We start from the raw sequence: 128,682 nt of genomic DNA, 5'->3' as shown, positions 1-128,682 counted from the left end.
TCAGATATCTTATGACTATGGTCACTTACCCCCAATGTGGGCCTCTTCCATTCTGTTGATAAACTAGTACTCTAAAGGGGCAAGTGACTCTCACATGATCACCCAGGCTTGCAGGAAATTTTTCATCACCTAATCAGCAAGGACATGACATGAAAGACCAGGGGAGTTGCCTCCAGTCCCACTTTGTCTAGCCATCACTGCCTGTGCCTCCGCATCAGGTCCCTGCACATGCTGGATGTGGCTGCATGAAGGACTTCTCCCAGAGGCATATTTGCTCTCATTAATCAAGAAGAGATTCCTTAGTATTGTAAATTCTAGTAAAACTTGTTTTTAGGATTTAACTATTTAATAATGGTCTCTTTGGACCTGGTCTTATATTAATGATTGATTTTTGAAATAATTATGATAAAAATAGTTTGATTTTTAATTTTTTTTCAGTTTGCCATTCAACAACACAACAAAACATTAGGAATAATTCCTATTAAAAGAAGGTAGGCTTTGCAAGTCAATAAAAATTACAGGAATGAAATGTGCTTCTCTGAAAGTAAAGAAGGAAATCAAGGAGAATGGAATAGTGATGCTGCTGATCTGAGCAACATTGGGGTTCATGATAAAGAGAATGAGAGGGGGAATAAGAAAGTCAATCTCAAGTCCATCTGAAATCAAACAATTTACCAGTGATTTAAAATTTCAGTGGGTGACTATCTAACTTTGGTATAAAGCAATGTCACTCACTGATTCCCTGGAAAAAGCTTCTCTCACAAATGGTGGAAAATAAATAGAAGAGAGAAAAATTGAATCCCTATTGAAGTGATTCATGTCCTGAAAGCACAGAGATTACTTATACTGGAGATGGTAACATTCATGCATAAATGAAAGAAATAAAAATTCAGAATCAGAAATGGCTGTAATTAGAAGTCTGGGAAAGGTGGAAAGAACAGTTTAGAGAAATGTTGAATAGGAAAAGGTTGAAAAAAGGGGCAAAAACACCTCCTACAGATATATATGAAAAAGCTTCAAATAATAATAGCACCCATAAATAGCTATAAGTTTAAAACACATATCTATGAAGAGAAAAATAAAACAAAATTAGCACAAACAATAGTATTACCATGCAGTGTATCTGCTGCCCTAAGTTTGTGTCATGGAAAGCAAAAGCATGACAAAATATTTTCAACATTGAAATGATTAAGGTATTTTATTTCCTAACAAACCACTTCATATTTATTTTTAAATTGTTGATAATATTGCCTTTTTTGTACATCAAATAAGGCAAAGCATTGATCTTTCAGCATCTGAAAGAAGAGTAAAATAAGAACACTTAATTTAAAGGAACTTATAATTTTGTGATAGGTACATATAATTTCAAATTATCTATCTCTTTATCTACCTATTGTGATCCAAAAAGAAAAGATTTAAATAAAGTTCCACTAAATCATCGAAATAGAAATTTCATCATGACATTTATCTCAGCATCTACCTTGCAGAGACTGCAACATACATGATAGGGAGTGATAGTGTCTGTTTGAATAATTGTATTAAAATGAAATTAAAAACTCCTAAATGGAATCACACTTAAAAACTCTATTTTGCTGGGCACGGTGGCTCAAGCCTGTAATCCCAGCACTTTGGGAGGCCGAGGCGGGTGGATCACGAGGTCAGGAGATCGAGACTATCCTGGCTAACATGGTGAAACCCTGTCTCTACTAAAAATACAAAAAACTAGCCGGGCGTGGTGGCGGGCACCTGTAGTCTCAGCTACTTGGGAGGCTGAGGCGGGAGAATGGCGTGAACCCGGGAGGCGGAGCTTGCAGTGAGCCGAGATCACGCCACTGCACTCCAGCCTGGGAGACACAGCGAGACTCCGTCTCAAAAAAAAACAAAAAAAAAACAAAAAAAACCAAAAAAAAACCCTCTATTTTGTTAAACTGAAATCTGTCTGTTTTAAATTGATACTTACTGTTTTTAATATCTCTTAGTTAAGCATCTAAATTAATGCAATTTCTCTCTTTTCAAAATCAAACATGTTCAGCTCTTTTAATTTATGTTACGTATTTTTCCTGTGTCTCCTGGATTATGAGCATCATTAAATTAGTTAAGATACCTACCTCTTTCTCATCTTCCGCTTTTCTACTCTTCTACCTTTCCTCCCTTCTGTCCTTTCTCTTTGTGCCTTCTTGTCTTTCTCCTGATTTCTATTTTAATTAATTTTAATTGGTTTTATTTTTTAAAACAGTTTTAGGTTTACAGAAAAACAAACAAAATATAAATGCTCCTCAACCCTAGTTTCTCTTATTTTTAACATCTTACTGTATTGAGGTATATCTTATATTAATGTGGTACACTTGATGAGCCTATGTTGATTCATTGTTATTAGCTAAAGTTCGCATTATGCTTTATACTTTGTGTTGTACATTCTATAGGTTTTAGCAAATATATAGGAATATATATCCTGCCATTACCCTTTCTCTATTTTTCATTCCTTCTCGGTCCTTTCTGTCTTCCAAATAATTATTAATGGACTAGGAATTATGACTTTAACAGTGTAGCTACTCAGTGTAAAAGTGGGTAAGACAAAATATGCACCAATTATCTCACATGTTTAAGTAGGTGATAATAAACAGAAAACAAACTGAGATGACTCCATGTTGCAAAATGAAAATGATATCTTTGCAAACACAAAGGGAGTAACTTACTATTTTGGAACAAATGAAGAGTTAGTCAAATGTTCATAAACTTGAGAGATAAAGGTGTTTTCCAGAAAATACAAATATTATTTATTATTCCCCAGGAGACTCATTTGTTCCACAGAGGAAATCTAGTAATTATGCTTTAAGAGGTACGCAATAGTTTGATAATGAAAGATATTAAATGCTATGGTGTAACATGTAAGTTGGCCAAAAGCAATACTGCTTGAGGAAATTTACTGGTGATTTTGGCAAGAGGCATAAATATTATGTGATTATAAGTATCAAAATCCAAAAAGCAAAAAAAAAAAAAAAAAAAAAGGTCTTACTAAATCTTAAATAAATAAACCTCAAACTAAAATGAGGCAACATCAATTTTTGATTATTTAATACATTTAGACAAAATGTAGCTAGAATTCATTTGACATAGCTGATTTCCTAAATGAAACTTGAGAATTTTGACACATTCAAAGGAAACATAACATTTCAAATAATCAATACAGAAATATCACTTGCAGCTTTGTTTATTGATAATCTTATAAACATTAGTGATAGTAACATTATATAAATTCCTAGGCAGGCAGGATGGGTCCCCACTGAAACCTAATCTTCAAGCCAAAGACAGCCTGAAGCCTGAATACCAAGCTGCCAGTTCTAAGTTAAGTACACAACCGGAGTGAGAACTTCCTCAGTGCCTTTTAGCCAAAGAAGTGGTACTTTTTCCAGGCCTGGCCATGGGCCAATCAGCACATACTCCTCCATTCTGAGCCCATAAAAACCCCAGACTCAGCCTCACTGATGGTTACCCACTTTTGGGCCCCCTCTCACAAAGAGGGCTACCCACTTCAGGTCCCTTCTTGTTGAGAGCTTTTCTGTCTCTCAATGAAATTCTTCTCTGCCTAGCTCACTCTCCAGTGTCTGTGTATGTTATTCCTCTTGGTTGCAGGACAAGAACCTGGAACCAGCCAAATAGTCAGTGCAAAAAGAGCTGAAAATGTGCTCCTTCTTACTGAGCTATGAGAGTGAAAAAACTGCTGGATGCCACACACCCCCATTTGCCAAGCTGTGTGTGGTGGGAACAAACAAAAGCTGTAACACCTACAGGGGGTTCAGACCTTGGGACTCCCTAAGCTAAAGCTGTAACACCCATGGGGCTCTATGGTTGCTGGCATCTCTGAGTTTTTGGGCCCTGCCATGTACCCCTCATCCAAATGCCAGCGCCCAAGGTCGAAGCCAGTTACAGTGTGCCTGGATCAGCCACAGGCTGAGCCCAGAGCCACGGCAGGCATAGGATCTGGCCTGGTAGCATAAGCTGATCAAAACCTGCCAGGCCGAATGGGTAGAATTAGCCCAGCCAGTTCCAATGAAGCCTGAGCAGAGGTACCATCAGCTGTGGAGATTTCTGTCTAGTGAAGCAACACTAAAAATATCACATGTCATTAGCATTACATAGACTCATTATTTTATTAAAATTTATAAGAATAGTATTTTTATTATTCTTTCAATTAAACTATCATGTCCTGCAATACATTACAATTCTGGAGAAATTTCTGTTTACTTGCTTTGTATTTCTATGTGAAGATGTTTTGGTAGAATTAAGTCTCTTGCTTAATATCTCACATTGTAAATTCACTTGTCCTCACTCTGTGACCCAACTGGCGTGCAGCATGCATTCTTCCACATTTCTCCGGGTGGAATGCACTAATCTGTTAAACAGCCACAACTGGTGGAGATACTTTTTCTCTTCCTTTTTTTTTCTACCATAATAATGTAAGAAAACAATCCTGAATGAATATACCCTGTTTTCTATGAAAATATTTTCTAGGGAAGGTTGTTTCAAGCTTGAGGATGAGAGTAGATATTTAAAATCTCAAATCTAGACCCATTTTCTCTAATTAGCCTATCAATACAAAGTGGACATATACATGTCTATTTACTAGACCCACTCTCTGTCTACTGTCTCTGGGACTAGGGCAAGGAAGAAAGAGTCATTAGTAGTTGAACTCTAAAATACAATATTTTTAGTGTGTTCATAAAAGATACCTTCCCTTTCCAAAATTGTCCCCCTTTTTAGAATTTTTCTTGTAGATTTTAATATATATAGTTCTATTTATCTAACATTTAACATTGACATTCTTTAGATGTATGTAAACACATATTCATGTAAACATATTCAGGTAATTATATTCATTTTTCTCCTTGAAAATAGTATAGATGAAATAAAAAAAAAGTGTTGATAAGTTATGTTAAAATAAGAAACTGAAATTGTACTAAGGAATCGATATGTCTTCATGAAATATTCTATGATAGTGATACAGATATGTAACCTTAGATCCAGACAAAGCCCTGATATTTAGGAATAACCCACAATAATGGATAATTTGAATAGCAGTATAGGTTGTACTTTATACTGATAAGAAGGACAAGAGAAAAAAATGGGAGAGAGACGGGAAGAGAGATAGTGGAACTGAGCTGAATCAGATAAAATAGAAACAGATTTCTGTGGAATTGTATAAGGAAATGAAATCTGATGGAATAGTACCAAGGTATATTAGGGTAAAATAGGAAACTTTAAACTCTGAAAAAGACTGGAAAATATACAATTTCTTTAGATGGTAAAGAATGATAGTTGTTATCTTAGTATATGCATATGTTATTTTAGTATGTGCATTTTAGAGTAAGGTTAAAAGATGCTTATCTCCCAAGCTCAAACACAAGACTTCGTTACTAATATGAACATTAAGATCACAATTGTAGTCCTACTTTAACTGGAACTATAGAAAATGCCTCATTGTGTGTGTGCTCACGCATGCACGTACATGTGAAAATTACCACCCAGAACATATTCTCATTTCAGCCAACATTATTTTGCTTTCATCCCAACAAAAATTATCTTGCCAATAAGCAACCTTAGTAACTTGAACTGCTAACCTCAATTCACTTGAGTTAACTCCAATTTACTTGAAACGATGTAATTATATATTTAAAGTGGAGAATCTTTAAAACCTGGAAAGTTTTAGAATAAAATATAGAGATGATGAGGTAAATCATACACATATTAATGATATTATTTAGGCTAACTATATTATCTAAGTTGGAATTAAAATATAATGATTAAGGTAATTAACTGTATTCGATAAAATAAACACATAGCTTTGTAATTCCATTTAAAATGTGTAACTGAGTGACAGATTTTAAGCTTTTGACCTTTAATTGAAAAGTTCTTTGGACATTTTACTTTCTACAACAACATTAGAATCTTTAAGACGAGATACAATCTTATAAGTTTATTAAATTTACTATTTTAGTTTAAGTAATCATGATTATAGCATCAGTGCTTGAAATTTTAAGGGAATGCAATGCTAATTAAAAAAATAAACTGTAAAAATATCAAATAACCTGGTTCTATTATAGTACATTGTAGTAGTTTATCCTTTAGAGCAACATGTGATCCCTTCTTTCTCTCTCTTTGAACACCATCTTCTCTTTCTTTCTCTTTCCTAAAATAAATAACAGTATATATAAAACTATGCTCTCCCTTAGGCCAAGGTTTCTAACTTGTGTCCTTAGATTCACATGACCTAGCAGAAGTCCACGCTTTTCAGGCTCCAATCAGCTGGCTGGACATTCCTCACGAGATCACTTACAAGACTTTTTATTATCTTTAAAGATCAAGTTATTTATAATCACTAAAGAAAGAAAGAGATAAAGGCTAGAGATCAAAGGTCTAATTTCATCCCTTTAATTTTTTCATCTCAAAACACATGTTCCTTTAATGTTTTTAATTGCTTTTTTCATTACTATTGCTTATATTTAATTTTCTAATTATTGATATTTAAAAATGTTTCTATAATTATTCATATTATTCTTAAATTATTCTTTTGATATTTTAATCATCCATTTTCTAATGCCTTAATTATGTTTTATATATTTGAGATATATGTTAAATTAACTTGTCCGAAATCAGTGAGGAATTAGGAGAGGTTTATCTCCACATAGCAGTTTACAAAGTGTAATAGCTGCTTCTCTGACGTATCTAAGGAAGGAACCAGACATAAGAATAAATGATCTTCAAAATAGAATGTCCTTGTGACTTCTTATCTTTCAGCTAAGGGGTTGTTGTTGACTCATGCTTTTCAATCTTCCACTGGCCTGAACTACTGGCTTCAAATCTGTGTTTTCTTTTTTTCTTGTATCTGATTGGATTTGGGGAGTTGGCTTCAGTTTTTACGCTTTGACACCATATACCTGACATTTTCTACAATTCTATGCCTGGTCTGGTTTTCGTTTTGTTGTTGTTGTTACAGTTGTACCTATATTTGTTTCTTATGGCTGTTTCAACAAATTACCACAAACACAGTGGCTTAAAACAACACACATCTATAGTTTTACGTTTCTGGATACCAGAAGTCCAAAATCAGTTCACTAGGCTAAAGTCAAGGTGTCAACTGGGCTGGTTCTATCTGGAGGCTCTGAGAGAATAATCCATTTAGCTTTTTGACTGTCACCATATTCCCTTGCTTGTGGCCCCTCCCTCTATATTCAAAGCTGATGACTTCAATTTCTGCTTCCATCATTGTATCAACTTCTCCTCTTCTGTACTCAAATACCTCTCTGCCTCTCTTTCGTAAAGACACTGGTGATTAAGTTTAGGACTATGAGATAATTCAGGATACTCTATCTAAAGATATTTAATATGTATTCTTTTTACATTTAAGGAGGAGACATGGCTTCCTACTATGATTAGTCAACACAGATGTAAAGATCCTGGCCAATGCTGTAAGAAGAGAAAAAAAGTAATAAGGATGTCAGAACAAGGAAAAAAGATATAACTTCCTTATTATTTTAAGAGTGTATTTTATCTGCCTGGTAAAACCAGGTACAAAATTAATGTTTTTAGAATAAATGAGAGGCCGGGTGCGATGGTTCACACCTGTGTAATCCCAGCATTTTCAGAGACCAAGACAGGAAGATTGCTGGAGGCCAGGAGTTCAAGACCAACCTGGTCAACATAGAAAGACTTTGTCTCTACAAATAGTCACAATAATAATAATAATAATAATAATAATAAATCAGTCAGGTGTAGTCATATATGTCTGTAATCCTAACTACTCAGGAGGCTGAGGTGGGAGAACCACTTGAGCCCAGGAGTTCAAGGCCTCCATGAGCCATGATTACATCATTGTACTCCAGCCTGGGCAATAACAAAATGAGACTGTGTTTCTAAAAAAGTAATAAATAAAAATAAATCAGTAAGTAAATAAAATAAATAAGAGCATTTATATATACCATAAATATATATAATTTTTATTTGTCAATTAAAAAAATAGGAAAAAGTAATGAAAACATCCCACATGTATTTCTAACCTTTTTCATGCAAATACCATGTATGTGTATATATACATACATATATACATACATATAAATATATAAAGGTTCTGCAAACTTAAAAAAAGCAAAGTAAAATAATATAAATTGAATAAGAATTCAACAGGGTAAACCTACTAGATCAACTTAAAAATCAATATTATTTTAGTTTATAATTAAATAATCAACACAATATGCATTTAAAAAGTAGAGACTGTGTTGTCAATCTAGCAAAGCTGAGATAATGTTTTGTAAAATTTCTTATTTTCCCCAGGTCCCCAATATTATCAATTATGTCTGAAATTTGCATGAGATTCAGAAAGTTGAAGCAGAAATCATGTTTTTTTTTTTTTTATGCTTGAAATTTGGTGTCAGGCTCCAACCACAGTATTAGGTCAAGCACATTGCCAATGATTTACAAGATTATCTCGGTGTGAGTAGAAAGAAGCCAGGTACACAACTCTTCCAGGTACTGCTGGATCTTCCCTTGTAGATTCTACAAATCCTGGACCAGATACGTTGGCACTCTGTGTAGCTCTGTGGCTAGGATGCTAATTTCTCATGAACCTTCAAAATCGGAAATGTTGAGAGACACATATAGGTTCATGCAGGTCCATTGTTGCAGTAAGTGCATTCTACCTGATTCTTCTGAGTTTCACCTCATCATTATTGCTTTAAATTTGTCATGGGATTTTGTCTGTCCTGCTTTTCCCCATTTTACATCCCAATACAGTTGCAGTCTTGACTGACCTAAGTTTCCTTAAACCCAACAGCATGTGCAGAAGCAACAGCCAGCCATGCAGAGACATTCAATTAACCCTGTGATTGTATAAGACCTTATAACTATAATAAACTTTTTATTGTACATCACTCATATGGGTTCTTATTCCCTGATGGAATCCTAGCAGACAATTGTACTATATATTATAGAAACAAAAACAATAGGAATCTAGAAATTAATCTAAAAATGCTAAGACTTCCATTTGGAAAACTCTAATTCTTTATGATGAAGAATTAGGAAAATATGTAGATGAAAGAAAAGACATCTTGTGATATTGAATGGAATGACATGATATTATAAATAGTTTTTCTCCAAATAATTTTTAAATATCCTATTTAATCAAAATTATATTTAGATATTTATTTTGAAACATGATAAGCTTGTACTAAGATATATGTGGAGGAATAAAAATTTGCCAATAGCTATTTCAACTGCTAACTTACAAAGAATAACTGGGTAAATGTTCCTCCAGATATTAAGATATTTAATAAAATCATTCCAATGAAAGCAGCATGCTATTGTTTCAGGAAATGTTCAGTTGCATAAACTATGAGTCAATTCAAAATGATGTAGACAATATACCTCATCTGCATCACAAGAGTGTTGCCTAAATTACATCTTCATAAAAATTCTAAAGTTGAATTGCTCGTAGTGGCTGAGTCAATATAATATTTCTAATCATACCTAATATTGATGTTTTTTGTTCAATTCATATTTACAATTAGTAATTTACTTTTCTATTCCTGCTATCATAAATTTAGTAGTTAAAACAATACATTATTGTACAGTTCTGTAGGTTACAAGCCTGACATGGGTCTCAGGGGGCTAAAATCAAGGTTCTGACAGGCCATTGTTTCTTTTTTGAAGCCTCCAAGAGAAAATACATTAGCTTGTCTTTCCAGCTTCTAGAGGTCACTGACCTTCATTTGCTCGTGGCCCTCTTCCTACACCTTCAAAGCAACACCATTGCGTTTCTCTCATCATTCTTCTATATCACAAATCCCTGTGACTCTGAACATATCCAGAAACTGTTCTCTGACTTTAATGACCCATGTGATTAGCTGGAATCTACTTGGATAATCTAAGAGAAGCTCCCTACCTCAATGTACGTAGCAATCTTATCTACAGATTTCCTTGTGTCACGTGAGTTAACATATGCACAGGTTCCCGAGATTGGTATGTGGTCATTACTGGGGGACCTTATTTTGCCTATCACATATATACTAATTTAAAGTGATAAAGCAAGTGGCTATGTGACCAAAAAAAAAATTTACATAAAGTTTCCCAATTCAATGCAAAAACTCTCAGCATTTCTAGACCTGTGGATTTAATCCCACTGCAGGGATGCAAACTGTTCTTGCCTTTCCCAATGTGTGAAGGTCAAGTCCTTTTCCAGAGCTTCTGACCTTGCTTTGATAAAACCTTTTTTTGCCAGATGCTATCCAAAATATTATTCTAGGCTTCCCAGACCTATCACCACAGTAATATTTCTTGAAAATGTTAGGGCTTAATTGAGACTGATAATGATCAATCTAAGTCATAGTTTTATTCCAATTTATGTGATTTTGTTTTCTTTAGAAGCACCTTACTTCATGCATATGGATAAAACAGATGGTTGCCTTTAAATAGAGTCAAATTAGAGTTAGATGATACAAGTGTAATATTTCATCAGAAAACTAAGCATATTCAGATGATATCAATAAAGTGAGCTCTTAAGAAAACAGCCATATAATTGAGGTTGATGATGGATAGGGGTAAGTGGATATATCAGAGGGTGAAATAACGTGATGATGTAAAAGAACAATTGAAGAGAAAGTACTTGAATAAGCATGTTGCATGTTAAGAGATTGCATTTGGAAAATAGCATGTCTGAGTTTGTGATGTAAGAGATGATTCAGTTTTGCATAATGACAAATTCCAGCCTGAGACTGGAATTGAAGTGGAGTGGAAGAGAAGGAATATAATGGATGGGCCATTCACAGGGATGTTTAAATAATACATGTTAATGAGAGGAGTTTAAAACAGTACAAGAATGTGATGCAGGAGCTTAAGCTGTTGATAAATGATAGAGAGTTAACATAAGTAAATAGATAATCCTTATGTGAAGGACATGAAAAAGCAAGAGACACAGTACTGAGAAGAACCAGAATTTTTACCACATTATAGAAAAGAAATACCTTAAAAATTTGTTTGCAAGTGAGGGTGATACCAAATTCATCTCCGTACCCTGAGTTATATGTGGCATGAAAGAGAAATGACGCTTAAGTGATAAGGGAAATAAGATCCGCAGGTGATATTAATATTTTAATAAAAGGAAGAAAGCCAAAGTAACATTCAGAGGAACATTTGCTGACCATTAATGGACATTTCAAAGTACATTAAAAAAAGTTGGTCAATTGGAGGGAAAGGAATTATTAAGTAAGTGTAAATGTGCACATGATGTAATTTAAACTAAATACATAATTACCAGTATGGTGCAGGTACCAAACAAGCAGAACAGATGCTATCCGAAAATAACCAATAGAACTATACTTGTTTTTAGCTGCTAAACATCAGTGTTAGTGTTGTCTTCTAGTGAGGATAGATAGAAAATCTGAAGGTAAGAGCATAATAAATAAAAAGAGGTTTCAGCCAGGGATCTTGTAGTGAAGGGAACACAGGTTTGAGGTGATGGACCTTGTGTTCACTGTCCTCGGATGGTGTTGGTGGTTGCAATGATTGTTGTCATTTTTGTCAACCGTGTGCAAATGCATCAGTCAGATGGTTTATTAACACTTGAGAGGCATTTGGCAGTAACTCTAAATAAGCCAAGCATCTTCTGGGAGGCTATTGCAATGATCAGAGAAAAAAAATTCCAAAGGCCTGTTGATTCATGGGGAGGCATAACTGCTCTCCATGTTCAAAATAGGTGGGAGGTTATCCCATATCACATACTGAGTACTCTTTCCAGCTACATCGTGTGTGTGTGTTTGTGTGTGTGTGTGTGTGTGTGTGTGCACGCGCGCCTTGGGGTGGAGGACATAAACTGAACAGTCCTGCCCTTAGCTTTGGTGTTTATAAACATTAATTCTGTCTTCTCATACTTTCCCTTTTTCTTCTTGGGGTGAGCTATGAGGATTTTCTGGCAGTTTTTGCTCCTTTGTACAGAAAATGGCATTAACTGTAAAAACCAAACCCTCAGAAGGTAGCAATGTTTTCAGAAAGGGCTTCTGGAATATTCTGGTTTTGCTATGCTTCCTGAGATAAAAGCAGAAATGTTTATCCACAGGATGGTTCCTGTAATCTATAATTCCATTGCTTTTAGATAGTAAATTTGAAGCAGCCTTACTCATATACAGGTACAAAATTGAAAGCACAGTATGTGCAGTTTGACCTATTATCTTGGATTTACTTCTGCTTTCAGGTTGTCCATGCTGATTTCAAGGCCTGCACTTACTCTTGAGGCAGAGTGGGCCTAAGAAATATAAAATTAAGAATTGATTTACCATTCAGGGCAGTCTTCTGTGAGATACCTTTTAGTGGATTCATTTATTTACAACTGGTAAATGCTAAAATTATGCACATGTCATGTGTTTGGTTTACAAAAATCAGAAAAAAAATTCCCCAAAATTCACAGAATTATCAACCTTATTTTCTGCCTTATTCAACTCTACATATCCAATAGGTTAATAACTATTATAGATGCCAATATTTCTGGATGATTTTAGATGCCTGACTTCTAATCTGAGTATAGCAATTGGTGCTATAATCCTATAATTTTGTCCTTTAATATCATTCACTGATATTTGCACATTTTCATTCTTCAGCTGATATTAGTACTTTTTCTGTCTAACAATCTGTTCCCTTCAAGAAAGTTGAAACCATTAGTCAGGAACTACATCCGTTTCCGTATTTTTGCACTCAAAACAAGTTTTATAAACACACATGTGTGTGCGTGTGTGTGCACACACACACGCACACACCCTTCTCAGGGAGATCCTTCTTTAAATCCAGTTTCTCCACTGGCTTTACTAATCCAATCCTTATCTATCCCATTTAAAACCTCTTCAAATATATTGAATTGGATTGATTGCTCCATCTTGGCTATATAGCCCCATATCAAAAGATGCTCAGGCCTTTCCCAAGAAAAACAAGAAACATTCCAAGATCTTACCTTGCTACAGTATTTTGTAAAATGGAAGGCATCATTTTATGATCTACTTTCACCTATTAACAGAACTTCAGTCAGAATTCTTTCCTTATTTCCCACACAACATTTTTACAATGAAGTCATATTGATCTCACGATTTGTTATTCTATTAGATGCTTTCTCATCTTTCTCCTATAGAAAACTCTACGGTGTATTGTATGCTGTCCATCAAAGCCTCTTTATAAAATTTTTTATGCCTTTGAATTATTTCTGAATATGTTTTACTCATGCTGTTTCTGCTTCTTATATCTTCTTTCAATTCTAGATCTTTTATGAGAGCCTTACTTATTCCCATGCTTTAATGCTCATTCTTTCCATTTTTTCTCTAAAATTCTACTCATTATCCCATCTATATATTTTCTCTAAAACATTTATTTTCTCATTGCTTCAGCTACTACTTGTATATCAAATGCTAGCTAATCTCTAGATTGGTCTCTGAATGACACAGTTTGTAGCAAAACTTTTTGGATTATCACCATCTTCTCAGATTATCTCAATCTGGATGTTCTATATAAAAACTGAATTTCATTATGTCCTTCAAAAGACTATATTTAGTTTATTTTAATTGCTTTTTACATATATCAACTTTTGCCCACTTCTTTTAACTCACTTCCTAACTTTCAAGAATTCTCCTTCCTTCACTTCATATTCGACAATACATGTATGCAAGGACAAGCAAACAGGCTACCTCCCAGCACAGTTTTTATATATGTGCTCCAGACTTATGTCCATTTTCTGCAGAATAGCCTTCTCTATATTTCTCACAGGAATTTTGGGTTCTATATATGCCTTTCCAAACCTGTTTCATAACTACCTGTTTTCATTTCTCATTTCTGCCATCATCTATCAATCTCCCAAGTCAAAAAAATGTGATTTGCCCCTAACTCTTCCTTTTATTAACTTCTGACATATAATTGATGAACAGATATTGCTTATTTTTCTTCTTTGTTATGTAGTAGATCCTTATTTTACAAGTATTCCTTACTTTAGCTCCTGCGATTTATGTTGACATGAAAATAACCATGACAAGTAAATAATCTTAAGCTGATCACATTACATTTGTCCATTATAAAAAATCTTTTTTCAAGTTTAGATTCTATTTCTTACCTATAACACCAATGTATTTGTGAATTAGTTTCCTAATTATGAGATATACAGTAAACATACAGTATAAAACAATTATAAAATAAAGTTATAAATTTAGCATGAAATAGAATTTCATCAAGTTTGTAAAAATGATCTTGGATACATAATAGAAATCAGGGTAAATTAAAGGAAAAAGTCAAAGTTAAAGACAGGTAGATGCCAGAAAAGAAAGGATACAAAGTCCCATAGATAACTGAGGTATCCCTTGATTACTTATGAAAAAAATTCCCTTTATGATTTTGATGCAAAAGCCAATGGGGAAACGGAAGACTTGATTATATAGTTGTACATACTGTTTGAAATAAAATGAAAAAGATAATCACTACTGGATTCAGACTCTGGTGCAATAATAAATAGTTATACAAATATAACCTATATCTTGTTAAATTCAGGATACAATTCAATATTATTTTAAAATAATTTGTAGTTTTATTGTTCATAAATGTTAGTATATATTTTTACTATTTGTAATAAACTTCAATTTCTCATTTTAGTTAATTTACTTTAATGATCCATTTTTTAGGTGTCAATGAGGTTTGATATAACACCAAGATGGATTTCATGTATATTCCCCAGCAAATGTACTCTTTAAATACAGTAATATTTCCTGTTTTTTTTTGTTGTTGTTGTTGTTTTGTTTTATTTTTGAGATGGAGTCTTGCTGTGTCCCAGGTTGGAGTGCAGTGCACAATCTCTGCTCACTGCAACTCTGCCTCCCAGGTTCAAGTGATTCTCCTGCCTCAGCCTCCGGAGTAGTTGAGTCTGCAGGCATGTGTCACCACACCCAGCTAATTTTTGTATTTTCAGTAGAGACGGGGTTTCACAATGTTGGTCAAGATGGTCTCGATTTCCTGATCTTGTGATCCTCCCATCTTGGCCTCCAAAAGTGTTGGACTTACAGGCATGAGCCACTGTGCCCGGCCATTTCCATGTTTTTGTATTTGCTTTTTTGCTCCTCCCAACATCAATATATGTGTGAGTTGTTAAAGAATAACTTAATGTTACTTTTTAATTAAAAAAAAAAAAAAAAAACTATGTCAAACACAGCACCTGAGACCACATAGGTATCCAAATAATGTCTATTGTCTGGATTCTAAGAAACTCTGGCCTCACAGAGTGATCAATCTAATACTTAAAGCTATTTTCTGATGTAAGAGGGAGAGTTATTAAGAACATATTATGCTCACTCATCCCTCAAAAAATAACCACATAAAAATATGGAAAATGATAAATACAAAAGAAAAAGAAAGAGGGAATAGAAAGACATACTAGTTTCCAGCAAGAAAAAGTGTGTGTGTGTGTGTGTGTGTGTGTGTGTGTGTGTGTGTGTGTATCTCATACCTCTTATTGGTTCACACCCAGTCATTATTAACGTATATAATTCCAGAGTTAATGTGTTCAAAATATAGCTATATTTTTGAAAAATAAATTCTCATAAAATAAAATGACTATTAAATACTTTGATTAAGAGGGCAAAAATCATTTCCAATTGATCAGAAATCAAATATAAAATCAGGCAGAAATCAATGTTCTTCATTAACACATGGAGAACTATATGGACATGTTTCAAACCTCACAATGATCTATGAGAAAAATTGACAAATTTTGATAAGAAATCTCAAAATCTCAACATAATAGTGGAAGTACTTCATATATTAAACAATAGTTATAAAAACCTATATTTAAAAATTAAAAGATTTTTTTAAAGGGAAATCATGAATACAATAACTACTTCAACAATTTAACGGTAATATTTGTATTATAGTTTTTGTATTCTTGTAGTAAGAAAGGGAAATCCCTTTTTGACCCAATGATTTAAGAATTTAATAGTGGCATATCAGAGAATTATATGTGCAATGAAACTAATTACACTGATAATGCTTCCAATTGTAGACAGACACCTAGGGAGATAAATATATTTTTGTAATATTTCTTTTAAATGCACAGTTAGAACAAAAATCTTAGATTTCATTGCAAGCATCAGAATCAGATAATATACATAAATTATCCATATAATAAAGTCTCTAGCTGTGTGAGTATATTTGTAATATGTATATAACATATTTGCTCTAAAGATGGGTTTTAGAAAAAATACTTCACATTTATAAGCTTTGTTATTAATATCCATACATATTTTTAATGATCCTCCTAAAAAACAAGTTCTGTGAAACTTATGAAGCATAAAGTTTCATAGGTATAGCATGTTTTTATATTGATTAGAAAAAAAATTTCTTGAGATAAATGTACTAGCTCAGAAAATGTTGAGAATAAATTTGGACAATAATTCATAGAAAACAAAGGTTGAAAGAAGGAAGGAGAGAAGGGAGGAAGGAAGGGAGGGAGGAAAGAAGGAAGGAAAGAAGGGAGGTGGGGAGGGAGGAACGAAGAAAAGAGAGAGAGAAAGTGAGAGAAGGGAGGAAGAGACAGCTCCTAAACTGGGAAAAGGTGGAAGAAAAGAAAGAAAAGACTAGGGAAGGGAAGTACTGATACATCCTGATACATCCCATCGAGAGAGACAGAAAGAGAGAGAGAGACAGAGAGATGTTTTATATATGAAATAGGCACATGAAATTATGAGAGCTAAGAAATCCTGAGATCTGCAGGGTGAGTCTGCAAATTGAAGACCCACCCACATTGGGGTGACCAATCTGCTTTACTCAGTCTACAAATTTAAATGTAAATCTCCTCCAAAACCATCCTTACAGAAACATCTAGAATAATGTTTGACCAAATGTTTGACTACCCACAGCACAGTTAAATTGACACATAATAATCATCTATGAAAAGCCACACAATAAATTATTGAACTGATTTTAAAATGTAAAATAACAAAATTAATCATCATTGGAGGGAAGACTGATGGAAGGAAAAGAAGGAAGGCAAGAAGGAACAAAACTCTCAGGGCAGAGTACACAGTACACTGGCTAGATGAATGAATTCTCCATACAAACTGAGAGGTAGATTAGTGTTCTTTCCATGGGCATAGCATGTGAGAAATCAGTATTTCAGATTGACAAGTACCACGTCCCATGTCAGAAGTGCATGCAGACAATGCAAGAATGTCATCTGAGCTTCCCCATCTGAGGCAGCTCCGTGGGAAGATTTCTTTTTTTTTTTTTTTTTTTTTTTTTTTGAGACGGAGTCTCGCTGTGTCTCCCAGGCTGGAGTGCAGTGGCGTGATCTCGGCTCACTGCAAGCTCCGCCTCCCGGGTTCACGCCATTCTCCCGCCTCAGCCTCCCAAGTAGCTGAGACTACAGGCGCCCGCCACCACGCCCAGCTAGTTTTTTGTATTTTTAGTAGAGACGGGTTTTCACCATGTTAGCCAGGATAGTCTCGATCTCCTGACCTCGTGATCCACCCACCTCGGCCTCCCAAAGTGCTGGGATTACAGGCTTGAGCCACCGCGCCCGGCCTGTGGGAAGATTTCATGTTAGGTTCAGAGGGAAGGTAGTTTCCTATCATGTATTTACAAGTCCAGAAATGTCACATGTGTCCTATTACCCATGAGATACTCTTTCTGCGGGCACTGAGTGAATAAGGGAAAGTGAGATCTCAGGAATCAGTGGTCTTACCTTCCTCTCCCTCCCTCTCTCCATCGCTCCTTCCTCTTACTTTTCTCTTTCAACAAGAGTTCTTTCTCTTTGGCTTGGCATAGATTTTGTAGCAGTATGGTGAAGCAGTCTGGTGAAGCAGTACGATGAACCCCTTTTCAAAATAATGCTTTTCAAAGTAAAAAAAAAAAAAAATGTTTTAAGAATATATAGGACTATAGGCCGGGCACGGTGGCTCACGCCTGTAATCCCGGCACTTTGGGAGGCCGAGGCGGGCGGATCACTAGGTCAGGAGATCGAGACCATCCTGGCTAACACGGTAAAACCCCGTCTCTACTAAAAATAAAAAATTTAGCCAGGTGTGGTGGCGGGCGCCTGTAGTCCCAGCTACTCGGGAGGCTGAGGCAGGAGAATGGCGTGAACCTGGGACGCAGAGCTTGCAGTGAGCTGATATCGCACCACTGCACTCCAGCCTGGGCGACAGAGTGACACTCTGTCTCAAAAAAAGCAAAAACAACAACAACAAAAAGAATATATGGGATCATAAAGGGAACCAGTTCTTTTAACATAGCTATTAAAATTACAATATGAAAATTTCTGTGATTCTGTGTCAATTCATTGATAAAAGTGATACCATACAGCCTCATGTTAATGAAACACCATAATTTTAAAGTAGTAAGGAGCACAAGTGACTTTTATGAAAATATGCAATAAATATAATGGGGAATGTAAATATCTGTGACATTTAATTGTAAAAATGTTACAGGTATTGCTCTTACTGACGTGGTTTGCCACTGAGGTTCATAATTGAATATTAAATGTCAATGAGAGCATAAGAAAATAAAGTTGTATATTTTTCCATTTAAATTCATGAAATCTCCTCATTCTATCCAGGAATCCCTGGGAGGTGGTTGGACCATTTTGGTAGACAAAAGGCAATAAGCCTTGTATAAAGGAGCCACAAGCCTATGCTCTGTTCTCTCTACCATTTGGAAATAGCCTTTAGGTAAAACCCACAGCTGTTGAATAAAGTTACAGTACTTGATGTTTTAAAATTCAATGAACCTATCGATATTTAAAGATTTTTAAATTGTTTTTATATTCCAAATCTTAGAATGCAAATAACTTTTATATCTCAAATCTTAGAATACAAATAACTAAACCTACCCAAATTACGCTGAAACACTTCGTTCTTCATGTTTTAATAAACACACAATCTAAATAAAACATTTACATTGATATAATCAAGCCAGAAAAGTGTGAGATCTTAATGATGCTTGTTCTTCTTTACATTTATAGGGTTTAATAGAATCAATGCTCAATTACATAGGAAAAAAAAATCATGAAAAGTTAGGTCTACCTTGCTTTTTAAATTGCCTTAGTCATTGTATGTGGATCAGAATACAGATATAAATTCCATATATCTGGTAACGTTTCCTTAATGCAATGTTTCATTTTCTTTGCTTAAAATAGAAATAAGCAATTTATTTTTATAGTACCTAAAATAGTTAATAGTTCGTAATATCTGACAACTTCGGATGAATGAGAAGGAATAAAAATGACTACATATATGATACTGTCAGCATAAACAAATTCAATCAAACCCCAGCATTGAGCCTTCCTTGAGCAGTTGAAATCTTAAAATTTTAGAAGCATAATTTGTCACCACATTTTATTAATTATTCTTGGTCATTGCTTATCTCCATCATTGAAAGAAGCCACTGCATCAGAGAACCTTGCTGTAGATTAATAATCAGAATAACTCCATGTTTAAATATCATTTTTGTTAATGTCTGAGTTTGTAACTACTGCAAGACCCTTATTTCTCAATTCCTCAGTTAAATGCATAATGAAAACTGAGGGGTCATATTCTTTCAATAACTAATTTAGATATTGTTGGAGGGAGTATCTTAAGTTTAATTACACACTACACTTTCATATGGTTGTTGTAGGAAAAATTAAATGTACACAATTCAAGATAAAGTTATTCTACTCATGTTTTGTTTGTTTGTTTTTGTCTCCCTTAACTTTGTCTTAGAAAGTGTACCTACAAGAATACTCTTGAAGTGCCACAGCAAAGTGGGGAGAGAAGGTCATTTGGTCTTTAGTTCTTGGTCGTTGGGCATCTGAAGTAGCATCTAGTGAGTTTCCTATCATCTCTTCTGGTCCTTTATGTTCTCATCAGTTTAGATGTTTGCATTTGCACGAGTCTCAACGTTTCATTTATTGCAGCATACACTGCAACATCTTGTGTGTTCTGAAAATAAGACCTATTTTTCCTGGCTGTCAGTGCAATAGTCTATTAGCCAAAGGGAAAGGATCAACTTGCTTCTTTTTCCTTGCTGGGTTGTATGGAAATTGTGTTTCTTCCATCCCATCTTCATAAACATTGTACATAACCATACTGTTTTTACACTAGCCTGAACACTGTTTCTTATCTATGAGGCCCACCTGTTTTCTTGTATCTTACCTGGGAAGTTAGGCTATCATAACCTCATTTAGCAGATATTCCAAACATCTGGCCTTTCATTTGCTCCATCTCCATCTTGCTATGAAGGAGCTTAGTTTGGAGGTAGGGGAGCAGTGAGCGGGCCTCCTTTTGAGACCAACTCCAGTATCAACCTGTTTTAATATCCAAGCTAACAGGCATTAATTTTTTGTTCAATTTCTTAATGAGAGGAAAGTGGGAAAAAAATCCCATCTCAGACACAGGGAATGTGAATAAATAAATAATAATTAAAAATACATCAAAAATACATGAACATATATATTCATTCCAGATACCTAACTTTGAAATATTGAAGGCAAATAATTTACTATCATTTTAAAATTATTTTCCTAACACACAAAAACCAAAACATAGAAAGTTTAGCAATAGGCTGGGTGGTGTGGCACATGGCTGTAATCCCAGCACTTTGGGAGGCCTAAGTGGGAGGACTACTTGAGCCCAGGAGATCAAGACCAGCCTGGGCAACACAGGGAGACCCCATCTCTACAACAAATTTAAAAATTACCTGGACATGATGGCATGTGCCTGTAGTCCCTGTTATGCAGGAGCCTGAGGTGGGAGGATTCCTTGCACCTGGGAAGTTGAGCTACAGTGAACCGTGATCACCCCACTGCATTCTAGCCTGGGAGACACAGCAAGACCTTATCTCAAAAAAAAAAAAAAAAAAAAAAAGAGAGAGAGAGAAAGAGAGTTAGCATTAGGGTGTGGAGTAGTGGAGCAGTATTGAGTAAAAGGAATTAACAAGAATAAAAAGCTCATTAGTAGATCAAAATCTTACCCTGCTAATAAGTGCAAATGATGAAGGTACACCCACACCCACACACACACACACAAATATACCACACACAAATATAGTTGTGCTAACGAGTTTTTTACTATTTTATAAAAAATAAAAGGTCTAATCAACAGTATTTACATTATAAATAATTCTCAGTAGTCTTCTACTTTAAAATAAATTAGAATATTTTAGTACTTTTGTAGAAAAAACTTGATTTTTCAGACAATATTATGGCTAAAGTTTATTAACGTTCTTCCTATCTCCATAATTAAATTATACTCTAAGCACAAATTCAAAATCTTAACGTTCTTCCTATCTCCATAATTAAATTATACTCTAAGCACAAATTCAAAATCAAAGAGAAAAACATAGCATCAAAAAGCTGTTTCAGAGAAGAAAGATGAGGTTTAAAAATGATTCTATTCATAGTTATTGACACCAATATTTAGCAATAATGTCATTTTATTCAATGTATTAGCTGTCAACTAAATGATGAAAAGATGTAATTAAATCTGGAAAATGTGAAACCAGGCAAATATATAAACATATTAAATCAATAATAAAAAAATACTTATGTGAAGTCATAAAAACAAAAACACAATAATTATATTCAGTGCAATCTGATTTTAATTACAATTCAAAGTATCTCCTTTACAATACTATAGCTTCATATTCTAATATAGGGTGTGCCAAAAAGGTTTCGTTTTATTATACTTTGGATTTATATTTAGGTCAAGCAAAATTTTACATTGTTGCCAACCACTTAAAACTTCTATATAAAGTTTTTGTAAAATCCTCTATTATTTTAATAGAAATTAGAAAACGTCCTAAATTAGACATCTGCTCCTTTAACATTCATTCTGACAGTGGATTTGTTTTTAAGGAATAAAAAAGTCAAAATTTAAGATGATGATTCTTTATTTGATATAAAACAGAATATAATAGGTATAATACTTCCTGCAAAGATCATGCTCCACCCTACTTACAATATCCGTAATTGTCTTGGCACTAAACCACGTTCTTCATGGCTGTAAATGTGTAATTATTGTCATGTCTTGTGTTACAGTAATCACACATTAGTATGAAACATTAATATGAAGGGGTAACATGATTTCTAGGGAGAAGCAGCTTGGAGAGACATAAAATTCATCTAATTTATATTTCAAAAAAATTTATTTGATCCAGACTCATTACGTCTTAGAAAAACATGTCGTAAAGAATTGCTTAGGTTCTTTTAATCTCAGTACATTATTATCCCTCAGTGTTAGCTACATCACAGAATTGTTTCAATAATTAAATAATATATTTATAAAATGTCTAATCTGTAACAGTAACTAATATTTAATAGGTGGGCAGTATATATAGCTTTCTTTCTTATGCATTATCTCCTATTGATTTAAGTAATAAGTCTTCTCTTAGACAAATAACAGTGGTTCTGAATGAAAAAGCATTATTTCTAAAGTTTTAAAGGACAGAAATGAGAAATTAATATTTATGAGCACTTCCTCTGCATTTGGCATTATTTTTTATATTACAGAGACCAAAATAAAATTTTCAACTTTCCTAGTTTGCCCACCACCAAATAGAAACCTCCCCAAGCCTTTGGGAAATAGGAAGTACATTTGCCTAGTTGTCCAACTTAAAACATTGGAGCCGTCTCTGAGGCCTCTTTCTTCTTTATATCCTTTCCCTTTCCAACTTGTCTAACTTACCAACAGCACCTCCAACATCCATCTTCATTCCCTTCATCCTGACTGTAAGTACTCAGAACAGACCAGCAGCATCCTTTGCCTGAACTATAACATATCATATAACTCCCTGCATTATTGGGTTCTCCAGAGAAAGAACAAATAGGATGAAAATAAAGAGAAACGTGGATATATGACAGATGGCTTATTGGTGGGTTGGTCTCATAAGAGTATAAAGGCTAGGAAGTCCCACAACAGGCCCTTTGCAAGCTTGAGAATCAGGGAAGCCAGTAGTGTGGCTCAGCATAATTCTGAAAAGCCTTAGAACCGGGGAAGCTGGTGATGTAACTCTCAATTCAAGCCTGAATGCCTGAGAAACTGGGGGAGAGCAGGTGCAAGTTCCTAGTCCAAAGGCTGAAGAGCCTAAAGTTCTAGTCCAAGGGCAGGAGAGGGTGTCCCAGCTCCAGAAGACAGAGAGAGAACTCACCTTTCTTCTGCCTTTTTGTTCTGTCTGGGCTCTCAGCCAAATTGGATGGTGGCGGCCCACCACATTATGTGACAAGGATCTTCTTTACTCAGTCCACTGGTTCAAATGCCAGTCTGTTTCATAAACACCCTCACAGACATACCTAGAAATACTGCTTTGGGTATAATGGGGATCCCTTGATCCACTCAAGTTGACACCTAAAATTAACCATCACATTCCTCTTCTTAAAATTTTTCAGCATCTTTTATTGAAACTCAAACTTAATTATCTTAGAAAACAAGACTATAAGATATGGGTAATGTGTGCGTTTTTTTTGTTTTGTTTTGTTTTGTTTTTTGAGAGAGTTTTGCTATTGTCACCCAGGCTGGAGTGCAGTGATGCAATCTTGGCTCACTGCAACTTCCACCTCCCGGGTTCAAGTGATTCTCCTGCCTCAGCCTCCTGAGTAGCTGAGATTACAGGTGTGCACCACCACGCCTGGCTAATTTTTGTATTTTTGCTAGAGATGGGGTTTCACCATGTTGACCAGGCTGGTCTCGAACTCCTGACCCCAAGTGATCCACCCTCTTTGGCCTCCCAAAGTGCTGGGATTACAGTTGTGAGCCACTGCACCAGGCCAATATGTGCTTTTATGACTTCATGTTTGTATGTCTATATATATATATGTGTATATATATATAAAATATAGTTTGTGATGATGCCCAATTTTTTTCTTCTATTCAGATCTTGTTAATTTTATCATTTCAAGACATGTGTTTCTTGCCCTGATTCTTTGAATATCTGGCTGTGCAGATAATTTGTGTCTTCATTTAAATGTGTACATATACACTTATGATGTACACACATATTAATAGCAGGATTATTTGTGATAGTCCAAATTTAAATAGATACAATGTGATAATAATAAGATAGAAAACTATAGGACAATAACAATAAATGAAAACACTATTACTCATGATAACATAGATGAAACTCACAGATGTGATACTGAGTGAAGGGAAGCAGACAGACACTAAATAAGATACACTCTGTCCTTCTACTTACATAAAATTTAAAATAGGCCAAACTGTATTAACTTTAAGATTGTCAGGGAGAAGACAGGACATAGCAATTGGGAACGGGCATGAGGAGGCTTTGTTTATGAAGATTACACATCAATTTAAATGGTTTATTGAAATGACTGTTATTCACATTGTTAGTAAAGAGAGTGGAGGTGCCAAGGTTAAGAATACACGTGGATTTGTAATTAGTTGGCAGCTATAAAATCCACATAAAGAATAATAGAAGGATATGTTTTGAGTGAAAGCTGGGATGAGATTGTGAAGAATACTGAATTCTAAATTAGGGGTATACATTTTAGCCTACATATAAGGATGAACTATTGGAATTTTTTATTCAGTTTTCCTACATTAAGAACATTGTCTCAAACCACAAATTATTCCCTCCTAGTAGGTATGGTAAGACATAATTCAGAAATGAAATTGATAGATTAATAATAAATATCTAAAAACTTCATTATCAAGAGGCCTGGTTTCCATATGCACAGGTATTTCTGCTTCTTCCCTCCAGCACAGGTAAACAGCTAACTTCTGTCTGCACTGCCAGCAGGGCATAAAGTGTCATTACCTCTTGCTCTAAGCCGCCAAACCCAGCATTCACTCAGCAATCGGCATTTTTCCCCACTGCCACTCAGAGAATGTTCTGTAAGCCTTCCACCTTAGGTAACAAAGTCTTGGATCCCACTGTTCCTATTTTAGTACAGACTTTTTCTAATTTTGTTTTTTTTGAGATGGTGTCTTACTCCGTTGCCCAGGCTGGAGTGCAGTGGCGCCATCTAGGAGCATTGCAAGCTCCGCCTCCCCGGTTGACGCCATTCTCCTGCCTCAGCCTCCCAAGTAGCTGGGACTACAGGCTCCTGCCACCACGCCCAGCTATTTATTTTATTTTATTTTATTTCATTTTTATTTTTATTTTATTTTATTTTATTTTATTTTATTTTTATTTTTATTTTATTTTATTTTATTTTTTGTATTTTTAGTAGAAACGGGGTTTCACCGTGTTAGCCAGGATGGTTTCCATCTCCTGACCTCGTGATCCACTTGCCTCGGCCTCCCAAAGTGCTGGGATTACAGGCGTGAGCCATCACACCCGGCCTTTAGTACAGACTTCTATACTTATTGGACTTAACCTCTCATTTAATATGGAGGATGATTCTTTCATTGTCTTATTTTGAATGAAATCACCCCAGATTTGGGGAGTTTTCTTCTTACTCATGTTTTACTCAGTATCTTACCACAACGTTCCTCAAGATCCCATCCCAAGTTTTTCTTTCTTTCGTTTCCACACTTTCTGAATTATCCTGTCCATTCCTGTCATTTTAAATGTAAATCTTATGCTGATCTTTTCCTTGATTTCTGGCTTACACTTCACACTTGAAAAATTACAATCAGAAGCCATAAATCTCTTTAAATTAGCCTCAGTGAAATTTGAATAACACTATTATGCCACATGCCAATAACAGGAAACTCAACAGGACACGTGCGCTTTTGAGAATTTAAATCACTTAACAACTAGTGTTTGTTTGGATAGAAAAGTAAGCATTTTAGTAAATATATAACATTACTATACATTAATTTAAATCAATTTTGGGGACTATTTTTAACATCTTAAGATATATTTTTAATCTATTTACCAAACAGCAAAGTCTTTCCCAAAATATCAAAGTAATTTCGCGTTTGTTTTAGTTTGAATTTTTAGCTGTTTCTAAGAACTATTGATTCATAAACTTGTAATAATAAATGTTAACTTAAGAGTTCACTTAGAGTTGTATCTGTTTCCCCCATAGATGGTTCATTTTGGTCATCAACATTACGACGTTAACTATAACTTCAGCAATATATTGCTAATATACTCAAATAATCATATTAAAATTAATATTAGTAACATAGATAAAATACATTTACCTTTTTAAAAGCCCAGATACAATAAAGTAATGCTAACTAATTCATTATTTTACCACACAAAGTTACCCATCTATGTAAGTGTGTTTGCCTGTATGCACACATATGAATATATATATATAAAATGACAATTTTTTATCTAGAGTCCCCCTAGTTCTCTCAAAGTTCAATTATTAAAATGGAACTACATATTTTGCTCCTGAAATGATTCCTTAGCAAATGTCTGTCATTCTAATAAATTGCATTGTCTTCTACCCGGTTAATTTAAGTTGGAATCTGAGTAACTTATAATTTTTAGATTTTTCACCTCCTCTATTCATTCCATTAGCATTTCCTCTTGCCATTTATTTTTTCATTTTACCGTCTCCATTTCCCTGAAATTAATCTGCTCAAAATCACCATATGCTTCTCCAAAGCTATTATTATTCATGCCTCATCCTGCATTACCCATCCCACAGAGAATCATGTAAAAAATATTTAGTTTCTCCACATCCTCACCAACACTTATCTTTCCTTTTTTGATAATCTAACCAGTGTGAGGTAATGTCTCATGATGATTTTAATTTAAATTTCCCTGATGATTAGAAATGTTGAGCATTTGTTCACGTATCTGTTGCTCCTTTGTATGTCTTCCTTTGAGAAATGGCTGATTAGATTCTTTCCCCTTTTTTAACAGGATTTTTTGTTATCTTGTTATTTAGTTTGAGTTCCTTTTGTATTTTAGATATGAGCCCCTTCTCCAATACATAATTTGTAAATATTTTCTTCCCATCTGTGGACTGTTTTTCACATCTATCAATTGTTTTCTTTCCTGTGGACAGACTTTTTAGTTTGATATAATCTCTTGTGTCTATGTTTGCTTTCATTTTCCACAATTGTTGGGGTCATATCCAAGAAATCACTGCCTAGACCAAGTTCATAGAGCTTTTTCCCTATGTTTTCTTGGTAGTTTTACACTTTGAGGTCTTATGTTTAGGTCATTAGTCTATTTTGAGTCAATTCTTGTATAAGGGGTGAGAAATGGCCCCATTTTCTTTTTTCTGCGTGTACATATTATTTTCCAAATACCATTTCTTAAAGAAACTGCTCATTCTTGATGCCTTTGTTAAAATCAATTGACCATAGATGTTCAGGTTCATTTCTGGGCTCCTTATTCAATTCCACTGAGCAATGAGTCTGTTTTTATGCCAGTTTTATGCTGTTTTGATATCTGTGTTTCTGTAATATATTTTGAAATCTGGTAGCGTGATGCTTCCAGCTTTGTTCTTTTTGGTCATGATTGCTAATCGTTGGCTAATAGATGTCCTTCATAGTTCTATTTGAATTTTAACATTCTCTTCTATTTTTTTGAAGAATGATGTTGGAATTTTGATAGCGATAGATTAAATCTGTAGGTCACTTTGAGTAGTATGGACATTTTAACAATATGAATTCTTCTAAGCTATGAACAGAGAATATCTTTTCAGTTACGGGTTTTTTCTTCAATTTCCTTCATTGATGTTGTATGGAAACACTTGTACACTCCTGGAGTTATTATAAATTAGTATAGCAATTTTGGAAAACAGTATAGATGTTTCTTAAAAAAAACTAATATTATAATTACATGATTCAGCAATCTTATTTCTAGGTATATCTGCAAAGGAACTGAAATCAATATGTTGAAGAGATGCCTGCATTCCCGTGTTCATTGCAGCATTATTTACAATAGCCAAGATATAAAAACAGCCTAGGTAGCCATCAATAGATGAATAAATTTTTATAATGTGTTATATATACGCAGTGGAAAACTATTCAGCCAAAAAAAACAAAAACAAACAAACAAACAAATAAAACACAACTGGGCAAGGTGGCTCACACCTGTAATCCCAGCACTTTGGGAGGCTGAGGCAGGTGGATCACGAGGTCAAGAGATTGAGACCCTCCTGGCTAACACCGTGAAACCCCGTCTCCACTAAAAAAAAAAAAAAAAAGCCAGGTGTGGTGGTGGGCACCTGTAGTCCCAGGTTCTCGGGAGGCTGAGCAGGAGAATGGCGTGAACCCGGGAGGTGGAGCTTGCAGTGAGCTGAGATGGTGCCACTGCACTCCAGCTTGGGCAACAGAATGAGACTGTGTCTCAAAAAAAAAAAAAAAAAAAAAAAATTGTGACAACATGGATGAACCTAGAAGACCTTGTGTTAAGTGGAATAGCAAAGCACTGAAAGACCAATAGTGTATAATCTCACTTTTATTCAAAATCCAAAAAAGTCAAAATTATGGAAGTAAAGAGTAAACTAGTAGTTATCAGAGACTGGTGGGGAAGGGGGTGGATGGGAAAAGAGGAAATGTTGGTGAAAGAGTACAAAGGTTCAGCTAGACAGGAGGAATAAATTTGATGATCTATTGCATAGCAATGACTGTAGTTAATAATAACACATATTTCAAAATATTATAAATACATACAATTATTGTCAATTTAAAAATAAAAATTGAAATAAATCATTTATAGTTATATATAGTTATATACAATATATATGTACGTATTAACATTTGGTAATGTCACTTTCTTTTCCAAGTTATTTGATGGTTTTTACTGTGCTTTCTATAAAGTCTCAACTACCTATCATAGCCAAATAGGTTTGCGTAATCTACTTTCAACTGTTTTTCCAAAATCAATACTTACACTCTTCTACTTGGTAAACTGTTTCTCGTCAAAGTGTTGTGATTCTGTTCCTTAAACGTCAAAGTCTTCTACACTCTACAATCTGTGAATTCACTGTTTTATGCCTTAGGAAAGCTCTTAAAATATTGTAAGCTTAGCTGATTCCTAATTTTATAGTTATCAGGGCCATTGTTTTCGTGTGACAGATTCTACTGTCTACAGAGTGCAGACCTACTTAAATAGGTCTTCCTTTTCATTCTCTCCCAACATCTTGTTTTTTTCTTCATAGATGTTATCAACCTAATTTTTTTTTGCTTATTTCTTTATTTTTTTAATCTCTAAAATTTAAGTTCTTATAAGACAAATAATCTTTTCTGTCTTGTTTAATAGTTTATTGCTTACATATAGCAAATATCCTAATGTGTGATAACTGTATTCATTTCTTATTTATTCTATAAAATGATATCACACACTTAATCACTTAAAACAACACAAATGTATTACCTTAAAGTTGTAGAGATTGCAGTTGAAAATGGGCCTTACTGGGTTAACATAATGGTGTTAGGAAGCTGGGCTTCATTTCTTCTGGAAATTCTAGGGAGAATCTATTCCTTTGACTTTTCCAGCTTCAAGAGACTGCCCACATTTATAATTCATGGTCCCATCCTTCCATCTACAAAGCCACAAGGTTCGGGAGGGTGTTTGTCACAATGCTGTATCTCTAGTTCTTTCTCTTTTGTCTTCTTTCATTCATAAGGATCCTCCTAATTACATTAGACCTAGCTGGATAACTCAGGATAATCTTCTCACCAATTAGCACTTTCATTTTATCTGCAACTTTATTTCCCAATTGCCATGTAATTTAACTAATTCACATGGTATTGAGAAGTAGGACATTAATACATTTGGAGGCTTACTATTTTGCCTGCTGCAGTAGGTAATCATATTTTTTATTTCAACAAGGGAACAGATGAGAAATTTTCCTTGAAGTGTCTGTGTGTTTAATCTCTAAAATATATGGTTACATTGGTGAGTTAGGTGACATTGTGCTACTCATAAGCATACATTGAAAATTAATGGAAATATAATTTGTAAGTTAAATATTTTTGATTGACAATATAATTCCTTATGAAAACAATAATAAGCACAACCAAATAAACAAACAGAGTTATCTCAACTATTTACAATAGCCCAGGGCTGTGGACAAGTTTAGATCTTTGGGGGAAAAAAATGAAAATTGATTTCTGTCTCCAGAAATGTAAGTAATTTGTAAAACCATGGCCAACTTATACAACCTCTCTGTATGATTTGGCCTCATTCTGAACACATAAAATAGAGATTTTTAAAAATTATTTCAATCCTATTTATGGTAAATATTTTACAGAGGGTAGATATCTATAAGTATTACTAGTAATTGTTGATGATACATCCTGTCATTATTATTACAGAATACTTGCCTGTAGAAATGTTTTTAATAGTTAGAATTACAGTACTTAGGAATTTTAAAATATCTCTCTTCAAAGCAAGTGTTTTCATATAATCATTGATTTGGGAAGTTGTGTCTGTCAAAAGTGGGCTATAAGAAAGGGCTCTAAAAAGATTATTCTAGTTCTCTAATACACACTCTTTTCTCTCAACTGTCAGTTTCATCCTTTAACATCTGCTCTGAAATAATTTACCATTTCAGCTCTGTTCAACTTCCAGAATTTGTGACTCATTATGCTTTTCTTAATCACTTCCAAAAAAGTAGTCATAATCTCCCTCAATTGCTTAGGGGAGAGGAAGTAAAACACATCTATTCCTTTTCATCACAATTTAAATTGGATGCAATATTATTCCTAAAATGTATCAAATCATGCTTATAAAAATAATTTTCAAAAGATGGCAAATTAAAACACATATTTTTACATCTCTGATAAGAAGGCATTGTATCCATCAATCTTTAAAACTTCAAGAAGACAAATTTTGTGATAGTTTATTTTACCCAACTAACTCTTTTTTCATGTGAACTGTGAAACATTTGATGTCCCATAAAAATTCTGTCTTGTATAGGATGGGTGTTATTTTATAAGGTTTATGTTGTAAAACCTTATAAACACTTTATCTGTTCTACCCGTAGACTTCACTTTATCTGTTCTACCCTTAGACTTTATTTGATATTTTGAAGGTTTTTTCTCCTTAAATAATTTTAAGTTGTTTTTCCTTTATATATGGCAATAAATATATGTGGTTTTAATGTTATATAGTGCTATAAATTAATTGAAAAAAATAGCAGAAGCTCCTTGTTGTTTTTTCTCCAAACACCATCCTGCTTTCTAGAGGCAGTACTTTTCACTGTTTTACTGTTTTCCAAACTGTTATATCTTTATTTACAAGTTGTATATTATATATTGTTATTCACCTTCCTGCTATAAAAGATGAAGATTTTGGCTTATTTGTATTCTTAGCACTTTCCTACCCAACAGCTATGTCCACATTTTTGTTTCAATAGAAAATCACTTTTAATATTATCATCCAGTTAAGAGTAGTACTTTATTTCTATTTTTCTATTGGACAACATAAGGCTTTTCAAATTGCCTAATTTTTGAAAAAATATTCTATCTTATTATATCATTGCTTACTCACCAACAATTGCTCAAAAGTACTCAATATAATTTGATATTTAGTCAGACATCTCATGCAATATCACAGATTTTATTGTATTTTCAGGAAAAGGGTTGTTTTGTGTGTTTTTTGTTCTATTATATATAAAATTATTTAGGAAATCTTATAATTTTTAGTTTAATTTTTGTAGTATAATCTTTTGTAGTCTTTATTTGAAGTTGTTATTATTATCAGTAACAGATCTAATTAGTAAAACTAGAAACTTAATTTTACACAGTAACGTCTAGAAACTACTTCCATAAGAATAATCTAATCTAGTCACATTTTATTATCATTACATTTAATGTCACATACCATCATGAGTCATTTGCTTTTAACTTGAAGCTTTTTCCATTCACTTTATTAGTAAAACGCTATTTCCATTCACTTTATTAGTAAAAACCCTAAATTTGTTTTCATTGATTCATTTACTGCATCCACCCCAGATAGGCATTTTACACCTGCACATCAAAGAATAATCATCTTTTATTTCCTGAATTCTTTAGATTTCCATTCTCTGAGACAGCAAGTTCAATTCTTCTCAAGTCTTCAAAGTCTCCTACCACCACCTCATTTACACTACTGATTTTGCTTCCTATTTCACTGAAGCTTCTGTTTCTCTTTAGTTGCAAAACTCCTTCAAAAAGTCTTTCTATATTTATTCTCTCAAAATCTTCTCAACCTTTTCTTTCTAAAACATATTTCATCAGACTTTTGTTCCATTACTTAATGATGCCCTCACATCAAGATCATTTGTGCCACATGAAGCTAAATAAGATATGGCCAATTCTTGTTTTTCATATTCTCTGCTGTCTCTGGAGGACTTGACACTTTTGTTCACTCGCTTTCTATACTTATCTTCCTAGGCTTGGCAATATAATGGCTTTCTTCTTATCACCTTGACACTTCCTTTCACATCTACTCCTCACTCCCCAACGGCTTCACATTGGAAAGGTTTAGAATATATTTCTCAGAAATCACATCTTTTATCTCTTGAGACTATAAATATAATTGAGATGCTGATGACTCCCAAATGTGAATTTCTATGTTTACCCACTAGAGTGAAGTTCAGCCTTGTGTTTCCAACTGCTCCCACATCTTCACTTGAACTTTTTAATCAGTATCCAAACTTATCATGTCAAAACTGAACTTGAATCCTTATTCCTGATCCATCCGACAGGGTCCTCATGCAAGCTTTCTGATATCAGTCAAGGGCCAGTTTCTTAGACCACACAGGCAAATCTTGTAGGTTTACCTTTCAAATAAGTGTATCGAGACCCTGAATGCTTATTACTGCCTTAACTGCTTATCTCCTCCTCACTTTGGTACAAGCCGTTATCTGCACCTTCATCTGCATTTTGTGTAAATGTGATGGATATTCTGTATTATATGTCAGCTTATTAGACTTTAAATACGATGAGGCCAGGGATCTTTGTTTTGCCCAATTACATATATCAAGAGGCTTCATAGTGGCTGAACTAAGTGTCCCATCAATATTTGTTTGATGAATATTTTTTGTTGTTGTTTTGCTTTGTTTTTATTGTTTGTATGTGTGTGCGTGTATGTGTGCACACATGCTGAAAACACTAAATAAATTACCTCAACTAATCCTCCTCAATATTTCTGCTAGGGGAAAATTTGAGATAATTATTATCTTGGTATACATGAAAAATAAAACCTTGCCTTAAAAAGTCACTTGATAATTTCCAGACACAAGATTCAAATTTGGTCTATGTGTATTCAGTTCAGTCTATGTGATTACTATATGACTGTCTGTCACTTTATTACATGAACATACTTTGATATATCTTAGATGCTTCACAATAAACACAGGAGAGAAATATAATAACCCCCTTCTCTTACAGATAAAAATTATCACATTGAGAAACTAATTTACCTGCAAATCTTCACAGAAGTGATGAAACCAAGATTTCTACATTGGGTTTTTGACTTTAAATTAACAACATGATCTACTATAATGGCAATATTTATTACAGTGGATAATAGAAAACATTGTTATCTAAAGAGAAGTATTTATTAGCCTAAGGATATTGCAAATTTTACTTAGCTGCTATTTGTATTACCAAATGTTTGTTAAAAAGCACTATTTGTGGATTAAAATAAATACACACTCTATTATTACAGAACTTAGAAAAGTTACCCTGAAACTCTGTTAAATAATCTGGTATGGCACTTAGGCAGCTATAATAACTTTGGTCTTATGTAATAACTTAGAACTATGGCCTTCCAATATTTTGCTCAAGTATTCCTGAAAATATTTTTTAAAACCATGGTATCAAAAATTTGCATAACATAAATATTTACAAAGAATGTAACTGTTAACATATTTTAGATACTAACATAACAATTTGTTTTCATGCTAGAGATCTATATATTCAACGAAGAATGCAAAAGCTGAAAATTTGTGATTGGTCAAAGATAAACACTTTAATTATAAAGTGATAGTAGAAGGATTGTGAAAGAGGGCTTGTAAAAACAGTCCCAGCATGTTGCCTCCATTAGAAATGCATTTTAGGCACTTCAGTTTTAGGAAAACGATGAGGTTCTGAAAATATATTTCCTTTTATTATCCAACACACTTAGTAAACTCTTGATGTACTTATAAAGGTATCTATGCCCAAGTTTGAAAAAGCTATTCCAGAAAATTGAGACTTACCAAGCTTTTACTAAGAAATGTTTTTTTGTACTCAAACTATTCAGGAAGAAGCAATATCAAAAATAGAGTGCAAACATAAAATTTTCTTGATAGTTCAATTTTGGAAAAATTAACCTGAAATGGATGAAGAGCTTAACAAAGAAAAAAAGAAGAAAATAATAATTAATGCATGAGTGACTAACCTCTGCATTGAGATATCTTTAAGCAATTCTAAGAACAATTCAGAGGTGGGCAATTATAACAACACAAAAGTATACACAGATGGAGTTATAGAAAATAACTACTTCAGCTTTTTCTCAATTTTTTCTAAACAGGACACAATCCTAAGTATATGAGGCACCATATTGTATTGTAACCAGAAGTACCACTCTGGAACTGCACTGCAAGGTGTTAAGTTATGGTTTTGTCATTTGAGGCAGTTCTCAAAACTCTCTTCTATTGAGTTACTTCATATATAGATGTATGATAATAAAATACGAGGGCGGAGCAAGATGACCGAATAGGAAAAGCACCAGTCTCCAGCTCCCAGCGTGAGCGACACAGAAGACTGGTGATTTCTGCATTTTCAACTGAGGTACTGGGTTCATCTCACTAGGGAGTGCTGGACAATCGGTGCTGGTCAGCTGCTGCAGCCCGACCAGTGAGAGCTGAAGCAGGGCGAGGCATCGCCTCACCTGGGAAGTGCAAGGGGGAAGGGAATCCTTTTTCCTAGCCAGGGGAACTGAGACACACAACACCTGGAAAATCGGGTAACTCTCACCCCAGTATGGCGCTTTACCAAGGATCTTAGCAAACGGGCACACCAGGAAATTATATCCCACACTTGGCTGGGAGGGTCCCACGCCCTCGGAGCCTCCCTCATGGCTAGCAAAGCAGTCTGCGATCTAACAGCAAGGCAGCAGTGAGGCTGGGGGAGGGGTGCCCGCCATTGCTGAGGCTTAAGTAAGTAAAGCCTCTGGGAAGCTTGAACTGGGTGGAGCTCACAGCAGCTCAAGGAGGCCTGCCTGTCTCTGTAGACTCCACCTCTGGGGACAGAACACAGCTAAACAACAACAACAACAACAACAACAACAACAGCAGCAGAAACCTCTGCAGATGCAAACGACTCTGTCTGACAGCTCAGAAGAGAGCAGTGGATCTCCCAACATGGAGATTGAGATCTGAGAACGGACAGACTGCCTGCTCAAGTGGGTCCCTGACCCTGAGTAGCCTAACTGGGAGACATCCCCCACTAGGGGCAGACCGACACCCCACACCTCAGATGGTAGAGTACACCCCTGAGAGGAAGCTTCCAAAGCAAGAATCAGACAGGTACACTCGCTGTTAAGCAATATTCTATCTTCTACAGCCTCTGCTGCTGATACCCAGGCAAACAGGGTCTGGAGTGGACCTCAAGCAATCTCCAACAGACCTACAGCTGAGGGTCCTGACTGTTAGAAGGAAAACTAACAAACAGGAAGGACACCCACACCAAAACCCCATCAGTACATCACCATCATCAAAGACCAGAGGCAGATAAAACCACAAAGATGGGGAAAAAGCAGGGCAGAAAAGCTGGAAATTCAAAAAATAAGAGCGCATCTCCCCCGGCAAAGGAGCGCAGCTCATCGCCAGCAATGGATCCAAGCCTGACGGAGAATGACTTTGACGAGATGAGAGAAGAAGGCTTCAGTCCATCAAACTTCACAGAGCTAAAGGAGGAATTACATACCCAGCGCAAAGAAACTAAAAATCTTGAAAAAAGAGTGGAAGAATTGATAACTAGAATAATTAATGCAGAGAAGGCCATAAACGAACTGACAGAGATGAAAACCATGACACGAGAAATACGTGACAAATGCTCAAGCTGCAATAACTGACTCGATCAACTGGAAGAAAGAGTATCAGCGATTGAGGATCAAATGAATGAAATGAAGCGAGAAGAGGAACCTAAAGACAAAAGAAGAAAAAGAAATGAACAAAGCCTGCAAGAAGTATGGGATTATGTAAAAAGACCAAATCTACGTCTGATTGGGGTGCCTCAAAGCGAGGGGGAAAATGGAACCAAGTTGGAAAACACTCTTCAGGATATCATCCCGGAGAACTTCCCCAACCTAGTATGGCAGGCCAACATTCAAATCCAGGAAATACAGAGAACGCCACAAAGATACTCCTCGAGAAGAGCAACTCCAAGACACATAATTGCCAGATTCACCAAAGTTGAAATGAGGAAAAAATGTTAAGGGCAGCCAGAGTGAAAGGGCAGGTTACCCACAAAGGGAAGCCCATCAGACTAACAGCAGATCTCTCAGCAGAAGCTCTACAAGCCAGAAGAGAGTGGGGGCCAATATTCAACATTCTTAAAGAAAAGAATTTTAAACCCAGAATTTCATATCCAACCAAACTAAATTTCATAAGTGAAGGAGAAATAAAATCTTTTACAGATAAGCAAATGCTTAGAGATTTTGTCACCACCAGGCTTGCCTTACAAGAGACCCTGAAGGAAGCACTAAACATAGAAAGGAACAACCGGTACCAGCCTTTGCAAAAACATGCCAAAATGTAAAGAACATCGATGCTAGGAAGAAACTGCATCAACTAACGAGCAAAATAACCAGTTAATATCATAATGGCAGGATCAAGTTCACACATAACAATATTAACCTTAAATGTAAATGGACTAAATGCTGCAATTAAAAGACACAGACTGGCAAACTGGATAAAGAGTCAAGACCCATCAGTTTGCTGTATTCAGGAGACCCATCTCACATGCAGAGATATACATAGGCTCAAAATAAAGGGGTGGAGGAAGATCTACCAAGCAAATGGAGAACAACAAAAAAAGCAGGAGTTGCAATACTAGTCTCTGATAAAACAGACTTTAAACCATCAAAGATCAAAAGAGACAAAGAAGGCCATTACATAATGGTAAAGGGATCAATTCAACAGGAAGAGCTAATATCCTAAATATATATGCACCCAATACAGGAGCATGCAGATTCATAAAGCAAGTCCTTAGAGACTTACAAAGACACTTAGACTCCCATACAATAATAATGGGAGACTTCAACACCCCACTGTCAACATTAGACAGATCAACGAGACAGAAAGTTAACAAGGATATCCAGGAATTGAACTCATCTCTGCAGCAAGGAGACCTAATAGACATCTACAGAATTCTCCACCCCAAATCAACAGAATATACATTCTTCTCAGCACCACATCACACTTATTCCAAAATTGACCACATAATTGGAAGTAAAGCACTCCTCAGCAAATGTACAAGAACAGAAATTATAACAAACTGTCTCTCAGACCACAGTGCAATCAAACTAGAACTCAGGACTAAGAAACTCAATCAAAACTGCTCAACTACATGGAAACTGAATAACCTGCTCCTGAATGACTACTGGGTACATAACAAAATGAAGGCAGAAATAAAGATGTTCTTTGAAACCAATGAGAACAAAGATACAACATACCAGAATCTCTGGGACACATTTAGAGCAGTGTATAGAGGGAAATTTATAGCACTAAATGCCCACAAGAGAAAGCAGGAAAGATCTAAAATTGACACTCTAACATCACAATTAAAAGAACTAGAGAAGCAAGAGCAAACACATTCCAAAGCTAGCAGAAGGCAAGAAATAACTAAGATCAGAGCAGAACTGAAGGAGATAGAGACACAAAAAACCCTCCAAAAAATCAATGAATCCAGGAGTTGGTTTTTTGAAAAGATCAACAAAATTGATAGACCGCTAGCCAGACTAATAAAGAAGAAAAGAGAGAAGAATCAAATAGACGCAATAAAAAATGATAAAGGGGATATCACCACCGACCCCACAGAAACACAAACTACCATCAGAGCATACTATAAACACCTCTATGCAAATAAACTAGAAAATCTAGAAGAAATGCATAATTTCCTGGACACTTACACTCTCCCAAGACTAAACCAGGAAGAAGCTGAATCCCTGAATAGACCAATAGCAGGCTCTGAAATTGAGGCAATAATTACTAGCCTACCAACCAAAAAAAGTCCAGGACCAGATGGATTCACAGCTGAATTCTACCAGAGGTACAAGGAGGAGCTGGTACTATTCCTTCTGAAACTATTCCAATCAATAGAAAAAGAGGGAATCCTCCCTAACTCATTTTATGAGGCCAACATCATCCTGATACCAAAGCCTGGCAGAGACACAACAAAAAAGAGAATTTTAGACCAATATCCCTGATGAACATTGATGCAAAAATCCTCAATAAAATATTGGCAAACCGGATCCAGCAGCACATCAAAAAGCTTATCCACCATGATCAAGTGGGCTTCCTCTTTGGGATGCAAGGCTGGTTCAACATATGCAAATCAATAAACGTAATCCAACATATAAACAGAACCAAAGACAAAAACCACATGATTATCTCAGTAGATGCAGAAAAGGCCTTTGACAAAATTCAACAGCCCTTCATGCTGAAAACGCTCAATAAATTCGGTATTGATGGAACGTACCTCAAAATAATGAGAGCTATTTATGACAAACCCACAGCCAATATCATACTGAATGGGCAAAAACTGGAAAAATTCTCTTTGAAAACTGGCACAAGAGAGGGATGCCCTCTCTCACCACTCCTGTTCAACATGGTGTTGGAAGTTCTGGCTAGGGCAATCAGGCAAGAGAAAGAAATAAAGGGTATTCAGTTAGGAAAAGAAGAAGTCAAATTGTCCAGCTTTGCAAATGACATGATTGTATATTTAGAAAACCCCATTGTCTCAGCCCAAAATCTCCTTAAGCTGATAAGCAACTTCAGCAAAGTCTCAGGATACAAAATTAATGTGCAAAAATCACAAGCATTCTTATATACCAGTAACAGACAGAGAGCCAAATCATGAATGAACTTGCATTCACAATTGCTTCAAAGAGAATAAAATACCTAGGAATCCAACCTACAAGGGATGTAAAGGACCTCTTCAAGGAGAACTACAAACCACTGCTCAGTGAAATAAAAGAGGACACAAACAAATGGAAGAACATACCATGCTCATGGATAGGAAGAACCAATATCGTGAAAACGGCCATACTGCCCAAGGTAATTTATAGATTCAATGCCATCGCCATCAAGCTACCAATGAGTTTCTTCACAGAATTGGAAAAAACTGCTTTAAAGTTCATATGGAACCAAAAAAGAGCCCGCATTGCCAAGACAATCCTAAGTCAAAAGAACAAAGCTAGAGGCATCACGCTACCTGACTTCAAACTATACTACAAGGCTACAGTAACCAAAACAGCATGGTACTGGTACCAAAACAGAGATATAGACCAATGGAACAGAACAGAGTCCTCAGAAATAATAGCACACATCTATAGCCATCTGATCTTTGACAAACCTGAGAAAAACAAGAAATGGGGAAAGATTCCCTATTTAATAAATGGTGCTGGAAAAATTGGCTAGCCACAGGTAGAAAGCTGAAACTGGATGCTTTCCTTACTCCTTATACAAAAATTAATTCAAGATGGATTAGAGACTTAAATGTTAGACCTAATACCATAAAAACCCTAGAAGAAAACCTAGGTAATACCATTCAGGACATAGGCATGGGCAAGAACTTCATGTCTAAAACACCAAAAGCAACGGCAACAAAAGCCAAAATTGACAAATGGGATCTCATTAAACTAAAGAGCTTCTGCACAGCAAAAGAAACTACCATCAGAGTGAACAGGCAACCTACAGAATGGGAGAAAATTTTTGCAATCTACTCATCTGACAAAGGGCTGATATCCAGAACCTACAAAGAACTCAAACAAATTTACAAGAAAAAAACAAACAACCCCATCGAAAAGTGGGCAAAGGATATAAACAGACATTTCTCAAAAGAAGGCATTCATACAGCCGACAGACACATGAAAAAATGCTCATCATCACTGGCCATCAGAGAAATGCAAATCAAAACCACAATGAGATACCATCTCACACCAGTTAGAATGGCGATCATTAAAAAGTCAGGAAACAACAGGTGCTGGAGAGGATGTGGAGAAATAGGAACACTTTTACACTGTTGGTGGGATTGTAAACTAGTTCAACCATTATGGAAAACAGTACGGCGATTCCTCAAGGATCTAGAACTAGAAATATCATATGACCCAGCCATCCCATTACTGCGAATATACCCAAAGGATTATAAACCATGCTGCTATAAAGACACATGCACACGTATGTTTATTGCGGCACTATTCACAATAGCAAAGACTTGGAATCAACCCAAATGTCCATCAGTGACAGACCGGATTAAGAAATTGTGGCACATATACACAATGGAATACTATGCAGCCATAAAAAAGGATGAGTTTGTGTCCTTTGTAGGGACATGGATGCTGCTGGAAACCATCATTCTCAGCAAACTATCGCAAGAACAGAAAACCAAACACCGCATGTTCTCACTCATAGGGGGAAGTGAACAATGAGATCACTTGGACTCGGGAAGGGGAACATCATACACCAGGGCCTATCATGGGGAGGGGGGAGGGGGGAGGGATTGCATTGGGAGTTATACCTGATGTAAATGACGAGTTCATGGGTGTTGACGAGTTGTTGGGTGCAGCACACCAACATTTCACAAGTATACATATGTAACAAACCTGCATGTTATGCATATGTACCCTAGAACTTAAAGTATAATAATAATAAGAAATAAAATAAAATAAAATAAAATACTACCTCAGGGAATTGACATGAGAATTAGAGAATGTACTAACTATATTATTCTATATTAATAAAAATGCTTAAATCATCATATTTCCCATAATAAGGAAAATGTGAATGTTATTGGTATATTATCTTATTATTGTTTATATGCATATGAATATCATGTCTGTGAAAGGAAATGTAAAACCCATATTAAATGTATATATATTATTATGCATATATTATCTATTAAAGTATACATATTAAACACATAAATGATATTGGTTGTTTATTATATCAAATGAGAACTATTTAGTTAACTGTAGAATTTCTATATGTGGTCTCTGCAGTTTTCTCTGATTATCCCAGAGTGGTTAATAAAAGATATTTAGGTGCTGATGTTTTCTAGGTGTCTTAGTCTGTTCTGCATTGCCATAACAGAATACCTGAGACTGGGTATTTTATAAAGATGATAGGTTTATTTAGCTCATCATTCTTGGGACTGGGAAGTTCAAGAAGGATGGCATCATCATCTGGATGGCTTCTGGTGAGGCCCATGTCATAACATGGTAGAGAAGAGGAGAAGAAAGCGAGTGTATCAAAAGGGACCAAAAACAAGAAGCAACCTCAATTTACAAAATCTGCTTTCACAATAACTAATTCAGTCCTGTAAGAACTAGTTCATTCCTTGGAGAACTAACCCAGTCACTCCATAAATATATTAATCTGGTTTAATAAACTCATCCCCTCTTACAAGCATCACCTCCCAATATCTTTACATTGGTGATTCAATTTCAACATGAATTTTGGCAGGGACAAACCACATCCAAACAACAGCACTAAATATGTAAATTTATAGTGTTAAAATATGGCCAGCTTTGAAATGGAGCTCAGTTAATTGAATTGGTTAATTATTGATTGGTTAATTGTTTAATTTTTTAAACTACATATATATGTCAAGATATAACAGCCAGGAAAGTTTATTTCAATTATTAGTGTATAATTAATAAATCTCTATTGTTTTTAAAAAAGGTTAGTGTCCAGAGTATAAAAAGACTTACTTAATATACAATTTTACATGTTTATTTATATTCCCAGAAAAAAAAATCACCCTTTTAATTAAGAATTTAGAATTTAATAGCTGGAATTTAAATTTCCCCAATGAAAGATTAAATGAATATCAACTTTAATACATATTAACTTTTAAAGAATACTAATGTCAAACTTAATGAAAACAGGAGATAAACCAAAATACGGAGTAAGCCATCATGTGGAACAGATCTTTTGACACAAAACACTGAAAGTTGATATAGAAATGATGTAAACACCATGGTTGAAGAAAAAGAAAGCTGAGAAGCATGCTTAGAAATGCTGGGTGCAAGGACAGGCCCCAGCCATGAACCAACTGGAGTGCAGTGGCACAATCTCGGCTTGCTGCAACCTCCGCCTCCTGGGTTCAAGCGATTCTCCTGCCTCAGCCTCTTGAGTAGCTGGACCTACAGGCACGTGCCACCATGGCTGGCTAATTTTTTGTATTTTTTTAGTAGAGACAGGGTTTCACTCTGTTAGCCAGGATGGTCTCGATCTCCTGACCTCGTGATCTGCCTGCTTCAGCTTCCCAAAGTGCTGGGATTACAGGCATGAGCCACCATGCCCGGCTGACATTTCTGTTTTAATAAAGTATGAAATAGGAATAGGCATTGTTCCCCATTTCTGAGCTAAAAGAGAGAGTGTTTTTATTTCACTGAAAAGGGTGGTATTTGTTGTAAAAGAATTGTTTGATACTCTTTACTATATTGAGTGTTTTCTTCCATTCCTTTTTGTGAAAAAAAATTCCCATGAAATAATGACATATTTTTTACGTCTCTTTTACCCTGTTAACAGTGCAAATTATATTAAATTGTTGAATTTTTAGATGCTAAAGCAACTTTTATTCTTACAATCAACCAAAAAGTGAGCATTACATTACCATTTTTATCCATTGCCTAGATTCAGAATACTGAGATTTCTTTAGTATTTTTGCACCTATGCTCATGAGGACTAATAGCCAGTGATATTCTTCTGCATGTCCCTGACTGGTTTTGGCAAAAAGGGATTGATGATCTTTTAAAAATATTTAGTATTGTTATATGCATTAAATTTTATTTGGTTAAAAAGTAAAGAATTGGAGTTTTTAAAGCGAGATTTACAGATTCAATTTTATTTTTTAGTGCGTAAGACACTGATATGATGCTCTCTTTTACAATCTTAATATTGGTCACTTGTGCTTCGTTTTGCTTATTTGCAAGTATTTTTTTTTTTTTTTAGTTTCCCTTAGACTTAAAATATTACAACTCTGATTGTTGACATTTTTATTGTCCAATTTCCTTGCCACATTTTGTATTTATTGGATGTATTGATAATTATACTGAAATTATAAAAACTATTGATCTGACTGTAGGTTTATGTTATGTCTTCTAATTCTCTCAGTGTTTCCTTTATATATGTTGTGGTCATACTATCAAGTACATGTATTTCTAACATGACCTTTTTATTGTTTTGAAATAATTCACTTTTATCTAATTGCACTTTTTGGAAAATCTATGTTTAATATTATAACAGCTAAGTAAGATTTGTTTTGTTAGTGTTTCTATAACTTTTTAAATATTATTTGCTCTGTCTTCCTATATAAAGTGTTTCTTTTATGCCTCATATAGTTGAATTTTGTTTTCATCTTATCTGACATTTTTTAAAACTGTAGTATGTGACCTGCTATGGTCAGAATGTCTTTGTATCCTCCAAATTCAACCCTTATGGGTTGAAAATCTATCCTGTAAGATCATGGTATTCAGAGGTGAAGTCTTTTGGAAGGTTATTAGGTCATGTGGGAGGAGCCCTCATGAGTAGGTTAGTGCCCTGGCACAAACATTGAGAAGGCCCAAGTCAATGGGCCCACAACCGGTCATGGAATCTCCCTGCACCTGGATCATGGATTTCTCAGCCTACAGAAATGTGATAATAAAATTCTGATGCTTTATAAGCTATCTAGTTTATGATGCTTTGGTATAGCAGTTTGAATGAACTAAAAAAAGATCCATTCTTTTTCAAAGTGATTACTGACATTTGCAAATCCCATCTAGCATCTTCCTTTGAATATTTTCTTTTATTTTGATCTGTCTCACTATACTTTAAGTTGTTGTTCTTGTTTCTTATTTTCTATTACATTTTTATTATTTCATTTTATTTTTGTTAGTTATACATTCTCTTTACAATTCATTAAGTGACTATGCTAGAGATTTTAATGTGCATCCTAGACTTACTAAAATCTTATAAAAAGGAGTAACTTTATGCTTTTCAGATAAATGCAAGAATCTTCAAGTACATTAACTCACATTCTGTTATGGATCACAGGCTGTTTGGCTCCCTATGTAATGGAAATTGACACAAGGCCAAGTAGATTTCCCAGACAAGGCTCTATTTTGGGGCTTGTGCTCGAGTACAAGGAAAAACCCAAAGGTGCAAGAATTTTCCAGCTGGTTCCCCAAAAACAGCCTTAGTCAAAGTATGGCATTTAACATCAGGGGTAAGATATGAAGGCTGGATTGGGCAAAAGACATGAGGGGTGGGGTATGCAGGTCACCATATCTGGTTGTGATAGTTATATTTAGTAATGGGCCATGTCGTTGTTTGGCCTGTGGCAAAAAGGCTATAAATCAATTGTTCAGCATTCCTTCCCTTGTTGGAACATTTCACAATCTTGATTTGATTTTTGAATTGCCTAAAACCAGTTTCTGGAATTCTTTAAATAAAAGCCATGTTTACACATTTTGAGAGCACAGAAGAACCATACATAATGACTACTTTCTTTGCATGAATATTTGCAGATATAGAATCAGTGAAGTAGTGGTGTGACTTTTGTGATCAGTAGGAGTGCATGAAAGAATGTTCTAGTGGGGTGAACTGAAGCTAAGCCCTGTCCCTAATCTTTCTCCTTCTCATTCTCCCCTGGGAGATTTTATCCTCCTTATTATTTTTTTCTTTGTTAGATAGTCTTGTTCTGTTACCCAGGATGGTGTGCAGTGGCGCACTCTTGGCTCACTGTAATCTCTGCCTCCTGGGTTCAAGTGATTCTTGTGCCTCATCCTTCAAAGTAGCTGCAATTACAAGCGTGCACCACCACGTCTGGCTAAATTTTGTATTTTTAGTAGAGACAGGGTTTGCCATGTTGGCCAGGCTGGTCTTGAACTCCTGACCTCAGGTGATCTGCCCATCTCAGTCAGGATTGGGATTACAGCCATGAGCCACCGTGTCCGGATGTTCCTCATTCTTAAGGAGAAAAGGCAGTCGTCTTGTCTTTCACAGCTGCTTCCTGCTGGCCAGGATCGTCATCCCACCTAATTTTGGAGGTCACACAAAAAAATCTCTTATTGACTGATTTAATGTTTTATAGGGACTTCATTCCTCCTGGGATGGTAGGGGTTGGAATCTGCATCACCATCAGCTTGATGTAAAGTATTGAAGCCTGAAAGACAAACTTTAATCATTTGCACCTCTGTTGAATATAAAAAATAATTATTTTAAAAATTGAATAACAGCCAGAAATAATTAATAAATATTTAAGCTCAGTTTAACAATGCATATTAGAACCAATCAGGCTGGGCATGGTGACTCATGTCTATAATCCCAGCATTTTGGGAGGCCAAGGTGGGCGGATCACCTGAGGTTGGGATTTTGAGATCAGCTTGACCAATATGGAAAAACCTAGTTTCTACTAAAAATACAAAATTAGCTGGCCATGGTGGTGCATGCCTGTAATCTTAGTTACTCGGGAGGCTGAGGCAGTGGAATCACTTGAATCCATGAGGCAGAGATTGCGGTGAGCTGAGATCACACCATTGCATTCCACCCTGGGCAACAAGAGCAAAAACTTCATCTCAAAAATTAAAAAGCAAAGAAACAGATCAGATGCTATTTGGAAGCTAAGTGAATAGGCTAGAAAACCAGACTCCTGTTACCTGCAATATGAAGCTAAGAGTTTTAATAAGAGGCATTTCTATGGGGACAGATGAAAAACAAATGTTAATGGTGGACGTAATATATTTAGAGGTTAGATTGAAAGCATCTTTAGTTATAGAGGAGGAGGGTGATGACAATGTCCATGTTTTGCTTGCCTCTATTATAAAGAGTAAGTTCATCTTGCAGAGCCTCAGGCACATGATAGGAGCAATTTCATTAAGTGAGAAGAATGGAATACTTGTAACCTGGAAAAATTTCATGATCCAGTTAGTAAATAATATAAAACATTAAGAAACAATGGGAAACACTAGACTCTAATAAACAGATATAGTAGAGTCTTTCTCCAGTCTCTCATTTTTATCAAAGACAAATCACAGTAGAACCAACTTATTTGGAAAGTAAGTTATAGTCTTATTACACTTAGCCTCATTATTTGCATAAATTGCAGCAGCAATAATTATTTTCCATATAGCCTTTCTCTCTCTGTTTTTTTTTTTTTTTAATTGGCTTTGCTGGAACATTGTTTCATAAGGAATCTTTATAAAGATTAGAATGTATGAAGCCTGAGCCCAGCCACAGATTTATCTGTGTCTCTAAATATCTATATAAATTAGGCAAATTTCTCTCCCCATGAGGTCCCAAGATAACTTGGGGCTCCTTGACCTGTCAGGAAGTGGCATTCTTTACTTGTCACAGGTCAAAAATTCTGTACAGGGCTGTGTAGACAAGGTATGAGGCCAGTTTCTCCAAGAGGCTTTTATCAGCTTTATAAGTCAAACTCAATTTTTTCAAAGCAGTCTGAAAGCATGCCATTTCAGTGAAAGCCTTAGTAAAAACTCCAGCTGTGTCCATTACAAAATAAAATATATTGTTTTTGCATTTATGCAAACAACTATATTTCCATAAGTTAAGAATACTCACAAATAGTTTTAACATTCTGGATAAATCAGGTAGAGAGAAGGAAACATGCTCCAAATTTTGCTTATGGGAGTATTTTGCTCCATTTTTAAAAGCTGTAAATAATTTAAAAGGCAAAAATTTTCATTATTCTGAAAAGAAACATAATAATGTTTTAAGAAAAAAAAGTCATAAAATATTATATCAATCTTCTATTAGTTTAGTTCATGCAATTTACTCCTGCTCTGCTGGATATTTATGAATACATGAACTTTCTGAGGCAGTCTTGGAAGCTTTTCCTTCTATTCTAATATAACAATCTTTGAAGTTATCAGAGACCTGTATTCAAGAGTACCTGTTCGAGTGCTAACATTCATTATACATTGCCTTTTGAAAAGATCAGAGCAAAACAACAATTGCCTGTCGATGACAAAAGTCAGGACAGCCACAGTTAAAGACACAATCAATGAGAAAATCTGATCATCTCTGTGGCACACAATAATTTAACAAAACAATTGTAATTATTAAGATACACTGAGACTTATCAGAATTATAAAAATCTAGTATAGTTTTGGAATATATATTAGTAACATATTTATATAAGTATAATCTAAAGACAGTTAAACACCATTTTACATTTTACAATGTTTTCTGTATTTTTGTTTGTTTGTTTGTTTGTTTGTTTTTTGAGACTGAGTTTTGCTCTTGTTGCCCAGTCTGGAGTGCAATGGCGCAATCTCGGCTCACCACAACCTCCACCTCCTGAGCTCAAGTGATTCTCCTGCCTCAGCCTCCCAAGTAGCTGGGATTACAGACATGCACTACTACACCCGGCTAATTTTGTATTTTTAGTAGAGGCAGAGTTTCTCCATGTTGGTCAGGCTGGTGTTGAACTCCTAACCTCAGGTGATCCACCTGCCTCAGCCTCCCAAAGTGCTGGGATTACAGGTGTGAGCCGTGGTGCCAGCCTTTATATGGTTTTAATCCACCAAATAAGCCTAATATGTGTTTTTTGACTTCAGGAGACCTAATACTTAATTTCATACTGGAAAGTTTGTCAAACATCAAAAGTTTTAAAACACTTGATATCACAAAATAAAATTCCAGATTACTATAAGTCATTTAATTGACCAAAATGGTAACTAAAAAAAAAATTAAAAATGAAAAACATTTACTCATTGATAAAGGAGAGACTCAGCTTTCCAAACAACAAGACCCAATAAAGACAGCAGGAGGACAGTTGAATCTGTCTGTTCTTTGTCCTCTCTTTTTTCTGTAGTTTATTTAAAAGACAAACCAGCCGGTCGCAGTGGCTCAAGCCTGTAATCCCAGCACTTTCGGAGGCCGAGGCGGGCAGATCACAAGGTCAGGAGATCGAGACCACAGTGAAACCCCGTCTCTACTAAAAATACAAAAAATTAGCTGGGCGCGGTGGCGGGCGCCTGTAGTCCTAGCTACTCAGGAGGCTGAGGCAGGAAAATGGCGTGAACCCAGGAGGCGGAGCTTGCAGTGAGCCGAGATCGCGCCACTGCACTCCAACCTGGGCAACAGCGTGAGACTCCGTCTCAAAAAAAAAAAAAAAAGACAAACCAAAGTTTTTCATTATTTTTAATATTACCCAAAAATCTTGTTAAAAATAAACAAATATATCCAATTTTAATTAGTTTAACCATAAGGTAATATTTCATAATCTATGTAACCCTTTACACTTTTTATAAAAAAGTAGATTAATGCTATACATGAACCCTATTTTCAGACACAGGGGCCCAGATTCTGGGCCAGCATTAGTCTGCTTTGTATATTAATGTTCATCTCATAGAAAAACTTAATAATCCCCTTCAAACTTTGGCCAACTTGCTCAAACACAGACCTTCTTTTACAAGATTAATCTTTTATAAATCTTTTATGGCTTCCTTAAACCTTCAATGTTATCCTTTTAAGAAAGAAACCTAAAACATCCTGAAAACCTCCAAATGAGACAAAATTATTTTCTCTATAAAAACTCATATTCGGCCGGGCGCGGTGGCTCAAGCCTGTAATCCCAGCACTTTGGGAGGCCGAGATGGGCGGATCACTAGGTCAGGAGATCGAGACCATCCTGGCTAACACGGCGAAACCCCGTTTCTACTAAAAACACAAAAAATTAGCCGGGCGAGGTGGCGGCGCCTGTGGTCCCAGCTACTCGGGAGGCTGAGGCAGGAGAATGGCAGGAACCCGGGAGGCGGAGCTTGCAGTGAGCTGAGATCTGGCCACTGCACTCCAGCCTGGGTGACAGAGCGAGACTCCGTCTCAAAAAAAAAAAAAAAATAAAAAATAAATAAAAAAAAAAAAAACTCATATTCCCCATGACTCTTTATAATATTTTAGCAAAAATACCTAATTTTTATTTTAGTTAAAAACCTAGGAGGGAAGCAATTTTAATTATGTACCAGGCGCAGAAGCTAGGACACAGGACAGAACTGTAGATAATATCTGACTATTTCTAACATAGGTAGGGGACATGGCTCATTCCACATGTCCCCAGGCCATTCTAGAATCTAATGGCTCTTGAGCAGGCAAGATGAACAATTATCAAAAGTTACAGGAGCAGTTTATAACCTTAAAGCAGTTAGCAAGACAGTGTCTGAATTGCCTAATTTATACCAAATGTCTAAATTTTGATGATATTTTTATTTCATTTTACCAACAGTCTTTAATATTGTCTTTATTTACCAGAGATTACTAAAGTTACGTCAACTAAAAGACATTAAAATTTCTATTTTTTGGACAAAATATTTTATTTAAGTGCTTCTTTTTAAGCTAATTAATTAGAGATCTTTCATATACTTTGGGAGTAAAACATCACATCCATGACACCTATAAATACACAGAAAACAGACAGAAGTAGATTTGGTAGAGTTATAAGATTCTTCCCTTGCCAGTTTTTTTTTTTTTTTTTTTTTTTTTTTTGAGACGGAGTCTCGCTCTGTCACCCAGGCTGGAGTGCTGTGGCCGGATCTCAGCTCACTGCAAGCTCCGCCTCCCGGGTTCACGCCATTCTCCTGCCTCAGCCTCCTGAGTAGCTGGGACTACAGGCGCCCGCCACCTCACCAGGCTAGTTTTTTGTATTTTTTAGTAGAGACGGGGTTTCACCGTGTTAGCCAGGATGGTCTTGATCTCCTGACCCCGTGATCCGCCCGTCTCGGCCTCCCAAAGTGCTGGGATTACAGGCTTGAGCCACCGCGCCCGGCCCCCTTGCCAGTTTTTAAGATTTTTTTTTTTTTTTCAATTTTAGACTATGTACTCTCTTGATTACCCTTTCCCCAAGTTAAAAAGTTGTCAGCGAGGCAACTCCAAATTTGCATTTCTGAAGGCACAACTCTTAGGTAAAACAAGATTGAGAATTTATATTTTACTTAAACCAAAAAACGTGAGTAAAAGTTCAAGTGAGATGGCCAGGAACAGCACACATCCTCACATGTGGAGATTGCTTTAAAAATGTCCATTTTTAAATTTCATTATTGGCTTTAGGGTGGAGCCTTTTCAGGAACAGGGCCAAGAAAGCATGCAGTTACTATGGTCTAAAAGGAAGGCATAGCTAGAAGGCAGGATTGAACCCCCAAAATAAAAGATCTCATTTTTACACTGAATCCTGGGTCCCTTCAAAGAAGGAAATGCTGTGAGACAACAAATGTTACACTGTTGTTGGACAGTGCAGAATTTTCATGGTGAATTTTACTGTAAGGACATTTCTTCAAGGCTGCTACACGATACATGCCACTTAGCTTCTTCTGTAATCAGCCCATCTCATATCTTTTAGGTATCTTAAGAGCACTATTTTTCTTATTGAAATGTGACAAAAGGAGTATGACCCTGTAGTAATAATCACTCACTTTAAGCAACTGCTATTAGCCATTTAAAAAAGTATATCTCTCATTTAGCTACTACACATTATGATAATTTTTTAAATGCAAAGAAATTTCTGGCTCCCCTAAAAGTCAAAGAAATTAGATACAAGAGGAAAAAGTGACAGATGGGGATAAATAAAAAATTAGTCAGAATTCTCCTGACTGAGAAGATTTTATAGAAGGAGAGCAGGGGCTTTAAAGCAGTACCTATAAACATGTAGCCCAAATATCAGCCTGAATTAAGTTGACTTTTAACCACAGATCTCTCATAAGAAAAATTCTTTAAAATGTTTTATTACCAGATTTTAACCAGGGCAAACAGGTGATATTTCCGGCTTTTGAATTTTTTTTTTTTCTAACCAAAGGTTACCTCTCATGTCAAATTAATAAGCCTTAAATAAGGTTATGACTTCACCACTGGTGCATGAGGTATTTTTAGAGGTGGCAAACTGTTTTTACAAGATTTAGAATCTCCCTAAAGGTAGCTCAGAAAAAGGAAAATTCAAGACAGGAAGTCAGAATTAGTTCATGGAGAGGAAAAGAATCAATAAATTACAAAGGTCGTACAAACACCAAACTAGAAAGCACCCATCACTTAAGCCAGGGATTGAATCCAAACCACTGTAATGAAAGAGGAAAGCCCTAGCCACTGAATCACAGCATAGGGCAGTTGTCACTACATTTCCAAAAGCAATTTAGAGCAGGCAGTTTTGAGCTTGTAATAGACTTTGACTGCTCAAGAGAATTTTTAAGGCTAGCCATGACATTATCGTATGTCCTTTCAGACTGACTGCCTGACAGGAACCCCAAAATTCTCATACTCTGGATTGTGGAGACCAAGAGACAGTACTTCCACATGGCCATGAAGTCAAGTTCTCAAGTACTAATACAAGACGAGAAGGAAACTTCATCCAGTTTTTCTTTCAGGTACCTGCAGCAAAGTTTGTACCCAACCAATGGGTTGGGCTGGCTCAAGCAGGTGACTTACAGGGATCCTAGGCTTACATTCTATTTTCTCTTACCCCTCTCCATGACAGAGTGATACAGAAAGACAAATTCATCGCTCAAAGTACACTCATTCAATACAGCCTAAGGTTAATCTCATAAATCCTTTTTCCCATTAATGGAAACCTTGCAGAGGAGACAAACAGTAATTTTTATCGTTTACTCATCTGGTTTGCACAGAGAGTGAGAAGCCAGAAGCCTGACTGGTAAGAAATGTTTACCTTTTTGCCAGCATGCTAGGTTTTGGGGTTCTCTTTCTCTGCAGCTTTCAGAAGAGCACAGTGGGATTTTGGGGTTTTTTGTTTGTTTTTGAGATGGAGTTTCAGTCTTGTCACCCTGGCTAGAGTGCAATGGTGTGATCTTAGCTCACTGCAACGTCTGCCTCCGGGGTGCAAGTGATTCTCCTGCCTCAGCCTCCTGAGTAGCTGGGATTACAAGCACCCGCTAACATGCCTGGCTAATATTTGTCTTTTCAGTAGAGATGGGGTTTCACCATGTTGGCCAGGCTGGTCTCTAACTCCTGACCTCAGGAGATCTGCCCAACTCAGCTTCCCAAAGTGCTGGGATTATGGGCGTGAGTCACTGGGCCCCGCTCAGAGTGGGTTTTGATGATCCTGTTCACCGTGCTGTCATTGTGGGACCAAACCACATTACAAAAGAAAATCATCCTCTTCTATTTCATGGAACCATAAGCAAAAGCCTCTTATTTTTGAAAAATGTCCCCCAACAGAAGCATGAGGAAATAAGATGTTGAATTAAACCTACAAAAAGAAAAAAATGATTGGGACCCGAACAATGCAAACACCCCACCCATGTGCTGTCAATTCTCTCCTCACACAAACAGCACCCAGAGTCCATAGGTATACATGCTGAAACAGGCAGACAACAGAAAACTTTACACCCTTCCCTTCCCCTTCCCTTCCCTTGTGGGGAAGGGAAGGCCAGTGGAGAAGTACTTAGAAGACAAAGGAGATAAACAGAGTTTCCCATCAGACCATGGGTAATCACTCCTGGGAGTTAGCTATTTCCACCCATTTTACACATATTTCTGTTCCAGATAAACCAATCGGCTGTTTCAATCCATCCCACAGGATGCCTATTTAGGTTGAGACAATACAGTTAATGAAAACAAAGGAAGGCAAGAAGGAATAAAGAAGAAGGATAAAGAAAGACACAACAAATAGGGGACAGGAAGGGAGGCAAAGCTTTGTCTGGGAGATGGCAAGGAGTCTTCAGAAGGCAGGAAGAAAACTCACTTGTCCCAGTGATAATGAATCAAAGATTCAGTGTCAGCCTAAAAGACCTCACACCCAGCCTCCTGCTTACTCATAAGCCTCTCCTTCAGGGAAGGAAAATGTCTCTGGTGTTCTTGCTGCAGTGGCCAGAGAATCTGTTACAGGCTCACAGGCTCTTAGGCTCTCCATGTAATGGAAATTAATGTGGGGACAAATTGATTGCCCAGACAGGGTTGTATTTCAGGACTTGTGCTTGATGGTAAGTGAAGCGCAACAATTTTCCAGCTGGCTCCGCAAAAAAAGCCAGTAGGGAGTATTTTTGTGTGTGCAGTGGCGCAAACATGGTTCACTGCAGCCTCGACCTCCTGGGCTCAAGGGATGCTCGCATTACAGCCTCCTGAGTAGCTAGGACTACAGGCAAGCACCACCATGCCCTGCTAATTTTTGTAATTTTTGTAGAGGTGGAGTTTGCCATGTTGCCTAGACTGGTCTCGAACTCCTGAGTTCAAGTGATTCACTGGCCTCAGCCTCACAAAGTGCTGAATTACAGGTATTAGTCACCAGGCCCAGCCTAAGTGGGGATTTTTTATTAAGCAAAGTATCAGAATTGATATCAGAGGTAGGGTATGCAATACAGGCTGGGATGGGCAAAGCCCATGAGGGATAGGGTATTCAGGTCATATATCTGGTTGTGATGATTATCTTGAGTAATGGGCCACCTGGTGGTCTGGCCCTTGGCAACAAGGCTGTAAAACAATTGTTCGGCATTCCTTCCCTGGTTGGGACATTCCACAATCTTGGTTTGGTATCTGAATTGCTTAAGGCCATTTCTGGAATTTTTAAAGTAAAAGGTATGGTTACACATTATGACAACACAAAGGAGCAGTATAGAATAGCTATTTTCTTTATAGAATGACTATTAGTGGGTGTGGCATCAGTGAGGCAGCTGTGTGGATTTTGTGGGGACACATGAGGAATGCTCTAGTGGAGTGAGTTGAAGCCAAGATTAATCCCCATTCTGTCTCAATTCCTCCACTATAATTTGTGTGTTTTCTCATATATTTAAAGCCCCAAATAATACAGTAAATATTATTTTGAATTTAGTTGAACATTTTATTTTTTCCTATACCATTTGCTTCACCTTATGTTTCTGTGTTTTCATCTGGTATTAATTATTCTACCTGAAGAACTCCTTTTCAATAGTACATTTCTGGCATGTCTTCCGACAATATGTTTGCAGTGTTTTCCTGGAAATGTCTTTGTTTTGTTTTCTTTATTGAGGAATATGTGCAATTAATTAGGTAGTAACCCACATTAATATAAATATATAAATCAAATGCAGGAGTTTACAAATTTTAGGTTGATGATCATTTTCTTTCAACTGCCTAATAATACGTCTTCTAGCTTCCGTTATTCTTCATGAAAATTATGCAGTCAGTCTTATTTTTGTTTATTTAAAACTCTTTTTCTTTATCTAGTTTGTTTTTGGCTTTTAAGAGTTTTAACATGATGTGACCAGGTATTTTTTTTTCATTTATTCTTTGTAGGTTTATATTGCTTCTTGAAATTCTGTTATGTTTTCTGTTTTGGTAAATTATTAGTAACAATTTTAAAAATATTGCATCTGTGACATTATCTTCTGTAACTTCAACTATACATCATACAAGGCATCTATCTATCTATATGAACACATACATGTCTTTATAATATGTAACTACAATCATGTACCACATAGGAATGTTTTGGTTGATCACATATAGAATTGTAGGCCTACAAGATTATAATAGTATAATTTAACTGTACCTGTTCTAGGTTTAGATATATTTAGATACACAAATACTTACAATTGTTCCAGTTTCCTACAGTATTCCATATAGTAGCATGCTTTACAGGTTTATAACCTAAAAGCAATAGGCTATACCACATGGTATACCTGTGTATTAGTATATAATATCTAGGTTTGTGTAAGTAAACTCTATGATGTTTGCACAATAAGATAGCCTAACAAGGCATTTCTCTTAATGTATCCCTACCATTAAGCAATGCATGACTACCTGATGAATTCTTAACTCATACGTAGTCAAGAGTCAATGATATAAAACAAAATTACATTATGAAAACTCTTCTTAGTGTAAATCAAATGCAAACATGTTTCACTATTAACCAGTAAAAAAGCTTCAAACAAGGCTGGCTATGGATAAATGATTATGGTTTCTCAAGAATAAAATATGTTCACTATTTTGCAATTTTTGTGAATATCAGCTGAACTTTGTGCTCAATAAATAGAATTAATTAGGTAGTAACCCACATTAATATAAATATATAAATTAATACATTTGCTTCCTATATTTTCCAAACAATAGAGAAAGTTACAGTAATAACTCTCACACAACGTAAAGAATGGAATATATCAAGCCCACTTAATAATATACTCATTAAAGCATTTAATAAAACAAGTCAAAGTGAAGTAAAAGAAAAAAAAACAGTGGATTTATTTTAATAAAAACACATGGTCCTCTTGTATCTTTCCTCTTCCACATAGCTTTAATCACTTAATTTGGGTTCATACCCAACTCTACTCAAATAAGATAGACAATTAAAGACAGTAAGATAGATAAATAGATGATAGATAGATAGATAGATAGATAGATAGATAGATAGATAGATAGATGGATGATTGATAGATAGACAAACAGATAGATACATAAAACCACTAACCGGTAACTGGCCCACTACCTAAACTATGTTTACCATTCACCCTTACACTTTAATGCATTCATGGTGGGGTAGCAATTACATAGCTTTTAAGATGTGGCAATTAGATGTAGTCAGCAGGACCACACAAAAGTCATATGTTAAAACAAGGCATGTATGACAGACCAGGATTTTGTTACTGATTTCAATACATAAGATCCACTTATTTCCAAGTGCAAAACACATCCCTTCTTACATACAATTGAGCAGACACAGAAGGTCTAGGTAAATTAGAACTGTCATCAACTTCGTGATAGAAATAAAAATTGAACAATAAATGATAAATATTCCTCTCTAGTGAAATTTTTTCAACAACCAAACTAATGTAGTGAATAATTACAAATTATGGCTTAAAGTCTGTGAAAATGTGGTATCAAGTTGAATATAGCCTATCTGGATCAAGACCATTCACAATAATGAAAAAGTCACCCAAGAATAACGTGCTTAGGGTATGGTAGTTTTAGGAATCCAACACACAACTACAGAAGCAATTTTTAAAAAGTTAAATTTAAGTGTTACTTCTTTCAAGTTGGAGAGGTGGAAAATAAAGTTTCATGTTATAGGCTCACTTTACATAGGCTAATTTCAAATTGTTTAAGAGATATAACAATAAAGAGCTTTGTAAGGTAATTTTAGCAAAAATCACATTTTTACAGTAAAATTATTCATAAATCAACTAATATATATAATTGATCTGCCTCAATTTCAGGTTCATTTGGAAGTTTCTGATATAGACAATTGAAAGTTCTGATTCAATCCCATTTTTTGGTATACAACATTTATTTAATTATAAACAAAATCTGTGAGATGAGCTGTCTATTGCATATTGAATCTCACTTTCTCTTTATTTCTGTTCACTGAGTTTCAGACATTGAATCAAGAAAATATTGTAATACCAACAAAATATATATAAATCAAAGAAAAAATGCTTCATGTTATTAAAGATCTAAACTGTGTTTTTATTTTTAAAATTTTATCTATGAAATGTTTGTGGTTCGGATTATAATGAAATGAAACACATTAAAAATTTCATTTTAAGGAAAACAAGTAGAAGGAAGGAGAAAAGCTTTAAAAGGTGCCTGATTATAATAATTTCCATATTTTCATCTAAAGACAAGAACAGATCCGAATTAGTGACCCCAAACCAAGATCAAACAAGTTTCTGATAAGAGCGAACCTGATTATGAAATACATTGTCCAAAGAAGTTAATTAAGCAGCAAAGGAACTTCTCAGACTTACCATGAAATAAATTGAGCTAGTTTGTTTTATATTACTTTCAAATAATTCACTAGGTTAAAGCGGAACACTTCTGTATGAATAGAATTGGTCATCTTGAAAGAGCAATGGCAATGTCCTTCTTGATATGTGTGTGTAGTAGGAAGTAACTATATAAATATATATTACAAAAATTTGTAAGTAATGGTTATTTTAATTATTTTATGAAATTAATTATAAATCAGAATATTCATTCAAGCATTTGAACATAATGCACTGCAAAGGATAAAATTAAGCAATAACACTGTTTTTCAAATAAATATCATTAGAATCTTTGTATTTTTTTCTTTTGGCACAAAGTGATTTTTCTTTTTGTTTTGGTTCATTTTATTTTGTTTGTGTTTGGTGACTAGACAGGGTTTCTAATCTCCTAGGGAAAGTCCGAAGAATTAATCATTTAAAACAATAAAAATAGCATGATTTCTGCTCAGATAGGGTCCCTAAGTAATCATTCCTGCACAATAGCATTTTCCTCAAGGTGGCAAGAGTACTATAATTGATGATTTGGCTATGGAATTATTATGTACTAATAACAGTACACAGCCTATTACTGTGTGATATCTCCTGCTGCTTTATAATTAGCTCCGTGCATGGTTTGGATGAGTAGCTGTGTACTTCACGGACTGTTCGCCAGGTAGAACATAACGGCTCCTTGGGAGCCAATTAGCTGGGCCTGTCAAGGCCAATTTCAGCAATTTTTAGTTTTGTGGATTATAACCCAAAACGCCGTAATTGCGACAAACATACACAGGACTTGATGAGCTAAAAAGAATATCTGCACTGACAATACAAATTATTTCCCATTCATGTTTGTTCATTATTATAATAAAGAATCATTGCTTAGAATTGCCTATGATTCTAAAATTACAGCAATGTTTAGCCTATGATGAGTAATTATTTACAATTTTTATTTTCAGGGTAGATTCTTAATTTCGAATGAAAATGAGAGAGCAAAAAGAAGTGAGACTTAATATATCCTTTCTCAAAGACGATGATAACTACACTTGATAAAATATATTAAAAGGTTTTCTCTAAGAACTGAATCCATCATAAAGCAATGAATACAAAATAAGTCATGCTTGACCCTTCGTTTTTATTGTCGCTTTGCTGTTTTGATTTCTAGAACAGTATTTTGCTTAAATTCATGGTTATTCTGTGTGATGGCCATGTCTAAATTTTACACAGGGCTGTACTAGCAGAATCTGGCAATCTTATACATAAGGTAAATACTTTATTAACCTCTTCTTTTCCTAACAGCAATAAGTTGATTGTGAATGTTCCCATGGTGTCTCCTGATGTTGCAAATAGAGGCAGGACATACCTAAAAACTAGGCCTCACTCTATTCATAGGCAGATAATCATCACCTACAGAGTTTGAATTAAAGTGTGCCACATAGCCAGCACCAAAAATTTTATCAGAATATCATATAAAAAATGTCTATTATTATACCAATTTTTGGAGTAAAGTATTATCTTAAAATGGTGATGATAAATGCAAAAGTGTAGAAAGAGTTCAAAGGCAATTTCTTAAAGGTATTTGTTGTAAATTTTAAGAGAAAATGGTTGGCCTGAACTGTTGACTAGTTAATACATAAAAGCAAGCTTTATTATTGAAGTTGTACAAGAGAAGCCTTTGTCCATGTCAAAAATAAACTAGACATTAAATAAGCAGATATAGTACAAATTTACATATAGAATTGTCAAAATGTGTGTTTTGTTATATCATTCATTTTGTAAATTACTGAAACTGTACAAATAAATATCCTGTAATAATAGGAAAATTTTTAGCTAATAAATTGCTTGGAGTAGTTTGCATATTGTAAATTAATGTCTGCAGATAAGAAAAGACATTGTATTGTTTAACTATCTTCTACATAGCAAGAGAGCATGGCTATTTTTGAAAAACTTGTATATTTTTTCTCTTTTCTATAAAAAAGTGTAAACAATATCATAATTATATAAAACTCTAATGCTTAACATTCAAGACCAATATTTTTATAGGTGGGGGTACAGAAGAAAACAAAAAACTGTCCCTCAACTATCTCACACTTTTATTCATTTTTTAAAAAAAGCTATGATGTAGTAGTAATGTTTTCCAAATACAGTTTTGTAATATGTTAAGGTGAGGTATACAGTAGAGAAAATAATACCAATGTAGACCAGTTATATGAATGCAATTATAGTTGAAAAATTCTCTTTGGGTTAAATGTATAAAAATATTAAAGTGTATTTGTTATTCTTTAAGCCAGGTACAAAACAGTAGTACTTGAAAAAAAAACACCTGAATTAAAAAATTGTCTAAATTACTCTGGCTCCATACATTTTATTTCATAGAAGAATTTGCAATGTATGCATGTTAATATTAAATTTTGTAAAGATATTATAAATGCTTGAGGTAATAGATATCCCAATTGTTCTAATTTAATCATTACACATTGTATGCTTGTATCGAAATACCATGTGCTGCATAAATATATACAAATATTATAAATCCATAATAATTACAATATATTTTAATCTGAAAATCATTTAGGCCAATTATATTTATTAAAATAAATTTGAAGGCAAATCTGAATTTATATTTCAGTATCATCTTCCTTTTGCATTTCAAGACAGTTATTTAAAATGGTAATAACATAAAGAAGATATTGTGCTGTTTAGATGCTAACAGGGATTAAGGATTATACCCGAATCTCAACTTTATTATTAAAATACTAGTTTAAAACATTGCACAGCAAGATGTATCATATGCTGACCCACAGTACAAAACTACATAAATTGCAAATAATTGAATGCTGATATGATTTGACTATGTCCCCACTCAAATCTCATCTCGATTTGTAATCTCCATATCCCCACATCAAGGGAGGAACCCGATGGGAGGTGATTGGATCATGGTGGGGTGAGTGGTGTTCCCTCATGCTGTTCGCATGAGAATGATTTAAATTATGATGACAATTTAGATAATAAAATTCCAAAAGAAAACATGGCTGGGGCGTGGTGGCTCACTCCTTTAATCCTAGCACTTTGGGAGGCCGAGGCGAGCAAATCATGAAGTCAGGAAATCGAGACCATCCTGGCTAACACGGTGAAACCCCGTCTCTACTAAAAGTACAAAAAAAAAAAAAAAAAAAAAAATTAGTCGGCGGTGGTGGCAGTCGCCTGTAGTCCCAGCTACTTGGAGGCTGAGGCAGGAGAATGGCGTGAACCCTGGAGGCGGAGCTTGCAGTGAGCCGAGATCGCATCACTGCACTCCAGCCTGGGCAACAGAGCAAGACTAGGTCTCAAAAAAAAAAAAAAAAAAAAGAAAACGTTAGAGTTGTTTTAAAAAAAAATAATAGAATGAGGAGTCAATATATTTTGAGAGAGCAGCAGATACAACCTTTGTCTTGGAAACCCGATACACAAGATTTAAAACATTTTTGAAGTATAACGTATTTGAGTTTTAGTGACAACTGGAATATTTTAAGATTGTAACTCTGACACTGTTTATATTCAGTTATATTTTATTAGTATTTTTGTAACTGATTACGATAGGTCTGTGCTTAAGTTGATATTTTTACTGGAAAATGTATGTAAAATTGTATTTATGATATGTTTAATATATTATGCAAATAAAACAGGTTTTGTAATTTTTATTTCAGAAAATAAGTGAATGCTTTTTGTACTTTTATTTTATGAAATTATTAAGTATTAGTTATAATCATTTAAAAATAATATAATTTTGATTTTATCTATTATTTTCCTGTTGTGATTAAACAGAAAGTTGTTTAGGTAAACCATACCTTTATTTTATGTTTTTAAAAATGTATAATTTTTCCTTACCAGTTTATAGTAGAAAGAAAGTACTTTTTTGCATACGAGTTACAAAAAATATATACTCACAACTGGTACCCAGATATCTTGATAGCAATCTGAATAGTCCATCACAGGCATGTACTCCTTGACCCAGGTGTACTGATAACAATCTGAACAGCCAGTCAGTGGCATGTACACCGTGACCTAGATCACTTCCAGCAGCCTGGCATCTGGCCCTTGAGTCTCTCAAGTATCACTTCTGATGTCAAATTGAACTCATAGCTTTCAATATCTTTTAGCATATTATTGCTAGATGACATTTATTCTGAAAACACTTGACTCTTGAACGACATAGAGTTAAGGGCACCAACCCCTGTGCAGTCAAAAATCTGTGTGTACTTTTTGATTCCCCCCAAACTTAACTACTAACAATCCACTATTTACCATACTCCTTACCTATAATACAGTCAGTTAACACATATTTTGTATTTTATGTGGATCATGTACCATATTCTTACAATAAAGTAAGCTAGAGAAAAGAAAATATTGTTAAGAAAATCATAAGGAAGAGAAAATGTATTTACTATTCATGAAGTGGAAGTGGGTTACCATAAAGGTCTTCATCCTCATTGTCTTCAAGTTGAATAGGATAAGGAGAATAAAGACCCTAGTCTTGGGTCTCAGGTATGGCAGAAGTGGAAGAAAATCCATGTGTCAGTGTATCCATGCAGTGAACACGTGTTATTCAATGGTCAGCTGTATATTCATATGAATTAAAATTAATTCTAAAAGTGAACTCAATGTACCAGCAAGTGGCAAAGTTTTATATCTAACAGATTTTGTAAGTTTGTTCATATTTGGGTGGTGGTGTACAGTCATGCAATTTGATAGCCCGTTATTTATTTAGAGTAATTATACACATCTATTAAACTCTGTGTGCATAAATTAAGTCTTGATATCATGAAATACTATACCCATTAGTCTTTGATATTTATTTAATGTATTCTTATATGTACTCTTATATGATATTTATTTAATGTATTCTTATTTAATGTATATGTATATACATATAAGAAATCAGAAATTATATATATACACACTCACACACAAACACACCCAGTAGTGAGATTGTTGAATTTTACAGTAGTCTAATTTGCTAATTTTAATTTTTTGAGGAACCATCATAATGATTTGCATAATGGCTATATTAATTTACATTCCCACCAACATGATACAAAGGATCCTCTTCTCCACGTCTTCTCCAACACTTGCTATTTTTCGTATTTTTGATAATGGCCATTCTAGCAGATGTGAGATGATATCTCATTGTGGATTAACTTGGCATTTCCCTGATGATCAGTGATGCTGAACATTTTTTACATGCTTATTGACTATTTTGTGTATTCTTTTGAGAAATGTCTATTCAAATCCTTCGCTCATTTTTCATTGGGTTATTTGTTTTCTTCCTATTGAGTTCTTTGAGTTGCTAATATACTATGAATATTAACTCCTTATCTGATGTATACATTGCAAATATTTTCCCCAATCTGTAGGTAGCAGTTTTACTCTAATGACTGTTTAATTTGCTGTTCACAAGCTGTTTAGCTTGATGAAAATTCATTTGTCTACTTTTGCTTCCATTACCTGTGGTTTGGATTTATATTGAAAAAGTCATTCCCCAGACCAATATCATGAACTTTTTCTCTATGTTTTTTTTGAAAATGTTCATAGTTTTCAGTCCTAAGTTTTAGTATTATGTTGCCTTATAGTTTATTTTTTCATGGTGTGAAATAAGGGTACGATTTCATTCTTTCACATGTGGCTGTATGTGTGTCCCAACACCACTGATTGAAGAGACTTTCTTTTTGAACCACTTTGTGTTCTTTTCAACTTTGTTAAAAATCAGTTGGCTGTGAATGTGTAGATTTATTTGGTGGCTCTCTATTCTTTTTCATTGCTCTATGTGTCTGTTTTTAGGTCAGTAACATGGTTCTTTAATTACTATAGATTTGAAATGAGGAGTGTGATGCCTTCAACTTTGTTCTTGCTCGAGATTGCTTTGGCTATTCTGGGTCTTTTGTGGTTCCATACAAATTTTAGAATTGTTTTTCCTATTTCTCTCAATAATGTGGTTAGCAATTTGACAGAGTGTGTTGAATCTGTAGATTGCTTTGGATAATATGGACATGTTAATAATATTCATTCTTCCAGTCCATGAACTTGAGATATCATTCCCTTCATTTGTGTCTTCTTCAATTTCTTTCGTCAATGTTTTATAGGTTTTAGTGTATAGATCTTTCATCTCATAGTTAAATTTATTCCTAAGTATTTTCTTTTGTAAATATTATAAAAGTAATGGCATTCTTGATTTTCTTTTTAGGTATATCATTGTTAGTGTATAAAATGCTAGTAATTTTTCCATGTAGATTTTATATCCTGCAACTTTATTTAGTATATTTATTGTATCTCTTTTTTTTTTAATTTTTAGTGGAGTCTTTAGGATTTCTATATTTAAGATCATGTTTTCTGCAAACAGGGACAATTTAACTTCTTATTTTTCCATGTGGATGCCTTTTATTGTTTTCATCTGATAATTCCTCTGCTTGGGACCTCTAGTACTACATTGCATAGGAGTGGCAATAGTGAGCATACTTGTCTTATTTCATAGCTTAGATGAAAAGTTTTCAAATTTGCCCCATTGAGAATAATGTTATCTTTCAGTGTGTCATATATGGCCTTAATTATATTCAGTTACATTCTTTCTATACTTAATGTCGTGATATTTTGTCATAAAATGATGTTGAATACTGTCAAGTGCTTTTGCTCCAACTATAGAAATAATCATATGGTTTTCATTCTTCATTCCTTTAATGTAATGCATCACAATTATTAATTTATGCCTGATGAACTGTATTTGCATTACTGAGATAAACGCACTTGTTTATGGTAAATTATCTTCCAAATTTGTTGTTCAATTTCATTTGCTTATATTTTGTCGAACATTTTTGCATCTGTGTTCATCAGGGATATTGGCCTAGAGTTTTCTGTTTTTGTAGTGTCTTTGTCTGCCTTTGGTGTCAGCATGAGGCTGACCTGGTAAAATGAGTTTTGCAACAGCCTTTTCTCTTCAATTTTCTGGGAAATTTGAGAAAAAGTGGGAGTCATTCTTCTGTAAAAGTTTTATGGAATTCATCAGTGAAGCCATCAGGTCATGAGCTTTTCTTTATTGAGAAACTTTCCATTACAGTTTCAATATCCTTACTCATTATTAAGCTATTCTGTTAAGCTATTGTATTTCTCTATAATTCAGTCTTTGTAGGTTATATGCATCAAGAAAATTACTAGTGTATAATTATTCATAAGTCATTTATGATCCTTTGTATTTCTGTTGTTTCAGTTGTAATATTCTTTAATTTTGGATTTTATTTATTCAAGTATTCTCGTTCTTCGTCTAATAGTTGTCAATTTTATGGTTGTTAATGTCAATTTTAAAACTTAGTTTCGTTGATCTTTTTTGGTTTCTTACTCTTTATATCATTTATTTATGCACTGATGGCTATTAATTTCTTCCTGCAACTAACTTTGGATTCAGTTTGTTTTTGTTCTTCTAGTTCCTTGAGAATGACCCTAAAGGAATTTCAGAGGTCTTCAAGGCTTTCCATCTTATCACAAGTCAAGAGTGCTAGAGCCTTGCAGTCAGAATTTCTTAAAGGGAGGGGCCCAGGGCACAATGGGTACTTTTGGACTCACTGTCCAGGGCTGTCACAAGTGCTCCTTGTGTTTTCCTTAGGCAGGCCCAGGTGCATCTCAGGCCACAATTCTGGAAGGTGCAAAAGGTGAGCTATGGCGGCAAGTACATGGTGCTTACTCTGAAGGTGTATGGTGCATAGGAGCTGTGGAGGCATGACTTCACCTATCTTTATTTGAAAGGATGCCTCAGAAAGTGTTGGTGCCTAACCAACAATTTGCTACTTAGGTGGAGGTATCACGGAGAGCCCCCAATAGTGCAATGCTTAGTGGAATTGTGGGGGCAGGACTGCCTCTGAGACCCCATAACTGTAGAGCAATCAGCATGATATGCCAGCCTGTGAGAGATGTAGGCACATGACTCCAACCTATGAGAGCTTTTGTGCACACTTTGCCCAGCAAAGCCATGGTTATAGGGCTGTCCAAGGCTTTAAGGACCCAACTCCCACTCTAGTGTGTCCAGAAGCCCAGACATGGAGTCAAAAAAGATTATAATTAAACCTTAAGATTTAATTTTGTTTTTCTTTTTGAGTTTTGGGCTTACTTGAGCCCTATTACCTCTCTCCTTTCTTACCACTACGTTTTGGAATGGAAATATCTGTCCTATGCCTGTCTCACCATTGGATTTTGAAAGCACATAACTTGTTTGATTTCACAGGCTCTCAGCAAGAGAAAAATTTATTTTTGTAATAAATTGTGCCTTAAGTCTCACCGAAATCTGATTTAGATGAAGTTTTAGACTTAGATTTTAAAGTTGATGTTGGGATGAGTTCAGAATTTGGGGGCTGCTGGGCATAGGAGTGCAAGCCTACAGTCCCAGCTACTTAGAGGCTGAGGCAGGAAAATCACTTGAGCCCAGGAGTTGGAGTCTGGCCTCGGTAACAGCAAAGCACTGTCTCTAAGTTTAAAACATACATAGATTGTTTAAATTAAATAATTTAATTTGGGGTGTTATGTAAATGGAATGTATTTTTTGAATAAGGACATCAATTTTGGAGCGCCAGGGACAGAATTTTGTCCTCTCCAAATTTTCTGTTAAAACTTAATCCCTAATGTATTGAAAAGCATAGTTTTTTGAAAGGTAGTTAGATCAAGAGGGTGCTACACTTATGAATGGACTAATGCCTTTATAAAAAGGACTTGTGAGGGAAGTTTGCTTTCTTTTTCTGTTCTACCATGTGAGGACAGGGTGTTCATCCTTTCTGGCCATTCCACATTCCACTATGTGGAAACACAGTAAGAAGACCCTGAGAAGATGTGGCACCTTGATCTGGACATTCTGGAATCTAGTATTTGTTTTTTAGAAATACTTAAGTGTGAGAAATAAATATATATTTCTCACAAATTATCCACTTTAAGTATTCTGTTAAAGCAGCACAAACTGAGAAAGAGAGAAATTGATCACATGCCAGAGATGCAAAGATGGTTTAACATATACATATCTATTAATGTGACATACCACATTAACAAATCTGTATGACCATTTTTATAGATACAAAGGATGTTTTTGATGAAATTCAACATGTTTTCATGATGAAAAGTCTAAAATATTAGATGTAGAAGGAGTTTACATCAATACAATAAAGGTTATATGTTCCAAACCAGAGATAACATCAGTCTCAATAGGGTAATGTTAAAGCTTTTCCCCTAAGATATGAAATAAGACAATTTTGCCCACTCTTGCTACTCCTATACAACATAGTACTAGAAGTCCCAGCCAGAGTAATTAGATAAGTGAAAACAATAAAAAGCACCTAAATGGAATAATTAAAAGTTAAATTTTCCTCATTTGAAGATGGCATGATCTTCTATATAGAAAATTCTAAACACTCCACCAAATAAAAAACTATCAGATCTGATAAATATACTAAATAAAATTGAAAGATAGAAAAAAAAGTAGGATTTTATATACTAACAATGAAATATCTAAAAAGATAATAAATAGTCCTTTTTATAATAGCTACAAAAAGTTACTTAGGGAAAAATTTAACCAATGAATGAAAGAACTTGAAGACACAATAAAAGGAATGATATGTCGTGTTCATAGATTGGGTGAATATTATTAATATATCCATAATACCGAAAACAATCTACAGATTCAGCACACTACATATTTTCAATCATGCTATTGAGAGAAATAGGAAAAACAATCTTAAAGTTTGCATGGAACCACAAAAGATCCAGAATAACGAAAACAATCTTGAACAAAAAGAATAAAGCTAGAGACATTACAGCCCTGATTTCAAAATACACTATAAATCTATAGTAATAAAAACATCATGATGCTTACCTAAAAGCAGATACATGGAGCCATGGAACAGAATAAGGAACCCAGAAATAGATCCACACATTTACAACCAGCTGATTTTCAACAAAGTTGAGAAGAACACAAAACGGGGAAAAGATAGTCCCTTTAAACGATGGTATTGAGACAAGTAGATTTTCACATTCAGATAAATGAAATTATTGTTAATTATAGTTGCTCTATTGTGCTACTAAATACTAGGTAATATTCTTTGTATCTAACTGTATTTCTGATAAATAATGATAAATATTTTAGGAGGTAAAGAATCCCAGTTATCAAGATTTGATCATTGCACACTGTATACTTGTTTCATATATCACATATGCCCCCTAAATATGTACAGCTATTATGTATTCATAGAAATTAAAATTAAAAAGCCTAAGAATGAAATTAGACCCTTACATCATACCACATACAAAAATCAACTCAAAATGGGTTACAGACTTAAATGTAATAACTGAAACTGTGTAGCCACTAGAAGAAAACATAGGAAAAAAGCTCCATTACATTTATGTGGGGAATGATTTTTTTATATGTGAACCAAAAAACAGTCAACAAAATCAAAATAGACAAATGGAACAACATCAAAGTAGAACGTTTCCATATAACAGAGGAAACAATCAAGAGAATTATGAGGCAACCTATGAAATGGATAAGATATGTTCAAACCATATATCTAACAAAGGGTTTCCATTCAACATACAGAGGAAACTCATACAACCTAGTAGCAATGAAACAAATAATTTAGAAATGGGCAAAGGATCTAAACTGAAATTTCTCAAAAGAAGACATACAAATGGTCATAAGTACATGAAAAACTGCTCTACATCATTAATCATCAGGGAAATGCAAAGTACCACTACAATGAGAGATCAACTTACACCTGTTAAAATAGCTATTACTAAAAACACTAAAGATAGCAAATGCTGCCATGTATGGTGGAAAAAATAACTCTTTCAATCTGTTGGTGGGAAAGTAAATTAGTACAGCCAGTATGGAAACAGTATGGAATATCTTCACATTAATAAGAATAGAACTATTATAGGTTTCAGCATTTACATCATAGGGTACATATCTAAAGGCAATGAAATCAGTATGTAGAAGAGATATCTGTATCATATGTTCATATTCATGACAGCATTATTCACAAAAGCCAATAATATATGAGCTCAACCTAAGTGTTCATCAACAGTGAGTGGATAATGAAAATATTGTATATGTGCACAATGGAATATTATTAAGCTTTTAAAAGAAAGAAATTTTGTCATTTTTTATGACATGAATGAACCTAGAGGACATTATATTAAGTAAAATAAGCCAGGCATAGAAAGACTAATACTACATTATCTCACTTATGTGTCCTATGTTTTAAAGTTGAATTCATAGAAGTAGAGAGTATAATTTTCTTTGTCAGAGCCCAGGAAGTGTAGAGTTTGAGGAGATGTTGGTCAACAAAATCAAATTTCAGTTAGGCAGGGAGAATAAGTTCAAGAGGTCTATTGTCCAACATGGTGACTATAGTTAATAAAAATATATTTTATTCCTGAAAATTGCTAATCGAGTAGATTATAAGTATTCTCACCACAAAATTGATGAGTATTTGAGGTAATAGTTATAATAATTAGCTCAATATAGTTATTCCATAATGTGTTTATATTTCAGAATAATATTTTGCATGATAAATATGTATTTTTTGTAAAGTAAAAACTTAATTACAATAGAGTAAGACAAAAAAGCACATGCTATATGATTCTGTGCATTTTAATTTCTAGAAAAGAAAAAATAATCTATAGTGATAGAAATTAAATCAGTTGTAGATAGGAACAACCATTAGGAATAACCAAATACCCATTTGCTGCAAAGCAGAATGAAGTAATTTTCACTGATGGAAAGAAATTATGGCATCTTAATTTGGTAGTTGCATGAGTACAAAGTTGTAAAATATCTCAAAATGTACACAAAATGTACACATTTGAATGTAAACTATATTAAAAATATAATAAAATATAAATAAATCATTAAAGTAGACTGTGATTGAGTAGTCCACAGCCATCACAGTCTCTTTCTGTCTTGACTTCCTCTAGAAGATGGTGAATAAATAGTCACACTTCTTTGAATACCTTGTATCTAATGCTGGTTTTCTGGACCAGTTCTCTCTAATAAGATGACAGCAGAATTCACTGTCAACTTCCAGGAAGCTCATTAAAGGGGAAGACTTACTGGAATGGCTATTTCAACCCCTCAGCATTTATTGCTGCTTCCTTGTACTTCTCTTCATATTAAGAAATAAATACTAGTGGAGCTTTATATTCTTTCTCGTATTCTCTAATTTTTGGTTTTTACAGATATGTAGTCAACATGGAATGAGTAAACAACAGAAACAGCAACAGCAGCAGCAACAATAACAAAATATTTAGAATGGCCATTAAAAATAAATTTTCAATGATTTAGAATTCAGAGATTTTAAATAAAATACATTTAACAAAAAGAAAGAGTAATCTTATGGGAAATGTTTTCAGATCAAGCTTTCTTTATAGAATGGAAAATATTTTCTACATATCATGCATTTATAACAAAATCTGTTCAAAAAAAAATTGCACCAGACAAGTTAAATAGGCAAGCAAGACTTTATTCAGGACTGCTGCAATATGGGAGAGAGAATTACCTCAACTCCAGTGAAAAAAGTTCAAAGAGTTTTTCAGAGCTGGAATGAGGTAGTGCAAAAGGACTAGAGGGCTGGAAGACATTAGGGATGAAGTTGCTCAATGTGATTAGTCCATTTGTGTTTACTACACAACAGCCTCCACGGAAGCTCCCATGGAGACTGGTAGATAGGTGTGCTGCTCCTTAATGATTTCACTTCAAAAAGATGCCTCTCATGTTGTTGAAAAATATATTCCTGTGTTGTAAAACTGGCAAGAAGTTGAAAGAAAGTGCTTCTCAAGGGGTCAGAGAAAGAGTTTGTAATTGGGAAGTTTTCTAAAGTCACTGCACAAAGGAAAACGAAAAGGGGTCAGGGACCTAGAGTCAGTGAGCAGTAACCTGTCTAAAATTTAGTCAAGCTTAGGGGAATATTGAAGCTGTTTTGGTGACATCCAGCACAATTATGAATTAGTTTTACATAAAAACCAATTTAAAACAGCTCACAGTTTTACCACCTGCTAATACATTTTGGATAAAATGGAGAAGACAGCTGAATAAGGGTTCTTCCTTCAGTCGTGGCCAGTGTATGCTTCTCTCCAGAACTAAAGAGTACCAGATTTAAGCCTGTCCACTGGATCACTTTCTTGATCACAGCTAGAAAATTATTCTATGTTTGTCAGAAAGACCAACACACATATGCTTTTTGTAGTTGATATCTAAGATTCCACTTTCAAGCATGTGTGTGTGTGTGTGTATGTGTTTGTGTGTGTGTATGTTGATATGCTTACTAAAAATATTTGTAAAGTTTAGGAAAACCAAGTATGGGCCATAAAGATATTATGTCATTGAAAAAGGAATGAGAGTACAAGTGCATATAAGCTGGAGAACAAGACAGGTACACAAAATACAAACTATGATTACCGATCTAAAGTTTAACTTTTTGCTCTTCCCTCTTTCATGGCAAAGTGTTTCACACTTGCGTGGCAGAGCTATGAAGTATGTCTAGCCTGAATCATACTATTTTGGTCTGATATCTTCTGCAATTTCTGTCATTCTCAGCAGTTAGATTTCTGGTTCCTGACCTAGACTCAACTAGACTTTCTAGATGTTTGGTCTCGTTGGTGCTGCATCAGTCTGAAGGTGAGAGAAATTTCACACTAAATTGATGTCAGAACACTAATGTTTTTGTTCCTGGTAGCTGTGTATTATATCTTGCCTTAATTTGTCTGAAGTCAGAGAAGCAGTAAAGGTCTTTAAGTTTTCATGAATACAACTAAAATATTTATAACACAATATTTAACATTTATTTAAATTGGTGATAAATTATATTATGGGGGTTAAGAGAATGTACTCTTACATCAGAATCAAGAGATTTGAATCCCTGCCCAGCCACTTCATAGTTGGATAACTGTGGGTCAGCTACAATAATGTCTCTGTACAACAGTTTCTTTTCTAAATGGAAAAACTAATAATGCATACTTCATTGAGGTGTTGTGAGTATGAAATACATCTGAGTCATAATATGCACTATATGTATGTGTTACCATTAATGATATTATTATTACAAATTCATTACCGTATGACTAAGAACCAGTTCTCATGTATAGGCAAGAATATAACCCAAAGGATAACCTGCCATTTCTTTTCTTTCATCCAAGCAAAAGATGTATAAACCAGGGAAGGTTGTGTCACATGTTTCTTATCAAAAAGGGTGAAATCATGCTAATCATTATTCTTACCATGCATAATCAGTGTTTATGCTCATTTCATGCTGTGTTTAGCATTAAGAGTCTCTTATGAAATGCCACATAGTTCATGGAAATCCTTTAATATTAACTTATAATAAATTTCTGCTCCATTTCAGACTTCCTGAATCAGAATTTCTATGTAAAATACTGAGAAATCTGCACCTTAACGAAGTATCACAGGTGTTTCTTAGATACTGAATTATGAAAACCACTGTTTGAAGGTCAAAGTACTTATGAGGAAGAACTGTAAACTGCCCTAGTCTAATATTCTTAGATTTTATGTCATCACCCTTGTTGCTAAACCCACCATGATCTTTTTTAAAATTAATTTTTAATCGACAAGTAATAATGGTATGTATTTATGGCATTCAACATGATTTTTGATATATGTATACATTGTGAAATTGCTAAATCAAAGTATTTAACATAGACATTGCTTCACATATTTATCTTTATTTGTGGTGAGAACGTTTATTTGTAAGCTACTCTCTTAACCATTTTCAAGCACAGAATATATTGCTACTAACTATAGTCAGAACGACGTTGGTCAAAAGATAAAAAAAAATTATTTAATCAAGAGTAATATACCACCCAAATCTTGGATCAACCTCCAATATATGCTCTTTAATATTAATATTACCTAGTTTCCAAATTATATCCCAGGTTTGGTAAAAATAATATTTTGTATAACTTAATATTTGAATTTGACTCTGGAGTTTGTTATTCTTTCTACTCATTTCAGTTGGAAAGGCAGCTTGCTTTATCAGCCTGCCTCACTAGTAAGACTATTTTGCACATGTGCTCTTCATTTTATGCAAAGCTTCTTGAATACTATTTGGATGCTCTGCCTGTATTCTCTCTTACTATACTCCTCCGTTGGAACATATAATAACCTAATTTTAGTTTGCTTTAAATTTTTGTTTCCAAATCAAATTGTTTTTCTAACATCCCTTCATTTATCATTTTTTTCTCCCCTAAAATAACCTATGTGATGACTGCAACTGGATTCATAACACTAATATTTGCTTCTCTCAGTTGGACAGACACTAGACTTTCTAGTTTGCCCTAATCTTTGGTGATAGGGAATGTATGTATGCTGCCTTTTAAAATATATACCAAATGGACAAATCAAAGCTTATTTCCAAATAGAATTTTATATCTCCAATTTTAAAATAAAATGTTGCCTAGAAAGTAATAATGTAAAAAATGAATAATATCTACAAGGCTCATTTGCTGCTGCATAATAATCTTCTTCTTTGGTTAGGAAATGGCACAAAGAGTGGGAATGTCTTGTAATCTATAGCTTTTTATCTATAAAATGAACTACTCTTATGAAGAAATATAGTCATAAGTTTTAATGTAAGTCAAATTATTACATTAGGGAAAACTTATTGTATATCAATTTTTCTTGACAATGGCTTGGAAGAGCTGCATCAACAGCTTTCATACTCCATCTCCTCAAAAGTCCCTCCTGCACACACTTAGGTTCTGCAACAGCTGTGCTCACATTATGTGCAATTTATCAGTATCAATGCGATCCTGAGATTTGTTCATTAATGACAAATACTTTCAATCTCTAGCAATTAATCGTAATTATTTTTGCCCCCTTTTTTTGGCTCTTTGCCTAAATGGATTGTATGAACTTAGAGAAACAAGGATAAGTTCACCATTAGAGCAAAATTAAATAGCTAAAGAAAATTTTATCTCACATATGTACATGAAAAGTAGTGATTATATTAAATACCATGTTTTAATATTTTAGTAATTGCCTGATACATGGTTGGTGGGTTTCATATGTTGTCTCAAAAAGTCTTCAGAAAAACTTCATAAGACAGTTATCTTATCTTTACATTCTATGTGAGAAAACTGAGCTTTGTAAAGCTTAACTACAGCATTCCCAAATTACATGATAAATTAGCATTCAATTTTCTATTATTCTGAGGTCTCTACATTTTCTTCTCTCTTGAGTTTTGTTAGATTATAAGAAGTTGTTGATGATAGCATTATAAACTAATGAGAAACATTATAAATAGCTTTACAAGAGGCTAAATCTCTATGAAGATACATCTGAAAGTTTATCATAATAATCATTGAGGCTACTCAGTTAATTAAATGGGTCTTCCTTTATTTAAATATTTTTAGAATTCTTCTTTGCGTAACACATTCAGAAACCATTTATTAGTTACAAATACATTAGTCTCATAACAATTCAATTTTATCCAATTTATTGTTTTACCAAAATTTATAACCATTTCTAAAGTATTTTAATCAGATTCAGTTGTCACAGGCTTTTGTGACCCTAACTTGACTCTCTTCAATGACTACAGATAAAGTCTTCACAATAATATTTTTCTGGTAAAGATGTTGTGAGATTCCTACTCAGCAGATCATCTTTTGGAAGAAGAACTAAAGAAAGATTTTAAGTGGAATCAGTTTACTAAATAAATGAAAGCCGATTGAATGTAGTCTTGTGCAAACATAGAAAGTTACAAATCTTGAAACTGTTTGTGGCCAGAAATTAAAGAATGGAGCAATAAAAGGTAAATGTAGGGAGTCCCTATGTGGTTAATATTTTTTTCAAGTTCATGAGATACAATTGCATATAGCACAATCCTTGCTTTTAAAATGGTTAGTTCCATAAGTTCTGACAAATGGATGCAGTCAGGTAACCGCCAACACAATCATGGTATAGAACATTTTTATTATCCTCCAAAAAGTTATTTTATGCCCTCTTAGGGTCAGTATCAATCCTCACTTCATTCTCTGGAAACCACAGATTTTAATAGATTAAATACATAGAGTGCTTGCTCTGAAGCTACTCCCTTTTCATTTGTCTCAAGTACCTTGCTATCTTTTTTGATCACGCACTTTACAAGAAAAAAAAAAAAAAGCTTTTACAATCTGTCATGTGTATCCATATTTTCTTTGGTGTTTTTAGTAATATAGATCATTTATTTATATCTTTGTATGCAGAAACTAATACATTTAACACAGTTGAAGTCTTGATGCTTTGGTTCTATTATAAACCTACATGACAAGATAGAAACAATCTTTATAACTTTTAAAATAATGTTAGTGATTTACATATATTCATCACATACTATGAAGGGAGGTAAACATTTATAATCTCTATTTACACAAGTGTCTCTTCTTTGAACTGCTTTAACCTTTTAAGGCAAGTAATATTGGGTGAATATATACTTGTACGTATTTTGTAACCACTAAGTTAGGAATTAGTCTAAGCATGAGGAATGCAGCAGTGAATTATTAAGACAAAAATGTTTGCCCTCAAGAAACTAACATTCTTTTGGTTCTAACACTCTGTGTATTTAAAGACTGTAGAGTTTGTGTCAAAATCATAGCCCTCTTAGTTGGAGTGGCCTGAATTCAGAATTTGCCCTGTTAATGTCTGCAAGACACTGTAAAGTCACCTATCCTTTAAGTACCTCAGGTTTCCAATTATAAAACAGAACTATAGATAGTTAACTTAAAATACTGCAGAATCAAGATATAGCATGTAAAGTTTTTGCATAATGTTGGAGATATGATGTATGCTTAATAAAAAGATAATTAGCATTTATTATCATGAAACAGATGACATCTTTTGATATCAGTAAAATGCTAAGCAGTATTGATACAGGAGGCAGAAATAAATTATTTAGGCAGATAGTGAGGGCAACAGAGTCCTCAGCAGAGCTTCCCTTCTAACAAAAAGCAGTCCCCGAAATCATGTCTTTTATAACAAATAGCAGCCTGAAAAATCATGCTACAAACATAGATAAGCAAGCTGGAAGCTTGCATGGGGAAATGCCAGCAGCTGTAGCAATAGAAAAGTCGTACCTGGGGTCAGGCATGTCCAATATGGAGACTTCATTTTCCTTTTTTGTTGTTGTTGTTACAATGTGTCAGGAACAAAGAAACGGGCAACATGGCACAGCTTCGGCAGAGAACCCACCTGCATCATAAAATATTAGGGTGTGGGCAGCCAGAAATTTGTGTCCTATGCCAATGCACACCTAGACCAAACCAGATCTCATGCCCTATGTAAATAGCACACCTGGTCCAACCAGTCTTTCTCACCCTACGTAAATCAGACACTCCCTGCTCACCAGTTCATCTATAAAACCCTTTGCATTTCACCACAGATTTGGCAACCCATGTCTCTGGGAGCCCTCTCAGCAGCAGAGAACTCTTCTCTTTCTTTCACCTATTAAACTTCAGCTCTTAACCTCACTCTGTGTGTCGACATTCTTGTTGTCTATGGCTGTGATCAGGTGATACTCCAGACAGTGAGGCTGTTTCATTGTGGAGGCCCATTCAGGATCCAAGGTAGATTCGTTGGAAGGATAAGTATAGGAAGGGATCCCCCATTTTTACTTTCATTTTGGGGCTTTCTGCCCTCAATTTTAAAATCAAACTTAAAACCGAGTGTCTGATGGCCGGTTAAAAAAACCATTTGTGTGGCTAGTGTTCTTAAGATTCAGACAACAGGCTTGCTGGGGAGAACTTAGCAAATCCCCCTGAGTCTTCACGGTGCTGGGAATATTGACTCTGTTTCAAACTGGTTTCCTTTCCTGGAGAGCCTAGCCATCGTGAAGGGCTGGAAGAAGTCCAGAGGCAACTAAGGGTTTCTGGCTGGGGCTACACTCCAATGTTAACAGAAGGCTTCTGGACTAACCCCAGCCTCTGACTGCCCAATGGGCATTGGCAGTAGGATCTTCAATCCTTTTTTATTGCAACGTTCCTCCTTTCCTTTCCTTGGCCCCCTTGCCTCCTGTCACCTCTCCGTATACAATGCCAGGGAAATTTTTACAGTTCAGGAAAATAATCCTATTAGGCAAATCAGCAAATGCCATAGAAACCAGGAATATAGCTCAAGGGATTGGCATTTTTGTGGTTTTCTAGGAATAGAGGGTTTCTTCCCTGCCCCCATCAGTGAACATCTCTGTCTCTAGCCTTGGTCTGGAGAGCACATTGTATTTCTTTCTTTCTTTCTTTTTTTTTTTTAGATGGAGTCTCACTCTGTTGCCCAGGCTGGAGTATAGTGGTGCAGTCTCAGCTCACTGCAAGCTCCGCTTCCCAGGTTCAAGCTATTCCCTTTCCTCAGCCTCCCTAGTATCCTGGACTATAGGTGAGCACGACCACACCCGGCTAATTTTTGTATTTTGAGTAGAGATGGGGTTTCACCATGTTGGTCAGGCTGGTCTCAAACTGCTGACCTCAAGTGACCCACCCACCTTGGCCTTTCAAAGTGTTGGGATTACAGGCATGAGCCAATGCACCTGACCAGAAAGCACATGGTATTTCGAGGCCTACAGCACCATCTAGTGGAATATGGATCCTTTCCATGAGGCATCTTATTGGCCTTTTGCCAAAGCACTCTAGTTTTCCAGTTACCCTCCCCTTCTCACCCCTCCACTAGAGACCAGGCTCTATGCCCCTTCAGTCACTGGGAAAACTCAACAATGAGCAGAAAAATGTCTCCAAATCCAAATTTTAGACCCAACACTGTCCCATCAGCAGGAAAACTGCCATTTGGTCTCCATGACATATTCTTTCAAGGCATCTATTCTGCCTTATGGAATTAAAAGAGCACTTAAATAGTAAGGGGATTTTGTGTCCAGAAATTAATCAGAACCACTGTCTAAGAATAAATGATTTAGTCAGGGCCATAATCGCAGATTATAGAGCTCAACTCAGTACACTCTGTCCATTAAGAGACCTTGCCCAAATACAACTGTTGCATAGTCTTTCCTGAGATGTATCTATTGGGGAGCCATGCAAATCACACAAGCCTAGGAAGTCAAAGAGTAATCACCAACAGAGGCCTACAGTGGCATGTGAAAGTGTAACTAATGCCACCTCTTATTTCCTCCAGATCCATGGCTGAGTATCATGCCTGTATCCATGGGTGGCACCTTTAATGGATGCCAGGGCATATGAAACCAAAGAGGAAAAACAGTTTGGGGGGACGCTCCCACTGTATTCTCCTCCACCTGGGCCATTCCAAAGGAATTGAAGGAGACTAAAAGTACACCTTTTTTCTCACTTCTCTTTCTGGATGGGTAACAAACAATTTCAGCCTGTACTCCTCTGGATCGCATTCTAAAACACTGGTACTCCTTTGACCCTGAGACTTTGAAGAAAAAGTGGGTCATTTCCTTTTGCACAAGGGCATGGCCTTCTTACTATCTTTAACCAACCTGGCCTGCAGAGGGAAGCTTTGATTTTAACACTATCCAACAATTTGATGTTTTCTGTAGACATGAGGGCAAATGGTCTAGGGTCCTCTATGTACAGTCTTTCTTTGCTATGTGAGACAATCCAGAGCTTTGCAAGAATTACACAATTAACCTAGCTCTTACAGCAGTCATATCAGGCAGGCCCAAAGGGAATAAGTCCCCAAAACTAGAGAAGCAACTTCCAGGAGAACCATCTGAGGCAGCTATTGAGTGTTACAGCTCTTCCTTTCCCCCTTATTCAGGGCCACCATCAACCACACCATCAGCTTGCCCATCTCCACCATCTCCAAAACTCCACCTCCCCCACCTTCACTCCTATCCTTACAGGAAATGCCCAGTGGAGGTGATGCCACTAGGGTTCTGGTTCCCTTATCATTGCAGGAGCTTAGGCAAATAAAGGGAGATTTTGGCCAATTTTCTGATGACCCCAATAGATACATAGAAGTTTTCCAAAATTTAACTCAGGTGTTTGACCTCACATGGAGTGATGTTATGCTTCTCTTAAGCCAAATCTTAACTGCGGCTGTAAAACAGGCAGCTCTGCAGGCAGCAGAGAACTTTACATGCAAGCAATATGTCTCCTATTGTAAGACAAAAAGGAAAAGAGAAAATACGGAAGGCAAAGAAATAGGGGCATCACCATTCCCAATAGAAAGAGAGGCAATACCTGTCGACAACCCTAATTGGAATCCCAATGACTCCACAGATGAATGGCAAATGAAACACTTTTTAATGTGCATATTGGAGGGCCTATGAGCAACTAGGGCCAAACCTCTTAATTACCCTAAATGGTCCATGATGAACCAAAAGCCAGATGAGAATTCCTCAGCCTTCATGGAAAGGCTGAAAGAGGCAATAAGAAAACACACTTCCTTATCCCCTTATTCAGTCGAGGGGCAGGTAATCCTAAAGGGAAAGTTTATTACACAGGCACCTTCTGATATTAGAAGGAAACTGTAGAAGCAGGCTATAGAACTAGATAGCACCTTGAAAAACCTCCTGACGGTAGCCACCTTGGTCTTTTATAATAGGGAGCAGGAGGAGGCCCAGGAAAAAGAAAGGAAACACAGGAGAAGAATAAAGGCTCTCATAGCTGCTTAGAAGGCTTGCAAAAAGTCCAGGATACCAGAGATGCATCCACTAGATGCTACCAGTGTGGCAAGTCAGGGCACTTTAAGCAAGAGTGTGCAGGCAGCAAGAAGAGGCCACCTCAACTCTGTCCAGCCTGTGGCAGGTACCACTGGAGATTGAATTGTTCCCAGAGATGGAGGTCACCAGGTTCAGAACCAGTCCCACAGATGATCCAACAGGCCTGATGGGTCCTGGGGCTGAAACCCCCGACTCCAGGGGCGCAAATTGCCATTACTGCACCAGCTGATTCTGGAAATTGAAAGAAGGAAGATGGACCTCTTTCTGGACACTGGAGCTAGTCTCTGTCTTCTCCTCTCTAATCCAGGCCTTCCCTCTTTCTATAGTACTGCCACAATGGGCATCTCAGAAAAGATTCTAACCTGATATTTATCTCAACCTGTTACTTGTAGTTGGGGGAACCTATTATTTACATATGCTTTCTTAATTATGCCTGAAAGTCCCACTCCTTTAATAGGTGGAGACATTTTAGCTTGCATGGGGGGCAAGCATTCTTATAGCCCCAGGACAAACTCTTTGTCTCCCCCTGATGGAAGCTAATATTAATCCAGAAGCATGGGCAACTCAAGAAAAATAGGTTCAGCTATAACCTCTAGACTGGTCTGGATCCACCTTAAGGATCCCACTTCTTTTCCTAACCAGAGGCAATATTTCCTAAAGCCAGAGGCTATAAAAGGGCTAGAAACCATTATTAATAACTGAAACCACAGAGCCTTCTCAAACCCTGAAACTGCCCCTGCAACACTCCAATATTAGGGGCACAAAAACCTAATGGAGGAATGGAGACTGGTTCAGGACCTCTGCCTCATTAATAAAACTATAGTTCCAATTCATCCATTGATACCTAATCCCTACATCTTGCTAACCCAAATACTTGAGGGAACTAAGTGTTTCACAGTCTTAGATCTAAAGGATGCCTTTTTCTTTACACCGTTACATCCTGACTCTCAATACCTGTTTGCCTTTGAAGATCCCTCTGGCCAAACTCTCCAGTTAACATAGATGGTGCTGCCTCAAGGATTTTAAGACAGTCCTCACTTGTTTGGACAGGCATTGTCAAAGGACCTCTCTGAGTTTTCCCATCCTCAGGCCAAGTTCTTTCAATATATAGATGACATACTGCTCTGTGCCTCAACTGAGAAAGCTTCTCAGGAAAGCAACGAAGCTCTTCTTATTTTCTTAGCTGACAGAGGATATAAGGTGTCAAAATCCAAGGCACAGCTTTGTCAAACCTCTGCAAAGTGCCTAGGCATTGTCTGAAGGGACTAGAACATAAATAGAAAATGAATTAAGCCTATTTTCTCCTTCCCTCAACCTAAAACCCTAAAGCAACTAAGAGGATTTTGGGGCATTACATAATTTTGCAGACTAGGCTACCTGGCTATGGTGAGATAGCTTGTCCCTATGTGACCTCATAAAAGAAACTCAGGTGGTTAAAACTCATTTCCAAACCTGGGAACCTGAAGCTCAAAAGGCTTTAATTAGCTAAAATAAGCCTTACTTAAGGCATTAACCCTCAGCCTTCTCATAGAGAATGGCTTCAATCTTTATGTTTCAGAAAGTAAGGGAATGGCCCTGGGAGTTTTGTCTCAAGCCCAAGGACCAGCTCAGCAGCCAGTGGGCTACCTGCATAAATAACTTGATTTGGTGGCTAAAAGATGGCCAGTATGCTTCTGATCAATTGCTGTAGTGGTCCTACTATTGCTAGAAGCCACCAAATTAACCCTGGGAAGTGGCTCAAATTTTTATACCCCACCTAGCATAGCAGGATTGCTGTCTTCTAGGGGGAGACTTTGGCTAACAGACAGTTGGTTCCTTAAATATCAGGCTCTGCTGTTAGAAGGGTCTACAATCCAATTAAAAACTTGTTCTCATCTAAACCCAGCCACTTTCCTCCCTGAGGAAACTGGGGAAACTGAACATGACTGTAAACAAGTTGTGGTACAGACCTATGCAATCAGGGAGGATCTCAGGAATAGTCCCCTAGAAGATCCAGACTGGACCTTCTTCACAGGTGGAAGTTTCTTTGTGGAGCAAGGAGTCAGTAAGGCTGGATATATAGTAGTCACTCTGAACGATGTTATTGAAGGTACATCTGTCTCTCCAGGCACAAGCATTCAACCAGCTGAACTGATAGATCTTACAAGAGCACTTGAATTAAGCAAGGGAAAGGTAGTTAACATTTACACTGACTCCAAGTATGCTTTCTCAGTTCTTCAGCCTACCATTTGGAAGGAAACATATTTTCTAACTGCTAATGGATCACCTATAAAATACCACCAGGAAATTAACAGGTTATTATCCTCAATTTTCCTTTCATAAGAGGTAGCAATGCTGCATTGTAGCGAGGGACATCAGAAGGGAAAAGATGAAATAGCTAAAGGAAACAAGTTAACTGATCAGCCAGTCAAGTCAATGGCAAGAAAGCCTCAGGGGTTCATCCCACTTGAAATGTGGGAAGACTCAATAAATTAAACCTCAATGCTCTCCTAAATAGAATGGGTCATCTCTCAAGGGTATACTTCCCAGCCCTCAGGATGGTGACAGTCAGAGAATGGCAAACTCCACTTGCCGGCCTCCAGCCAATGGAAATTCCTTAATATCCTTTATCAAACTTTTCACTTGGGAAGAGATAAAACTTAACAGTGTGACCTAAGATTGTTTTCAGGTGAGAACTTATTAAAAACAGTCAAGCAGATTGTTAATGCTTATGAAGTGTGTCTTAAAAATAATCCCCTTAACAGTCGACTTCTTCCTCCTCAACCCAAAGGATGAGAAGCTATTCAAGGGAGGACCGGCAGATAAACTTCATCCACATGCCAAAAATGAAGAGAATCCAGTATTTCCTGGTATAGGGAGATACTTGCACTAACTGAATAGAAGCATTTACATGCTGTACAGAAAAGGCCTCTGAGGTAATAAAAGTGTTAGTTAATGAAATCATTTCCCACTTCGGTCTTCCTAAGTACTTCCAAAGTGACAAAGACCCCTCATTTAAGGCAGCTGCCACATAGGGGGTTTCCAAACACTAGGCTTTCAGTATCATCTCCATTGTGTTTGCAGACCCCAGTTCTCAGGAAAAGTGGAGAAGACAAATGATATTATAAGAGACACCTTAGAAAACTGTCCCAAAAGACTCACCTTCCTTGAGTCACTCTTCTCCCCTTGACTTTACGGTGGGTAAGAAATACCCTTTTTAAGTTAAGTCTGAGCCCTTTTGAAATGCTGTATGGATGGCCTTTCCTTACCTTTTCCTATTAGATCAGAAAACCTCTGAACTTGTTAAAAACATAACCTCCCTGGCTCACTTCCAATAGGAATTAACACAATTAACAGAAGCCCAAACCCAAGAAATAGGACCAACTTTAATCCAGGAGATTTGGTATTTGGAAAAGCTCACTCTTCTCTCTCTCTTTCCCTAAACCTAAGCTGGGAAGGGTCTTACACTGTTGTTCTTTCAACCCCCTTGGTGGTAAAAGTTACAGGAATTGACTCCTGGCTACATGACCCTCGAGACAAATTCTGGAAAGCTGAGGGAGCAACTCTTAACAGCCTAGAAGAATGATCCAGATATCAGTGTGAAAAAATAAAAGATCTTAACATGAAAATCATTAAAAAAAAAAAAAAGTAAATGAGTGAGGGTTACTCCTCTTACTCAATCCCACCCCTAACTCACCAGATACATTCAATCATTTCTACTTCTCCTCTCAAGATTTGGCATCAGATATTACAACTTCTTTTTAATGCATACTTCCAGGGAGATTTTGATTATCCTTGGAATTACATTTGTAACTTCATAGACCCCAAAGGGAAATTCTATATCTTGGCGAGTAAAATTTAGATCTAATTATGGATTAGGTCACACTTGCAGGGTTGCTATACTCACTCTACTATTTGCAGTAGGACTATATAGTGTGGCAACTGCAGTGTAAAATTCTGGACGGAAAATTCTAATTGCTGTAATATTCTGCCTAATTACCACCCGAATATTAGGGTTAATAATTACAGGAAGAGTTAAGCAAAGTTAACCCTAAAGTTACTCTAGCCACCCAATCCGATGCTTATCCTTTAAAAAGTTGCTTCTATATTAATGTTTCTGAGAAAGTACAGCGACATCTGGTGGAGGCAAACCAGTATTACAACCCATGAGAATGGCTAACAGGCATTGAACAAACTCTACTGTCATGGTTATGGCCTATAGTATCCCTACTCATAATGGTAATCTCAATACTCATATTTGAATCCTATATTCTAAACCTTCTTGTAAAATTTATGTCTTATCACCTAGAAGCTGTTAACTCCAAATGGTACTGGCAGATAGAACCAAGCATGGACATGCCTTTCTTCCAAGGACCCTTAGATTGAACCCAGGAAGAACCCTGGCTGCTGTTACCCACAAGATACCCCTCTTCAGCAGGGAGTAGTCAGAAAGAGTTGTCATCCAGCACTCCCTAATAGCACTTAGGATTTTAACACCTCAGGGGGAAGATGATACAGAAGGTAGAAATAAGTTATTTAGGCAGGTAGTGAGGGGAACAGAGTCCTCAGCAGAGCTTCCCTTCTAACTAAAAGCAGCCTTCAAAGTCATTTCTTTTCTAACGAAGAGTGGCCTGGAAAATCAAGCTGCAAATATAGATAAGCACACTGGAAGCTTGCATGGAGGAAAGCCAGCAGCTGCACCTATAGAAAAGGGCTACTTGGGGGCCAGGCATGTCCAACATGGAGGCTCCATCTTTCCTTTTTTTGTTACCACGTGTACAGGAACAAAGGAATGGGCAACATGGCGCAGCTCAGGCAGACAACCCACCTGCATACTAAAAGTTAAGGGTGGAGGCGGCCAGAAATTCGTGCCCTATGCAAATGGCACACCTAGTCCCAACCAGTTTTTTGCACCCTATGTAAATCAGACACTACCTCCATACCAGCTCATCTATAAAACTCCCTGCATTTCACTGCAGATTCAGCAACCCGTTTCTCCGGGACCCCTCTTTGCAGCAGAGAGTCCTTCTCTTTCTTTCACCTATTAAACTTCCACTCTTAACCTCACTCCGTGTGTGTCTACATCGTTGTTCTTCGTGGCTGTGAGACCATGAACCTCAGGTGACACTCTATGCAACAAGGCTGTTTCAATATTACTCAAAATTATAATTTAAAAATACTGAGAAATTATAATATAAATAATTTGACAAAGATTGCATGAGTAACCAAGATTAGAACTTATAAGTCCCTCACAAGTCCTTTGTCTTACATCACAAATAATACAGATGTCTAATGGCATTTGTATCTATATATCAGGCATCAAATTTAATAGCAATTTTACAACCTCAATGCTTTTCATTAAGTTTGGGGTAAAAAGAAAAAAGAGTTCTCATATCATAATCCTTAATTAAGATAGGCAATAACACATTTTCTGATACATAAAATTGATTATTTCTGTGAGTAGATGTTAATCTATATAAATTTATGGGATTTATTAAATTCTATTTATGTGTATATATGTATAATCATTATATTAATATTTTAATAAAATAACACAGAATAAAAAAACAAACCAGATATATTGAATTACATTTTCCATATTACCAGTTTAGCATCTTCATAACCTTCAATATTTTAAATAAATTGTATAAATAATAAAGAGTTTGTATATAATTTTAGCATTTTGACTGATAAATTATAAGCTTCATAAGCTATATAATGTCCATGTAGCCCCAGTGTTTACATTGAATAGAAAGTAGATAAGTAACTATTGAATGAATAAATATGGTCTAAAAGTTAATTTATTAGTATTATTAAAATTTAATGGTAGTTGAACATGTTACTTAAAGCTAACACATTCCTGGTTCATTTCATAAAGCTTAGAAAGGTGATTGAACGTTTAAAATTATATGCTGTACCTTTTCCTAATGCTGCTTTGTAGACTAAGTAGAAACATTTTCTGTAATTATTTCAGGGCAAAATAATTTAAGAGGATTAGGAGGCTAGATAAAATTAAACATATTCTAAAATACCCTCTCTGAAATAAACTAATTGCCTTTGTGTGTCAAGTATTATAAATGAAAGCTATTAAAGGCTTAAGCCCCTTCTTTCATTTGCTTTAAATGAGTGTAACCATCTATATGCAAAACCTTCCAGTGGCTTCCCAGAACACTTAGGAAAAAAGAACTCAAATATTTCATTACGACTATCAAGATTCTAAATAAATATCACTACCATTTTGCTTTGTTTGCAACATTATCCCTACTCTTTTACATCACCCTGGTGTAAATAGACTTCAATTTTTCTATGCCTTGAATTTGCACAATCAATTTTGCCTTAGGACCTTTGAATTTTTGTTTATATACCTAGAATTCTCTTCTCAAAATAATTCCATATACCTTGCTCCTTTATGTATGACAATACTCTTCTGGGAGGATTTCTTGATCCACTCTTGGCAAAAGTGGCCCCTTTTCTCCCAAATTTATCTTCATTTGCCTTTATATATTTTTAAATAAAACATAAGCACTCTGAAAGAAGATATTAATCAAAAGTCTTTTATTTAAGTTTATTTAATTATTCTGCATCTGTAGAGACAACGAAAATTAGTGCGTGTATAAATCATAAATGACTTTTGTGAATTCATGTTTTGGGGAGTGGTTCAAACTATTACAGTAGAGTTCTTATAATTAATGGCATGTACTTCCGGAGAATGCTTTCAAGTCTGTCTATGAATGTTGCTTGTGATTTAAGGTGGGTAGATGAACCAAAATCAAGTTTAAAAAGTGTCTACATGTTATCATTTATCTTATAATTATCAGTACCACAATGACAGAACCTATTTTAATATTTTACATTGCGAATGACAGCATTATGGCCATACGTATTAAAATATTTTCTATGTGTTAAGTTGGGAACATAGTCAAAATCTGTTACACTTGTTTCCCAATTCAAAACAACATGCTGACACTCAGGCAAATTTTTTCTATATTTATCTTGTTTGATAATTGGGAACAACATTATTCCTAAGAATTGCTTTCAGCCCCTCAGATATTAAATTCAGATGTAAGGAAACAGAGTTCAAAGTCACTGTTTTTTACTTGAGTGATAAGATTTAGCTTTTTGATTCAAACTATACTTATGTGCATAAAATATATAGTAGGTATCTACATATAACCTTTTATAAATTAGATTTAAAATCTTAAGTTATCATGTGTGTCGTTATATGCTTAAGAAAGACTCTAGAGCATATCTAAATGTTGAGCTTTAGTTAACACTATGTTCTTACCCAGGGAACATCCCTTCTCTAATAAGTAAGTGTCTTTTAGACAGACCATTAACATAGATAATGATTAATATGACACTGTAAATGATTTAGCAAGTGGCAAATATAAGGAAGCTTAACAGGACTTAATTGTACAAGTCTAAAACCGCAAATAATGTTCCTTAATGACTTTCCAGCAATTGTGCTAAATGACTAATTTAATGTTAGCTATCTTTCAAATTACATTCAGGTGTGAAAACATGTAAATGTTTATTACTTTTAAACTTCTCCCTAGGATTTAGTGTTAGGTCCCTTTATTTATTTTTAAAAATATTATCATTGTACCTCCTCATAACATTTCCTTGCTTTCAAAATTATTGAACCAAAGTATAAAAGATCAAACTACAATCTTATTTTCTGCTACGATTCACATGAAGTACTGGAGGAAATTTTTAGAACTCCATATAAATTTGTAGTATTTTAATTCAAATCTATAGGGTATAATTATTTTTATAGTATAAATTCATAAAATTATACTTCTTAGCACTTAAAGTGCAATCATATTGGGTTCTAAACAGTTATACTAATCAAATATATATGTGTAAATGGATTTGTGTGTCTTAATATGTGTGTATACATATATGTAAAACAAATATGGAAGCACACACACATAGTTTTGCATATTTCAAAGTATATAAGCATTTTATTTCATTACTCTATGTATATAATCATCTGCAATTCATGGTTCTTGACCAAGTTATTTGTGAAATTTATCCAAGTTCATACATGCAACAGCAGGTTTTGTTTTTTTTTTCATTTTAAGTGTATGTTATGTTATTATGTTTTGCTACTAAAACCAGTGGTGCAATCAACATTCTTATCTATCATCTCCTTGTACATCTATGCGAGATGTACAAAATGATACAAGATGTTTTTCTGAGATATATATTCTGGAGTGAAATTCTTGGGAAAAAATATATGTACATCTTCATCTTTCCTAAGTGTTGCCAAATTGCTCTCCTGTAAGCTGTATCAATTTATAGCCCAATTTACACCATCAAGTTTCAACTTTTCACACCCTCACCAAGGTCTGGTAGTATCTCTTTCTTCCTTCTTTCCTTCCTTCCTTCTTTTCTCTGTCCCTCTCTTCTTACCTTTTTTCTTTTTCTGTCTTCCTTCTTCCTTTACTAAATCTTACTATTCTAGAGAATGTGAAAATGTATCTCATTGCAGTTTTTCTTACTCCTTTATCTATAGTAACTTAAAATATTTGTTCAATGTTTTCTACTTTCTCTGCTCTGTAAATTTCTTATTCACATCTTTTGTCCCATGTCATACTGAATTTTAATTGATTTTGTATGGATTTGTAGATGTTACTTTTTCTGTTTTGTATATGATATCTTTTTCCATTGTATGTAGCAAATGTCTTTTCCTAAATATCAGCTTATCATATTACAGGTGTTCTATTTTCACATGAAGATTTTCATTTTAATTTTGTAAGATGTATTGTTCATTTGAACAATTCTGCATTTTAACTCATTTTGGTAGATTTTTCAATCCTTGATGTCTGTAGGAAGTCTCTGTATTAGAAATACATTTGTCATATATTTATATCAGAGTTTTAGGATTTTATCCTAAACATCAGAGGTTCTGAGCACACAAGATTTTTGTAACAAAAAGTCTCAGAATCTAACTTATTAAAATCCTCATTATAAATTACTCTTAACTTTAAAGGAAAATGTTAAAGCTTTATTTTAAATAATAGCTATAGGAGTGTATAATTTGATAACTATTATATGTATTTTCCTGTAAACATATAATTCATATTGGAGAAGAAATATATGCCAGTTAAGTATATTTTAACCACCAAAGCCTAAGGGCTTTGTTGAAATATTACACTTTATTAGCAAATGTTCATATTTGAAATATTTATCAATTGGTCAAATCCTATTTGAGTATTTTTTGTTTCTTGTTTAGGATTAAACTAAGAACAAATAAAAACAAAATTATTCACTCCTAGTATGTGGAATTTATTGAAATAAATTAAATATTCATGGATAATAATATATTTAACCAGGAAAAATTTCTGTTTAGAAATAATTTATCATGTAAAAACTGTAAAGTTTATAATCTTTATGACATCATTCTCATTTGCAGATAATTTCTAAAACAGTAGGTGTATTCATTATTATAAGCTACAGTTCTAAGACACAAAATAAGATTGGAAAGTTTAGAATTCTCAATAAAATGTTCACTGAAGTAAGCATTAGGAACAGATCTTTCTATAAGCTGACTACATACATATATTTTGAGGTACATGCCTAACATACATTATTTATTTCTATGCATATAAATGGTATTTGTGTGGATGTCTGTTTCCATTGAGTTACTTAGAAAAAAAGTGTGAGAACATCAGAAGGCCGGGCACTGTGGCTCACACCTGTAATCCAGGTACTTTGGGAGGCCGAGGTGGGCGGATCACAAGGTCAGGGTATCGAGATCATCTTGGTCAACATGGTGAAACCCCGTCTCTACTAAAAAATATCAAAAATTAGCTGGGCGTGGTGGCCTGCTCCTGTAATCCCAGCTACTCGGGAGGTTGAAGCAGGAGAATTGCTCGAATCAGGGAGTCGGAGGTTGTAGTGAGCAGAGATTGTGCCACTGAATTGCAGCCCAGCCTGCCGACAGAGCAAGATTTTACCTTAATGAAAAAAATATTGTTTTAGTGGTTCAATATTTGTTTTCTTGGTTAAGGATTTAGTCTTAAAAATAATCAATATTCAAAGGCCAAGGAAGGAAATGTCAATGTTTAAAATGTGAATAATATAATGGCTAATTGCAAGGCTGAGTGTTTAACTCCTAAATGTGTTTATTTAAATACTTATTTGTTTAATTGTATCCATAGTAAATGTTATTGAAAGTTAGGACCAAAAGCAAAAATATTGATTAATCTTAATCTTTGTTATTCTCAGTGCATAAATGTGTGTATATATGAGTCTTCTATTTTGATTATTTATTGTTATAATTCATTCTTACATGTCTTTTTCAAAGTAATGAACATCTGTTAATCTACTCTCTAATACAGTAACTAGAATATCACCAGTAACTCAAAGGTACCTGTGTACCACACCCCCGGACTGCCTAATGCATCTTCCTTGGTGGCAAGTAGTATGTTGTATTTAATATTTATCATGTCCTTTTTGCCCTTTTCAAAAGTCTTATCACACATATATGCATGCATATATAATACCTTAGGTAAATATATTTTGAACTACAGACATGGAATATGATACAATATATAATCTTCCGTAAGTTGATTTCTTTTTTAATTATTGTTATTATTTTTTGAGACAGAGTCTCCCTCTTTTGCCCAGGCTGGAGTGCACTGGCACGATCTCAGCTTGCTGCAGCCTCCGCCTCCTGGGTTCAAGTGACTCTCCTGACTCAACTGGGACTACAGGCATGCGCCACCATGCTGGCTAATTTTTTTTTTTTTTTTTTTTTTTTTTTGGTAGAGATAGGGTTTCACCATATTGGCCAGGCTGGTCTCAAACTCCTGACCTCATGATCCACCCACCGCGGCTTCCCAAAGTGAAGCTGTTTTCTCTTACTCAATATTTCGTTCTCAAAATCCGGCTATGCAGTTGCATATCGCTACCATCTTTTATTTTACTGCTATAAACTATTCCATTGTTTGAATATGCTACAGTTCATTTATCTGTCTTCTGGAAGTGAAAGTTGTATGGCTTCTAAGGTTTTTCTATTCTGAAAAGTGAGATTATGAAGCATATCTCAATAACTCTTTTTTCATGAAGTTTATTTGTCTGATATTAGTTTCTTTTGTTTATTTTTAAATCTTTTTTTATTTTGAGATCATTGGAGATCCACATAAAACTGTACAAGGTAATGCAGAGATTCCAAGCACTCTTCAACAAAGATTTCCCAATAACGACATCTTGCTAAACCATAGGACAAAATCACAACCAGAATATTGACATTGATAACAATCTACCAGTCTTACCTAAATTCCCCCTGCTTGCCATGCACTTGTTCATCTGTACATGTGTGGTTTTACATCTATGCAATTTTTTCGGGTGTATAGATTAATGCATCCACCACCACAGTAAATATACAGAGCAATTTAATAATCATAAGGAATGGTGGTGTTTCCCTTTTTTTGCCACACCTACCTCACTCTTTCTCCTCACCCACCCTGGTCTCTAATCCCAGCAAACACTTATTTATTTTTCCATTTCCAAAATGTATCATTCCAGGAATGTCATAGAAGTGGAATCACACTCTATGAAACGTTTCGTCGTTAGCTTTTTACACTCAGCCTACTTCCCTTGATAGTTTTCTAAGTTGTGTGTAGAAATAGATTGGTCCTTTTTACTGACTAGTGGTGTTTCATAGTGTGTGTGTGCCACAACTTGTTTAACCCTCAAACCAGTGAAAGACATCCGGATGACTTTTTGTCATTATGAATAAGGCTTCCATGAAAATCTGTATACTGATTTTTTCGGTGAATATGTTTTCATTTTGAGGAGAAACATCTAAGAGTGCAATTTCTGGGCCATAGGATAATTACATGTTCAGTTTTATAAGAAAATTCCAAGGAATTTTCCAGAGTAACTATATTATTTTACAATCCCAACAGAAACGTATGAATGATCCAGCTTCTCTGAAACATTCCTATAATTTAGTCATTATTTTTCATTTTGGCCATTGATAGTTGTGTAGTGATAATTTTGGTTAATTTTAGGGTATGTCTTAATCATTATTTCATGCATTATTCACAATATCCAAGAAATGAAAACAATCTAATTACTCATCAGTTGTTGAATACATAAAGAATTATGAATAAATAGAATATTGTTCAGCCTTAAAAAATCCTTCCATTTAAGACAACATGGATGAAATCAGAGGACTTTATGCTAGTGAAAATAAATCAGAAGCAGACAGAAAAGTACTATATAATTTCACTTATATATGGACTTTTTAAAATTTATAGAAGATGATGGTTATCAGGTCCTTGGCAGAAGAATGGGAAAATGAGGAGATGTTGGTCAAAGGGTGCAATGTTGCAATTATGTAAAATAAATAGCTCCGGAAATCTAATGCACAGCATAGAGACTAAAGTTAGTGCTACTGTATGGAATACTTGAAATGTGCTAAGAGCATAGATCTTAAGTGTTCTCACTGAAAACAAAAATACATAAAAAAGTAACTCTGTGAGGAGTCCTGCATGTGAATTAGCTTGAATGCAGTCATCTGTTTATTATGTATATTATATTAAATCATTACACAATACATTTTAAATATATAACATTTTCTTTAATTTTCTTTTCTTTTTTTTTTTGAGACAGGGTCTCTCTCTGTCATTCAGACTGGAGTGCAGTAACACAATCACAGCTCACTGCAACCTCCACTTGGCCTCCAGGGTTCAAATGATTCTCCCACCACAGCCTCCTGAATAGCTGGGACAATAGGCAGGCACCACTCTGGCTGGCTAATTTTTGTATTATTATTATTATTTTTTCTTTTGTTGAGACGGGGTTTCGCCATGTCTCCCATGCTGATCTTGAATTCCTGGGCTCAAGCAATCCAACCACCTAGGCTTCCCAAAGTGCTGGGATTATAGGCGTGAACCACCATGCCTGGCCCTAAATTTTTATATTTAAGAAAGACAAAACAGTGAAGCTTTTAGAAGAAAAGTGATAAATAGCTTGAGCCAGGAAAACATTTTTTAAATGAGATTTTAAAAAATTAAATACAAAAGCACTTTTCCATTTAAAAAAAGGTTAATGAATTAGGTTTCATTAAAACTAAGACACACTGTTTGAAAAATAACTAGGAGAGTTTAAAATAAAGCTACAAAAAGCAAATTATTTATGATATATGTAGCATGTCTTTTATACAGAACATAAATATTTTCTACTAATTATATACAGACATCCATAAAATACAAAATAGATGAAATACATGCACAGACATTTCACAAGGAGTACCAAAAGGCAAACGAACATGGAAACATGTCCAACCACACTAGAAATCAATTTAAATTTAAATCTATACTGCAATGAGGTACCATTAGTGCCTACCAAAATGGCTAAACATTTTTTAAATTATCAGATGTTGCAAAGAAGGTAATTTAAGGTAATTTGTAATTACATATACTATTGGTAGAGTGTGTAAGGGGGATATCCACTTTGGAAGTATCAACTAAAATTTCCCATACATGTATCTTTGCAAAAAAAAAAAAAAAAAAAAAAAACAAACTCCTCTCCTAGTTACACATAAAAGAGAAATGTGGGCAGATGTGCACAATAAGACATGTGCAAAAAACATCGGGGATTTATTTAGGTCATAGCTACTATGACCTAAATGTATACCAACAGAAACATCAATAAATAAATGGATATATTCAAATAATCATCTATACTAATACTATATAGTAATAAACATGAGCATGGCTAGAATTGTGCAAAATAATGGAGATGAATATTATAAAGATAGTGTGTAAAGAAATAAGGCAAACACAAAAGTATTTGTAATGTAATGCCATTTATTTAACGTTCAAAAAGAAGCAAATCTGAAATGACTATTAGTATTCAGGATAAGTGTTTCCATTGTAGAATAAAGAGGGGTAGTTATTGGTAGATGGCAGAAGCAGTTTTCAGGGTTCTTTCACTTTTCTATTTCTTAATACTTTTTGTTACAAAGATGTGATCATGTGGCAATTCATTGAGCTCTACACGAGAATTGCTTTAACCCGGCAGGCGGATGTTGAAGTGAGCCGAGATTATGGCACTGCACTATAGCTTTGCTGACAGATAGAGACTCCATATCAAAAAATAATAATAATAATTTTTAAAAAGTTCTACAATTTTTTGTTCTACAATTATGATTTGTGTACAATTTATTTTGTATTACATTCTTCAATCATTTAACATTGCTGTAAAGATTTTAGAACTTTTCTTTATACAGTACAATATTTTATAACAATTTTCAACAGTCAACAAAATGATGATGACTCTTAGGAAGAAGTTGCAGGAATTTATAATCACACCAGTAATGAATACATTATACTATTGATTATCATCACTTTTAATGCTTGCTATTGGCGAGACAGACAGGTTTTTAAAAATTAGATGTGAATCTTACTATCATTATTTGTATTTATCTGATTATTAATAAAGTTAAGAATGTCTTCATCCATTTGCTTCATAATTTGCATCCTTTAATGCTCTATATATTTAGAACATTATGTAAATAGCATGGTCCCAGATTTATGTTTCTCTATCTATCTAATCTATTTTTCTCTGTAATGAGACAATTGTAAAGAATGCCTCCTATTATATTTTGAAATATAATTATTAATGTTTTTGTTATGTTTAAAACTAGTTTTATCACCAGGAGTGCTCCCTTTACCACCAGAAATGTTTCATACCCTTGCTGCTAAAAAACATTTTCTCTTAAAAGTAGTCACAGAATTATATGCAAGTTGTAACAAACAGGCTTTGGAAAGTATTAAGAGATTTCAGTATGAATTAATAAAAATGTGTGTAACTCATATACAAATTATATAACATAAGTTATGTAACATGTAATAAATTACATAAAATTTGGAAAACCAATTAGAATATCGCTAATTCAACTGTAGACTAATAAAATGTAAGGTTGACACAAAGTCTGCCAACTGAATTGATAAGAAGCCTCAACTCCCTTTGTCTCCCTGAGCTGGGAGCGATGTGCACCGACCCAAGCTGATCATAACGGGGTTTCCATCCCTTGGAGAGCTATCCACAAACAAATGTTACTAGACCTGGCAGCTGGGAGTGAATAGTGGGAAAAGCAGAGAGCAATCTCCTTTGAAAGAATTGAGATAAATAAAAGTCAAGTCAAATAAGTGATGTTTGTGGGCTTCCTACTTGTGAATATCTCAGACTTAGGTCTTTAGTTGATCTTGATTTGTTGATTGAATCATTCAATTGAAAATGAGATGAAATGTCTCCAAAGGAAGACCATGAGAAAGTAATCCTTACCTTGGTAGAAATGTGGCTCTGAATATTACTTCTGCTGTTAATATGCTGCAAGTATTCAATAATAAGTGTATAAATGTAGGTTTTGTGAAATATGGCTAGCTCCTTTAGTAGAGGGATGCAAGAAGTTTCTTGTAAATCAGCCCTTGCTAACCCGTAGAAAAGAAACTTACTAAAATAGCAACTAAAAAGTCAACAGTTTTAAAAAGAAATTTCATAAAATCAGGCACACTTGTGAAAAAAATTGAACCAGCAAAAAAATAGGACCAAAATACACAGTATTTATACAATAAGAACTGTGTCATTACAAGACAGATGTGGTGGCTCACGCCTGTAATCCCAGCACTTTGGGAGGTCAAGGTGGGTGAGTCACTTGAGGTCAGGAGTTCGAGACCAGCCTGGCCAACATGTTGAAACTCCATCTCTATTAAAAATACAAAAAATTATCCAGACATGGTGTTGCGTGCCTGTAATCCTAGCTATTCGGGAGGCTGAGGCACGAGAATTGCTTTAACCCAGGAGACAGAGGTTGAAGTGAGCTGAGATCTTGCCACTGCACTGTAGCCTGGGCGACAGATAGAGGCTCCATTGTGTTATTACAACGTGGTGTTAATTGTGGTATTAAAAATTAAACAGCTTTGGGCCAGTCAGCATCTACTGAATCAGCAGACGCTGATTGATTTCCGGAAGTTATGTTTCTTATGTTTTTGAGAAACAACATAAGAAGAAAATCCAGAAAAAAAGTTATAGGAACCAGGACACATATTAAGCAGATTTACAAGATGTGAGAACTTTGTGCCAAGACCTAGGACAGAATATCAAAGACTTTCAACTTTATTATTTTTAAAAGGGAGCTGACATTACCTTTATATTAGTAGCAGAAGTGATGACTATAGGAAATACAATCAGCAATAAGATTCTTTCCGGATCTGAATGCAATAGCTGCCCGTGGGGAAGTTGAATAGTCTGTTTTCACACTGCTATAAAGAATATTACCTGAGACTGTGTAATTATAAAGCAAAGAGGTTTAATTGACTCACAGTTCCAGGGGCTTAACAGGAAGCATGGCTACGAGGCCTCAGGAAACTTGCAAACATGGCAGAGGGGAAGGGGAAGCTGGCACCTTTTTCACAAGGTGGGAGGAGGAAGTGTGTGTGAGAATAAGGAAGTGCTACATTTTAAAACGATAAGCTCTCTTGAAAACTCACTCACTATCATGAGAACAGCATGGGGGAAACTGCCCCCATGACCCAATCACTTCCCACCTTGTCTCCGCTCCGACACCTGGGGATTACGATTCAAGATGTGATTTGGGAGGGGACACAAGTCTAACCATATCAGGAAGACATAAAATCTTTTGTAATTTAAGTATTTAAATCGTGAAAACATTGATGTCTAGCACCTAATGTTAATTACCTTGCAACTAAATCTTGAGAAAAATACCAGAGGTTATCAAGTTATTAACTAGATTAGATATAATTAAATAAAAATATAAACCTTTATAATGCCAGACATCATGAATGATAGATAATCACAGTAGATATGGCTATTTTTAATAGATTACTATCAAATTAAATCTACAAATGAAAGAAAAAGTTGTGATCAAGAATTTATCCCATGAATGTAAAGTTGGCTTAACATTAAAAAAAATTAATTTGATCTAGAGATCCCTTTGGCCTAGGTAACAAGGCTACTTACTTCATAGACAAACATTAAGATAAGCAGAGAAATAAATGGTCATGGGTACAATTGGGTTTGATTTATAAGCCATATCAATTTATTTTTGATTGATGATGTTTGATAAATATGTTGATTATGTAGACTAACATAGATACTGCCTAGTCCTGGGCCTAAGTCTTAGCTCCAAAAATTAATAACTCAATAACATACTTCACCCAACTATTTAAACTCTTTAAGCTGTAACTACGTTGTGAAATCACAAAGAGCATTCATCATTCTTGATATTGTTGTGATGTTGGTAAAATAATCTTATAAATATATGCATACTCATTACCTTATGATATCAGAAATGTTACAATTTATAGTAGTTATTATTGGTAGTATTATTATTGGTATGAACAATATGAGCATTTGTTCAGATATGCATCTGGACACCAACCCTCAAGTATCTGACTTACATATATTCTATTGCATTTACAGTTAGAAATACACATGAATGTGAAAAAATTTAGAAATTACCAACTCAGGCACATTATTTTGCAGTTACATAATGAAGTTTTAAAATAAGGCAGGTTGAACCCCCAAAGCATTTAACAAAATATAACTTTAGGTCATAAAGCCCCCCTAAATAGATAAAAAACCCAAAGTTATTATTCATATATATTTTCATATTCTTTTTTATTGAAAAAGATCTTGCTACTAGCACTGCATTCTCAAAAACTAATGAAAGGCTTTCATAGCATTCTTATTGAAGTATGCGGGTGTGTGTGTATATGTGTGTGTGTGTGTGTAACTGTGAATGGAAGTCAAGAATTATTTTTAAAAGAATTCTAGAAACTCAAACAAATAAAGAGAAAATTTATATATAACACTAAGGTATTCAATGTTTTAGCTTCACTTCTCTGTTTTCCAAAATGTGATCAGGAGGATCATGTTAAAAATTCAGATTCTACATACCTTCCTGGTTCACTTACATTTTCAATCATAGTGTCACTTGGTAGTAATACTTTCTTCATCTTTAATAAGCTTCCAGATGACAATTTTGAACAAAGCTTGAGAGCTGCTCTTCTTTCTTGATAATAGAAAACTTTTATTTCTGTTTCTGAAACAATTTTTAATGGTCAGCGGCAGAAAGCAAACTATGATATGGTTGTCAAAGCCTTTATCCCATTAGCAGGAATCATTTTCAGCCCAATATTACTAAAGTTTGAGTAGAGGTCAAAGTATGTGATGACTTAACTGCAAATTAATTTATTGTGAGTGGGAGAAGAAGGAGGACTTCACCTGACATTTGAATTTTGTGAAATATGAAAGCTAGCTGTGACATACACAGATGTCAATACGAGGCTACCTTTCTACCTGTGTTGGCAATGCACTAGAAAATACAGATGTAATGATTGAGATTATATAAAAATATTTCTGTTATGTTCAAAACTTTCCAGGGTTGCAATTTTAGGCAGGTTTGTCAAAAATTTTATGTTTTAGCATGTAGCTTGGAACTCCAGATAGGAAAATAGTGCAAAGGTTAAAAAAGACATGTAGCAGGTATATCCATCACTGCACAATAAAGCACACGAGACTTTATGATTTATAATCGCAACTGTCATTTCATTATATTTCATGGTTTTGCATGTCGGTATTTGAGCAAGGATTCATGTAAATTTCTGGCACAGGAAATCTCCTGTAATTATTCAGATGGTAGCTAGAGCTGAAATAGCAGAGATGAGTTGGATGCAGACTGGACTTTCCCTTTCCATATTGTCTTAGCCCTACATGAAGTCTCTTCTCTTTACTGGTTGGGACTTCTTCACAGAATAATCACTTCTTGTGTGTAAGACTACCTGCATCAAAGATCAGCAAGTTACAATACAAGTTGGACTGCCAAACTGAATCAGGGCACTCAGCTGAATTTCAATTTTAGTTAAACATGAATAAATTTCTGGTATAAATACGATCTGGATGCTATTTTGGACCAAATTTTATTAAAAAAGTGTTTTATGTTCATCTGAAATTCAACTTTAACTGATCATCTGTATTTTTATTTACTAAATCTGGCAATCCTAGGTCCATGGGTCATATCTTGCTTTCTGTTTTTGTAAATAAAGTTTAATTAGAACATAGCCAAGCCAAATAATTTAGATATCATCTATGGCAGGGGTCCCCAACTCTAGGACTACCGAGCAGGAGGTGAACAGTGGGTGAGTGAGCATTACTACTTGAGTTTCACCTCCTGCCAGATCAGTGGCAGCATTGGATTCTCATAGGGCCATAAACCCTATTCTGAATTCCACATGCGAGGGATCTAGGTTGTGTGTTCCTTATGAGAATCTAATGCCTGATGATCTGAGGTGGAACAGTTTCATCCCGAAACCACTCTCCTTCCCAATCCATGGAAAAATTGTCTTCCACAAAACCAGTTCCTGGTGCCAAAATAGTTGAGGACCACTGGTCTGTGGTAGATTTAGCTTTGCAACAGCAGAATTCAGTAGTTGCAAAAGAGATCACATGTCTGGCAAATCCTATTTTTTTTTTTTTTTCACTCTCTTACCCTTACAGAGAAGTTTGCCAGCTTCTGCCTTGTAGGAAAACTTACCAGTAAGAAAGATAGAAGTCATCGCCTTTCATGACTAAGCCTAGGAAGTCTCATAACTCACTTCTGGCATAGTAATAACCTGCTAAGTTTAAAGGTAAGAGGAATTAAACTCTACTTTTAAAAAATGAAGAGGGAGGTTCCAGAAAAACATGTGGAATAGTAGATATGCTTTCAAACATCTTGTAAAATACAAATTTTAATTACTAGATTGTGATTTGTTTCCAAAAAAAAAATTGGAGTTTTGGAACTCCAAAAACAATGAGGGAGATCACAAGCAAGAAGCTGATTTTTTCACCATAAAAATTTGTGGATGTGTAGCTTGGAGATGTTTTCTACTCACAGAATAATTCATCAAAATTAAAATATAGACTTACTTTTTAAATAAGGCCTCACATTTAAATTCACTTTTTAACCTTTTAAACTGTGTTTCTACAGTGTACCAACCAGGCTAGTATTCTTCTTAAACTAAGTTTTTAAAATAGAAAATGTCAAGATGTATACAAGACAATACAAAAATTAGCCAAGCAAAGTTAACTGATTATACTTATTCTCAGATAATTTTGCTTAAAAGTTGGACATGGGATTTTCTTTCTTTTTAAGACTGAATAGTATTCCATTTGTATATATACCATATTTTTAATCTGTTCATTCAAAGATGGACACAGATTGATTTCCACCATCTTGGCTATTATAAAACGTGCTGCAATAAGATAGGAGTCCAGATATATCTTCCATATGTTGACTTTATTTCCTATGGATAGATACCCAAATACTGGCGCTGTTAAATCACATAGTAGTTAACATTTTTCATTTTTTGAAGAACCCCATACTGTTGTCCAAAATGTCCATAATAATTTACATTTCCACTGACAGTGTATAAGAGTTTTATTTTCTCTGCATCCTCATCAGCAATTGTTATTTTTTTGTCTTTTTTATAATAGCCATTTTAACTCAGGTGAGGTGATAACTCATTGTGAGTTTAATTTGCATTTCACTGATGATTAGTGATGTTGAGCACTTTTTCAACTACTTATTGGTTGCTTGTTTATCTTCTTTTGAGAAAGATATATTCAGATGTTTGCTAATTTTTAATCAAACTATTTGGCTTTTGCTATTGAGTTGTTGGAGTTTCTTGTATATTGTGCATATTAAGCTCTTGTCAGATAGTTTGAGGATGAGACCCTGACACTTGTGACAACATGGATGAACTTAGAGGACATTCGGTTAAGTGAAATAAACCAGGTACAGAAGGACAAATATTGCCAGACCTGACTCATAGGTGGAATCTAAATAAGTCAAAGTCGTAGATATAAAGAATAGAATCAGTGGTTACCAGAAGCAGATGAGACTAGGGGAGAGGGGAAAAGGGAAAGGTTGATCAATGAATGCAAAGTTATAATTAGAAGGAATGAGTTTTGGTGTTTTATTGCACAGCAGGGTTACTACACTCAAGAGTAATGTCTTGTATATTTAAGGAGGGAGGAGAAAAAATAATTTTGAATCTTCTCATCATAAAGAAATGACAAGTGTTTGAGGTAATAGATATGCTATTTACCCTGATTTGATCATTTTACAATGTATTCAAATATGAAAACATCACACTGTGCCCCACTAATATGTATAATTATGTGTCAATTAAAACAGAACTTAAAAAGTAAAGATAGGATACACAGAGACACACTGTTTTTGAAAATGTAGTTTTCACTAGTAAGCATTTTCTGACATTTCTAATTTGCTGAAATAAGGAATATTAGTTATATGGTTAGTTACTAACAGTTTGTACTTAATACAAAATGTGTAAAATACATTTCAAAGATACTGTTTAGTTCAGTTTTCATAATTCTTTAAAGTAATATGTTTTAAAATTTACTTTCCTTAAATCAAGTGTAGGTCTTCATAAATCAACATTTGATGTTGCAGAAAGTATTAATTGTACATTCTAGTATTTGATAGTACAGTAAGGAAGTTATTGTTAATAATAATTTATTGAATATTTCCAAATAGAAGAGAAGAATTGTAATGTTCCCAAAGAAAAGATAAAGCTTTGAGGTTATGAAGATCTCAATTACCGTGATTTGATCATTACAGATTATATAGGTATCAAAATAGCACATGTACTTTCAAAATATATTCAACTATCACATATCAATTAAAATCCTTAAAGAGTAAGTATAAGAGAATTTAGTAGGTTTATAAAAATAATTAAAATGTTTTATCATCATATTTTTTAAAAATTAGATAATAATATAGGTTCAATCGGGATGTTTAATGCTTTTACTTAATTCCTTTGCCCTCTTACCTATTTTAATCTTTATATGCACTCTGAATACTGTGTCACATTAAGAATACAGAAGTTATCTCACTTTAGTATTGTTTACTCAACACATACACTCAAACAGATTAAGGACAATTATATCAGAAAAATTATAGATATTGATGCAGGTATTTCTGGATCATGTAATAGCAATAATTTTAAGTAAGTCATTTTCAATTTTATTTTATTCTACTTTATTTTTTAAAATGTTTTTAAAATTTCTTAGAGTTGAAAGATAAACTTTTTTTTTTTTTTTTTTTTTTCTGAGATATGGTCTGGCTCTGTCACCCAGGCTGGAGTGCAGTGGGGTGATCCTAGCTCTCTGCAACCTCTGCTTCCCTGGCTCAAGAGATTCTTGTGCCTTAGCCACCCAAGTAGCTGGGACTACAGGGACTTGCCACCATGTCTGCCTAATTTTTGTATTTTTTGTAGAGACAGGTTTTCACCATGCTGCCCATGCTAGTATCGAATTCCCGAGCTCAAGCAATCCACCCACCTCAGCCTTCCAAGGATTTTTAATTGATAAGTGTTAGTTGAATATATTTTGAAAGTATATGTGTTATTTTGATACCTATATAATGTGCAATGATAAAATCAGAGTAACTGAGATCTTCATCACCTCAAAATTTTCTTTTCTTTGTGTGGGAACATAACAATTCTTCCCTTCTTACTCTTTGGAAATATTCAATAAGTTATTATTAACTGTAATTTCCTTACTGTGCTATCAAATACTAGAAGCTACTATTAATACTTCCTGCAACTTCAAATATTGATTTATGAGGACCTACACTGGGATTACAGGCATGAGACACCACGTCCGGCCATCATGTTCAATTTTAAATACGGTGTCTATCTGTTGAACAATTAATATAGAGCATTTCATAATAAAAATATGTTTTTAAAGTTAGTAATTAATATAGTAGGAAAAGTTGTTTTAATTATTACAATTTTTAATTGGCAGCTGATGTTAATGAACAGTAGAACTCTACATAGGGTTTGTACACAATATGTGTAGTACATATTTACTAAATGACTTCACACAATTTTTAACTCACAAATTTTATTTTAAATTATGCATTTAATCTTTGTCAGTTAATGTTTTTATTTTTGTTTAGTTATTGAAATCCTCAATAACTAAATTATTCACATTTATTAAATGGAGGAATTTGAAGAGATAAATTATAGGTAAAAATGTCAGCTATGGAGATGGTTCCCAGAATAATCAGTAATCTTTCGTAAGAACTTCTTAATGGGATCATTGCTCTAATTCCCTCCTTTCTAGTCATATTTCTTAAAGAGTTATCTAAATTTTCCCCTTTCAACTTATTTGTTTATTACTGTCTACTCGACCCTGCATTCTGACTAAAAGCATCAGTGGCCCTTAATTGTAAACCACAATTACACTTCTACTGACCTCATTCTATTATAACTTTCCAGAGCATTTGCATCACTCCTCAAACCTTGAGACCATCTTCTGGAACAGCTGGGACTTCTGTGCACTCTACATAGAATTTACTCTTACACAGTAAATCCTACATAGAATTTACTCTTCTGTTTTGCCTTATATTTATCTGAATGTTTATTTTTTATATCTTTAGTCTTCTAGATTTTCACAACTTATCCTCTTAAAACTTCAGATTTTCTAAAGTTCAAATCTTGTCTTTTCCAATCATACTTTACCTGTCTTTGACCTGATAAGAGAGATTATATAATTTGTATGTTCATAGAAATAAAAATTAACATTATTGCTATTTTAATCTAATATGTTTATTTTTTCTTGCTATTATACATAATAGTTCTTAAAATATATAAAATGTGTGACTTTAATGTAAATAGTTTTTGGAGAAAATCTTTTATAAGTAATAAGCAGTCATTTTTGTGGCTGTGTCTGCTGGTGTGTCAAATTTCACCGGCTTTTGACAAAAAATACTTGAGTGATACAGCTTTTAGAGTAAGAAAAGCTCTTTTTACTTAAAATGTATGGCTACATGTAAAAAAGATCTTTATTAAAGACAAATAAAGATTTTTCATGTAGTATTTCATTAGCTAATTTGTCAAATATTTAAATAATTGGCTATGATTTGCTTTAGGCAGCCTAATTTATCCAGGCTGGCTTTTTTAACATTTATATATTTTCTTAATTCTTCTGGTAGTCCTCAGGTTTGCCTTGAGGCAATACCCACATTGTATAGCAGTCACATAGGTTCTTTATTTTTATATTATTTACAAAATTGTGTATGTTTCGGTTGTACAACGTAATGTTTTCATCTACTCTCTTCTGGTATTGCTGTAAACATATCTGAAAATGTGGAAGCAGCTTTGGAACTGGGTAATGAGCAGAGGTTGGAAGTGTTTGGAGGGTCTCAAAAGAAGACAGAAAGTTGAGGGAGAGTTTGGAACTTCTTCAAGACTGGATAAATGGTTGTGACCAAAATGCTTATAGTGATACGGACAGTGAAGTCCAGGCTGTCAGGGTCTCAGTTGAAAATGAGGAATTCCTTGGGAACTGCAGCAAAGGTGACATGTGTTACACCTTAGCAAAGAGTTTGGCTTCATTCTGTTCACATCCTAGGAATATGTGGAAGTTTAAGTTTCATAGGGATGATTTAGGGTATCTGGTGGAAGAAATTTCTAAGCAACAAAGCATTTAAGAAGTTGCCTGGGTGCCTCTAATAACCTATGCTCAGGTGCAGGAGCAAAGATATTACTTAATGTTGAAACTTATGTTTAAAAGAAAAGCAGACCATACGGGTTGGGTTTTCACCCATTTTATTTCATTGCTATATTTTCTAGTTCTGGAAGAGGCCATCTTCCCAATCCCAGCTGACAGCTGACCAAATTCCTATGTGTAATCAACTCAACCAAGGTCAACAAAGCTGCCTTAGTGACTTATAAATGATCCTACAAATAAACGCAGTTGTGAACACTATTGCCATATGTCAGCTTCCTTTTAGCAGTAACAAACTAATTCCATTCTGCACACTTTATATCCACTCAAACTGAGAGATGCAACAAAACAGAATACCCTGTTTGGTTTGATTTATACACACACACACACACACACACACACACACAGACACACACCCCCACACAAATATACATAAGAACTTTTATACCTCCTATTTTCCATGAAATGTTATTCTACCCATAGTGATTAACAACTAATAAAGTAAATTCTGCACATTATATTCAAAAGTCTACATTTTCTAATAATATGAAGTTACTCTTTGACAACGAAGCATATTTTAGACTTCTTATTAAATTAAGGAAGAGCAATGACAATTAATTTGGACATCTGCAGTAAACCTGATTAATCCCTCCAGTGAGGAAATATTGATATAAAGACGCAGAAAAAATGTATAACAAACAAAAATGAGCAGCGAAAAAGCATCAAATATTATTTTTTTCAAGCAGCAAATATTTACAAAAGGTATAAATAGCATGTAAAAATCTTGTGACTCTAATTTATACTTACTCACCTACTGTGCTAAGAAATAGTTTTGCATAGTATCTACAATTTATAATTATGCCTCACTGATACATTAGTTAAATGAGCTGCAAATGTCCTGCTTGATTTTGAATTAGCAACATCAAAAGCTGATTTATAAATCTTTTACTGAAACATTTTAATTATTTTAGAAAGAAAGCCCTTTGGCTATAGCAAATAAAATACAGTGCAAGCTAAGTCAAGTGTATCTGTTCTGCATGGTTTTTATCATCACATCTGGGCACCATACAAAAAGAAAACGTGATTATAATAGAAATGCTCCCAGTGGCCCAAAGAGAAGAAGCCACTATGTCAAAAATAAAAAAAAATATATATTATTCAAAAGAACAAATTAAAGTTAAGAAAGGATTTAAAATGTTGCTATTAAATAAGATAAACTCATAAAAATAACAGCTGGAATGTTAGCTAGTTCTCCTACAAAAGAACTTTGGAAAAACAATGTCTAAACTTTCCTCCTAGTCAGGAAACATACTGAAATGTTTTTAATATTATTCAACCAAGTAGTTAAATTACTAAAATAGTGCCTTGTTTATTATTTTAAACTATATTACTACATTAAAGCTTTAATTCATGTAGTTTTATTATAAAGATAAGTTAAAAGTATGAGACATTTGAATTCATCAGCAATCAATTTCCACTTAATCTGGTTTCATTCATTCAATAATTCTACAAATGTTTATTGGACACCTCCTATTTCCTATACACTGCTCTAGTTGTTAGAGACAGAATAATCAGTAAAACTGAAAACATATCTTTATGAGACTATTTACGGAGGACAAAAAGAAAGTAGTTTAATAAGCAGAAACACAAATAAATACTTTGTCAGCTAAAGATTAATACCCTGAAAAAAATAAATAGGATCAAAGGCATAGAATGTAGAGGGTTATTATCTTATGAGGGATCATTAGGAATGACCACTATGATAATGTAAAATTTGAGTGGAGACTGAAGGATATAAAAGGGGAACTCAGGCCCATATTTGAGTGTTGTGGGTTGAACTGTGTTCCCCAAAAAGATATGTTGAAATTCTACTTCCCCCTTTATTTGTAAATGTGATCTTATTTGGAAATAGCGTCTTTGGAGACTTGGTTAAGATGTGGGTGAGGTGGTCCCTAAAAAGCAAAATCAATCATTAAGAATTTTTTAATCTAAATCTTGTGATGAAATTCATTGCTGCTCTGTTAGAAAGCACAAGAAAAAAAAGTTAAACTGCTGTTGCCCTTAATGAACTTCATTCCCTAATTTATTTTCCTCATTAGCACTAATCATTTACTTGCTCATGTATTTACTTCTTTAGTTAGTAAAATTAAAGTATATATGTTGGGTTTTCGTCTATTTTTTCGTTGTTGTATTTTCTAGTTCTGGAAGAGATTCTCTGCCAGTACTTTCAACAAATGTTGAAACAACACATTACATCCTATATTTTGTGTGTACATGTTTTACCCATAGAAATTTGCTCCCTATGCCTTTCTTTCAGTAAAAAAATATAAAAGAGCATATTAAAAATACATTTATCGTGAATATTTACTATCTTACTATAAAAAGTTCTAGCCAAAATTTTTTGGAAATTAGATGAAACTTTCCAACCTTTGTTTATATTCACAGGTTAGGGAATAGTATTGCATGTGTTATTAGAAGAAGTGACACTGATGGAATAACAAGAATAAAATAGTATATTAATATTGAACATTGAGAGGCTTAGAAGCACTTCATGTCTAACTTTCTATGTGTTCCTTGTAATAGAACTCTATTAATAGCTTAAAATTTCATTTTAGTCTTTTACAATTTACTTTTCTCAGTGAATAGCTATTTTACTATAATTTTCTATTCTTTTTGCAATGGACAAATAAAGTATAAAAAGCATATAACTTTAAGAAAATAATTGATGTAAATAATTTTTATTCAAAACAGAAAATTCTGGCAGCAGCTATTTAAACAAATTAAAATGATTATTTTAGTTAAAGTACTACAAAATATATAAGTAAAATAATATGCCATAATTTTACTAATTACTTTGGGCACTATATTTTGTTTTATACATCTTTATCTCTGGAGTATAGTTTAGTACCCCTCTAATGTTCAAATGTGCATGCTTTATAAAAATAAAAATAGTTCGGGTGCAGTGGCTCGTGCCTGTAATCCCAGCACTTTGGGAGGCCGAGGAGGGCCAATCACCTGATGTCAGGAGTTCAAGACTAGCCTGGCCAACATAGTGAAACCCAGTGTCTACTAAAAATACAAAAATTAGTCAGGTGTGGTGGCAGTCACCTGTAATCCCAGCTACTGAGAAGGCTGAGGCAGGAGAATAGCTTGAACCCAGGAGGTGGGAGTTACAGGGAGCCAAGGTCATGCCATTGCACTCCAGCCTGGGCAACAAGCGTGAAACTCCATCTCAAAACATAAAATAAAATAAAATAAATACTACATTTGAATTTGATAATTTAAATTATTAAATTTAAATTCTTCTTAGTGTTACTTAAAATAAAGGCAAAGGTGGAAGGAGTGTTTCTAGATTTCCACGCTGAGGAATAAACACTGATTTTCAAACACTAGAAAGATTAAAAGTTCTAATTGTTTTATTGTCCTTATTAAATGATGTCCCTTAAGAAGATATTTTTTCTGCATATCGGTAATTAAAATGCTTGTAGCTATATTTGAAGATAAAAACTTTTTTTTTCATTCAGAAACAGTTTTAAACTTTACTAAATCTAATAGCAGGAACATGGCTGTGATCCATTGGTGATGCATGTAAACATTTTGGAATATGTCTTTAGCTCTATTTATCTAAATGTTTTCTTCCTGTCAGACTTTGCATATTTTAAGTGACCACCATATTCTTTCTTCATGGAATATTTTTTGTCATCTCCCTAGTGATAACAGCAAATCCCATCTTCTTCTTCAGTTGGGTGCATATGCCCCTGTGAGCTTTTCACTGCCGAAAAAAAAATTCAGATTTTAGGCATGCTATACATTTCTGAAACGTTAAAGCTTTTCTTATTATTTTAACATGGTCTGATTTTTAAAAGATTTCTAGAAATGACAATAAATCAAATGGAAACAAATGAACAAAAACTCCAACATACTAATTTTACACTTACATCAATAATAATACCTTTAAAGTGGTTCTAAGATTGTTATTTCCATTTAGCCAGTATTCTACCCTTTCTATTTCCCAGTCTTTAAATATTTATGCCTATCATGTTACATTGTATTGAACATTATTATTTAACCAACTTCAAGAAAAATGATTTATATGTGTGGAATTCTACTAGTAAGGTATAATACATGTGATAAAAATGTAGGGCTAATATCAAACTTCCGTTTATTATAATCTGAATTTTACACAATTATAGCCTTATAATCTATGACCTTCTTTGTATTCCAAGAGTTTTTGCACAGAAGAATGAATAAAATGAAAAAATAGGAGAAATAATATAGTCAGCACTAAAATTTTATCACATAAGAAGGCATAGGTCTAGCAGAAGTATGGAAATAAGCCTCAATTATATGGCAAATGTGAAATCATATTTCAATCTGAGACTATTCATAATGAAGCAAGTTCATTTGTGTATAAGTTTAAACATGACAGGAGAACACTAGCTTACAAATGCAACACATATCTTTCTGCATTTTTCATATCTATTTTCTCTAACAAATCCCTCTTTCGAAGATGGAAAAGTTTAGTCCTCTTCAACAATCCTCAAGGGTGACACTGATACCTAAGAAAATTATGCCTAAAGAAGCTCTAAGATATTTTTATATTATAGCTGCATATGATTTTTATATGAGCATTAAGTAAAGGTATATTTCCTGCAATGTCAATTTCAATTTGATGCTTCTCTTTCTTAAAAATATTATACACACACATGTACCACACATATGTACATACATATAATTATATTGATGCATATAGATATATATTGTCTATTTTTACCACAGATACAAATACCAAACAAGGGACTACATTTCTTTTTTAATTTATAAAGAAGTTTATTTGGCTCACAGTTGAGCAGGCTGTACAAGAAGCATGGCTCTGACATCTGCTTTTGGAGGGCCTCAGGCTTCTTCCACTAATGACAGAAGGCAAAGGGGAGCTGCCTTGAGCAGAGACCACATGGCAAGAAAAGAAGCGAGAGAGAGAAGGGAAGTATCAGGCTCTTTTTAACAACGCAGTTAGCTATGGGAAACTAATAGATCAAGAACTCATTCACCACCTCCCCTTGGGGGGCATTAATCTATTCATGAGAGATCTGCCCCCATGACCCAAACATTAGGGTCCCCAACAAGGGACTAAATTTAAATATGCATTTGCATGAGTACGTCCTCATAAATGATTCAGTGTGTTAATTCAATGTGTTCCAAATAATTAAGAAAACAATTAAGCATTATACATTCTTCTCAACCATATCAACAAATAGGACTAGAATACTTATGGCATAGGTTTATAGCTGATATTTCTTTTTCTGAGTCTATTCCAGAGAAAGAGCCAACAGAGGGAGACTCGGTCTCAATCAATCAATCAATGAATCAAACAGTTCATGCAAGAAAAAAAGAAAGAAAGAAAGAGAGAGAGAGGGATGGAGGGAGGGAGGGAGGGATGGAGGAAGGAAGGAAGGAAGGAAGGAGAAAGACAATGTCTTTAAATAAATAGTAATGTCAATCTACATCTATTTTTTATTCTTTTTCTGGAGTTTCTTTCTTACTGCATTTTGATTTTTAAAGGCAAATAAGTTAACTGCAAACCATTTTTTTTCCAGCTAAACTTAATGACAGATAATCACCAGTACCATGTTAATACAATATAAAATTGTATAACTTCATGCTTTTAGTGAAGACCTACAAATATATCATTATACTTTTCACATACATTACAGAAAGTGTTTAAAATTAATTTAAATGAGAAAAAAGTTAGTTGGGAAATTGTAATTTTTTTCCAAATGAGGCATATATTGATTGGATTTGCTGGGTTTTACTTATATATTGGCATTTCTAAGACCATACACTAACAATCCACATTTTTTTCTACATCCAGTCTAGGATGCCATATTGCATTAATTCATCATGTCCCTTTAGTCTCTTGGGATTTGTAAGTTTCTCAGTCTTTCCTGGCTTTCACAAAGTTCTGAAGAGTATTAATCAAATGTTGAGTACAATGATTCAATTTGTGTCTGTATTTCTCATGATCATACTGGGAGTTAAGGGTTTATGGAAAAGATAACACAGAGTCAAGGTGCTCTTCTCACCATATTATATCATGTGATATATGATATTAATATGATATATGACTGATGATAAACTGATCACTTGGTTAAGGTGCTGTTTGCCAGATATCTCTGGTGCGAAGTCGTACATTTCCTCTCAGTACTCTTCTGGAAGGCAGTTATTAAGTCCAGCTCACCCTGAAGGGAAGGAGAAATGGGCTCCATTTATGGAGGGAGCAGTATCTACGTGTATTATTTGCAAGGTCTTCCTTTAGGAAATAATATATTTACCTCATTTTATTTATTTGTTAAATAATTTCATTAGATACTATGGACTTATAGATGCTCATTCTTTGGTTATAACTCAATAATATTGTTACTTATGTTGTTTAAGATATTTGTTCGTACTTTGGCCAATGTGAGCATTCTCAGATTCATGTTGTGTCTTGTATCTTTTCTATTTGATCTATCTTTTTTCAAATTTTTTTGAAGGATAACTTCCTTACTTTCTGACACTACAGTGTGTTCCACACTTGTCATGTATTTTATGTACCTTAATTCCAGCATCAGCTACGTATGAAAAGTGAATTGTTTCGATAATTATTTCAACAGCTACACATCTGTATATATGTGTGTGTGTGTGTGTGTGTATGAATGAGACTTTATACTCACAATTTTTATTATAAATAAGTAATGCAAGACTTATTCTAGTTTTTCTGCCTAGCTTTTTGCAACTTCTTTCTAAGGCAATAAGAAACCTGAGTCTCATCATCTAAAATTTATTTGCATGTTTTTTCAAACTGGGTATACATGTAATATAGTTTCAGAATTGCTAAGTTATGCCATGTAGGAGAAAAGAAATACCACCCATAATAAACTGTTTACATGTAGGTCTTTTTCATTGTTGTTTTCTAAAGTTATTTGGTCAGTTCCATTTTTCACCACGTTCTTCAGTGACATTATGTCATGCATTTGTTATGTTCAATTATTTTGATTTGATCATTGAACAATGTATATATGTGTCAAAGTATTGCACCCCATAAATACGTGCAATTTTTGTGTGTCAATTTTAAAAATCTAATGATAAAGTTATTTTATCATCGTTTTCATTCTATTCTGGGATGCTCCAATAACTTGACTGAGCTTTTCTTTAGACACATAGAAAAGTTCTCTGTATAAGGAACTTGGCAAAAACATTAAGAGGTCAGTATCCATTATTCAAATTCCACACTTCCATCATTGTAATAAAACACTGTGAGCATTCTTGGTCCTCCACCCTTCACTCTCAGAATCCCTGGCAACCATGGATCTGTTTTTCATCCACACAGTTTGACTTATATTATATAATATAAATAGAATTATACATATGTAGCATTCTGAGTCTGGTTTGTTTGCCTTCACAAAATATATTTAAGGTTGTGTGAATGAATAGCTTGTTCCATTTTATCACTAGATAAGTTTTTATTTTACACATGTACTATAGTTTCATTATCTATTCAAGGACATGTATATAAGGATACTTGCTTGATTCCAGTTTTTGATGATTATGAATAAAGCTGTTATAAGCATTCACATGCAGGATTTCTTGTTGACATCATTTTTAAAGTCATTTTAATAATTGCCTAACAGTGAAGTTGCTGAGTTGTGTGGGAAGCATATACACAGGAATAAGTTAGCTTAGTAGACCTCGGTTGCTCAAATCTTGTGCAACTCTCAAGAAGGGTCTGTCCTTTGTCCTCCTCGAAAAACTATAATTTTGGAATACTCCAAATTATAAGAGTTAGTAGAACATTTGGGACATGAACCATGCTATGCCAATTTCTCTAAATAGTTTGTGCAGTATAATTTATGGTGAAAACCTCCTGTCCTTCTGGGGGCTTAGAGCTTCATTAACTGCAGTCTGTCACTCAAGTACTACCGCAAATGAGCCCCAGTAAAAACCCTGGACTGCTAGGCTCAGGAAAACTTCCTTGATATGATAAATAATACTTTTCGTGCTGTTGGAGGCATTACGTGTGTCCTATTTGACTTCACTTGCAACTAGTTTCCATTGGATTTCATCCCATGCAGCTTTTCCATTTTCTGTTTTGCTTTGTATCCTTTTGCTACAATAAATTGTAAACATGAGTATAACAACTTTTGAGTTCTGTGAGGTTTTCTGATGAATTATCAAAACTTAGAGTGATCTTATAGACCCTGGAATGATACATTTTTAACTTTATACAAAACTGTCCATTTTTATTTCTGAGTGTGCTATTTTGCATTTTCAAAAGCAATCAATGAGAGCTTCTGTTTCTCCACACAATCACCAATACTTAACATAGCTTTTCTTTCCTTTGTTTCCTTTTTTAAAAAGGAAAATTCTAAATGTTTGCTAGTATCACATTATGGCCTTAATTTGTCTTTATCTAATGATCAATTACTCTTTAATGTCTTTACATGTATTTTTTTGCCATCCGTATGTCTTCTTTAGTTAATTGTCTAGTTATTTTGTGTAATTTTCATTGGATTAATGTTTTTTTGTTTTTGAATTTAAAGACTTCTTTACATATTGAGAATAAAAGTACTTTATCAGATATATGTATTTGCAAATATTTTCTCTGGATCATTGGCTTTTCTTTCTATTCTCTTAAACACGTCTCTTACAAAACCGTTTTTTAATACTGATAAAGTTCAATGTAGTATTTTTAATGTATTATATTTTAATGTCATGTCCAAAAGCTGACTATCGAGCTAAGATCACACAGATGCTCTGCTTTATTTTCTTTTTAATATTTAATATTTTTATGTTTTGCATTTAGGTCTGTGATAATTTTTATTAAATTTTTGTAAGTGATTTGAGGGATATATATACACACACACACACATAATATACACACACACACATATATATATATATACTTAAATATAGGCATCCAATTGTTCTTGCAGCATTATTGTTCTTGCAGCATTTGTTGATCATGACTATTTACTGAATTTTTTTTGTACTATGTAAACTCAGATTGCTGGTTGCATTTGTTTTCTTACCAATGTAGAATTCAAGTGGCTTGCTTATTCAAGAACAACAGGAGCGAGGCTCTGTTCTTAGGAAGGAACTCAGCCTCTCTTTAAGATTTTCACTTGATTGAGTCAGGCCCACCCACAGTAGTCTCCTTTATGATTAACTCAGAATCAAATGAGCAGAGATAGTTGTTCGTAACATACCTTTATTATCTTTAATGGGTAAAGACAGGTATTATCTTTAATAGGTATTATCTTTAATGGGTATTATCTTTAATGGGATCAGTAGTGGTGAACCCTCTCTCATTTCTGATATTGGTATTTTATGTTTTTTATTTTTCACCTCAGTTATCCTGGCTAACATCTTTGAGAGTTTCAAAAATAATAGATTTTGATTTTGTTGATGCTCTCTGTTTTATTGTTTCCATTTTATTTATTTATGCTTTAATTTTTATTATTTGCTACCTTTTGTTTGCTTTAGGTTTAATTTGTTCTTTCTCTAGTTTCCTAAGTTAGAGGCTTAAGTTATTGATTTTAGATTTTTCTTCTTTTCCAAAAAATACATTTAATAGTGCATCTCTCTCAGAACTGATTTAGCTACATCTGACAAGATTTGATAATCTGTATTTTCATTTTCATTAACTCAAAATATTTTTATATTTCCCTGGAGAATTTCTCTTTTATCCATAGGTAATTTAGATATAAATGGTTTAATTTCAATATGTGTGGTACGTCTTCAACAATTTTTTTGTTATTTATTTCCAGTTTAATTATTTAATTGCTTAACAATAAAGTTTATGTTTTCTATGTTTGAAATTTATCAAGGCTTGTTTTATGGCCCATAATATGATGTGTCTTAGTGAATGTCCCATGTGCACAGAGAAATTTGTATTCTACTGTTGTCAGATGGAATAGTGTATAAATGTCAACTAGATCAAATTCATTGATAGTGTTTTTCAGCTTATATATCCTAACTTAATTTCTACCTGACCTTTCAATTACTAAAAGAGGTGTCTTAAAGTCCGCAGTTAAAATTTTAAAATTTCCAACTATAATGTGAACCTATTTCTCCTTTCATTTCTATAAGTTTTTACATGGCATATTTTTAATCTCGGTTGTTAGTTATATTGTACATCTAGAATTGCTACCACTTTTCTGAATATTGACCACTTTGTGTAATACCCTTTGCCCTTGTTATCCCTGACATTATTCCTTATTCAAACTAATATGAATACTTCAGTTGTCTCTTTGTTAGTGTTAGCATAATATATCTTTCTCCATCTCTTTACTTTTAACCTTTCTGAATCCTTGTATTTACAGTACATTTCTTCTATATAGCACATACTTGTTTTCCTTTAAACCCAAATGACAATCTCTGTTTTTGTTTGTTTGTTTGTTTGTTTGTTTTTTGAGACAGAGTCTTGCTCTGTCCCCCAGGTTGGAGCGCAGTGGCGCAATCTCGGCCCACTGCAAGCTTCGCCTCCTGGGTTCACGCCATTCTCCTGCCTCAGCCTCGCAAGTAGCTGGGACTACAGGCGCTCGCCACCACACCCAGTTAATTGGTTTTTTTTTGTATTTTTAGTAGAGACGGGGTTTTACCATGTTAGCCAGGATGGTCTCGATCTCCTGACCTCGTGATCCGCCCACCTCGGCCTCCCAAAGTGCTGGGATTACAGGCTTGAGTCACCACGCCCGGCCTGTTTTTTTTTATATGAGTGTTTATATTATTCATGCTTTGTGATTATTGATCATTGTATTAAAATATACCATCTGACTGCTGTTTTCTATATGGTGTATTTTTTATCTTTTTTTCCTCTTTTTTGGCCTTCTCTTGTTTTAATTGAGCATTTTTATGATTGCTCTTTATTTCATCTATTAATGTATTTTTAATGGCTGTTGTAGTGTCTACCATGTACATTTTCAAATATTGTATTTCTTCCTTCAAATAATATCAGGTCACGTTATGTTTAGTACAAATATCTTATAATGGAATCGTTCCAATTTTTTCCTCTTTGTGAAATTGCTACCTTTAATTTCACTTTTATATATACTATAAGCACCCAATTCATTGCTTTAACTGTATATTATCCCTTAAATCAATTATGTATTAAAAAATTAAAGATTGTATTTTACCTTCCTTGATTTATTTTCTGATGCCTTTCCACTCTTTAAGTTTCTGAATCTATATCATTTTTCTTCTTCTTGAATACTTTATTCAAATGTTTTATTACTTAGCGTTTTTATTTATAATTGAGGCATAATAATTGTAATATTTATGTAGCATGGTGTGATGCCTCAATGCATGTATATATTGTATAATGATCAAATTGGGTAATGACTACATTTATCATTTTAAATATTTACCATTTTTTGTGGTGAACACATTCAAAATTTTTCCTACTAGTCATCTTGAAATATACACTACATCATTTGCTATAGCCACTCTATGGTGTAATCATGCAGGAGAACTTATCCTTGCTGTCTAAATATAACTTTGTACCTGTTGATAAATCTCTCCCAGTTCCCAGCTCCCCTGACTCTTCCAAGCCTCAGGTAACCACTGTTCTACTCTCTACAACTGTGAAACCAAGCTTTTTAGATTCCGCATATGAAAACAAATTATCTGATTTAAAAATGGGCAGAAGACCTAAATAGACATTTATCCAATAAGCACATGTAAGTGGCCAACATATATATGACCAAATGCTCAGTATTACCAATAATCAGAAAAATTGAATCAAAATTACAATGAAGTATCACCTCACTCCAGTTAAAATAACTATCATCAAAATGACAAATAAAAATGTATGCTGGTGAGGATGTGGAGAAGAGACCTTACTGTTGGTGGGAATGTAAATTAATAAAACCATTATGGAAAACAGTATGGATCTTCCTCAAAAAATTAAAAAAATAGAATTATCATATTATCCAACCATCTCATTACTGGGTATACATCCAATGGAAAGAAAATCGACACATCAAAGAGACATCTGCACTCCCAATGCAGTGCTATTCACCACAGTCAAGATAAAGAATCAGACTAAATACACATCTATGGATATATAAAGAGAATGTGGTGTGTGTGTGTGTGTGTGTGTGTTTATACACATACATACATGTAAAATGAAATACTGTTGAGTCATAAAACAGTATGAAAGTCGGTCATTTGCCACAATGTGGAGGAACCTGAAGAACATCATGTTAAGTCAAATAAGCCAGGCACAGAACTAGCCATACACTAAATGATCTCGCTGATATGTGGAATTTGACTTTTTGGGACATGTTGGCTGTATGTCAGATCTTTTGTAGGAGAGTCTCTTCTTCACTTTTGAAGGATATAGAATTTGGGGTTAACAAACTTCCCTTTCAATACTTAAAAAATTTCAATCTTGTGTCATCTTAGTTGTGTGATTTCCGATGTAAAATCTGTTGTAATTATTATTGTTGTTTCTGTGTTAAGTAAGGTACTTGATTTCTCTGTCTACCTTCAAGATTCTCTCTTTGTATTTGCTTTTCCACAGTTTCAATATGATACTCTTGAGTATGTTGTTGTTGTTGTTGTTTATTTGGTTTGTATTTTTTATTTCTATTTTTTGGCATTTGTCTTGATTGATGTTTCCTGACTTTCTTAGTCTGTGGTTTATTGTCTGTTGCTAATTCTGAAAATATTTAGGTCATTATTTCTTCAAACATTTTTTCTGCCGATACTCATTCTAATCTCCTTTTGACATTTCTATTACATGTATTTTGCATTATTTGGTCTTGTACCTCAATGTTTAAATCCTCTGGATTTTTAAAAATTATTTTTCTCTTTGTATTTTAGTTTGGTTAATTTCTATTGACATATATAAGTTCACTCAGTTTATTTCTTGGCCTTGTGGAATCTGGTGATGAACTCATCAAAGGCATTCTTCATTTCTGATATTTCTTTTTCTAGCAACTCTTTAATTTTCTCATATAATTTCCATATCTCTGCTGACGTTATCCATCTGGTCTCGTATGTTATCCACCTTTTACATTAAAACCCTTAACACACTACTAAGCTTTTTAAAATTCCCCCGTCTGATGATTTCAACATCTGTAGCTTATCAGAGCTTGGTTCTAATGATTCCTTTTCTCTTCAGAATCTTTAAGGATTCCTTCTCCCCTGCCTTTCCTTATGCCTTCCATTTTTGTTGCTGTTGTTGCTGAAAGCCAGACGTACTTCACAGGCGAGTAGATTTTGAGGTAAATATGCCTTTACTCTGAGAATTTATGTTAATCTATCCAGGAGTTAAGCTGTGTTTGACTTTCAATATTGCTAATGGTTACCAGTATTAAAGTGTCTTTTTCTTTTCGGAAACAGGGTCTCATTCCCATTGTACAGGCTGGAGTGCAGTGGCATGATCTTGGCTCTCTGCAGCCTCCATCTCACTGGCTCAGGAGATCCTCCCACCTCAGCCTCCTGAGTAGCTAGGACTATAGGCACATGCCACCACGCCAGGCTAATTTTGGTATTTTTGTAGAGACAGGGTTTCTCCCTGTTGCCGAAGCTCGTCTTGAATTCCTGGGCTCAAGCAATCAACCATACTCAGCCTACCAAGTTGCTGGGATTACAGGCATGAGCAATTGTGTTAAAGTTTCTTGCCAGGGGCCATCCAAACCTTCAAATTCCTCTACCTTTCCTGTTTGTGTCTTACATCTAGGCTTTGAGTCCCTCCTTTGTGATGATGCTCAGTTCTGATTACCCCTACCAAGATATTAGAGTACCCCCACCATAAACCCTGCAAATATTCTTGTTCCTTAGCTGCAGGAGATAATCCACCATTGTTTTCTGTGTATGTCCCTAAGGACCTCCACCCTGCAATTTAAGCTATTTTTCTCCTTAGGAGAAACTGGGCGGATAAATCAGGGCAGAGTTCCCAACCTGCACATTTAAGAATATGGAATAGGTTTTGCCATAGCTGCCTTTCCTACCCTTTAGCTAGCACAATGGAAATCCCTTTTCTGAATTTTCTCCTATCTTTTATGTGGAATAGTTTGTGAAAAGGTAACCATCTCCCTAGGACTGCATCTCCCAGGAGCTCCCCACTCTCGCTCTAGCCTATACCCAGCCTTCAGCAATTCCTCACAATTTCTAGTTTAATGTCTTTTCTGGCTCATATATAGTCTGACTGTCATTTACCCAGGAAAACAAATGCTTAGATTCTATGTTGGCCTCTCTCCAGGTTTTAAAATGACTATCTGTCCTGTGAACTCAGTTCTCTGATGCATTTCACATAAGTCATTAATTTGCTGCTTGCACAAATTTTTCTTGTAAAGATGGGAACTTTTTAAAAAATTTTTAAACATATTTATTATGAAGCTCTTTATTTTTTATCTCTGTCTGCCTCTCTGCTATGATTGCAGATACAATCCTAAAAGAATTAGCCTTATCTCAAGAAAATTGGGTGACAAATTAAGTGATGTAATAAAAATCAGAGTATAGTTACTCAGAATAGAGCTTGACTTGAAAGGGACTTGAAAACCTTTTTGGGATTATTATAACTTTCCATATGTTGATTTTTGGGTGGTGGTTATGTTGTGTCTGTGCACTCAGGCTTTGTGCATTGTTTGCAAATAATACTTCACAAAAATAATTAAAATTATTTTTATTGTAGTACATTTTAATTATTGTTACTAAAAATAAATATTACAGAACTAATTATATATCTTAATCTTTATATGGCTTTCTGCATGTCTATTCTTCACTATGCTAAATTATGTAGAAGCAGGCCTTACAAAAGTAAGTCTTGATCAGTAGGTGGCAACATTCAGTTAACAAAAAAAAAAAAGAAGAAAACTGATACCTCTTTTTCCTCTGTCACCATAAACCAGAGGACCAAAGGTTAAAGGGTTGACTTCTGCTTCTCCTACTTGCAATGGCAGGGCACAAACTGTGATCAGCTGTCTGATTGGAAGGAGAAGGAGGATAACTTATAAAATCTAACATTAAGAAGACTAGAGAAGGGAGCAAACAAATACGTACCACAGCTAGTCTACAGACATTTCTTTTAACTGTATCAGTAATGTGAAATATTTTCATTCCTATATTGTTTAGTATAATTCGATGTTTCTATGAAGAAAGCAATTCTGAATCTGTGCTTAGAGATTCAAAAGGAGAAAATGTTATAATCTATTTGTGTTAAGTGGAGATGTCACCCCTTGCCACATTATTTCTACCATATACTAGAGCCAGGCCTTTTAACATATTTTTGCTGTGTTTGAAAGTAGTGACGGTGTCCTGGATAGTTTCCTATGTTTTTGTATAAAATACATCTGAATATGGAATTTAATCTCATGGCTAAAAATATTCCATAAATTTAAAAATCATCCTTCATTAATAACAAATTCTTATATATCCTTCTAGTATTAACTAATATTTGTAGAAGTAAATCCAGAAATAAATTTTTGTCTCTAGTCATTTTTTATATAAAAAATAGAAAATGAGATAATCTGTTTCCCACATAGTTTCTTGACTAACAATATATCTTGGAGAAAATTCAGTATCTCTCATAGTGTTTCCTCATTCTTTTCATTTTGCCATACATTTTATTTTATTTGTTGATATACTATGATTTATTTAACCAGTTCTCCATTGCTGGTAATTTGGGTTGCCGATATTATTTTTCTGTTTCAAACAAAGCTAAAATTAATAAAATAGTACATATGTCATTTCACGTGTGTGAAAACATCCAGAAGATAAATCCCCAGATATAAAATTGCTGGGGGAAACTATATATATATACATGTGTAATTTTGATATATACTGCCAATTTTCTCTCCAGGATGTTCATGCCAATGTAGACTCTCAACAGTAATACATCAGACTTAGCGTTCCCTTAGGCTTACAGGGAGTCTTATCAACATTGGATTTTGTCAAATGGATAGATGGAATATTGTATGACAGAGTACCATGCCTTATTTTTTATTGAGGTAGAATTTACATAGGGTAAATTACATAAATCTTAAACATAAGGCTTGTTGAATTTTCACATATGTATGAATTTTTCACATATCTTTAGCATGTCACACCACCTCATCAAAATATAGAGCATTTCCAGCATTTTCAAATGCTCCCTTTTGCTCACCCTAGGCAGTACACCTCTAAGGATGACCACTAATCTCTACCATCAAAATCTAGTTTTTCCTTTTTACACTTAATATACATAGAATAAAATACCACTAGAATTCTGGAGTGTCTGGCTTTTCTCCTCAATTCCATATCTATGGAATTCATCTGTGATATCATGTAAACATGTTTTGCATTTATTTTCATTGACTATGATATCTATTGTTTGAATGTATCTCAATTTATTCATCTTATGAATAAATAACACTGAAATTAATTCCTATTTTTTGCTATCAAGGAACATCATCTAGTCACTGCAGTATCTACAACCCACAATATTTATTGTTTTGTTACTCATAATAATTCCACTGAAAACATTTTCAGACATATTGTGATTTCCTCCTTGCCCATGAGTTACATAAACGAGTACCTCAATTTCTAAACATTTGGAGACTTTCTAGTTAGGTTTATAATATTACATTTTAGTGAATCCACATGTTCAAAGAATATACATTCAAATTGTTTCAGATCTTTGATGTTTGTTGCTATATGCTTTACAGTGGAGCATGTTAATTTCAACATGTACTTGGAAAGACTATAATTTGTATAAATTGGATATGATGTTCTAATATGTCTCAAATACACCAACATTAAACTGTGTTATTTAAATTTCTCTATTTTTAATGATTTCTGTTTGCTTGTTTTATCAGTTACTGAGAAGACTTATTAAAATCTTAATTGTAGATTTTTCTACCTCAGCATTTAGTTCTGTCAAATCTTCATATTTTTGGAAAATAATTCTATCGGGTATAGAAAAATTTAGAATTGTTATATCGTATCATATAATTAATATTTTAACCATTATGATATATCTCTCCCATTTGTTTGACATTAATACCTGTCTGATATTAAGATAGCCATCCCTGCTTTTTGGGGGTAATGTTTACATGGTAAGTCTTTTTCTATACTTTTCCTTTTAATGTTTTTGTATCTTAATATTGTAAGTGGGTGAATGTTTTATAAGTAATATGTGGCTTACTTTTTGATTAATCAAATTTTACTATTTCTGTAGTTTATGTAAAGTTTAGAAATCTTAAATTTGATATATTTTCTGGTAGACTTCTATTTAAAAAATTGTGTTTTAAAATAAAATCTTTCCTATTAGCATGCATAAACAGGTTTTGTGTGAATATATATATTTTTATATTTCAGAGATAAATACCTAAGAGTACAATTGCTTTGTCTTGCAGTTGTCATATGGTTAGTATTAATATAAACGAGCAAATCATTTTCCTGGGTTGTGGTACCATTTTACATTCCCACCAGCAATGTATAAGTGATATGTTTTCTCTGCATTTTCAATTGCATTTAGCGTTGTAATTATTTAATGTTGTCACTGAAAGGAGTTGGGGAAAATGTACCAACCTGGTAGTTTGGAAATGAATGGGGTTTGTAAAACCGAAGGCAAAAAGAATTGCATATAATAATTATAAAATAGTTGATAAAGTTGTCTCCCACAGAGATATGAGGTTAATAACTCTGGAATCACTACACATACATACTGAAATTGAACAATGAAAAAATAAATGGTGGATAGTGCAACCAGGGTTCTACTGTTGAAGTCGTGTGTGCTATAGATCAGCAAATGGAGGAGGCTAAAATGATCTATGTAGTAATGGATTAGAGGTGGAGACCTGAGTATGAACTCATGTTTAGCTTAACATAGATGCTGATGGCAACATATATTTATAGATATGTGTATATATAGATGGAATAGTATACACACATGTACTTGCTTGTTCTGTTAGCTGAAAGAGTATAAAAGCATTGACATCCCAAGAGCAGCAAGCACACTTCACACTTAGCAGACAGTTTCTAATACCACTCCTCAATAAGGAAAACAAGGTCATTGGAGAAATGTCTTATTCTAGGACCCAGACATGAAATATATAAGATGATCTGGGCACACCTTACAGTCTCAGAAAGAAACATAATACTCAAAGAAACACTGTGGGGATGGATTATATCAACAACAGAGACATAAGAGCCAAATGAAAGAGATTCCAACTGCCAATACTAGAACAATTTGAGCAACAAACTAAATTACTTTGAGATTAAACTCCAAAGTATACTATATGGATACATATATGTCATTATAGACTCATTTTATTGATTGTATATATACATGCATACACATAGAAGAGATGAGTCTATGATATAAATAAATGGATACAATATATAAATAAATGTAGGACAATAGGCAATTCTTCCACACAGAACAATTCCAAATAGTATACATAGAAACTCCCCTCAAAGAGATAGATTGTAATTCCTCTCTGTTTAAACATATCCTCTTCTTAGTGATGCTCTTCTAAGAAGTACAATTAAAAAATTGAAAATTGGATGATTAATCTGCAGGGAAATTGATAAAAAACACCCCAGCCAAATAATCAAGAAATGATAATATGTACCCTTGATAGGATATAATGAAAATTATATTTTAACTTGACAGACTTCTCCACATCCTATAAATCTAGTCTAATCATGAGACAAACATCAAATAAATCTTAGTTTAGAAATACTCTATCAAACAACTGGTCAGTACATTTCACACTGTCAAGATCATCAGAAACTAGGAGAGTCCATGAAACTGTCACAGCTAAGAAGATTCTAGGGAGACAGGACTGCTAAATATAATGTGGTATCCTGGGTGAGATTTTGGAACAAAAAGAGTAAAATAACTTTAGAAATCTAAAAATGTATGGACTTCAATTAAAATAATGTATTAATATTGCTTTATTAATTATAAAAAATATAACATTAAGGTGAGATGTCAAAAATAAAAAATTGGTGCAGGTATATAGGAACTCACTGCGTTGTCTGTGCAACTTTTCTGTAAATATATATATCTATTCTGTGGTAAAATTTTGTTTAAAATAATACAGAAAATACACCCTGACTGTTGATGGCAAGAGTGTCAAACCATTTGTAGCCACATTTAACCCATCACACAGGTTTAACCCAAGGCTATGTCTTATGACCTGGATGCTGCCTTAGAGTCAAGTCCAAAAATTTAAACTAAAACAAAGAGCAACCATTAGCTGTATGCTTCATTTAAATTGTTTAGATCATCCTGAAGCAGATTTCTGTTTAATGCATTTCATACTCTCCCACCATTTATTCATGAGTCACACATAGTTTCACGATTAACAAACAGGAAAATAATAGTATCAACAATTAAAGCAGATCAATAAAATCTATGCATTCTAATGAATAAAGTTCAATTAATACCCAAAGCCTAATGCGGATTAAAACATAAAATACAAAGTCAAGCCATTTCCTGTAATTTATTCAATTTATTATTACTAAAATAACTAAAACTTATTCAGGTTGTCTTATCTACCAAACTTTCAATATGGTCATATGTATAAATAAAGTTAAATGTGGTTCTTAATTTCTTAATTATTTGGAGGCTTTTATTAAAACAAACTTAATTTTCAAATGTTTTACTTGGCACTCTTATCTGAAATTTACCCCCTTTTTAAATAAGTTAATCTCTACAAAAATAAAAAATGTCCCTGTAGTCTCACTAATCTGTCTCAGCAACAAGTTTTCCAATACTAAAAATATCCTCCTTTGATAAATAAGGCCATGTAATTGTCACTAAAATTATTATATATGTCCATATTCTACATTAAAGGTCCTGTATATGACTATAACTGAATTATTACAGGGAATACATTCAAAATTATGTGATTATTTTTCTTCCACTAGCAGAAATGCTTTATTGTGTGTTCTATAATTTATGAAAAAATAAATATGATGGAAAATAATTTCACTCGTTATTCTAAATATATTTAGAATATATTTGTCATTAATGTCAATTGGTATGTAATAATAAAAATATAAACCTAGCACAAAGAGATAGTTCACTAACTCAGAATTAATATTTTGTTTCCAAATCAAAGAGGTTTTTAAATTTATAATATTAAGATAATTTTTGGCTATTCACTAAAATAAGAATCAGTACTAGATGTACTCAAAAATCTTGTCAGCAAACTTAAAACAAGAAAGGTATCCCCACCCCCCATACCCTCTGTCAGGCTTACCTCTTCTGACTTTAATATGACAAATTCTATTTAATTCCACTTATTTTTGAAAAGCCAGTTACAATATAAAATCTTATTACTCATGTAAGCCTTTTCTCCTCATATGAGTACTTTAATTACTTTATTTTAAAAAGTGATGATACACACTCACATTTGCTAGATAGTCCATTCATATTCTAATATAAAGTAGTTTGTATTAAAATAAACATTTCTTGGGCCAGGAACAGTGGCTCACGGCTGCAATGTCAACATTTTGAGAAGCCAAGGAGGGCGGATCACTTGAGGTCAAGAGTTTGAGACCACCCTGGCCAACGTGGTGAGACCTGATCTCTATTAAAACTAAAAAAATTAGCCGGATGTGGTGGCACAGCTACTCAGGAGTAGTCCCAGCTACTCAAGAGGCTGAGGTAGGTGAATTGCTTGAACCTGGAAGGTGAAAGTTGTTGTGAGCTGAGATCACGCCACTGCAGTCCAGCCTAGGTGACAGAGCAAGACTCTGTTTCTAAAAAAATAAATAATGAAAAAAAGAAACATTTCTTGAATGACATACACTAAAGTTTATTGTTCTTTTTGCACTTTTATTATTGTGTGTTGTAATAGACATATTAATTTTTATCAAATAAAAACAAAAGGCAAAAATGTCAGTTTTTTAAAAGATTTATTTAAATTATGATTACTCTATCAACATATTTAGGTTTAGTTGAATATCACAGATTGTGATGTATCAGCTTAAGTATAAAATGAGATTACAACTAGCTGAAACATATCAAATCTATATAAGTTCATTTTCTTTTTCAAAGTAAAAAATACTCTATTTTAATAAGCATTATAAGATCTATTAATTGTATTATTCCTAGAAAATCAAAATATTGTCAAACTCCTTTACAATAGCCTGACATTAAAGGCAGCAGAATGTTAGCGATGATGAGCATTTACCCAAACACATAGTGCCAGTTAACTCCTAAAAATGAGCCTACCAAATTTTCTAGGCTATGCTCTCTAAAACTTAATGAAGACCTTAAAGCTCACATTTAGAAATTTGGTGGATAAAAATAACTATACTCTATGATTATAACTGTTCAATTATGTCAAGTAGACATAATGATGCTGCAAACTAAATATGTGTGCCAAGTACTTCCAGAAACATCCCCAAAGCTGCCTTCTCTGGAGAAGAATGCTCTCCTCTTAGAAAGCTGAGATTTGAAAGTGGTTTCCTGTGACTTATGCTATTGCTAAATGAACTGCATATTTTTTCCCACTAAATTGTTTTTTGAGGACTAAGACTCTTTACAGCTCAGCAATAAATAAATAAAATTATAAGAAAGTTAACTGTGGTTAATGAGAAAAACTACATTTATTTCAAATGACGTGGGATTGACTAAAAGTCTTACCAAACTGATTGCTGAGTGACTAATGATATTCAGTATGAATTGGTCTTATCAACATTATCAGTTCCTGACTAAAAAAAAATTTGCTCTTATTTGAATAAATAAGGAAATGACTGAATTCATTCTTCTCTTTGTGTTAATCTCCCCTAGGACCCATTTTATCTATAACTTCTGGTGAGTTAGATAACGCTCAAATATTTTATCTTTTTATCAAATGTGTTAGCTAAGTCGTTTTCCTGTGTACAAATAACCTTGGTGCCCTGATATAATGCAACACTATTGGTTGTTTCACAATAAAAATTCTCACAAGTAATTTTTTAGCCATCACATTTCCAGAACAGATAGTACCCAAAGTATCATCCTGCTCAATTTCCCATTAGCAAGCACATATTGCTCTCTACTTTCTCACCTGAATACATTACACAAAACATCAATAAAGATATCTACACTAATGAGAATTAGTCACCCACAACTCTAGACCCTTTCTATAACTGTATAAAATAATTTACACATACACAAGCTGGGTTTAAGCCTATATTACATATAGTATTTTTAAATACTTAAAAACAATTTGAAAGTCCAGTTACAATAATTCGTATCAAATTAAAAGTAATCCAGGAGTTTTCAGATTTCTCTAATCATAGTCACATCTCTAGAAATACAGGCTATTACAGTGTTTTGAAAACTGATATAGTCCGTAGACATTTTCTTAAATCAATCCAATTACTGAATTAGAGCTCATGGCTGCTTTATATGAGTCAAGTCATGTCTGTCCAATCTGTCTTGACTGAGTTGGGTTTCCCAGATATATTGATGTGGAATAAGACAGCCCAACTGAACAAACACAGTGTCAATAGAAACCGGGCCATTCAGTCTTAAAAGAGAATCCCCGTTTGTGTGTGCAGAGAAAGGCACTCCTGAAAACAAATAAACAAACAAACAAAATGGAATAGAGCAATTGTAGAACATTTCAGTGCAAGTGAAAAGGACACTTTGTTTTCAACTTGACAAACCTGACTTAACGATTCTTTCCTATACTACTAATGGAGTTGCTGTACTGTTCATAAATATGCAATGTCAGCAAAGTCACTCCAGAAAGGAGAATCTATTACAATTTGCCACTTTTGTTTACCTCAGCCTATTGAAGAAAGGACTGTATTGGTACTATAACAAATGGAGTTTTAACATACTGTGAGAATTCAAAAAATACATATTTACTGGATAAATCACAGGAGTCTTAAAATATTGTATGAAATCATACAAGATAACTTTATATATTATAGAGAAAGTTTATTCTAGAATAACAATGACAAAATTATTAGGCATAGAGAACAGAAACTTGGGTTTAAGACAATGAGGATGGCAATACCAATCTTAAGGATAAACAAATTGAAGAAAGCACTCCAATTTATTTCAAAGACCCATATAATAATTGCCTTCATTCCAGTGCAGACACTGTGAGGTCCTTTTAGTGAAATTGAAAGCCCAGTAGAAAATAATCACACAAAATCAAATAGCATTTTGCTATCTGCTAGTAGCTCAAGGAAACTATGTGTTTTAATTAACCAAATGCCTTGTTCTTTCAAATCCAGATAAGAACATTAAGCCAATGTAATAAAAATTCAGATTGTTGTAAAGTTATACCAACAGGCTCTATAAGCTAGGGCATCAAAAAAAAAAAAAAGCTCTTTAAATGTAATTAGAAAACTAATAATGAACCCTGATAGGTTTTTTCTTCTATTTCCCTTTCTTTTTCTGTAATACAGCATGCCATTCATTCTTATGCAGACAAGCAGAATAAACCCTCTTCAAACATGTAGTTTTGAACCAGTTATATTAAATAGAGCAGGATAATTTTCACATAATTTATATCCAGCTATAAATGGACAATTATCTGTAAATAGTATGGGAATGGATGCATTCCCATTTAGATGACAATCACTCTGTACAGAAACATGAAAACCAGAGTGTTTGCCAATGGAAGGTATGTGATAACAACAAAATTTCCAATAAAATAGTTCATCAAAAAATAGTTCAATTATCCAGAAAAATTCTGTCTTAGCACATACTCATGGCATTTCATTTTGTGTAATATACAGCACTGCGTCACCTGACTTTTCTTTTATTGGAGTATTTCCCAGGCTAAAAGCTGAAAACCTGATTGCATTTTTAGCCTGATAACTGACTCTCCTGTAATAATACAGTAATCAAGCTTCTGCTTATAGACCACCAACCAATATGCACAAGTATCTATGCTATATCGTATGTGCAGATACAAAACACAAATGCACAATAAGCATAATCCGGAACATTTTAAGAGGAAAGGGGAGATAAGGTGAACTTATTTTAATTAATTCATTCAGAATCGTCAGGGAAGTCCAGAGTGAGTCATACAGATGTTTGTGGCAGCATTTCTATCAGAGAGATCAAGAAGTGCAAAGGCCCTGATACTATGCATTGTTTTGAGATGTATCAAGTAGGTCAGTGAATCTGGAAAGACCTGAGCAAGTAGGAGCATCGTAGAAGATGATCCCATGTATATAACTAGCTCATCTGGATTTTACTGTGACAGCAATGGGAAGCCATTGGTGCTTTTTGAGCAGATGGAGTAAATGACATGATGTGTTTTGAAGGAAACTATTCTGGATGCTCTGTGAGAAAAGTTTGTTCTCTCTCTCTCTAGATATAGCTTAACATATAAGTAGATATGTATATAGTTATATATGTGTTTGTGTGTATATATAGTAGTTTTTAAAAAGTAATAAAAATTTAGTGAGTGTTACAGTAAATAATTTGGTATTAATGCTTTTAAATCAGAAAAAATGAAAACCCACACCTTATTAGTAGAAATGATATATTTTCAATGTGCTGTAAAATATATCAGATAATAATCACTCAAATTATTATTATTATTATTTGAGACAGTGTCTCCCTCTGTCACCCAGGCTGGAGTGCAGTGGTGCAATCTTGGCTCACTGCAACCTCCGCTTCCTAGGAAACCTCCAGAGTAGCTGGGACTACAGGTAGGTGCCACCACGCCCAGCTAATTTTTTGTATTTTTAGTAGAGACGGAGTTTCACCGCATTAGCAGGAGGGTCTTGATCTCCTGAACTTGCGATCCACCCTCCTTGGCCTACCAAAGTGCTGGGATTACGGGAGTGAGCCACCGCACACAGCCTGAAATTATTATATTTTTATTAAGGTGCTATGTTAGCTAAGATTTGAATTTTACCTTATTTTAGTAGTTAGCATAAGATTATATGAAGTGGCCCCTTTTAAAAGATGAATATTATCAATGTTATAAAAATGCAAGTGTTTAGAATACTGTAAACACTAGTTACATCAAATAAATAGATGAATGAAAAAATCAATAAATGAATGGACAAATGCACAAGTGAACAAATGGATTAATTAATAAATAATTTGTGGCATATGTTTATTTGCTATATTATTTTGTCATGCAGATAAACACACGCTGCATTATGTGGTGACTGAAGTATTGTGGGGCAATTAGTTGGAAAGAATTAATTTGTCTAATTTACATGCATTTACACTTAGAGCTTAGGAGAGTCTAAATATCAACACAGAAAACAATTAGCTTGCTAAACTTGTGTTCAGAGTCAATATTTACTGCAGAGCACAAATTGAGTCACATTTTAGACGACGAAATTCTATCATGTGGTTAAAAAGAAATTCTTCCACAAAGTGTTGTTTACAAATTCTCACTTCAATGCATCTGGATAAACCAGAATATTATTTGGAAGACTTTAGTGTGTCATGAGTCTGAAAAGCTCTTTACCTACTATAATCATTGAGCAATAAGGGTATCTTAGTCCATTTGGCTGTATTTAAAATACCATAAACTGGGTAGATTGTAAACAACAGAAATTTATTTATCACATTTCCTGACTGGAAAGTCCAGGAAAAAAATATCAGCAAATTCAGGGTCTGGTGAGGGTTCCCTTCCTGGTTCATAGATGGCAATTTCTTATGTGTCCTCAAGTAATGGAAAGGAAAACTCTGGTCTCTTCAGCCTCTTATAAATGCACTAATCACATTCATGAGGGTTTCACTCTC

At 34.4% G+C, this 128,682-nt stretch overlaps 1 long non-coding RNA gene across 1 annotated transcript; it reads right to left on the bottom strand.

The window, feature by feature from the left end:
• Window positions 1-7,176: 7,176 nt before the first annotated feature.
• Window positions 7,177-79,780, bottom strand: LOC105481684 (uncharacterized). Its single transcript, XR_011615118.1, has 5 exons — window positions 79,395-79,780; window positions 74,890-75,004; window positions 20,737-20,872; window positions 17,744-17,891; window positions 7,177-7,464 (listed from the first exon to the last, which is right to left on the bottom strand). It is a non-coding gene; the product is annotated as an uncharacterized lncRNA (long non-coding RNA).
• Between the last annotated feature and the right edge of the window lie 48,902 nt (window positions 79,781-128,682).

The sequence above is a fragment of the Macaca nemestrina genome, chromosome 16 (genome assembly GCF_043159975.1).
Source record: "Macaca nemestrina isolate mMacNem1 chromosome 16, mMacNem.hap1, whole genome shotgun sequence".
In the NCBI taxonomy this organism is placed as follows: domain Eukaryota; kingdom Metazoa; phylum Chordata; class Mammalia; order Primates; family Cercopithecidae; genus Macaca; species Macaca nemestrina.
Note: the sequence above shows the minus strand (reverse complement) of the source record. Positions and strands in the feature narration are given on the sequence as shown.